A 144,179-nucleotide genomic window follows, 5' to 3' on the forward strand; every position below is an offset into this window, starting at 1 on the left:
ACTGAAGATAGTTTTTCTCAAATACTCTATTGGATCTTTCTCAGTCAAACTCTCATCAAACCCTCACTATCATATCAGTACAGTAGATATACCTGTTTTGTGCAAGCACGTTTTAAGTCGAATGTAGCAAAGGTGGAACTGGTGAGATTTCTGGCGAGAGACACATCCTGCCTGTACCACTTCTTTAAGTGGCCTTGAAAGTGAGGTAGGCATAAAAAGCATCAGGCTCACTTGCAACAGAATTTTACTCCATCAAAAAAGGAGACACAGGAGAACCATAGCCCAACCTAAATTCCAGCCACCCACAAGATATGTGTGTACCTTATACCCTCGCTGGCTCAGAAATGTTGTCATCTAGCCAACAGGACAACACTGGTCCTGACATCAGGTGAGCCTAATTTACATAATAAAATTGGAATTAAAAAGTAGTGAATACAGTATTACTGTAATATGCTATGGTAGTTACACAGCTGGATTTTCTTAAAAAGGATATTGTTTTCATGTGTTTATTTGAACAGGAAGGGTAATCCAGAAAGAACATGATTGTTCAAGATACTTTGCAATTTTCTAGAGAAAAAAAAAAACCCACAAACATTTTGATGAAAGGAAACAGTGCATCTTTTAAGGGAAAAGTAGATAAATATTTGAAGAAAATGATAAGAGTTATGGGAAGAGAGTAGGTCAGTGGGACCAAAGACACAATGGACCAATTAGCTTCTTTCTGTGCTGTAAACTTCTTTTGGAGAACTATTTGACCTAATGACAGGGAATGAGGCTGAACAAGTAGATTAACAAAAACGAGGGGAGTATTTGGGAACCAGTGGCCATATTCTAATGAATCTCAGCCTAAGAAATAGAAAAGAAAAAGAGAATCTGAGAATAATAGTAATTACCTAGAAATAAATACGTTTTAAAAAAGATCTTCCCCTGTTCAAATTAAAACTGTAATTGGAAATATTTAATGGGAAATAGAATGGGTACAAATTTGGTATAATCTAGTGAGGCATTTAATTTCTGGGATACTTTTCTTTCACTCCTGACACTTTCTGCCCAGTAGTTTTTTAAAAAAAAATAATCTTTAAAACAAGAGGAGAAATCTCAAAGTTTTGCTGCCGGTGGTAACTTTTGGAAAGCTCCCCTGTTCTTGTTCACATAGTGTCATAGAATCTTTTACATCCCCTGGAGAGGACCCATTAAGAAATAAGAAGATTAACACAGAGCCAAATTAGAGCCCTTAACACTAATTCTATGGTTTTGTGACAGGAATCCTGTGTGTAGATGTAATAGCAGAGTCCTTGCTGTAGTTTGAAAGCTTGATAAATTATCTGCCAAAGATGAAAAGTGATACAGAATTTCAGGAAACGTATTAATTTAAGGCAATTTTACAAGGATTTGAGGTCTGGGAATTCCATAGCATTAAGTGCTAACATGTATTTCTACCATTAACTTTAGGTGTCCAATGATATTATTCTTGTAGAGACTGATAACTTTTAAAAGAAAGGAATCCCCATGAAGCCAATGGAAAGAAAACCGATGGACAATATTTTAATTTTAAAATGTTTACTGTAGCAAAACAACTAAAATCAACATAACTCAAACATTAATCAATAGGGAAGTATATTTCAAATAAAAAGGTAAATTTCACTTTAATGAGTTGCTAAAACAAAGATACTTCACACATAGTTACAAGCACTCACATTATTTCCCACACAAATGTGGCATCACATGTAATCTCACAGTCTTTCCAAATCAGGCTTCCTTTTGTAGGACCCATCCAATCATTTTGGCCCTGGAGTTGATTCATCAACAACCATATTCCATCATAAATTCTTGTACATGATTACCACTGACAAGGCGTAACTCCACAAACACTTTCTCACTTGGGTCTTGACAGTCTTGATAGCACAGAATTGCCAGAAACTCCCTTCTCCAACCCTTTAAAAGGTCTGGTGGGCTCTGGCACCATTTCAACAGTTTCAATCAGTTTTGTCCAATCCGCAATCCCTCACTATTTGTCTCCAGTGTTCTGTATTTTCCACTGTATAACACACAGAGTAACATAGTCTCTGCTCTATCCTCGAGACCTACTCCAACATCAGGATCTGTTTGAAGACTGCCAAACAGAAAACTGTTACATCTGGAGAGAACCTTGCTTGTTTTTTTCTTTGCATGAATTCTCAGTGTTCTGAACTGCCAAACAGCAAACATTGGCTGACTCAACCCCACTGCAATTAGCTTTCTGTTTATTCTTAGCTTCTTAGCTGTTCATCCCCATTGCAAATCTAGGTCACGTGAGCATTTTTTGGCACTTAATGATGTCATAATCAGGAACCAATTAACACTCTTGTAAAATACTCCCCAGCCCACTTTGTTCTTAAAGGAACATCGCACAAAATAAAATACAGGCTTTTCCCAGCACATGGATCATCACTATCAATATCCTGGGAGTTACCATTGACCAGAAACTGAATTGGACAAGCCATGTAAGTACTGTGGCTACAAGAGCAGGTCAGAGGCTAGAAATCCTATAAGTAACTCCCATTCTGACTCCCCTAAGCCTGTCCACCATCTACAAGGCACAAGTCAGGAGTGTGAGGGAATACTCCCCACTTGCCTAGATGAGTGCAGCTCCCACAACACTCAAGAAGCTTGACACTGTCCAAGATAAAGCAGCCCGCTTGATTGGCACCACATCCACAAACATTCACTCCCTCCACCACCGACGCACAGTAGCAGCAGCGTGTACCATCTACGAGATACACTGCAGGAATTCACCAAGGCTCCTTAGACAGCACCTTCCAAACCCATGACCACTACCAACTAGAAGGACATGGGCAATAGATAGATGGGGACGTCACCACCTGTAAGTTCCCTTCCAAATCACTTACATCCTGACTTGGAAATATATCATCATTCCTTCACTGTCACTGGGTCAAAATCCTGGAACTCCCTTCTTAACCGCACTGTGGATGCACCTACACCACATGGACTGCAGCAGTTCAAAAAGGCAGCTCGTCACCACCTCCTCAAGGGCAAGTAAGGATGGTCAATAAATGCTGGCCCAGCCAGCAAAGCCCATATCATGTGAATGAATAAAAAAAACACCAATTATCAACCAAAGTACAAACATGAAGTGTTAAAAATGCACATACACTTTCCAAGTGTCAAATTACTGTATTTATTTTAGAGTATTTCACCGCAATTCATTGCTTAGTGACAGGATGGGCCTTAAAGAATTTACACCACCAAATATGCACAAGCTTTATCAAGTATCTGTTTCAATGTATGCTATTGCAAAGGGTTTCTGACGTTAGATTTTTAAAGTCATATAACATTTTTTAATCTTAAAAAGGTTTTTTGTTTTTATAAAAATGACAAACATAGAGGAAATAATCTTTTCTTTTCCATTTCAGTCACTCAGTGTCAGGATTGACTTTTGTCAGGCCCCTCAGCTAATATCCCTCTGAACGAGTTCTCATTCATTCATCCAGATTTTGCGGTAGCAATGACGGTGAGACTGTTAGCGCTCACTGTCATTACTCCTCTGAAGTCGACAGCAACTTCTGGAGTCCGCATATGCACAATTAAACATGGAAATCCAGGGGTTGCTATCAGTGATTCTACATATCTCCGTGGGAAACACAGTTGAGGTCCCCCCAGAGTGCTATCAAGTACAAAATATTGAACCAATGAGAAGTTGTCCTTTTACACTATTAATCTCACAGTAAAATCCCTTGAAGAAGTTACACCTTATTGAATGAGGTGTAGCTGGATTTTTAATGGCATACTATATTCATAATTACTGCTGAAAAACGTATCTGGCCCCTGCAAAACTAATTTTATAATTGTAGAATGTCAAATTTCTCCATTATGATAAAAACATTTTACAGTTTTAGTTTTTTTTTAAAGTTTATTTACAGCATTTCAGCTTCTACCTTAATCCCCAACATTTATTTCGCCCTCTGTAAAATTTTAGTTAAAAGTGAAAAATTCTTTACTTCCTATGTGAGATACTTCAATATAATTGACTGCATATCCTGCTTGATGACATTGCCATTCCTGGTTGGAACACAACCTATTTCAGCCATGTAAACCTGGGATGAGAGGTGAACATGGGACTGGTGAGACAAGCAGCAAGCTTGGGCCCGAGCCATTTTAACATACGTGTCTCATGTGAAAATTCCCTGCTGAAAGACTACAAAAAAAGAAGTGTTACCAAGTACCAAGTACAACATTCCTAGACTGGCTACCCCCACCAAACCTGGCAGGAATGATGGGGAGGCTGGTAAGGGGATGCAAGATATTGTATGGTTTCAGGTTGCCATTAGTGACACTTGGGCCTGAATTTTTCCCCCGTTGGTCGTGCATGATCAGTGGGCCCAGGCCCAGGCCCGGGACCGGTCAGGAAATAGGTCCCGACTGCGATCAGCCCACGACCGCGATTTCACGCTGGCTGGCTAATTAAGACCCGCCTAGTGTGAAGTGAGTCTTTCCAATGGTCGGGAAGGGCCAGGCAGGGCCGGGGGCCTGTCGGACATCGAGTCCAATGGCGGCCTGGCAGGCAGTTTAAAATCGGCAGAGGCAGCTCCATGAAGGCTGCCAGGGGAGAATCTTTCTGTGGTCTGGAGACTGGAGCAATGGCCTCACCAGTGACTGGAGGCAACAGGAGGGAGGGCAGGTCGGGTGGGCACTCGGTCCCCCCTTTTCTCAGATCAGTGCCTAGTGGTACTTGTGGTGTAGGTGAATGTCAGGCAGGACACCCTCAGTCCCACGGATGGCAGGAGGAGGCCAACAGATCTGACCAAAAAAGCTTGGGAGGAGATGGCAGCCAAAGTCAGCAGCCATGGCGTCGTGAGGCGTGCATGGGTGCAGTGTCACAAAAGGTTCAACAACCTGCTGCGCTCGGCAAGGGTGAGTATCGTGTTGGCATAGATCAGTGTGGAGAGGTGTTACGGGCTGGCCGTCCCCTCCTGGAGCTCAGGGGTGTTAGAGTCTGGGTGCCAACTGTCAATGACGCCGGAGCTGGCCAAGGGGGTGAGCCCTGGCTGCTTGGACTGAGTGCCTTGCGGCTCAAGGGCCACGACTTGGCTGTGCCCTCCAAGGTGTTCCTCAGGTGGGGTTGGCCAGGCTATAATGGCGCTGCAGGTAGAGAGTGGACTAATCAATACTCCTCTGTCCTTTCAGGAGAAGAGGAGACATAACAACATAGAGAGGTCAAGGTCAGTTGGAGGCCCCCCAAAACTCCTAATCATGATGAGGTTTGAAATTAACGCTTTGGAGCTGAACGGGCGCCACTCACCTCAGTCAGCTGGTCGTGGATAGGCAGAGATCTCTGACGAAGGTCAGAGTGCAGTGCACAGAAGTGAGAGTTTCGAATTGTGCAAGCATTCTTGTGTTGTCCCATCATTAATGGGAGCCTCAAAACTGGAGTCCTCATTGATCATTGAAAGATGATGGCACCGTGATGCAGAGCTCCATTATCTCATCAGGGCACCTGGCATGCACAGTGACAGTGTGATGACTTAAACTAATAACATGTTGTTGTTTCCCTTAGATTCGCCAGCACACACTTGTATGCAGGACCCAGAAGAGCCACGCTTGATGCCAAGGGACTGCCGAGCTTCAGATGCACCTGCATCACACCCACTCTCTGAAGCCACCAGCGCAGATACCAGCACCTTGGTGGGCATTAGATCGTTGGATAGAATGTCGGTGCAGTGAGGGCCCTTCACACTCGCTTGAGGACATGAGCACAAGAGGGACTGTTCACGGATGATCTTCCATTCTGCCATGTTTTGTTTATATGTTTACTGGTGTGGGCATTAACACCAGATATGGTAATGTTCATTTGTTGTAAGTATCAAAATTATATAGATTTTGCTTTTGTCTTAATGGCCTGAGTATGCTTCACCTTTTTTTTTTGGTGCAGGACATCCCAGTATCTAATGCGGGACATGAGTGGCTCTAAACTTTATTGCGCAGGCACAGAGTGGACTTTGGGTTCGAATGAAAGGGTCATTTCAGACATCTGGGATGGATGCAGCAGCCCTGGCATGAAGTGGAAGCACATCTTTGACCGCCTAGATGAAGGAGTGATGGATCAAGACAACCCTGGTGTCCCTCCCTCCCTGAAGGATACAGAGGTCTGCCTCCATGCCTTCAGCATTCTCCTCACCGTGCTCCTCTTCTGTCTCTCTACTGGATTCATCCTCTGTGGCCTGTGGAGCTGCGTCAAGATCCTCTTCCTCCAGTGGGTCCCCCCTTGCCAGTGCCATATTGTGAAGAGCGCAGCATGCAACCACTATCAGTGACACCCGCTCTGGGGGCTATTGTAGTGCACCCCCTGAATGGTCCAGGCTTCAGAAGTGCATCTTCAGAAGACCTATGGTCCTCTCTATCACCTCCCTTGTGGAGGCATGACTCCTATTTTAACACTGCTCTGCCTCTGTTCTTGGGTGGCGGAGAGGCATCATAAGCCACCTTTTCAATGGATAGCCCTTGTAACCCAGCAGCCATCCATTCAGTCGGGCTGGAGCACTGAAGATCCTTGGCACCTGGGAGTGTCTAAGGATATAAGCATCATGGGAGCTGCCAGGGTACCTTGCCTAGACTTGCAGAATCTGCGTCTTTGGTCACACACTATCTGCACGTTCATCGAATGGAATCTCTTCCTGTTGATGGAGGCACCCAGCTGACCTCCTGGCACCTTGATGGCCACGTGTGCAGTCGATTGCACCCTGGATACAGGGGAATTCAGCAATCGCTGAAAACCCTCTGGCTCGCTCAGCCTGGCTGGCCTCGTCCATACCGAAATGAATAAATGTCATTACCTGCCTGAACGGAGCTTTTGTCACCAGCTTGATGCAACTGCGGGCAGCTGATTGGGACACTTTACTAAGATGCCCCACTGACTCCTGGAAAGAGCCAGAGGCATAGAAGTCGAGGGCCACTGTGACCTTCAGAGCCACTGACATGGGCTGTCCACCCACACAGTTGCAGGTGATCTCAGGCCCAATCATCTGACAAATAGAGGTCACGGTCTCCAAGGAGAGGTAGAGCCTCCTTCAGCATTGCACCTTCGACATATTGAGGTAGCTGCATCGCTAGCTGTAAATTCTGGCAGCAGGATTAGGGTCTTCTGTGGCCCCTTACACCTTGGACTACCTGCTGGCCCTGTGCCCCTTGTGCCTGTGCCTCTCCTCTCACAGGTCGCTCCCCTTTAAGCTGCATTGGGACACCTGGCCTCCCCTCCCTTCTACCCCTCTCTTCCCCCTCAGAGGAGGTGCCTCCAGAGGAGACCACGATCCCCATTACCAGGGCTACAGAAGGCTGTCTGATACCTGGAAGGGTCCACACAGTCAAAATTCTTCTGTGGCCTTGGTGACACCAATGAGTCCTGAAATGAAGCCTGGAAATGCTAAGAATGAAGCTCAGAATGGAGATGAAGCTGTCAAGTTCCAATGAGCAACCAGCAGCAAACTATCTCCTAAATTCCTCACTACTCAGACTGGCAATGCCATTGATCCTTTTTATTCCATTCTTGGATGAGGTTTTGCAAAAAGTGGGCTGCCTGCTTGCCTGCCCATGCGACAAGCACAAAATCGCACAGGCAATGTAAAATTGCGAACAATTCTCTTTTTTAATGGTCTTAAATCACCTTTTAATTGATGGCGGGCGTGGCTCCGACAGCCACTCGCGCCTGCTGACTTGAAGATTGCTCACGTGTGGGATGACATTGAGGCGCTTGCCCGGCATCATCTTGTGTAATTTTACGCCCAATTGGGTCAGGCGTGCGCCCGCCCATGAGGTGTAAAATTCTGCTCTTGGATACAGTCTCCAGCATTCAAGTAAATCCATCTGGGGAAGTGGTGTGGGGTCAAACAGAGATTGAGATTAGGAGTAGGGGATGGAAAAAGCCCAGGAAGGGGAAGCCAACGGATAAACTTAATAAATTAAAAATCATATTGGTCCTCTCCTGTGTCTGTTCCATGGTGGTGCCAGATTTTCCTGGTAAAGTTGTACAACTGTCTGCTAAAATCTAGTCCATGTCTGATTGACAAAATTGATACCCTCTTCTGAGGTCTGGAAGCTAAATTTGCAGTTAGCATGAATGCAGTACCAAGCCAGAGGTCAAGGCGCTGCCTCGATTCAAACTTGCGTGTGCCCCATTCTTGACAGTCAAGGACAGAAGGGAGCATTAAAATTGACTAACTTTAGCATGGAAGATACACCACATCAGTTATTGCACAGTTGGGTGGAAAGTAAAGCACATTTTCCTCTGCTCAACAAGGTATCTCAAGCATCACCTTAAGAGACCACCCACTATGGCAACAGAGTGATATACTTCCGTTCTGTACTGAAGCATTCTGTGACATTGCCAGTTAGCGCAAAATTAGCTGTGGCTTTGTGCTGCCAGGAACTCAGTTAAGATTTAACAAATTCCTTATTTTAAGCTAAAACCAGCTTGTTGTAATTTTCTTCCCCTCCTGAATTTTATGCGCTATAGTACATCATTATCATGCTGGAAACAACGAATAATTTTACTGATTTTCACAAGCAGAATTTTGCCACAATTGTGCCAATTACCTGAATGCAGCTTCTATGCAGGGAGGAGAAACCCAGAAGACAACTGAGCTGATGGGAATCAATTCAATTGAAACTATTAATTTTGGCTTCCATGTTTCATGTCACAAATCTGCACACCAACATGATGCAATCTTACCCGTAATTAAAGACACAGTCTGCAAATTTAAATTGGAAATGCTCAGGGTGAATGGTAGACATAGATTAAGGGCAACACCCAGATGTAACAATGCATTCCTGGACTTACCACTGGGTGCAATCAGGTGGAGGAGGGGCATTCTTTTTCCCATCAATGGGTGGAAGAAACTCAAGGCGGCATGGTTAGAGGTGTTTTTTATAATGATATAAAGGTACCAATTGCTCATAAAGGATTGTGTAAACATATTTTGAGTTCATTTATTTAGACTAGGGACATAAAAACAGAATCTGAGAAAAGGTAGAAAGCTTGAAGACATCAGAGCTGTGATATGTTCTGTTCACAGGCCAAAGTGAAACTTGGGCTTGTTATGATGCAGCAGATAATGCGTGCCAGGCGGATCAAACAAGGGGAACTTGATCGCGCTGGTTTTGCAATTTGTATTTATTTCGAGATGCATACACTGAATTCAGAAGTAATAAGTCCACCAAGACTTTGAGATAAAAAAACTAAATTAAAATACTTATTAACGAAAGAAAAGATTTCAAGCGCATACATAAGTCTACAAATTACTACTATAATAACTCCTAAAATTCCTAATTAACCTGACTCCCAGTTACACCCCCTTTAAGGCAACGTTCCAAAAATAGATTTTTAGACTTTAAACAAATCCAGCAAATTAACATTTATATATGTTTCTCTCTTTTTAATATGTAAATTCCATTGTTTCTTAAGTCTTTGAAACTGTATCTTCCTCATAACATAAAAACTTTAATGTTGTTACTATATATATTGTCAGTAACTCTTGGAAAAAATAAATACGTTCCTAAGCTTGCTTGCCTGGCTATTTGTAAACAGACTGAGATCCCTTTGAAATCCAATCTCCCTTCATTTATTTAAAAATGCAAATTCCCTTCACTCCTTACATGCTAAGCCAACATCCATGTTTACTCATCAGCATATCAAAAACCTAGCTTCTTGTGATGAGTCAAAGCATGCAGTCTACTTGACTTCAAATGTAATCAAATCACACACACAGACAGACCTAACTATTTACCCCCATAAACCTACTTTACGATAAACCAGAAAACATTTATGAAAATTATTATATTCTCTTGACAGGCTGGATCACGTGACACACTTCCCTTCTAGTGACAGCATGCTGCTATTCCTTAAAGGCATATTAAAGCAAACCATATCCCCACCCCCTTTTCATTTTTAAAGATACTTCCTCCCACCTTCCAAAGAAGTATAAGCATTTACAATACATGTTCATGTTTAGTTACCATCACTTAACTGTGCAGGACTGGTGAATCTATGAGTCTCTAAAGCATAGAGGTAATATGCTGGTATGCCCAGATCTTGTAATGGTAGCCTTGTCTGGAGGTTTCTTTAATTGCTCACTGTGATCTCTGGGGTTGTCACTCTTGGATGTTTTTCCTGGTTGCATTTGGGATCTTGTCCTCGATGCAATAGGTGTGTATGGTTGTTGAGGAGCTGGAATGGATCTGATTTGTCCTTGGTGACCCTTCACCACTGTGCCTTTGTGTGTAATGATTTCATAGGACCTTGGTTCCAAACAAATCCTTGTCACCTTGGCTGGTTGCCATATACTTTCTGTGGGATCCTGGATGCAAACTTGTGTCCCAACTGTAAACTTGGAAATTCTCTACCTGTATCTTTAACGTGCACATTGGTCATCCCCTCTTGCAGTTTTAAAAGTTGCTCTCTAGTTTCTGAGAGAGTAGAGTAGGTAAGAGTTGATAACTTGGTACGCACTGATCTGCTGAACATGAGCTCTGCCCTTGATGGAGCTGCCCTTGATGGGGTTGCATTTAAAGGAGTTGCTCTCAGATGTAACATTGCAATGTGTAGATCTTGCTTGGTCTGCCTGCATTTGAGGATGAGGAATTTCACCATGCAAATCATTTGTTCAATTGGGCTGTTAGATCTAGTGTAATGAGAAGTAATAGTGTAATCAATATACCACTTCTCACACATATCCTTAAATGTCTTGCCAATAAATTGTAAACCATTATTTGTAATTATCTCTCTAGGCACACCAAATAAACTGAAAATAGCACTTAGAGTTGTGCTTGATATATTGTGCAATTGTCGAATGATGGGGTACTTGGCAAACACAATGAAGTCAGTGCCATGGACATGAAAGAGGTCAGATGCGATTATGGACCAAGGATGGGTAGAAACTTCATATGGAATCACTGGTTCTTTGTGCTGACATGGCATATGCTCTTGATATGCCTCGCACTTCATAACAACATCATCAATGTCATTGTTCATACCTGGCCAACAAACTGTCTCTCTTGCAAGGCTGATCTAAGCCCTTTTGTGAGTGATGAAGTTGTTGAAGAATATCAGGTTGCAAAGATTCCATTATAGTGACCTTCCTGCCTTTAAAATTGACTCCCTGGAGATGCTTAGATTACCCCAGGAAGGCCAAAATGGGCTCCCTTGTTCGTGGACTTGCTGGCTTGAGTCAGTCCATCTTTCAATGATCGTTTTTCACAGTTTCTATAGCATGGAATCATTCACCATTTCTTTTTGTAGCTGCTGGCATTTGTGTTGTGCCAAACGTACCAGATAAATTGGCAGACTTGCATTGTCCTGCAAGCAAGACATTGTAGCTCCCTTGAAATTGCCAATTTTGTCAAAACATTCTGGATATTTCGATGTTAGGTCATCAATTGAGGTAACAGGAGTAGTTTCTGAGGTTCACCTGCCTTGTGAGGTCTGACTAATTCCATTAGTTGATACTAGTGTGAGGTAGACATACGATCACTGGGCCTTTAGTCCCCATGATGCAGAACATCTGTGACACCTAGGGGGATTGATTGTATTTGCACTCCAGGACTATGGAACCTGCACATGGAATTAGTGAACCATTGCACACTGAAAGTTGCACAGTAGTAGGTTTCGCCATGGCCTTCCATGTCTGTGGATAGATGTCTTTTAGAATTCGCAGAGGTAGTACGTTGGCACTTGCCCCATGTCAATCTTGGCCAATAACAAATAGTTGCAAACATTCTTTGGGCAGGTAATCTGAGTCTTGGCATATACTTTGGACAGTGTGACACTGTCTATGTTTTCCATGAGATTGATGGTGTGAAACCAATGTTCACCGCTCTTCATCTCATCGTGCACATTGTCGTCATTTTTCTGGTGTGCCAATCACCTGCTGTATATGCTTCTTACAGGATACCAGTCGGTCATTTTTATTGCTTGAAGGTACTCATTGTATACAGTCTGTTTGAATCAGTGCATGGCTCTTTGTAGCTGCATCTAGCTTTGCACTGGTGCACTGCCCATGGTGATGGCCTTTTCTTCCCTATGCCTTGCAGAATTGCTGGAAAGCTGGGCATTTCTTGGTGCATGCAGAAGGCCACACCATCCACATGTCTTGCAAGGTTTGGGTGTGCTAGTAAGTGTGACAACAATCAGGGTTACTCTTAGGACTTGTAAGTTTTTGTCGACGTGCGAGGATCGCTTCATACTTACGTCCATCCTTGAGTAGCTCTTCAATGCTATACGTTGTGTAGAAGATCTTTCTGGAATGCTTCCATGGGAGTGGGTACGACCACCAATTCAACTGTTAGCTCTGCATCTGAATAGTCACAGTAATTACCCTTTTCTCTGAATGTGCTGACGAAGTGGTCTATGGAATCTGTTGGCTGTTGTTGAAATGATATGAACTCTAGTCGGTGAATATAGAGGCTTAACCTGATACTGAACCGGTCTTGCAATGTAGTCCATATCTTTGGGGATCCTGACATGTTCAACCTTTGTAGTCCTTCATTCCAAATTGTTAGGAAAATTTTGATGGCTTGCTTTTCTGGTTCAGGCACACCTGAATAAAGAAACCACAGCTCTGTACGCTGTTTACACATTTTAAATTGAATGGTAGCTCAGCTGCACCTGAATTCAAACTGGGGAACTTTGTGGATATTTTGACAATATTGTTTTGACCTTCCTTCTCCTACAGTACCTGGGATGAGCATCGCTATAGCTGCTTTTGTGCGCTCTTCCAAAACTCCACCCAACATAATCTCAACCTTCTCTGGCCCTATTGTTATGATTTTGTTTTGTTTTATTGCACACTCCCTCGCTCGCTTTCAATCTGGCTCACACCCTGGCCACTTGCCTGAGCTACCCAGTACTGGTCGTCTCGATGCGCTGTCCCACTCACTGAACTGACAGGTTATGCACTGACATTGCACCACAAGGAATCCGTCTGCTTATCAGCTCTTTATTTGACCAGTATGCTGGCCTGTGTCTTCAACACTTTTCTGTGCAGTCACCACGCTGCGATTTCAACACTTTCTAATGCTGTAAACTCATTGCGGTCTGACCAGAATGTCAAGGGTCATCTCAAGCACGATCTAAGGCTTCATGTCTTACCTATACTTAATACGCTGCCATGACGTTTCACCACTGCTGAACACCATGTTGTATTTTTATAATTATATAAAGGCACCAACTACTCATAAGGGATTGTGTAAGCACATTGTGGGTTCATTTATTTAGATTAGGTACATAAGAATAGATGTACAAAGGTAAAAATCTTGAAGACATCAGAGTTGTATATGTTCAGCTCACAGGCCAAAGTGAAACTGTGGCTGAATCACATGATACACTTCCCTTCTAGTGATAGCATGCTGCTATCCCTTAGAGGCATATTACAACAAGAGGTAGCTGAGGAGGTAAGTGAGCAGCACGAGCACTGAGCCCAGGACAAGGATGTAATGTAGAAAGCAGTTTAATGACCTAAGCAGTTCAGGAAAAGTCTGTGCATTTGCTGATTTAACTACATCCTGTGCTTTGCCAGCCCTCTTTTTGCCCTGTCTTGCTACGTGTTCTCCATCACATCACTCCTCACATCCATTCAAATTTCAGCACCATGCAGCCTTCACTTTGTCACCTCCCCATTTACCCATTTGCTGTTGACAGTCACTGTAATCCTTGAGCAACATGATGGATGTGTTTCTGCATCCACCAGGTGTGTACCCTCCCCACCCAATACTCCAGATTTACCTAATTACAGGATCCATTAGGCCTTCTTCTTGGGACTGGTTGCAGTTCCAGCAGTGTCCACACTGAACTCTTGGCACTGCTGGGACCGCTGGAGCCGTCAGTTCCGAGAGCAGGATTTCCTCCCCAGTGAGGGGCGGAAGTCCCACTGTAAGCCAATTTAGCCTACCCACAAAGTATTAAGGCTGTGGGGCAGGGGTAGGCTTGCATGGGGTGAGTCGACTTCCAGCTGACTTTCCTTCAGGGGGGCAGGGGGGAAGAGGTGCAACCATCATCTCGGCCCTCCCTCCCCCGCCTCATAAAATGCTGCCTGCAGGCATACTCAGGGAATCATACATTTCAGTCAACATCCCAGGCTCCTTCATCATCATCCCTGGGTATGTGCTGTCTCAACGGCAAGAAAGATCCACCAGAGGTAGAGGCACAGTGGGGCACAGATGGAAGGCAGTGGCCCTGAGAGTCCTCAACATTGACTCTAGGCCCATGAAGTTTCAGCGAATAATGGGCAAGGCAACTTCTTGCTGATCATCACCTACTGCCCTCCCTCAGTATTATATTAATCAACACCCCTCATTGTAGAAGCACTGAGGGTAGCAAGGACACAGTTACACTGGATGGGGGGACTTCAATGTTCATCACCAAAAGTGGCTCGGTAGCACCACAACTTGAGACCTGAAGAACATAGCTGCCAGAGTGGACCTCTGACAGCTGGTAACAAAATCAATATGAGGGAAAAACCTATTTGATTTCACCCTTGCCAATACAGCTGTCAAAGATGCAGCTGCCCATAAAAGTATTGGTTGGAGAGACCACTGCACAACCCTTGTGGAGACAAAGTTCCGTTTTCACAGGGAGGACACCCTCCATTATGTTGCGTGGGATGACTATTGTACTAAATGGAATAGATTCGGAACAGAGCAAACAACTCGAAAGTGAGCGTCCAGGAAAAAAGTAAATCTTGCATTTATATAGCATCTTCCCTAACCAATGGACGCCCCAAAGTGCTTTACAACCAATCAAGTATTTTTTAAGATAAGTCACTGTTTTAATGTAGGAACCATTGTGAGCCATCACCAGCAGCAGAACTAAATTTGACCACAATCTGTAACTCACAGCCTGGGATATCCCTCACTCTGCCATAACAATGTCAAGGGTACAACACTGGTTCAATAAGGAGTGTAGAAGAGCTGGTCTGGGGCAGCACCAGACGTACTGAAAAATGAGTTACCAACTTGATGAAGCTATAACACAGGACCACTTGTATCCTAAACAGTGGAAAGAGCATGCTGCAGTCAGAGCTAAGCAACTCTATATTGAAGGGATCAGATCAAAACTCTGCAGTTCTGAAACATCCAGTCATGAATGGCAGTGGACAATTAAACAACTAACAAGAGGAAGAGGCTCCACAAACATCCCCATCCTCAATGATGGGGGGCCCAAGATGTCAGTGCAAAGCACATGATAACTATCTCCAGCTAAAAGTGCCGAATAGATGATCCATCAAGGCCTCTTCTTGAAATCTCCACCATCACAGAGGCCAATCTTCAGCCAATTCAATTCATATGATATCAAGCAAGAGCTGAGCACACTGAATCTAGAAAAGGCAAGGGCCCCAACAACATCCCACGTATGTTCCAAAACTGGTTGTGGCTCTACTCAAGCTATTCCAGTACAGCTACAACACTGGGGATCACCCAACAGAGTGGAAAATTGTCCAGGTATGTCCTGTCCACACAGAGGGACCAACTCTCGTGAAGAAAATTAAGGGGGCACCCTGGAATGGGGGTCCATTAGAGCAGTGGGGGGACGGGGGGAACGGTGGTGGTGGTTGCTGCTCGGGCTGTGAGAGTGTGCCGGCAGGAGGAGAGCGTGTTCTGCGCGGGCACGAGATGTAAAGGTCCTAATTACGGGAAAAACAGCAGCCCAGCAGCATTCATTTCGTGACACCATCAGTGGAATCAGATACAGGAGAATCCCATAAAATAAGGGAGTGTTGGTCATCCGGGGTCCACATAAAGCAGGACAAAATGAATCCAGCCAATTACCACCCTATTATTCAACTCTCAACGTCAGCAAAGTGATGCAAGGCATTGTCGATAGTGCTATCAAGTGGCACCTACTCACCAACAATCTGGTCACCAATGCCAGAGACTCCAGTGCAGTTTTCATTGAGCACCTCACCGATGGTAGTACCGTCTTTTGAATGAGATGTTAAACTGAGGATCAGTCTACTGTCATGGGCGCTTTAAAAGCTGTTCCTCCAAAGTCACCCATGAACAATGCATTTGTATGTGTGTGTGTATTTTCTTACCCATGAAATGAGAAATTCAATTTAAGGCAACAAAGCCTTTTTACTTAAAAAAGAAAAGGTTTGTTTATTTCACTCAATTGATCTGGAAGTTACCTAAGAAAATATTAAGTTACTAACACATACACACCCAAAGATTAGTTGCAAATTAAGGTAAAATGAAGATATAATACTTAAAACTGTAAATCAAGATTAGTTCATATTCGGTGCAGGCCTGATATGTTTTGAATTTGAGATGTTGCATTGTTTGAAGTGAAGGTCATGAAGTTGTAAAGTTGCCTCTGCAACTGTGATGGATTCCACTGTCGAATTGTCAGGGGTTGCTTTCACAGGTAGCTTGGTAAATGGAATCAGGTAGTGGGGAGAGTGGAGTTTCTCTATTTCAAGGAATTGCAGTGTGGCCCTTTTTTGTCCCGGTTGATTACAGCAGTTTGATGGCTGTGCTTGTTGGTCCCTCTCTCCCAGTGTGAAGCTGTTTCAAGATAGAACTCTATTATAGATCTGAATACAGGTTGAATTTTCCTGCTATATGTTTAGTAGAGAGCCAAGATGGTCACTTTATCATGTGATCTGGACAAACTATCAAGTCATCTTCCAAATAAGGTAAGTGGAAATCGTATTTAGCAATCCGAAGTCTCCTTATCACCTACAGTGTTCAAAAGGGGTAAAGGTTTTCACGCCTTCAGGGAAAGCCATTGTCTCAGGGGACTTTGGCCTTTGGCCTCTGGGGTCTCTGGCCATTGGGGACTCATTGAATTTCAAAAGTCTTTTCATATCTGGGATTGTCTGCTTGTAATCCACTTGGAGACTTCTGGAAGCTAGACAACACTGCAGTTGTAAACTCAGGTGGCCTGTGGCAGCCATCTTAAAGATCAACAGTGTCCCTTTAAAAGAGGGCATACAAGCTTTTAAAAATTAATGTTCTCATGTCTGCTCAGCATGGCACTACCCTCTTAGGCGGATGTAAATAATCTATTACACTATTTTGAAGAAGAGCAGATGAGTTATCCCTGTTGTGCTGGCTCATATTTATCCCTCAAGCAAAGTCACAAAAAACAGATTATCTGTTTATTATCATGTTGCTGTTGTGAGAGTTTGCTGTGGGCAAATTGGCTGCAGTGTTTCCCACATTACAAGAGTAACCACATTTCAAAAGTACTTTATTGGCTCTAAAGCACTTTGGAACATCCTGAGGCCATGAATGATGCTAAATAAATGCAAGTCTTTATTTTGTTTTCTTTCTGGTTGGGGTCATTTCGAGCTTTAAAGAAAATGGTTGTGTAATTGAAGCCCCAGGACATTGCTGCAGGAGTTTGTCATTATATAGTCAGAAGTAAGGATGATTGTTGATGATTGTACAGAGTTCCATTCCATTCACCACTCCTCAGATAATGAAGTACTCCATACAAACATGAAGCAAGACATGGACAACATTCAAGCCTGGGCTGATAAGGAATAAGGAAGATTCACACCACAGAAGTGCCAGGAAATAACTATCATCAATATTACAGTCCAGCTACCTTCCCCTGACATACACCTGCATTACCATCGCCAAATCCCCCACCATCAGCATCCTGTGAGTCATCATTGACTAGAAACTTAAATGAACCTATCACATAAATATCCTGGTCACACGCCCTGATCAGAAGCTGGTTATTGTGGTGGGTGACTCAATTCCTGGCTCCACAATGACTTTTCACCATCTACAAGGCACAAGTCGGGGGTGTGATGGAATACTCTCCACTTGCCTTGATGAATGCAATTCCAAAAACAATCATAAAATCATGCAAGGCAAGGCAGTGCACTTTATTTCCACCCCATCTACCAATTTAAACACTCAATAATTCCATCATCCATACATTGATTGAGCTAAAAATGTACCTGGTCACATTTAATTAGGAAATCCCCGACTTCAGTGAGTATGTTTCTCACTGGTACCCAAATGCACTTGCATTAAACTTGGAAATGGATGCATTGGAGCCAGGTGCACTCTGATTCTAAAGACCAATATTTGTTACACTGCACCCACTCCTGACCAGTTTTTGGGGGTTAAAACACCCCTCAGTGGTTTTAAAAGAGCACTCTTGTGCAGGCTCACTAAGTTCTGACCAAAAGATTCCTCACAATTTTCCCATTTGTATTACCATTTAATTGTGAAAACATTATTTGTGTCTTTTTTTGATTTGTCTAAACATTACCAAAGTAACATAATTATATACAGTGAAAAAACAGCAAAATTGCATGTTAAAGTGTTAAAAACATGCACAAATAATTACTGTTCAGGCACATTGATCAAAAACATAAATGTTTAAATTGGAAGTATGTTCACACAGAAAGTATTTTATTTTACTATTTGAAAAGTGCCAGTGTAAAGTGCTGATTTATGTTACTCATAATGCTATGCATGTTAAATTCTAAATCGATGCTATTTCCCTGGTTCCTATTTGTTTTACTTCAATAAACATAAGTAAGTATTCAGTCAAACTGTCCTTATGTCTTTTTGAGGTAATATTGCATTTTTATTGGAATAAATACATATTTCAAAACAGAGTAACTTTGGTACAACAGGTCAACAAATCTTAAGTGTCATCGCATTTGTTTTTTTGACTCTCCTGCAATTCGATAAACATTTGAAGTGGAAACATGGAAGGTAATTTGGAAAGAGGAGGATAATGGGACTAGCTGGATAAATCATTCAAAGTGCCCACAGGTGCACAATAGGCTGAATGACATCATCTGTGCCCTATTATTCTATGATGCTATCATAACTATGTTGACAGGCAGAAATAGGGGGAGGCATAGTGCGATTGTCATCCTGGACTAATAATCCAGAGATCCAGGGTAATGCTCTGGGAACCCAGGTTTGAATCCCACCATGGCAGATGGTGAAATTCAATAAAAATCTGGAATTAAAAGTCAAATCATGACCATGAAACAATTGTCAATTGCCGTAAAAACCCATCTGGTTCACCAATGTCCTTTCAGGCAGGTAGTCTGCCGTCCTTGCCTGGTCTGGCCTACATATAACTCCAGACCCGCGGAAATATTGTTGACTCTTAAATACTCTCTGAAATAGCCTAGCAAGCCATTCATCAAAAATGCTAAAAAGTCCAAAAGGAATGGAATCGACATCGACCTAGGCACCGGGAATGACAATGGCAATTTCAGCCCTGTCGACCCTGCAAAGTCCTCCTTACTAACATCTTGGGTCTAGTACCAAAATAGGGAGAGCTGTCTCACAGACTAGTCAAGCAAAAGCCTGACAAAAGCCTCACGGAATCATGCCTTACAGATAATGTCCCAGATTCCACCATCACCATCCCTGGGTATGTCCTGTCTGACCGGCAGCACAGATCCAGCAGAGGTGGTGACACAGTGGTGTACAGTTGAGACGGAGTTGCCGTGGGAGTCCTCAACATCGAGTCCGAGCCCCATGAACTCTCATGAAATCAGGTCAAACATGGGCAAGGAAACCTCCTGCAGATTACCACGTACCGCCCTCCCCCAACTGATCAATTAGTGCTCCTCCACGTTGAACATCACTTGGAGGAAGCACTGAGGGTGGTAAGGGCACAGAATGAACTCTGGGTGGGGGACTTCTATCACCAAAAGTGGCTTGGTAGCACCACTACAGACCGAGCTGGCCTAGTCCTAACTGACATAGCTGCTAGCTGGGTCTGCGGCAGGTGGTGAGGGAACCAACAAGAGGGAAAAACATACTTGACCTCATCCTCACCAACTTGCCTGCGGCAGATGCATCTGTCTATGACAGTATTGGTAGGAATGACCACAGCACAGTCATTGTGCAGACAAAGTCCCGCCTTAGCATTGAGGACAGCTTCCATCGTGTTGTGTGGTACTACCACTGTGCTAAATGGGATAGGTTTCGAACAGATCTAGCAGCTCAAGAGTGGGCATCTATGAGATGCTGTGGGCCAACAGCAGCCACAGAATTGTATTGAAACACAATCTGTAACCTCATGGCCTGGCATATCTCCCACTCTACCATTACCATCAAGCCAGGGGATCAACCCTGGTTCAATGAAGAGTGCAGGAGGGTATGCTAGAAGCAGCACCAGGCATACCTAAAAATGAGGTGTCAACCTGGTGAACAACAAGACTATTTGCACGCCAAACAGCATAAGCAGCAAGCGATAGACAGAGCTAAGCGATCCCACAACCAATGGATCAGATCTAAGCTCTCCGTTCCTGCCACATCCAGTCGTGAATGGTGGTGGACAATTAAACAACTCACTGAAGGAGGAGGCTCCACAAATATCCCCATCTTTAATGATGGAGGAGCCCAGCACAGCAGCGCAAAAGATAAGGCTGAAGCATTCACAACAATCTTCAGCCAGAAGTGCCGAGTGGATGATCCATCTCGGCCTCCTCCAGAGGTCCCCAGCATCACAGATGCCAGTCTTCAGGCAATTCGCTTCACTCCATGTGATATTAAGAAACAGCTGAAGGCATGGATACTGCAAAGGCTATGACCCCTGACAATATTCCGGCAACAGTACTGAAGACTTGTGCGCCAGAACTTGCCGCGCCCCTAGCCAAGCTGTTCCAGTACTGCTATAATACTGGCATCTACCCAGCTATGTGGAAAATTGCCCAGGTATGCCTTGTACACAAAAAACACAACAAATCCAGCCTGGTCAATTACCATTGGTCTGTTCTTGATCATCAGTAAAGGAATGGAAGGGGTCATTAACAATGGCATTTGCTGAGTAATAGCCTGATCACTTAGGCCCAGTTTGGGTTCCATCAGGGACACTCAGCTCCTGACCTCATTATAGCCTTGGTTCAAACATGGACAAAAGAGTTGAACTCCTGAGGTGAGGTGAGAGTGACTGACCTTGACATCAAGGTTGCATTTAACAGAGTATGACATCAAGGAGCCCTAGAAAAACTGGAGTCAATGGGAATGAGGGGGAAAACTCTCTGCTGGTTGGAGCCATACCTAGCACAAAGGAAGATGGTTGTGGTTGTTGGAGGTCAGTCATCTCAGCTCCAGGACATCACTGCAGGAGTTCCTCAGGGGAGTGTCCTAGGCCTAACCATCTTCAGCTGCTTCATCAATGACGTTCCTTCCATCATAAGGTCAGAATTGGGGATGCTTGCTCATGATTGCACAATGTTCAGCACCATTTGTGACTCCTCAGATACTGAAGCAATCCATGTCAAAATGCAGCAAGACCTGGACAATATCCAGGTTTGGGGGCTGATAAGTGGCAAGTAACATTCGCACCATACAAATGCCAGGCAATGACCATCTCCAACAAGAGAGAATCCAACCATTGCCCCTTGATGTTCAATGGCATTGCCATCACTGAATTCCCCACTATCAACATCCAAGGGGTTACCATTGACCAGAAACAAACTGGACTAGCCATATAAATACTGTGGCTGCAAGAGCAGGTCAGAGGCTCAGAATTGTGCGTCGGGTAACTCACCTCCTGACTCCCCAAAGCCTGTCCACCATCTACAAGGCACAAGTCAGGAGTGTGATGGAACACTCCCCACTTGCCTCAATGAGTGCAGCTCCCACAACACTGAAGAAGCTGGACACCATCCAGGACAAAGCAGCCCACTTGATTGGCTCCACATCCACAAACATTCACTCCCTTCACCACGAACGCACAGTAGCAGCAGTATGTACCATCCTCAAGATGCACCACAGGAATTCACCAAGGCTCCTTAGACAGCACCTCCCAAACCCATGGCCACTACCACCTAGAAGGACAAGGGCAGCAGATAGATGGGAACACCACCTGGAGGTTCCCCTCCAAGAAACTCACCATCCTGACTTGGAAATATATTGCCATTCCTTCACCGTCGCTGGGTCAAAATCCTGGAACACTCTTCCTAACAGCACTGTGTGTGTACCTACACCACATACACTGCAGCGATTCAAGAAAGCAGCTCACCGCTACCTTCTCAAGGGCATCAGGGGATGGGCAATAAATGCTAGCCCAGCCAGCGAAGCCCACATTCTGTAAATGAATAAAAAAAGACTAGTTATCCCTGTGAAATGAAGAGGATCATTATTGGAAGAACTTCATATTGTGCATCCTGGTATTTCAAAAATAAAGTTGCTCACACAAAGTTATATCTGGTGGCCAGCTATAGACAATAATATAGAAAAAATGGTGGAACACTGTCTCCAGTGCCAGCAACAGCAGATGTTGCTCATTTCAGTTCCACTGCATCCATGGGTGTGGCTTCGTCGACCCTGAGTTAGACCACATATAGGCTATTTAAGCCCATTTCTAGATACCATCTAGTGACCATCTAGTTTCTAGTGATCATTAACGCACAAAGTGGATGGATGTGTTTGAAGTGAGATCTCCAGCATAGTCCACAACCATTGAAAAACTGCATCAGAGTTTCAGGGTTCATGGTTTCCCTGAAGTTATTGTGTCAGATAATGGTGCTGCTTCACTAGCATTGAATTCCAAAGGTTCGTGAACCTAAAAGGGATTAACCACATCAGAACAGCATTGCATCATCCGTCGTCCAGTGGGTTAGCAGAAAGAGCAGTACTAACCTTTAAAGCAGGCATGAAGAAACTATCAGAGGGAACATTAGAAATGCGAATTTCAAGATTCCTGTTCAGCTATTGCACAACTCCTCATGCGACCATAGGTTTAACACCTTCAGAATTATTAATGAAGCGTTGACTTCGTACAAGATTGAGTCTAGTATTCCCTAATTTATAGGGGAAGGTGGAGAGAAACCAGAGTAGTCAGAAAGTGAATCATGATGTTCACAGTAAAGGTTAAGAATTTACTGTGGGAGAGACAGTTTTTGTACAAAGTTTTGCAACTGGACCGAGGTAGGTCCCTGGTACAATCGCCCTGAAACAGGACCTTTATCTTATCAAGTCAAAGTGGAAAACAGGATTGTTAGGGAACACGTGGATCATCTCAGAAGCCAAGAAACCCTCCAACAACCATTTAATCCATCTGAAATCAAAGTCGAAACTTTGACCCCTGAGGTGCCAGATCAACAAAGAATTTGTGTCTCTGTTGAAGTAAATAATTCTGAACTGTCATTGTCCAGGGATGTCCCTGAAGTTACAGTTCCTGTTCAAGTTGATCCAATGGAAGAACCCCCAGTTGTAGAGTTGCGTCGCCCTACCTGAATCCGAAAACCTCCTCAAAGACTAAATTTATACAGGCATGAACTGTATATAATTGTACATAATATGGGTTAAGATGTTTCTGTAAATAAGAGGGTAAAACAAAATTAAAGGGGGAGGAACGTAGTAATTGTAAGTTAAACTATTTCTTACTATTATGGGGACTATGTGACTGTAAAGACAAAGCAGTCCTAAGCATGGGGAATCTTGGGGGCGGAGCTTTTTAGCCTTGGTCTTGGAACAAGCAAGTAGCCTCACCAGGAGTCTATAAATAAAGTTTACTGTTCCTTACAAGAAACCAGCCCCGCATTCCAAGATTATTAAAAGGTATAGTGATGGGTTACTTTTGTGAGCAACTTGAAATGACTTGAATTTGAAAAAATAGAATAATTAAGAACTCTAAATTTTGACCTTTTTTTTGCAGGGGCAATCATTTTTGCTATTTAGCAAAATATATTTTAAGTCTATTGGAAGTAGAGCAGCAGGAATTTGGAGTGGCACCAATGCCCACCAAATGTCTGCCCTTCCCGATAGTGATAAGCAATTTGATGGTGGAATTCTTCAACCACAGCTTTCCTACATCATGACAGCATTTTTGAAAGAAACTGCATATATTTTAAACAAGTAAAAATATATTATTAGAAAACACAATGATAGTTGCTTTGCATTTAAAATAATTCCCCCTTGTAATGTAAGCTTTGATAATCTACTCATTCTTGCACTTCCATTGGTGTCATTTAGCGGGATTAATTTTTAGTATGAACTACTGTTCTCCAATGTATCTCAGGCAGTTAGACAAACTTTCAAAATCTATATTAATTTCTTGTGCTTTAAGTGAGGAACATTTTTTCAAAAGGGACAATTATAATTTTGTATGCAAATCTTTGATTTGGTTAATTCAGCCAAATTATTTTTATTCAATTTTTATTTATTTGTTTTCTTATTTATGGCTTCTATTTAGGGTTTCAAAAATTTGGTGTGGCTCCAGTTCACTCACTTTTGTCTCTAATTAGTGCAAGCAAGTAGAATGTGAATACATTCTTTGTTTTCAGTAACTAGCAACTTAGGTGACACTATTTCCCCTGTAGTTGGTTTAAAAAAAACCTAATATTTTCCACAGCAGAAAATGGGTAGGATGACAGGAACAAAGTGCCCAGATTTTCAGACTGGGAATGAGTCTGACTGGATGTAGGATGGTGTGTGCTTCATGTCCACTTAACATGCAAGTTATTGATGTTACTGTAAGTTCTGAGATCAGTCTCACTGTAATATTTTGGGTGATTTCCTGGCATCAGAAAAAACCTTTGACTGGGAACTCACCCTTTTTGGGCGGATAATCACTGCAGAATTTAAAGCCCTCTACTAAGTTAAAGGGCATTCCCAGAAGAAGGTGGGGTTGGTGCTCTATTATGAAATGAGAATTTGTGTCCACTAACACCCTTTATAAAGGAGCAGCACCTATATTTGAAAAAAAAACCCACGTGTTCCACTTTAGAGGTCCAGATCAGGCTTCCAGCCCAGACCTCCATGATGAGGCCGTTTACACTGATTACTAGTTTAGCATGCTTGGTCTGACCAACTGCTGACTTTGCATTTCAAAGCTCCTGTCGCCTCTTATCCTTCTGACCTTGTAAGGAACAGGGATAGATTCATTTCCTTAGATGTCAATTGGGAAATTACCTTACAAGGCCGAGATACAGCACATGTTTGTCAACCTAACTGTGATCACTCTGTTGTAATCTCATCACAGTTATGACAGAAATGCACCAGAGCTCATGGATTTTCAGTACTCATAGTTGGAAGGGATCCTCCTCCCTAATCCCATGTCCCAGAGAGGGATCTCCTAAATGTAATGGAGAATGAAGAAAAATTCTGTAATGAAGACACTGCTGCTTCATTTTCTCTCCCATCTGCCACACTTATTGCTGTTGCTCAGGCTACCATGTGGGAAGTGTCAATACATCTGGCAAGTGATAATAGACGGCCTTGAAGAAATCCCAGAAAAGGGCGTGAATTTTTGCTCCCGTATTGGGAACACAGAATCGGGACATTTCCCAACTTTGCAAGCCCAACCTGGGAAAAAGAAGCCTGGAAGATTGGATTTTCCTTCTGGTGGGCTGGGCTGGATTAGAAATTGGGCCCACTGCCCCTGGAATGAGTAAGGAGGCTGCTGGTTGCAGAGGTGGGCTGGGCGGTAGGCCTGCCCTGGTGCTTTGTTTAAGTTATTAAAAACATGAATTTTAAAAAAGCCTTCCAGTCCTCACCCTCATATCCCCTCACCCCCACATGCTCCCCATGACAACCTATGCCACCTCATGCCCTCTACCCATCCCCCATGGCACCCCATACCCCTATGCTACCCTCTGCCCCTCTACCCACCTCCATAACCCCTTGTACCCCTTAGGCTACCCCATGCCCCTCTACCCACCCCCCATGGTCTCTCATATCCCATGCCAATCCATGTCACCATCCCCATGGCCCTTTATAGCCCTTATGCCAACTTAGTACCAACACATGCACCCCACCCACTACCCTTTGCCCTTAACCCTCCATTCCAATTCAACTAATATCACCATGGGAAAATCTCAGGAGCCATGCTGACATAAAATAAAGTTGTGTGTCTATTAATGAAGTCACTATTTTAAAAAAAAACTGGTTGATAAAAATATTCAATACATTGAAATTCCTTCAACTAATCTCTTATGAAAACAAACATTTCACCTAATCCCTTATGAAAACAAACATTTCTACTCTATAACCTCCTGGAGCTGTCAATCAAACTGATCGCTTAATAGGCACCCCACTGTGATAATGTTAGGTTGTAATATCAGTCATGCACCACAAATCCTATAATGATAACCCAAGCTTTTGTCAACAGAGTGAAATTGCAAGCACTGATTTCTTTTAAACTCCAAATTTTTAAGAAGTTTAAAGCCCAGCATAGTTATACCCCTTGACAGCTTTCACAGTTCCAATGAACTTTGACAGTTATTTGACAGCTTGACAGTTCTCTGTCAGCTTTGACAGTTCCAATGAGTTTATGTACTTCTTATGCACAACCACGTCTAATTTTTACAATTACAAAGGACACCTGATTTCTCCCAAAGGCTACCTTACCTCACTTAAAGGTGTCCCATAACCATATTCAAAGGGGTACCTTTCCTCTCCAAAAGGGTATTCTGGCTATCCAAATGAATCCACATGTATTATGATCCCAGCTGATGTCATTACTGGACAAGCCAAATCCCAGGGTGGAACCCAGCTTGATAAATCCTTACTTTTATTTTTTGTTTATAAATTTTTGTTTAGGAATTGTTTAGTAGACGGTGGCTACTGAATAGTGTCACAGCAGTCAGCTGATGATCTTTTAACAAAATAATAAAACATCTATTAACAAGAAAAGATCAACTATATTACAATACTCCTTTACCCACAACTATACCGCTACAGATATATATAGAATTGTAAGGATAACATGAGTTACAAAAGCTATCTTACACTCTCATATACATAGTAAGTGCACAATCCATGTAAACCAATAGGTAACCTCTGGTTTGACACACTGCTGTCTGAAACCAAATAACAAATGCCACCCTGAGCACATGCTATGGATCCTCATCAACTCCCCCCAGACGCCTGTCACACTGTGAGCCAACCGGTCTCATTGAACTCTATCTTTCACAAGAGGGTTTCCTATCTCCACTCTCAAAGAACCCATTTGGAATCTTCTCCCAAATGACACTTTCTCTCAGACGCCTTCCACAAGGGTCCACCTCCAGGGTTTTGAACTCTCCTTTCAATGTTCCACTCCCCTGGATTTCCACATGCTTTCAAGCTTTGCCTTCCATGCACTCTCTCTCAAATACTCAACTGTGCCAACAGAACACCACTGCTTCACATGCCTATAGTAAGGAGTCACCAATCTTTGGCTGTCTCTTTGGTTCTTCTGGTTTCTCACAAGCCTATCTTGCTTTAAGTCCATATCCTGCAGATTTCTCCCTTTAAACTTAGAGCCTTCCTCTCTGCTCCTCATTCCTAACTTCACTTATCAGGACCTTTTCCAGATTACTGTTCTTCCTTTGACTAGAAGGTGTTCTTGGGACCTTTCTCTTTTTCCTTTAGGACCTATTCCCTGCAATTGTCTCTCCCAGTAGACTGCTGACAACTTGGTATCTCCCTTGAGATCCAGAACTCACTAGGCATTCACAGTTACTTTAACTTTAGAGCAATCCATCTAAGATCCTTAGACTTATTTTCCTCAGCAATCTGCTAGTATGTCTAGCTAGAGATAGACTTAAAATGCTTCCTTGACCTTAGAGCATAATGACCAACTGAACTCAAGCTGCTTTTCTGTTTCTCTCTGTCTCGCTATGTGAAGGTTCAGACCTGCTCCTACCTGGTCTGATTCGCACTCTTTGGATTTCAGACACCTATTTCACCAAAATCACACTTGTGGAGCCATGTGATTTATATGCACAGCTGCTTCGGTGAACCACAAATATGCAATTTAGAACATGCCCCCATCCCCCCAACACAAAAATGGCAGATGCTGGATTTGGGAGAGGGTCTTCCAGATTCGCACTTCTGTCGCCATCTCCGGCTACATGAAAACTCAGGCCAGGATCTTTAGACACGCCCTCAAATCTTTGGGGCACTTTACCTCTTTAAAGTTCCTCATTGCCTCTTCTGGTGGAACAACAATGTTCCTGCTAGGATTTTGCATTCTAGTGCTGATGAATCTGCTATGCATTGTTAATGAATCCTGGCCCCAAGAGCCAAAGACAAATTTCAGAGGGAAAGCAGGAGTTCCCTGAAGAAAATAATCCTTATCATTATCTCAGTGTAAAAGGGTCAAGCTTGGGTGGAAGTAACAATTCAAGGCGTAGAGTCAAGACGGAGGGAAAAATAGTAAAATGAGAAATGAGGGTCAGAGAATGGCAGGAAGGGACAGAGAAAGAAAAAAACCTAAGAATACATCAACCGTCAAGACTAGATGTTACAAAGGTAATAAAAAGACAAAACTGAAGACTCTCTATCTGAATGCACATAGCATTCATAACAAAGGAAATGAATTGATGGCCCATGTCGAAGTAAATAAATATGATCTGATTGCAATTGCGGAGACATGGCTGCAGGTCGACAAAGATTGGGTCCTTAACGTTGAAGGGTACATGACATTCAAGAAGAATAGGAAGCTAGTTAAAGGTGGAGGGGTAAGCACTGTGAATTGGTTGTACATAGAATCGGTTTGGGTGGAGATGAGGAATAGTAGGGGAGAAAAGTCATTAGTGGGAGTGGTCTACAGGTTCCATTACAGTGGCCACAGTGTAGGACAAAGTAGTCAAGAGAAAATATTGTGTGCTTATGATAAAGGGACGGCAATAATCATGGGTGATTTTAATCTACACATAAACTGGAAAAATCAGATTGGCAGTAGCAGCATGGATGAGGAGTTCTTAGAATGCTTTTGAGATAGTTTCTTAGAGCAGCATGTTCTGGAACCAACCAGAGAGCAGGTTATATTTTATGTAACGTGACAGGATTAATTAATTAATCAGAGTAAAGGCACCCCTAGGTAGCAGTGACCACAATACTATTGAATTTTACATCCAGTTTGAAAGGGAGAACAGTGGGTCTAAGAATAGTATCTTAAACTTAAATAAGGGCAACTATGTGGGGACGAAAGCTGAGCTAGCTGAAGTGAACTGGGAAACTAGGCTAGGGAATAGATGAGTGGAGAAGCAGTAGCAGGCATTTAAGGGGATATTTCAGAGTATTCAGAATAAGTACATTCCTACTTTGAAGAAAAATTCTATGGGAAGGACCCACCATCCGTGGTTAACTAGTGATGTTAAGGAAAGCACAAAACTTAAGGAAAAAGCATACAACTTCAGAAAGATGAGTGACAGGACAGATGATTGGACAGAATATGAAGAATGGCAAAGGATGACTAAAAGGTTAATCAGGAGAAAGAAATTAGAGTATGAGAGGAAGCTAGCTAGAAATGTATAAACGGATAGCAAGGGTTTTCTACAGGTACTTAAAAAGGAAAAGTAAGTAAAGTGAGTATTGGTCATCTAGAGAGTGACAGTGGGGAGTTAATAATAGATAACAAAGAAATGGCAGAAGAAATGAACAAATATTTTGCTTCTGTGCTCACTATAGAGGATACAAAAAACATTCCAGTAATAGCTGAAAATCAAGAGGTGAACAGGAGAAAGGAACTTGGTGAAATTGAAATCACTAGGGAAAAGGTGCTGAGCAAATTGATGGAGCTGCAGGCTGGCAAGTCTCTGGGTCCCAATGGACTACATTGAAGGGTCTTAAATGAGGTTGCTAAAGAGGTAGTTGATGCGCTGGTGTTAATTTTCCAAAATGCATTAGATTCTGGAAAGGTTCCATCAGATTGGAAAGGAGCAAATATAACACCTCTATTCAAGAGGCAGAAAACAGGAACTATAGGCCAGTTAGCTTGACGTCTGTTGTGGGGAAGGTATTAGAATTTATCATTAAGGAGGTTATAGCTGGGCGCTTAGAACAGCTCAAGGCAATAAGGAAGAGTCAGCATGATTTTCTGAAAGGAAAATGAAGTTTAACCAATTTATTGGAGTTTTTTGAAGGAGTAACATGCGCAGTGAATAAAGGGGAGCCTGTAGATGTACTGTACTTGGATTTCCAGAAGGCATTTGATAAGGTGCCACATCAAAGATTATTATGGAAAATAAAAGCGCATGATGTAGTGGGTAACATATTATCATGGATAGAAGAGTATGCATAAATGGGCCTGTACTAGGACTTCAACTTTTTATGATTTACATCAGTGACTTAGATGAGGGGAGTGAAGACATGGTAGCTAAATTTGCAGATGACACAAAGATAGGTAGAAAAGTATATTGTGAAGAAGACATGATGAAGTTGCAGATGGATATAGATAGGTTGAGTGAGTGGGCAAAGAATCTGGCAAATGGACTTTAACGTGGGAAAATGTGAAGTTGTTCACTTTGACAGGAAGAATAAAAAAGTAGAGTATTACTTAAATGGAGAATGGCTGCATAACTCTGAAGTGCAGAGGCATCGAGGTGTTCTAGTATATGAGTCACAAAAAGTTAGTTTGCAGGTACAGCAAGTAATTAAGAATGCTAATTGAATGCTATCCTTTATTATGAGAGAGATTGAACATATAAGTAAGGATGGTATGCTTCAGTTATACAGGGCATTGGTAAGACTGCACCTCGAATACTGTGTGCAGTTTTGGTCTCCTTATTTGAGGAAGGATGTAAATGCATTGGAGGCGTTTCAAAGGAGGTTTACTAGATTGGTACCTGAAATGAGTGGGTTGTCTTATGAGGAAAGGTTGGACAGACTGGGCTTGTTTCCACTGGAGTTTAGAAGAGTGAGGGGTGATTTGACTGGAGTATACAAGATCCTGAGCAGCCTTGACAAGGTGGACCTCGAAAGGATGTTTCCTCTTGTGGGTGAGTCCAGAACTAGGGGGCACTGTTTTAAAATTAAGGGTCGCCCTTTTAGGACAGAGATGAGAAAAAAAAATTTCTCTCAGAGGGTTGTGCGACTTTGGAATTCTCTGCCTCAGAAGGTGGTGGAGGCGGTGGTGAATATTTTTAAGGGAGAAGTAAATAGACTCTTGTTAGGCAAGGGAATCAATGGTTATCAGGGTTAGATGGGAATGTGGAAATCGAAACACAAGATTAGCCATGATCTTATTGAATGGTGGAGCAGGCTTGAGGGGCCAGATGGTCTACTCCTGTTCCTATTTCTTATGTTCTTATGTAAGTTGAATAATTTGTCCAGCAGCAAAACAAACAAAAAGAAGACACTGAATTGCTGCAAATAGTATGGTGCACTCCTGCCATCAATTAGGAGTGTGGCAGAAGGGTGTTCAACCTCCGCTGTTAGTTTCCATGTGGTTTTGTTTGGGATAGAAACACTAACCATCTAAACAAAATCACCTATGCCAGATGGGGCATGACCAAGATGAAGGGGACTCTCATGCTTAAAGCTTCTTTACCCCCAGCTTTGGTGGATAGTATGTTGAGTTGGATATTCTGGTCTATCGGATGGCAAGAGTAAGGCCCGTTAAATGAGGTCTTGGACACCTAGGCCGGTATTGCTGAAGATTTTGTTCATTTTTGGTCAATCCGTAAAGGTGGCCACAGGAATACTAGAGCAGCCAGCCTCTGCCCCATTTTGCAATTGTTAGTTTAAGTAAGCTATATTTGTATTTGTGGGTGTTAGGGATGAGTTTTAGCTTTACGTTTAATTTGTATTTCTATATTTGTGTTAAGAAAAGGGGGAACTCGAGTGTTGGTTTTACTTTAAAAGATGCCTGCATTTTAATGAGCTTTTACGACCTTGATGGGAAGGTAAAACAAACTACGAAAAAAATGGTAGAAAATGGTAGAAAAAAATGGTAAAAGCAAAATACTGTGGATGCTGGAAACCTGAAACAAAAACAAAAAATGCTGGAAAAACTCAGCAGGTCTGACGGCATCTGTGGAGAGAAAGACAGAGTTAACGTTTTGAGTCCGTATGACTCTTCTTCAGAGTCATATGGATTTGAAACATTAACTCTGTCTTTTTCTCCACAGATGCTATCAGACCTGCTGAGTTTTTCCAGCATTTTTTGTAGAAACAAATGGTGCTGTTTCCTAGCAACAGGGGGTCCACAAAGAGAGACAGGGAGAAACAGAAAAGCAGTTTGAGCTCAGTTGGTCATTATGCTCTAAGGTGAAGGAAGCAGTTTAAGTCTCTCTAGTTGGACATGCTAGCAGATTGCTGAGGAAAATAAGTCTAAGGATCTTAGATGGGTTGCTCTAAAGTTAAAGTAACAGTGAATGTCGAGTGAGTTCTGGAGCCTAAGGGAGATACCAAGTTGTCAGCAGTCTACTGGGAGAGGTAACTGCAAGGAACAGGCGCTAAAGAAAAAGACCTTCTAGTCAAAGGTAAAGATCAGGAATCTGGAAAAAGTTCAGTGGAAATGAAAGCAAGGAGCAGCGAGGAAGGCTCCAAGCTTAAAGGGAGAAAGCTGCAATACGCAGACTTAAAGCACAATAGACTTGCGAGAAGCCAGGGAATCCAAGGAGACAGCCGAAGGTCTATAACTTCTTACTATGGGCATGGGAAGCAGTGGTGTTCTATTGGCATGGCTAAGTATTTGAGAGAGAGTGCATGGAAGGAAAAGCTTGAATGCACATGGCAATCCAGGAGAGAGGAACAATAGAAGGAGAGTTCAAGACCCTGGAGGTTGACCCTTGTGAAAGCGTTCAAGAGAATGCGTCATTTGGGAGAAGATTCCAAAATGGATTCTTTGAGAGTGTAGATTAGAAACCCTCATGTGAAAGATGGAGTTCAGTGAGGCCAGTTGTGATAAGCGGCTGGTCGGGGGTGGGGGGTGGAGCTGATGAGGGATCCTGACCATAGGTTGCATATTGGTTTACATGGACTGTACTTATGGTGAACATTGGAGTGTAAGATAGCTTATATAACTTGTGTTATCCTTACAAATCCATATATATGTATATATCTATCTGTAAAAATATGGTTGTGGGTGAAGGAGTATTGTAATTTAGTTCATCTTTTAGTGATTAATAAATGTTCTATTCTTTTGTTAAAAGGTCATCAGCTGACTCCTGTGACTCTGTTCAGTAGCTGCCCTTCATGTTTCTAAACAAAAAATGAAAGTTAGGATCTATCAAGCCAGGTTCCACCCTGGGATCTGACTTGTCCAGTAGTAACATCAGCTGGGACCATAACACAATCTCCACACTGACAACATCTGAGATGTGCACACAACGGGATGGATGCCAAATTAGATAATTTATCTTTGATCCAGAATAAATTTGTGGAATTGGAAGAAGAGATTTGGCATTTATGTTGCGAGCGGTTGTGCAAAGTTTCATTCCTCCTTCCTCTATTCAGGGTTGCAATTGAAGGTGTCCATTAGGATAGAAAATCTTTATTGATCTGCACCTACTAAACCTGTTAGCAAACTTAACTACCTTCAACAGGAATGAACAAAGAGTACATAGTCAGGTTACAGGGCTATTTGAATGTCATTTACTAAGATCAAATTGTCTGGATTGCTATCTGTTTAACTCTGCTGCGAGTCTGCCAACAAAAGCTTTGCTGGGCAAACATTTTAAGAGACACAGATCTATCATTCTGCTTCACGGATATCACAAATAATGGATTATTGACTGCATGGCATAGTGTTGAGCAAATCTACACATAATACTGTTACAATTATTGTCACATATTTGACATTTTGAAGCCCCAAATCATAAATGATTGGCATAAAATATTTAAACTATTCATATCTCAATCTGTTCACCACAACAGGTGGAAAAATCACCATAAATGAGTCTGGAAGGATCTTCTACAACATAGCAAAACATCCCCAGACACTTCCAAGGAGCATTTTCAAACAAGATTTGGCTCTGAGCCACATAAGGAGATAATAGCACTGGTGAGCAAAAGCTTAGTCAAGGAGATGGGTTTAAGGAGCATGTTAAAAGAATATGCAGAGATAAAGAGGCAGGGAGATTCAGGGAGGAAATGCCAAAGCTGATACAGCTGAAGATATGGCTGCCCACAGAAAGACAAAGGAAATTAGGGGTGCATAAGCTGCCAGGATTGGAGGAGCACAGAGACTTCAGAAGGTCACAAGGCTGGAGAAAGTTAGAGATAGGGAGGGAAAATGAGAATATTACATTTGAGGTGCTGCTAAACTGGGAATCATTGTCGGCTAGCAAGCATAGCAGGATGATGGGTGAATGGGGTCTGGTAGAAATCAGGGTATAAGCAGACGTTTTGCATGAGCTAATATTTATGGAAGGTGGGACGTTGGAGGTTGGTCAGTAAAGCATTTGAATAGTTTAGTGCAGAAGTGATTAAAATATAGATGAGGGTTTCAGCAGCACATGGGCTGAGGTGGGGCAGAGATGGGAAATATTACCAATGTGGTACCAGTGAGTATATGGGGTCAGATGCTCAGCTCAGGGTCAAATTATACATCCTAGTTGCTAACAGTTTGATTCAGCCTCAGATAGTGGTCAGCAAAAGGGATAGAATTGTTTGCCAGTTTGTGAAAGCGTCAGAAGACAATGGTTTTGGTCTTCCCAATATTTAACTGGAGGAAGTTTATTCTTATCCAAAACTAGATATTGGACAAGCATCGTAACAAATCATTGCACAGTGGAGGATTGAGAGAGTTGGTAATATGTTAGGTGTTGGTGCAGGGTGTTGGACAGCCTTAAATAGGTCTTAACAAAGTCTTTGTAGTCTTAAACAGGTTAACTATACGTGTTTATTAACTTCAAGAAATATGTACATATACACAGTAAAGAGTTAAAGTCTCCATGCTTGCTTTTGCACAGGGCTCTGCCAAACAGTAAACTGACCCCTAGGTGTGGGTCATGTTTTCTCTTACAGCACTATGTGGGCACTACGGTATTCAGTCCCATGTTAACCCCATATGTGCCAGATCCTTATACTACACCCCCCCAAGTCTTTATCAAATGTATTCAAATTATTCTCATTTACCCCTTATATTTACATCATTATTACTACCCCATTTCCCCCTTCAAGTCTCTGAGTTCATAGGTTCAAGTGTTCTGAAGGCCTTATAAACCTTCCATACTCTTGTTCACGCTACTATCAGAGGAGTGGTAGGCTCTGTTGTTGCAGGTAAATGCTATTGATTTGGGGGTTCTTCTGGTATCTGGGTATCTTTCATCCTCTTTTTTCATACTTTGGTATTGAACTGCTCTTTGTTGATTCAGCAGTTATCGTGGCAGGTGGTTGTTGCTCCATCCCATTTCTTGCAGGGTGGATGAACATTGTGCTCATCTCCAGGTCGTTTTCCCCTCTGCTTCATTTGTTGTGTGGGTCATCCCGATGCCGTCTGTGATGGAAGATCGCCATTCCTGTTATGAGGATGTGGTCTTTTAGTAAGCTCACCTTTGCGTTTGGCTGTGCCGTGTGCTGTCAGCAATGGACGGCTGCTACTTGGTTCCAGCATCATCTGTGGCACAGTCCTTCGGACCGGTTGGTGCAGTGTTTACTCTGTGGTCACAGTATTGACCTCATCAACAGTCGTCGGAGCTGGAGATTGAGGCTCTTCTGGTTGTTGGTTGTTCTCTTGTCTATCCTCCACTAGAGGCATCATGGTAACCATCTGACTGGTTGCCTGGTCTGACAAATGAGGGCTTTCTGGCACCTATAATGAAAATGGACAAACCGGCTCTGCAAAGAGAGAAGACAGTTCAGAGCTGAAGTCTCAGTCTTTCTTGTTACTCTTTCTTGTTTGAGCTCTTGGGAACTTGCAGTTCTGTATAATTTATGACAGTGGATATCTTGATATTGTTTGCTGTTTTGAGGAGATTCAGGGCTATACAGGCATCTTCGCTCAAGAGAGAAAGACTGGTTGCGGACGATGTACATCAGCTCGAAGATTTGTTTGCTGCCATACCTTAGTGGTTCTAGAATCATGCCTATGACTGGAAGTTGGATTCTTCCGGGCCTATAGAGTGGTGTGTCTGTTCTTCGAAGCCAGAGGTCTCTCAGCCATGGTTCTTTATCCGTTAGGACTGTAACACTGGTTCCCATGTCCAATTTAAGGTTTGTGAGATGGCCATTAACTAAAATATCCGCATTCCAATATGAAAATCCAGGGTTTTGACCTCATCCAAGAAGCATGGCTGTGTGTCCTCTTGTTGTGCAGTGTCAATCTCATGAATCTTTGGGTCTTCTGTGTGTTTAAATGTTTTGGCCTTGCACAGTTTGCCAAAGTGTCCAACCCTGTAACATTTAAAACATTGGGTTGAAAATGCAGGACATTGATCTTGCCCGTGGGGGCACTTAGCTGCACAGCATTGGCATGGTTGCTCTACTGGTCAGTTAGGGTATTGCTTCCCTTTGCCTGGAGTGTCCCTGGTTCTGTGCTGTTTAATTAACTGGACTGTGGGGTCTCAGTCCACACTGTGGAGTTTCGACTGCCTAACAATCTGGATACGGTTCGATCTTCCTTCGCTTGCAGCATGTCTGAGAGTGCATCATCCGCTACTCCTACTACTATTCTATCTCTGATAAGTTCAGATTTTATGTCTCTGTATTTGCAACCTTCAGTCATCCTGTACAGATCTCTAATGAATGTGTTGACAGGTTCTCCTGGCTGCTGGACATGCTTATTAAATTTATCTATTGAGGGTTTTGTTGCTTCTTAGGTTAAAATAAACATTGAATGATTTTAGTACTTCTTCAAATTTAGTGGATGATATGTTGATTCCTTGTTTAGTAATAACGCTGTCCGCAATCGGGCCTACCGAATAAAGCAGTATGTTCACTTGTTGAGCTTTTGTCTTTTTATCTAGACCTGAAGCAATCATGCGTCTAAGGAATCTTTTTCTCCAAAGTCTCCAATTATGTGATTGATATAGGTCTTGGATAAGTCCAAATTTAATTGGAAGAGTAGATTTCTGATCCATGATTAAAAACATTTAAAGTGTAGGTTTAGCTTTAAGAAGTTGCTGAAATTCAAAATGTCGCCACTATTTGTTTGAAGACAAAAGCTTTAGCCGCGATTGCCAGTTTTTGCGGTCTCCTGCTGCAATGGCTCATGATCAGCCTTGAAAAAATTTTAAACAGTGGCTGCTTGGATCGACTAGCTGCAGAATTATCCATTTCACCTCAATACTTTAGAGTAACAAAAGGATCAAATACTGGCCTTTCCTGGTCTTTAAAGCTGATTCTTTAGTCATGATTCTTCCAAATTAATTAAATTCTTTTTCAAAACAAGCTTGTGTTCAGGTGCCAACTCAGAATCTTTTTTTTCTCTGGCAAAGTTTTTCAACGGCAATTTCTGACCACTGAACTTTATAAAAGTTTCTCAGGACTTGCTGTAATCTGGAATTTAAAGGCTTTAGCTCACCTCTGCTAGGTTTGCTGATGCTGCACTCTGGAAAATGAAGCTGAACTTCCGAGAGATCCTATGGAATCTTCTGCTGCAGTGAGGAATTTTAAATTTCTGCCTTCAGCTTCCAAGCCTTTCTCTGGAATATTTCCCTGGCATTTTTTCTCTGCACAGCTGTTGCTAGAGCTTTTCTTCAAGTCAGAATGCTTCTTCAAATTTTCCTTTAGACTTGCAGGATTTTAATTTTTCTCTGCATTTTTTTGCAAGGTTTTGTGTTTTTCCATTCACCATCATCATGTTGTACTGTGGTGGATACCCTTCAGTAGTCTTAATAAAAACTTTTTAGTCTTAAGTAGGTTAATTGTATGTATTCATTAACTACAAGAACTATGTAATTACACCCAGTAAAGGGTTCAAGCTAGGAATTGTCTCCATGCTTGCTTGTGCACACGGCTCTGTCTAACACTAGACTGACCTCTAAGTGCAGGTCATGTGTTCTATTACATGGCTCCGTGGGCAGTACTCCACTCAGCCTGTGTTAGCCCTATATGTACCAGATCCTTATACTACTGATGTCATCAACATACATGTGGAAACTGTCTTTTTTTTTGGTTAATATCACGGAGATGAAACATGAGGATGAGAAATAGGAGGGAACCAAGGATAGATTCTTGGGGACTGCAGTGGTAACTATTTGAGAATGGGAAGAGAAGCTGAACAACAGAGGAAAGGTGTTGGTGGAGGATGGTGTGGTCAACTACATCAAAGGCTAAGAAGGATGAGGGGGTATTGTTCACCATGTTCATCGTTTTGTCAAATAGAATTTGTGGCTTTGCTAAGGCACATTGCAGTGCTGCAGCATGCATGGGTGAAAACCATATTTGGGGGGTAGGTAGGGAAATTCAATCATGATTTTGTGAGTAAGATGGGCACAAATTTTAAAAGCAACAATATATTCAGCAACAGTCCATTTTCCATGACATGAAAGCTGCCTCAAGCCCAAGAAATTTCTATTGGAATTCAATAGCCAACCACATCTTGGAGTCCAACTCAAGTAACATAGGGGAGCTGCACACAATTAAGCTTAAGAGGTCAAATATCACCTGATATTAGCACAGATGGAAACATTATACGCATATGGTATAGAGTTTGTAATTACGGTTGGAGGCACAAAAAGCTTAGTACAAAGATTTGGAAGTGACTTTGATGAGGTGGTATAAATGAAAGTGAAGTGATTGAGAATTATTTGTGAATGATGCCATGTTTGTGGTGCAAAAGGTGTAGACAGAATTATTCATGAAGTAGCCAGATGTATAAGTTTTCTACAGCTAACAATAAATTGTCCTGGACATCACTTCAGTCCATTTCTCTGGTTTATTCCCTTGTACTCTGGGGGTACATTCCTTCTGTCCTGAACATCATGCAGTGCATGGAAGGCCTCAGATGGAATGCAAGTGTAAATGGCTTCTTTGCCCCTAGTGCAGAGGGTCTACAGTAGATGAAAAATAAAAAAGCTACACATGAACAATTTTCTGAATTGCACTTATAGCGGGAGAGTCACGCTGAACCCTGCTCCTGACTAAGCTGGACGTCGGATCCCGCATTCTGCAGGGCCACCTCCCCGCGACTGCCGAGGAGTTCTGCTGGCTGGGCCTCCACCGGCAGGCAGTGTTGATGGAGACAAACATCCCCTGAGGGCAGAGTCAGAAGCCACGAGTGTGGGCTAAAGTTGGTGACAGACCAGAAGCCACAAGGCATAACAGTGGCGAGAAGAAGGAGCCCCAAGGAGGAGCCTGAGGTCTCGGTTGGGACAGTCTGGACATTTCAGAACCCCCCGAGTCCAAGTAGCTTTGAGGTGCAGGGAGCTATTCTTTGTAGCCCGGATGGCAAAGAAATCGGGGTTACGTGTTTGAAGGCAATTAGCAATAAGTACGCCAAGGGCACCATGGCTTTCAACTTTGTTCCTTTGCTGTGCTTCAAATTCAGTTGTAACCCTAAACTCATGTGGCAAAAGGTGGGAATAGTAGGTAGAAGAGAAATAGGCAGAGACATGAGGGTGAAGGGAACAGGGGAGGGAGGGTTGACATTCAGAGGTATGACTGGGAGTAGGTGAGGGTATTAGGAACAAGGGAGGGGGGATGGCATGCAGAGGGATGACTGGGGGTGGGGGAGCTGGAGCCCAACATGGAGGGGATGCATGCAGCCTTGGGGAGGTTGGGGGGGCTGAGGTTGGATGGGGTTAGTGTGACACGGGAGTGAGGGGATGCATGCAGACTCATGACTGAGGGAAGGGGGTTCGTGTTGCACTAGAGGGAAGGGGTACTCATGACTGGGGGCGGGTGAGTCCTGAAGGAAGTAGGGGGGTGAGTGTCAGACAGTATTAGCCCTGGGACTGAGACAAAATGGTCAGGGTGAGAGGTTAAAGACTGTCCTGTGGACCACATTGGCGGGACAAGAGATTAAAGGCATTCTTGGGGTGTTGCAGGCCATGCTACAGGGCTATGCATGGCACGCACGCTGTGGTCCTGGTCTAGGGTGGGGGAAGGCCTGTCTGCTCAACAGGGGGTGTGCACGCACAGTCAGCGCCACAAATATGGTGGTCCTGGGGGAGTCTGGCTTGGTACTGGACTGCAGATGGAATAGTCATGGTCAGGAGAGGCATCTGAAGGCTGGAACTGGGGAAAACATAATAAATGGAGGGGGGTACTTGAAGCTCCGGTTGGGTGGGGGGTGCTCTATGTGTGACTGTGCACATGGCCTCAAGAAGGGCAGGAGTGAGGTCTACATTGGGTACAGGGGCATCCACAGCGATGGGTTCGGGGGGGGGCGAGAATGTCCACAACAGTCACTGTGGGCTCCAGGGTTACAGGGGGAGGCTGGAAAGTAACCAGAGGGAAATCTACCTGCACATCATGGGGTTCCAGGATGATCAGAAGGACATGAATGGTGACAGGGGGAGGGTTGAAGCTGGTCTGGAAGTAGAAGTGCAGCACCACCACATTGAGACTCTGAATCAATGACGGAATTTAAAAATGAAACTAGAAAAAATCACCAAGGAAGAGATCTGAGGCGTTGTGTGAGAAGTCCATGACTGGACTCCAGGGCCTTTAAGGGGAAATCCCCATACTTATTAAAAGTTCAACATGGAGATGAAGGCTTCTCTGAGAGAACTCCTTAAGACTTAATTGAAAAGTTAGAGTTGGAACCAGCAACTCATGGTGCGTTTTTACGCAAGACTACACTGTATTGAGGTCATATTAGAGGTAGAAAAATAATCCAACAGAGGGCGGTGGTGAGAAGTGACTGAAGCATTCTAGGAGAAGTCACCACAGACACCGCGGCTCAGGAGGGGATCGAGGAGAAGGACCCTTGCACTCAACAGGAGGAAGAGCATCCAACAGAGGGTGGTAGTGAGAAGTGACTGAAGCATTATGCATGAATTTTTCTCCCTCAGTGCCCCTTATATTGTTTGAATCCCAGTTGATATTAGGATAGTTGAAGTCTCCTACTATTATTGCCCTCTTGTTCTTACAAGCAGAAATGTGCCTATATATTTGTTCTTATTCTTTCCCTTTCACTATTTGGGGGTCTGTAATATACTCCCAGTAGTGTGACTGCCCCTTTTTTATTTCTAAACTCAATCCATAAAGCCTCGTTTGTTGATCCATTTAGTATATCATCCCTTCTTACAACTGGAATTGATTCTTTAACCATTAGTGCTACCCCCCTCCTTTTTTATCTCCCACTCTATTGTGTCTGAAGACTCTATAACCAGGGATATTAAGCTGCCAAAACAAAAATAAAAATAAAAATACCTGGAAAAACTCAGCAGGTCTGGCAGCATCTGCAAAGAGGAACACAGTTAACGTTTCGAGTCCGTATGACTCTTCAACAGAACTAATTAAGAATAGAAGAGAGGTGAAATATATGCTGGTTTAAGGTGGGGGGTTGGGGGGGGTGGGAGGGGGGGGGGGACAGGTAGAGCCGGATAGAGGGCCAGTGATAGGTGTAGATACCAAAAGATGTCACAGACAAAAGGTCAAAGAGGTGTTGAAGGTGATGATATTATCTAAGGAATGTGCTAATTAAGGGTAGAAAGCAGGACAAGCAAGGTACAGATAGCCCTAGAGGGGGTGGGGTGGGGTGAGGGAATTGAAATAGGCTAAAAGGCAAAGATAAAACAATGGATGGAAATACATTTAAAAATAATGGAAATAGGTGGGATATTGGAGAAAAAAAAGGGGGGGGATCGGAAAGGGGTGGGGATGGAGGAGAGAGTTCATGATCTAAAATTGTTGCACACAATATTCAGTCCGGAAGGCTGTAAAGTGCCTAGTCGGAAGATGAGGTGCTGTTCCTCCAGTTTGCGTTGAGCTTCACTTGAACAATGCAGCAGGCCAAGGACAGACATGTGGGCATGAGAGCAGAGTGGAGTGTTGAAATGGCAAGCGACAGGGAGGTCTTGGTCATGCTTGCGGACAGGCTGAACGTGTTCTGCAAAGCGGTCACCCAGTCTGCGTTTGGTCTCTCCAATGTAGAGGAAACCGCATTGGGAGCAACGAATGCAGTAGACTAAATTGAGGGAAGTGCAAGTGAAATGCTGCTTCACTTGAAAGGAGTGTTTGGGCCCTTGGACGGTGAGGAGAGGGGAAGTAAAGGGGCAGGTGTTGCACCTTCTGCGGTTGCATGGGAAGGTGCCGTGGGAGGGGGTTGAGGTGTAGGGGGTGATGGAGGAGTGGACTAGGGTATCCCAGAGGGAACGATCCCTGTGGAATGCTGGCGGGCGGGTTGAAGGGAAGATGTGTTTGGTGGTGGCATCATGCTGGAGTTGGCGGAAATTGCGGAGAATGATCCTTTGAATGCGGAGGCTGGTGGGGTGATAAGTGAGGACAAGGGGGACCCTATCATGCTTCTGGGAGGGAGAGGAAGGTGTGAGGGCAGATGCGCGGGAGATGGGCCGGACACAGTTGAGGGCCCTGTCAACCACCGAGGGTGGAAAACCTCAGTTAAGGAAGAAGGAAGACATGTCAAAGGAACTGTTTTTGAAAGTGGCATCATCTGAACAGATGCGATGGAGGCGAAGGAACTGAGAGAATGGGATGGAGTCCTTACAGGAAGCGGGGTGTGAGGAGCTGTAGTCGAGGTAGCTGTGGGAGTCGGTAGGCTTGTAATGGATATTGGTGGACAGTCTATCACCAGAAATTGAGACAGAGAGGTCTAGAAAGGGAAGGGATGTGTCAGAGATGGACCATGTGAAAATGATGGAGGAGTGGAAATTGGAAGCAAAATTAATAAATTTTTCCAGGTCCAGACGAGAGCATGAAGCAGCACCGAAGCAATCATCGATGTACCGGAGAAAGAGTTGTAGGAGGGGGCCGGAGTAAGACTGGAACAAGGAATGTTCCACATACCCCATAAAGAGACGGGCATAACTGGGGCCCATGCGGGTACCCATAGCCACACCAGGTATTTTTATTTATTTTATTACCAGGTATTTTTATTTTTGTTTTGGATTTCCAGCAGCCGCAGTTTTTTGCTTTTATCTTAGTGTTTAATTGACTGCCACTACTCTTCAAGGAATGCCTACCTTGAAGACGTATTGCTCTTCTCTCCGATAGGATTTCCGGATCTCTCTTTTGCCTTGTTCACCTTCATTGCTTTCCATTTATCTCCTGGTGTTTGACAAGGAGTTTACTAAATCCTGCTTTCACAGCTATTTTTCCTTCCTCAGTGACTGTCTCCGTCTCCGACTTACCCCACGTGGACTTCAACTGAAGTTCCATCCCTCATGTTTCGAACCCACCCAGGATTACAGGTATCTCCGGGACATACAACGCTCCTCGGACTGCTGTTCTCGTCACATTCTGAGATCCACACTCGACCTCTCACTCCAGCAGCACCGCCGTACCCTTTTTCTAAGCTGCGCGTGCCCCCAGTTTCATTTTATTCTTCGTCTCATCCGACGCCTCAACAAAAACTTTGTCTCTTTCTTTCAGGTGCAAAGGAACGCAAGCTCCAACAACTCATCGACACCAACACCCATCCAGGACCCTCCACCCTTGCCTGTCCCTCTGTCCCCATCCCGTCTTCCAATCCCAGCCCCGGCCGTGTATTCACCATACCTCCTCTCTCCGATGCTGAATGTTCAGTGCTCAGCAAAGGACTTAGTTTCATACCCTTACGCCCTCATCTCAATGAATTTTGGGCTCGGCACGATGCTGAACTCTTCTTCCGCCGCCTTCGTCTCTGTGCTCACTTCTTGGGCAGGAGTCCTCTCCCCGTTCAACTGATCCTTTTACCCGCCTCCAATATTCTCCCTCCACCTGGACCGCTCCCTCTGGATCCTTACGTTCTCTAGATCTTTTCATTGAGAACTGTTGTTGTCTGGCGCACTGACCTCTACCTCGCAGAGGCTGAGCGTCAACTCGCAGACACTTCCTCCTACCTCCCCCTGGACCATGACCCCACCACTGAACATCAAGCCATTGTTTCTAGGGCTGTTACTGACCTCATCTCCTCTGGAAATCTTCCTTCCACAGCTTCCAACCTTGTAGTCTCCCAACCTTGGACGGCCCGCTTCTACCTCCTACCCAAAATCCACAAACAGGACTGTCCCGGCAGACCGATCGTGTCAGCCTGTTCCTGCCCCACAGAACTCATTTCTTGCTATCTTGACACCATTCACTCTCCCCTTGTCCAGTCCCTTCCCACCTATATCCGTGATTCCTCTGACACCCTACATCATATCAACAATTTCCAGTTTCCTGGCCCCACCAGCCTCCTCTTCACCATGGATGTCCAATCCCTCTACACCTCCATCCCCCATCGGGATGGTCTGATGGCTCTCCGCTTCTTCCTCTAACAGAGGCCCGAACAATCCCCATCCACCACGACTCTCCTCCGTCTGGCTGAACTTGTTCTCTCACTGAACAATTTCTCCTTGAACTCCTCTCACTTCCTCCAAATAAAAGGTGTGGCTATGGGTACCCGCATGGGCCCCAGCTATGCCTGTCTCTTTATGGGATATGTGGAACATTCCTGGTTCCAGTCCTACTCCGGCCTCCTCCCACTCTTCTCTCTTTCTCCGGTACATCGATAATTGCTTCGGTGCTGCTTCATGCTCTCGTCTGGACCTGGAAAAATTTATTAATTTTGCTTCCAATTTCCACCCCTCCATCATTTTCACATGATCCATCTCTGACACTTCCCTTCCTTTCCTTGACCTCTCTGTCTCAATTTCTGGTGATAGACTGTCCACCAATATCCATTACAAGCCTACTGACTCCCACAGCTAACTCGACTACAGCTCCTCACACCCCGCTTCCTGTAAGGACTCTATCCCATTCTCTCAGTTCCTTCGCCTCCGTCGCATCTGTTCAGATGATGCCACTTTCAAAAACAGTTCCTCTGACATGTCTTCCTTCTTACTTAACCGAGGTTTTCCACCCTCGGTGGTTGACAGGGCCCTCAACCGTGTCCGGCCCATCTCCCGCGCATCCGCCCTCACACCTTCCTCTCCCTCCCAGAAACATGATAGGATCTAACTTGTCCTCACTTATCACCCCACCAGCCTCCGCATTCAAAGGATCATCCTCTGCCATTTCCGCCAACTCCAGCATGATGCCACCACCAAACACATCTTCCCTTCACCCCTCCCCCCCGGCAGCATTCCGCAGGGATCGTTCCCTCCGGGACACCCTGGTCCACTCCTCCATCACCCCCTACACCTCAACCCCCTCCCACGGCACCTTCCCATGCAACCGCAGAAGGTGCAACACCTGCTCCTTTACTTCCCGTCTCCTCGCCATCCAAGGGCCCAAACATTCCTTTCAAGTGAAGCAGCATTTCACTTGCACTTCCCTTAATTTAGTCGACCGCATTTGTTGCTCCCAATGCGGTTTCCTCTACATTGGAGAGACCAAACGTAGACTGGGTGACTGCTTTGCAGAACACCTGCGATCTGTCCGCAAGCATGACCCAGACCTCCCTGTTGCTTGCCATTTCAACACTCCACCCTGCTCTCATGCCCACATGTCCGTCCTTGGCCTGCTGCATTGTTCAAGTGAAGCTCAACGCAAACTGGAGGAACAGCACCTCATCTTCCAGCTAGGCACTTTACAGTCTTCTGGACTGAATATTGAGTTCAACAATTTTAGATCATGAACTCTCTCCTCCATCCCCACCCCTTTCCGATCCCCCCCCTTTTTTTCCCCAATATCCCACCTATTTCCATTATTTTTAAATGTATTTCCATCCATTGTTTTATCTGCCTTTTAGCCTATTTCGATTCCTTCACCCCTCCCCACCCCCACTAGGGCTATCTGTACCTTGCTTGTCCTGCTTTCTACCCTTAATTAGCACATTCCTTAGATAAAATCATCACCTTCAACACCCCTTTTTCCTTTTGTCTGTGACATCATTTGGTTATCTCCACCTATCACTGGCCCTCTATCCAGCTCTACCTGTCCCCCCCCACCCCCCCTGCACTCCCCCCCCCACCCCCCCCACCTTAAACCAGCTTATATTTCACCTCTCTTCTATTTTTACTTAGTTCTGTTGAAGAGTCATACGGACTTGAAACGTTAACTGTGTTCCTCTCTGCAGATGTTGCCAGACCTGCTGAGTTTTTCCAGGTATTTTTATTTTTGTTTTGGATTTCCAGCATTCGCAGTCTTTTGCTTTTATATTAAGCTTCCAGTTTTGTCCCTCCTTTAGCCACGTCTCCGTTATGGCAATGACATCATGCTGCCACGTGTCTACCTGTGCCCTTAACTCATTTACCTTGTTTGTAATGCTCCTTGCATTGAAGTATAAACAGTTTAACCCCATCAATTTCCCTTGCTGGACACTTTTTAAACTTTGCTTCCCCTGTAACTCCATGTCTATCACAACGTCCCTAGCTAATGTTCTACCTCCATTTTTCTGATCTGAATCTGACCTATCTGACCCTACTCCTGGGATCCCATCCCCCTGCCACACTAGTTTAAATACTCCCCAACAGAACTAGTAAAAGCCCCCACAAGGACACTGGTCCCAGCTCTACCTGGGTGCAGCCCGTCCGGTTTGCACAGGTCCCACCTTCCCCAGAACTGGTCCCAGTGCCTCAAGAATCTAAATCCCTCCCAGCTACACCATCTCTCCTGCCACGTGTTCATTTGGTCTATCCTCTTATTCCTGCTCTCGCTAACACATGGAACTGGGAGTAACTCTGCGATAACTACATTTGAGGTCCTTCATTTTAATTTATCTCCTAACTCCCTGTACTGAGCTTGCAGGTCCTCATCCCTTAGTTTACCTATATTGTTGGTACCAATGTGTACCACGGCCACTGGCTGTTTACCTTCCCTCCCCAGAATGTCCTGCAGCCGCTCCATGACATCCTGGACCCTGGCACCAAAGAGGCAACATACCATCCTTGATTCACCTTTGCGACCACAGAAGCATCTGTCTGTGCCCCTAACTATTGAATCCCCTATCACTATAGCCCTGCCACTTATTTTCCTCCCGCCCCTCTGAGCAGCAGAGCCACCCACAGTGCCATGAACTTAGCTGTTGCTGCTTTCCCCTGAGAGGCCATCCCCCCAACAGTATCCAAAGCGGTATATCTGTTAGAGAGGGGGATGACCACAGGGGACTCCTGCACTACCTTCCTGAGTCTTTTACTGTTCCTGATGGTCACCCATTCCCTTTCTGCCTGTGCAATCTTCACCTGCAGTATGACCACCTCGCTAAACGTGCTATCCATGACTTGCTCAGCATCGCGGATGCTCCACAATGAGTCCACCCGCAGCTCCAGATCCGAAATCTGGTTAGATAGAAGCTGCATTTGGACACAGCTTCCGCACACATAGTCACCAGGGGCGCTGGAAGTGTCCCTCATTTCTCACATCCTGCAGGAGGAGCATATCATGGGTCTGAGTTCTCCTGCCATGTCGTCCCTCTCAATTAAACTAGTTACTCTCTTAAAAAATACGCTAGCGTGGGGCCTTATTTATGTTAGCTAGGAACCTTGTTTCTTGACTAATTATACTTGTACATTACTACCCTCTACTTTTTTTTTAGCTCCTACCTCGGTATTAAGCAATGAATTACTTTAATAGATTGAAAAAAAAAACACACCAGGATTTTCTCACCAAACAGCTGCTTTTTAAAAAATCCACTTTCAGAAGAGTATCCCTCGCAGGTCTGGTGCACTCCTGAAGGGACTGCCTCTCCATCTCTCTCTCTTTTTTTTGGTTTAAGGAGGGAGGAAGGGATGGAAACACTACAGCAATGTAATGTTTGGGGCTATTCCGTTCTTTGACGTTGGGTCCTCCTCAATCCCCTTCTGAGTTGCGGTGACTGCGCTGACTTCTTCCAGAATGCGACTAGGTGGATTAGAACGACAATCGAAGTAACTACTGAGCTAAAGCTGACGCGCTTCTCAGTCACTTCTCACTACTGCCCTCTGTTGGATGCTCTTCCTCCTGTTGAGGGCAAGGGTCCTTCTCCTCAATCCCCTTCTGAGTTGCGGTGACTGCACTGACTTCTCCCAGAATGCTTCTCAGTCACTTCTCGCTGCCGTCCTGTGTTGGATACTCTTCCTCCTGTTGAGGGCAAGGGTCCTTCTCCTCGATTCCCTTCTGAGTTGCGGTGACTGCACTGACTTCTCCCAGAATGCTTCTCAGTTACTTCTCACTCCCGCCCTCTGTTCCCATTATTGTTGAGTCACCTACTACTATTGCTCTTCCCCTCTTTTTCCTCCCTGCTGTGCAGCTGAGCCACTCACAGTGCCATGGGCGTGGCTGCACTCCCCAGAGGAACTGTCACTCTCACCATTTTCCAACACAAAAAAACGGTTCTCGAGTGAGATGCACCCTGGGGATTTCCTGACTACCTGCCTGAAACCTTTCTTCTCTCTGATGGTCACCCATTCCCTCTCTGTCTGCACTTCTGTAAGCTGTGGGGTGACCACGTCTAAAAACATGCTATCCATGAAACACTCAGCCTCGCAGATGCAACTCAGTGCCTCCAGCTGCCGCTCAACCTCCGAAACTCAGAGCTCAAGTAGCTGCAGCTGGTGGCACTTCCTGCACACGTAGTCAGCCAGGGCGCAAGGAGCATCTAGGACTTCCCACATGTTGCAGGCGGAACATAACACGGGACTGAGCTGCCCTGCCATGCCTCTAGTTGGAAAAAAATCCCTTACTTTAAGTTAAATACAGTAAAAAAAAGTTAAATTATTTATGTACTTTAAATAAAAACTAGAACTCTTACCTTTCCTTAGCTTAATTTATTTTAAACTGAAGAAAAACTGGAGAAAAACACTTACCCACTACTCATCAATCAGCTCTCACCTTTGTGCTGACGTCACTTCTTGAAACTTCCCCACCCTCGCGCTGGTTCTGATCTCTCTGCCGCTCTCTCGCGCTGTCTTGTGATGTCACTCTTGTTAGTTTCAACAAGAACTGACTGCAGGGCACTCTTCCCTGGCTGCTTCACCGCGATGATGGCTACAGGACACTCTTCCCAGCTCCGATGATGCTTTTGCAGCCATTTCCAGAATGCAGTTCTGATGGGACCTGGTTTTCTGTGGTCATGCATCTAATATTTCATATTTGCTAAAACAATACTTTTAAGGGAAACTAAAACCTTCAGCTATTGATAAGACACATTATCTCCATAGGAACATAGGAGTAGGAGTAGGCCATTTGGCCCTTCGAGCCTGCTCCACCATTCAAGAAGATTGTGGCTGATCTGGTTGTGGTCTCAGCTTCACTTTTCTGTATAGCCCCCCCATAACCCTCAACTCCCTTGCCTAACAAAAAGCTGTCTAACTCTGCCTCGAATAAATTCAAAGACCCAGCCTCCACTGCATTGTGGGGAGAGAATTCCATACACCAACGACCCTTTTGGAGAAAAAAGTTTTTCCTCATCTCTGTCTTAAAAGGGAGACCTCTTATTTTTAAACAATGTCCTGTAGTTTTAGTCTCCCCTACAAGAGGGTACATCCTTCAGGTATCCACCCCATCAAGTCCCCTCAGGATCTTATATGTTTCAATAAGATCACCTCTCATTCTTCTCAACTCCAATGAGTATTGGCCTGACCTGTTCAACCTTCTTCATAAGGCAATCCCTTCATCACAGGAATGCATCCAGTGAGCCTTCTCTGAACTGCTTCTAAAGCAATTATATCTTTTTTTTTAAATAAGGAGACCAAAATCACACACAGTACCCCAGATATGTTCTCACCACAGCCCTGGACAGCTGCAGTAAAACTTCCCTACTTTTACATTCCATTCCACTTGCAATATGATGCCAACATTCCATTTGCCTTCCTAATCACTTGCTGTACCTGCATACTAACTTTATGTGATCCATGTAGCAGGACACTTAGATCCCTCTGTACCACCAAGTTCTGCAATCTTTCTCTATTTAAATAGTATACTGCTTTTCTATTCTTCCTGCCAAAGTGAACAAGTTCACATTTACCCACATTATGCTCCATCTGCCAAATTTTTGTCCACTCACTTAACCTGTCTACATCCTTTTGCAGACTCTCTACCTCCTCTTGACAATTTACTTTCCTACCTACCTTGGTGTCATCTGCAAATTTAGATACCATACATTCAGTCCCTTCATCCAAGTCTTTGATAGAGATTGTAAATAATTAAGGACCCAGCACGAGAGTGACACACCACTAGTTATAGCTTGCCAATCTGAAAAAAGACACATTTATCTCTACTTTCTACTTCCTGTTAGCCAACCAAACCCTTACCCATGTTAATATGTTAATCCCTACACCATGTGCACTTATCATCTGCAGTAACGGTACCTTCTCAAATGCATTTTGGAAATCCAAGTCCACATATATCAGTTCCCCTTTATCCACCTTGAATTTTACTTCATCAAAAATCTCTAACAGATTAGTTAAACACGATTTCCCTTTCACAAAGCCATGTTGGCTCTGCTTGCTCAAATCATGATTATCCAAGTATCCTGCTATAATCATCTTAATAATGGATTCTAGCACTTTCCCTATGACAGATGTTAGACTAACTGGCCTAAAAATTCTTGCTTTCTGTCTCCTGTCTTTCTTGAGTAAAGGTGTTATATTAACTATTTTCCAAACCACTGGAACCTTTCCAGAATCTAAGGAATTTTGGAAGATTATAACAATGCATCTGCTATCTGTGCCACCGCTTCTTTTAGGACCCTTGGATGCAGGCCATCTGGTCCTGGGGATTTGTGAGCCTTTAGGTCTAATAGTTTTTCTAATACCCTTTCCTTGGTAATGGTGATTGTATTCAGTTCATCCCTCCCATCACCTCTTGATTTTCAAGAACCTTTGGGAAGTTTTCTGAGTCCTCTCCATGAAGGCAGACACAAAATATGCTGCTGCCATTTCTTGTTTTCCAATATTAATTCTCCAGACTCACTCTCTAGAAGACCAACACAAGTTTCAGTTACTCTTTTCCTATTTAAATACTTGTAAAATCTTCTTTGATCTGTTTTTATATTACTAGCTAGCTTTCTCTCATACTCTGTTTTCTGCCTCTTTATTATCTTTTTAGTCATTCTTTGCTGGTTCTTAAAATCTGTCCAATCCTCTGAACTATAATCTTTGCAGATTTGTACAGTGTTTCTTTCAAATTTATCCTATCCTTAACTTCCTTATTAGACAGGGATGATGCATCGTTCGCAAAGAGCCTTTCTTTCTCTCTGGGATAAATCTTTTCTGAGCATTATCAAATATCTCCTTAAAAGGCTGCCACTGCAACTCTACTGTGCTAGCTTTTGACCTAGCTTCTCAGTTCACCTCAGCTCCCAGCCTTGGTCACCTTTTAACCATGCCTCTGTAATGCCTATCAGGTCATACATATTTATCTGTATCTGTGCCAACAATTCATCCCTTTTGTTACAAATGCTACGGGCATTCAGATGTAGGGCCTTAAACTCTGTCTTGTTTTAACCATTTTTGGCTTCATCTGCCGGTGCACTCTTATGCCTTTATACTCTCATAGTTACTTTATTTAGGTTTAAAACCCTAGTCATGGACCCACACTTCTCAATTTTAAACTGACATGAAATTCTATCATGTTGTCACCGCTGTCACCTAGAGGCTCCTTTACCATGAGGTTATTGATTAAGCCTTGCTGCACATTACCAGGTTTAGGATAGCCTGCACCCTGGGTGGTTCTAGAACATACTGCTCTAAGAAATTGTCCTGAAAACACTCTATGAACTAATTTTCCAGGCCACCTTTGCCAATCTGATTTTCCAAATCTACATGTAAATTAAAGTCACCCATGATTATTGTGCTACCTTTCATACACATTCCATTTATTTCTTCGTGTATGTTCTGGCCTACAGTGTACCTACTGTTAGGGGGCCTATAAACTACTCCCACAAGTGATATCTTACCTTTACTTTTTCTTATCTCTACCCAAATTGATTTTACTTCTTGCTCTTTCAAGCTAAGGTCTTCTTTCAATGCTGAGCTAATGTCACCCTTAATTAACAGTGCTACCCTGCCACTTTTTCCTAGCTTCCTGTCTTTTTGATATGTCAAACACCCTTCAACATTCAGCTCACAGCCTTGGTCACCTTTTAACCGTGTCTCTGTAATGCCATCAGGTCATACATATTTATCTCTATCTGTGCTAACAATTCATCCCTCTTGTTACAAATGCTACATGCATTCAGATATAGGGCCTTAAACTCTGTTTTTTTTAACCATTTTTGGCTTCATCAGCTGGTGCACTCTTACAATTGAATGTTCTGTCCTATCCTGTCACACTGAATTCATTACCCAAAATGCTGCCCTGCTCCATTACTTTGTTCTTTCCCTTTACTTTACTATTATCTCCTCTCACATGATCCCCTCCCCCCAACTATTTAGTTTAAAGCTCTCTCTACCTCCCTAATTATATGATTCACCAGAACACTGGTCCCAGCATGGTTCAGGTGTAGACTGCCCCAACAGTACAGCTGCCCTTTCCCCAGTACTGGTGCCAGTGCTACACGAATCAAAACCCATTTCTCCCACACCAATGTTTGAGTCTCATATTCATCTCTCTAATTTTATTTACCCTATGCCAATTTGCTCATGGCTCAGATAATAACCCAGAGACTATTGCCCTTGAGGTTCTACTTTTAAATTTAGCTCCCAATGCAGAACCTCTTTCCTAGTCCTACCAATGTCATTGGTACCTACATGGACCATGACCACTGGATCCTCCCCTTACCACTGCAAGTTCCTCTCCTGCCTAGAACAGGTGTCCTTAACCTTGGCACTGGACAGGTAATACAGCTGTCTGGGGTAATGCTCTTAACTGCAGAAAACAGTATTTATCCCCAAACTGTGCTGTCTCCTATCATTACCACATTCCTCTTCGCTCCACCCAATGAATGGCATCCTTCACCATGGTGCCATGGTCAGTCCACTCATCCACCTTGCAGTCCTTCTCTTCATCTACACAGGTAGCAAGCACCTTGTACCTGTTGGACAAAGTCAGGGTCTGAGGCTCCTCTATCACTGCACACTGGTCCCCCTTACCTGTCTGACTCACAATGACACCCTCCTGCCTCTGACCAACTTTAAGGTTCTGCCTAACCTACGGGAGGTGACTGCCTTCTGGAACAGAGTGTCCAGGTAACTCTCTCCGTCCTTGATTCCCCCAATGTCTGCAACTCAGCACCTCTGAGCCAAAGTTGCCTAAGCTGAAGATACTTTCTGTAGGTATGGTTTAGCAGGATTGCAGTACATTCCACAGATTCCCACATACTTCAGCCATGGCACACCACCAGCTCTGCCATTTCTGTCCAACCTTACTTATTTATTTCATTGTTTCCACGTATTCAACTTTTGTCACCTTGGTTCAAGAAAACCACATTTTCTCCTCCCACCACTCATCCCCAGCTCTGTCCCCTCTCCCCACCAACACCACCCCTGCCACCCCCCCCACCCCAATACGAGCTGAGAGAAAGTCAGGGAGAGTTCTCAAAACTGTTCCAAACATTCTCGGCACCCATCCATATTTCCCGGTTCAGCTTAATTGACGAGGCATTTTCCTGGGGGAGACTTGGCCCCTGGCAACTGGTTTAGTGCCTGGAAGCAGAGGAACAAAGTCAGCTGTTGCGGCAGCACTTGCAGGCTTGCACCAGTGGTAATGGGTGTGAGCTTCAGGGTTATTTGGATACAGCTCAAAAATGCTTAGAACTTCGGTGCCTACTCAGGTATAATTTTTGGGCCCTCTCTGTCTTTGTTGCCTGCTTCCTTCAGCCTCTCATACTTAGAGTCATAGAGTTACACAGCACAGAAACAGGCCCTTCGGCCCATCATGTTCATGCCAGCCATCAAACACCTATCTATTCTAATCCCATTTTCCAGCACTTGGCCCGTAGCCCTGTATGCTATGGCATTTCAAGTGCTCATCTATATACTTCTTAATTGTTGTGAAGGTTTCTGCCTTTACCACCTTCTCAGGCAGTGTGTTCCAGATTCCAGCCACCTTCTGGGTGAAAATCTTTTTCCTCAAATCCCCTCTAAACCTCCTGCCCCTTACCATAAATCTATGCCCCCTGGTTATTGACACCTCCACTAAGGGGAAAAGTTTCTTCCAAACTACCATGTCTATGCCCCTCATAATTTTGTATACCTCTATCAGGTCCCCCCTCAGCCTTCTCTGTTCTAAGGAAAACAACCCTAGCTTATCCAGTCTCTCTTCATAGCTGAAACGCTCCAGCCCAGGCAACATCCTGGTGAATCTCCTCTGCACCCTCTCCAGTGCAATCACATACTTCCTATAGTGTGACAACCAGAACTGCACACAGTACTCCAGCTGTAGCCCAACCAGCATTTTAAACAGCTCCAACATAACCTCCCTGCTCTTATATTCTATGCCTTGGCTAATAAAGACAAGTATCCCATATGCCTTCTTAACCACCTTATCTACCTGTACTGCTGCCTTCAGGGATCTTTGGCATTTACACCAAGGTCCCTCTGATCCTCTGTACTCCCTAGGGTCCTATCATTCATTGTGTATTCCCTTGCTGGGTTAGTCCTCTCTAAATGCATCACCTCACACTTCTCAGGATCAAATTCCATTTGCCACTGCTCTGCCCATCTTACCAGCCCATCTATATCGTCCTGTAATCTAAGGCTTTCCTCCTCACTATTTATGACACCGACAGTTTTCGTGTCATCTGTGAACTTACTGATCATGCCTCCTACATTCATGTCTAAATCATTAATGTACACTACAAACAGCAAGGGTCCCAGCACTGATCCCTGCGGTACACCAGTCATCACAGGCTTCCAATCATAAAAACAACCATCGACCATCACCCTCTGCCTCCTGCCACTAAACCAATTTTTGATCCAATTTGCCAAATTGCCCTGGATCCCATGGGCTGCATAAGACCATAGGACGCAGGAGCAGAAGTAGGTCAGTCGGGCCGTTGAGTTTGCACCGTCATTTATTGAGATCATGGCTGATCTGAAAACCCTCAACTCCACTTTCCTGCATTTTCCCCATAATCCTTAATTGCCTTAGTGATTGAAAATCTGTCTAACTCAGCCTTGAATATACTTAACGACCCAGCCTCTACAGCCCTCTGCGGTAAAGAACTCCACAGATTCACTACCCTCTGAGAGAAGAAATTCCTCCTCATCTCTGTTTTAAATGGGTGCCCCCTTACTCTGAGATTATGCCCTCTGGTCCTAGACTCTGTCACAAGGGGAAACAACTTCTCAGCATCTACCCTGTCAAGACCCCTAAGAATCTTATATGTTTCAATAAGGTCACCTCTCATTCTTCTAAACTCCAACGAGTAAAAGCCCAAGCTACTTAATCCCTCCTCATAAGAAAATCATAGAAACATAGAAAATAGGAGGAGTAGGCCATTTGGCCCTTCGTGCCTGCTCCGCCATTCATTATGATCATGGCTGATCATCCAACTCAATAGCCTGCTCCCGCTTTCTCCCCATATCCTTTGATCTCTTACACCCCAAGAGCTATATCTAACTCCTTCTTGAAAACATACAATGTTTTGGTCTCAACTACTTTCTGTGGTGGCGAATTCCACAGGCTCACCACTCTCTGGGTGAAGAATGTTTTCCTCATCTCAGTCCCTCCATACCTGGGATCAACCTCGTGAACCTTCTCTGGATTGCCTCCAATGCAAGTTTACCTTTCCTTAGATAAGGAGAGCAAAATTGTTCACAGTATTCAAGATGTGATCTAGCTAGTGCCTTGTATAGTTTTAGCAAGACTTCCCTATTTTTATACTCCATTTCCTTTGAAATAAAAGCCAACATTCCATTTGCCCTCCCTATTACCTGTTGAGCTTCTATGTTAGCTTTTTGGGATTCATGCACAAGGACCCCCAAATCCCTCTGTGCTGCAGTCTTTCTCCATTTAAATAATATTCAGCTCCTCTATTCTACCTGCCAAAGTGCATAACCTCACATTTTCCCACATTATATTCCATCTGCCAAGTTGTTGCCCATTCACTTAACCTGTCTGCATCCCTCCGTCAAATCCTTGTGTCATTCTCACCATTTGCCTTCCCACCTATTTATGTATCATCCTCAAACTTAGTGATAGTACATTCACTTCCCTCATCTAAGTCATTAATATATGTAGTAAATAATTGTGGGCCCAGCACTGATCCCTGTGGCACTCCACTAGTTACAGGTTGCCATCCTGAAAATGCCCCCCCTTATCCCAACTCTCTGTCTTCTATTAGTTAGCTAATCCTCTATCCATGTTAATATAATACCCCCAATAACATGGGCTCTAATCTTATTAAGTAGCCTTATGTGCGGTACCTTATCAAATGCCTTTTGGAAATCCAAATATATTACATCCACTGGTTCCCCTTTAGCTATCCTGCTTGTTACCTCCTCAAAGAATTCTAATAAATTTGTTATGCATGATTTTCCCTTCATGAAGCCATACTGACTCTGCTTGATTAGATTATGTATTTCTAAATGCTCTGCTATTACAGCCTTTATAATAGACCCCAACATTTTACCAATGATATATGTTAAGCTAACTGCCCTATAGTTATCTATAGGACAGCTTTTTGAATGAGGGTGTTACATTGACTGTTCTCCAATCCTCTGGGACTTTTCCAGAATCTATGGATTCTTGGAAGATTACTACCAGTGCATCCCCTATTTCTGTAGCCACTTCCTTTAATATCCTAGGATGCAACCCATCAGGTCCAGGGGATTTATCAGCCTTTAGCCCCATTAGTTTTCCTAGTACTTTTTCTCCAGCGATAGTTATTGTATTTATTTCTTCTCCCTCCCCCCCCCAACTTTTGGCCCTTGATTATTTAGTATTTTTGGAAAGCTATTAGTATCTTCTACCGTGAAGACTGAAGCAAAGTATTTATTCAACTCCTCTGCCATTTCCTGGTTCCCCATTATTATTTCCCCAGCCTCATTCTTTAAGGGGCCTATGTTCACTTGTGCCTCTCTCTTCCTTTTTATATATTTAAAGAATCTCTTCCTGTCTGTTTTTATATTACTTGCTAGTTTACCCTCAACGTTAATTTTCTCCCTCCTTATTATATTTTTGGTCTTCTTTTGTTGCCTTTAAAAAACTTTTCCAATCCTCTGGCTTACCACTAATCTATGCTATATTGTATGTTTTTTCTATCAATTTGATACTGTCCTTAACTTCCTTGGTTAACCCTGGTTGGTTTATCCCCTTCCTTGAATCCTTCTTCCTCACTGGGATATATCTTTGTTGAGAGTCATGAGCTATTTTCTTAAACTCTTGCCTTCTCGACCATTCTCCCATGTGGGCCCTTGTCAAAAGCCTTACTGAAGTTCATGTAGACTACATCAACTGCACTATCCTCATCTACACAATGAGTCACCTCCTCAAAAAATTCAATCAAATTTGTTAGACATGATCTCCCCCTGGCAAAGCCATGCTGACTATCCCTGATTAATCCCTGCCTCTCTAAATGGAGATTAATCCTGTCCCAGATTTCTCAAAGGGTCCAATCTACCATTGAAATAGGAAAATGAGTTGAAAGCTGCCTAATTTATGTAGCTTTCCCATGTTGTAAGTGCAAGCACTTAGGGATTCCCTTCAGGAATCACTAGAAAATCTTCAGTAATGCAAAAACAGTGGTGACTAGGGAATTGATTTTTAACTTGCCCCCCAGGCTTAAGACTGGCATTACGGAGAATATCTTCCTAGCATTATAAAATGGGTTAAGTAAATGGCATAGCCATCCAATTTCAATTCCACTGATGCCAGGTTGACAATTACCAATGGGAATCTTAGTTCCCTGCTCCTTTCGTCTCTGTTTCGTGCCTGGGGAAAAGTAATCCCATGGTGCAAAGCAAAGGGAAATTCACCCTGTGCATTTGATCTGACCACTCCAGTGACAAAACTAGGACAATCTCCACTATTTTGGCTCTTAAATAGTTAAGAAAAGAACCTTTGCATAATATGTTCAGCCACGAGAGCTAGATTTTTGATGATGTGGATCCCTGCTTTATAATGTTAGATACGCACAAGCCGTTAAGTTTACAAATAAAGTAGCCAATGCATAACAGCTAAAAACTGCAAAAATAAATTATTTTTGCAGAGATACACAACTCCCTAGAGAAGCCACTTTTAAAGGTTAAAATGTTCTCAGGGTGATTGCCTATAAATTATCTGAAAATAGCAAGCAAACAGTTTTTCTTTTAACTAAAGTATCCTATTGTTTCAGAAAGTTTCATAAAAATTGTGCAACAAGGCACCATTTTGAAAACAGGATCGCTACTCAATGAAACCATTTTTAAACTATAAATTATTATGCAATCCATAATAGACAAAGTCAAATGCATACTGTATATCTCCCCTGCTACAATAACATTACCAATATAACTACATTGTAGTAAAACGGCCATTGTAGAATAAATATTTTTAACATATTCACTTGATCCTTGATGTAACCTTTGTTTCTATTCTTAGGAGATAAACAGAATGACCCAGAAAAACCCACTTGTATGCTCAACAGTGCTTTCACGGGAATTCAATGGCCCAGATCCTCTGATCAGGATTGGAAACCCTATTTCCGATCCTGATCAGTGAAAAAAATGCACACCTACCTTCCTCCGATTTTTCTGAATGATCTTCCAAAGGAGTATCCTTCACATCCGACTCAATGCAGCAAACCTCATAGGGAGCAGCGCAGAGAATCCATGCAGAAGCCACGCCCCCTTTGTACGGCACTAGTTGCCGTATTCCAATAAGGAAAGAGTTTAAATGTCCCAAAGCTTCTTTGAAAACAGCTACAGAGTTAGTAGATGAGGGGGTAGGCTGGGTGAGGGGATAGGGTGAGTAAGGTAAGTGGGTTAGGGGACAGGGCCAGGTGAAGAGATAGGGTGGGTGAAGGGTTAGGGTGGGTAAGATCAGTGGGTAAAGGGGTAAGGTGGGTAAGATAAGTAGATAAGGGGGTAGGGTTGGCTAAGGTAAGTCGGTAATGAGGTTGGGCGGATAAAGGGGTAGGGCTGATAAGGTAAGGGAGTAGGGTGCCAGGCAGGTGAGGTGCATATTTGGATGAGGGATGAGGTGGGTATGGTGGTAGGTGAGTGAGATAGGGGAGGTGGGTAGGGTAGCAGGAGGATATGTGGGTGAGGTGGGTAGTGTGGCAGGTGGTTGAGTGGGTAGATGCGTTGGGAGGGTGGTTGTGTCGGGAGGGGTTGTCAGGTCAGAGTTAAGTCGGATCAGGGGAAAGTCAGGTCGGGTCAGGGGGGGAGTCAGGGGATTGGGTTGGGGGGAGTCAGGGAGTTAGCGGGGCAGTATGCAGGTCAGGGGAGTAGTCAAAGAGTCACACCATGGTTGGGGTTCATGGGGGTGGTCTAGCAGCTCAGTGCGAATGATTGGTGGTTCAGTTATATAATTGCCTAGGTGTTAGACTAGATTTTTTCTGTCTAACATTTCCTGGGTAACTATCCAGGTAAGTAAGTCAGAATTATCTGAAGTCTCCAACTCTAACTCAGAGTTGGAAGCTTTCTCGGAGGGTTCCGGGGAGCAGGGGAATTATCCATCGGAAGTTCAAACTTACTGGGCAATTCCCACGGAATAATTCATTACTTGCTGATGACCAATACCATCCATTCAAACTATCCTCATCAAATTCCAACCTGAGCTTCTGCAGTTAAATATTCATCACAACTGAAGTGTGTGGCTTTTGGATGTGGTAGAAATCTGTGAACATCACATTCAGATACTTTACAATACTGTAATATATACAAGATCAATTCACAGCATTTTCAAAACGTAAAGAAAAGTGATGAAATTGTATTGGCAGATTTAGATTTGAACAGTTCATAATCTATAAATCTGAAACAGGAAAGACAGTTCTGCCAGGATTTAGTTCTCAAACAATGGATGAAATGTCGGTGTAGTTGGGCATCTAACAGTGTCTGCCATTAGTTAGATTTCATTGCTCTTGTACGTTTAGGTTTTTATTTTTTTTGCATGACAAATTGTTGAAAGTGGTAGCTGATAAGGTGACAGCAAGGTAAACAGGCAACCGGGACCTGAGTGAACAGAAGCAACTGTATAGCTCCTTGAGCAATTAGATTGAAAGATTGAGAATTAACAGCACTAGAACAAAAGTGTAAATTAGAGTGGGTGAATTCCATGTCAAATTAGGTGTGAGAGAGAAATAAAGGATGGAATTTAATGCCCCTGAGTGGAGGGTTTGGAGTCTGGGGCCATTTAATCAGTCGGGAATGTGCTGAGTGGTCCCCATCGCCTTCCTGTCTCTGCCCAATTAAGTCCGGTATGGAAAGGCTCATGGACAGCCTTTCCACCTGAATGCAAATTGAGGTCATTAAATGAGCAATTAATGCTCACTTAAGGGCCTCATTCTGCCACCGGTGGTATTCAAAAGTGGTGGGTGGGTTTGCCAGGTGGGAAGCCCAAAAAGGTGGGCTCCTGGGGGTCTCTCCTTCATAGGCATTCAGTACCTGATCTATGGGCCCAACCTCGGAAAAGAGGGTGGGGGGGACGCTGAAAGCCACCTGCTACCATTGCCTCTGACCTCCTCCCCCCACCCCCCCCATGACTCTCACCCATGACCCCATCCTACCCTCATTCACCTGGGTCGATCATTGATCCTGGGCTTCTCGTGGGTGCATTGCTGGCAGCTGCCACTCCCATTGATGCTGCCTGCAATGGAGAGCTGCCAACCTCTGATTGGCCGGCAGATCTCAGGGGGTGGGATTTCCACTCTCAGGGTCCTAAACCCGATGGTGGCCACTTAATACGGCGGGCATTTTCCAACAGAGGTGATTCAGGGCTCTTGCCTGCTCTCCAGCTGGTAGGTGAGATCCCATTGCCTGAATTAAATTCTTTTCAAAGAGAGGGAAAGAAAGGTTGGATTAAGAGAGAGATAGGGAAAAAGAGACAAAGAAAAAGTTAAAAACAACTTTAAATTTGGCAGTATTAAAGTTTCCAGAAACAATTAAAACTTGAAGGAATAAGATTTGATACGTGTAATAGTTCATTTTCAGTGCCAGTGAGGTTGTTTAGTAATAATTAACACTCCATTGTTAAATGAATACAAAGACTGGATTTAACCTTCTGTGCCAAGTTTAGTTTATATCTACTGAACAAATACAGCAACTTCACATGAAAGGGTGAAATGCTGTTTTTGCAAAGCTACTCGTGCACAATTCAGACAGCAATTTTAGTTATTTGAGTTTAACCATGCATCTGATCCTTGCCTAAAGTTGATATATAATTGTGCATACATATTGAATGCCATTAGCCTGATGGTTATTTTGACAGAAAAAACTGAGCCAATGGGTGGAACTTTCAATGCCCACTGGTGTTGGGCATGCTTGGCGGCGTGAGCGGACAATATGGCGAGAAGGCCAGAAATCAATGTTGTGAAACCAGTTTGCGATCGTCCACTCAGCCTGTCAGTGGCAGGCCATGTTTCCCGACACTGGACGTTGGGAACTTCATTGTAAAACACCTGCATTTTATTATAAGGCTAGCCTACCAGAAACATCCCCCCACACTGGGTCGTTCGCCCACATTAGTGTCAAAACATGCTGGTACAGAACATGTCTTGACAATTGTAATGTGCAGAAGTCAGGACTTAATGCCAGGGCCTTGCTCACATCATGGACATCCGAGGAGCAGAAGATACTGAAGCTCTACAGCAACGGCACACTGGAGGAATGTCCATGGCATGCTGGGTGGATTCTCATGGACATGGCTCTGCTGCGAAGCAGCTCACGCGAGATGGAAAGTCACCGTTGAGGGCTTGCTCACAACGGATGATGGCCAAAAGGGTGGAGAGGAAGGTCCAGCTGTGTTTGGGAGAGGAAGATGTACCGAGGGGTGAGAGAAGAAGTTCTAGGATTGATTGAGAGAGGAACAGGTGTCACGGGTGTGAGGTTGGGAGGGGGTAACGAAGCTGTCGGGGGTTGAGGTTGGGAGGGGGGAGGGAGTACGGGGGGGGGAGGAAGGAGTGAGGGAAGGGAGCCCAGGAAGGAGTGCAGAGAGGGGAAGGAGTAAGGCTGGAGGAAGAAGTAAGGCTGAAGGAAAGAGTCACTGGGGGGAAGGACTAAGGGTGGCGGAGGATGTAACGGTATCTGAAGGAGTCAGGAAGGGGGAAGGACTAGGTAGGGAGGAGTCGGTTTGGTGGGGGGGGGGGTGGAGGACTAAGGGATGGGGAGTCCGGTAGGGGGGGGACCCAAGTGGGGAAAGGGTTTGGAGGTGGTTATGCAGGCGAACGTGCAAGGGAGGGCTCTCATGAGTCCATGACTGCCTCCTGGGGAGTGAAAAGAGTGTAGACGTGGTACGAGGGAATGGTGAGAATGACCGAGGGCAGAGTGGGGCGGTAGGGTGGGATGGTGAGGGTTCGATGGTAGCAGTAGAAGGGAAGGCGAGGGTGGTTAGTGGGAACTCGGAGACAGACGCGGACCCTGGGGGTGGGAAGGGGGAAGTCGGGGAGCGTTATGTGAATGGGAGTGGGATATTTGGGAAGGGAGGGAACGTGTACGTTCACCTGGACATCCCCAAAGGAAAAGGGTTGTGGCTGGTAGGTCACTGAGGGGGGGTAGAAGGTGATGCTGGGGCTGATCAACAATGATGGGGGAAAGGAAATGGACGACTGGGGGAAGGGGAAGGATGGGGGAGTGAATGAAGAACTGAATCACCGCCAAGCTGTCTAAATCGGAAGTGAAATGAGAGTCGTAGTGGGAGAGTTCGGGTGCCCCATGGGGGTGTGATCAGTGGGTAGGCAGAAATGCAGCTCAGCTCAGATGGACAACTGAAAGCGAACCCCAGCAGGCAGCATTGAAAATGCGCAGGACATTGAGGTGGGTGTGATATTGGAAGGATCCGTGTGCATGGGAGGGTGCTTGCACAAGGCTCCTAAAGGCCCTGCCACACACACACTTCTCCCTCCAGAATCACTCGTTGGCCAGCTGCTCCCTCTGAGGTGGATGAGGGGCTCACAGGTAAAGGGGATTCGAAGGGAGCGGAGAGCCTCTAAGATAACTGGTTGGATGGCCCAGGGGTATCCAGCTGCCACTCCTCTGCCTTTCAGGTGCCCAGGGGCCCCAGCCTGACTGCTTCAGGGGAAGAAGCACCTGTGCCCTGTTTCCCTCTCATGTTGTCACTGCAGGAACTCACCCATGACTCCCATGATGGAGTTCAGGTCTATGTACATCTCCGCGTTCTGCTGGACCAGGGTCTCCATGGCATCCGCCATTCTTCCCATGGAGACCTCCATATGGGCACATGTGGGCACTACTTCATCAGCAAGCAGGCGGGCGCACTCCCCCGACTTGCGAGCCACTCTGTGGAGGGCTTCCAACAGCCACATGTGATGTTCCCACACCTTCTGCTGACTCTCCGGAATGAGTTGGAAGGCCAAATCCAGAGGATCGTCATCTGACCTGGAACTCACAGATGCCTCTTCACTGGCAGTTCTCCGAGTACTACAAAGCTCAGCTGAACTTGTCTACTCCTGCTGCGGACACGTGTCCGTACAGTGACCACCAGATTGTGAACCCGAGCCTGCTCTAGATCTAGGTCCCACTGAGGTGTGTCTCTCTATGCTGGTGGAGGGTGTGGGTAAGTACTGTGACGGGTCTTCCAGGCTGCTTATTTCCAGCTATTCAATGGAGGTGGTGTCCTCTTGGCTGGAAATGAGGACATGGGTGGAGTTGAGGGACTGGTGAGCTGAGGGTGTTGATCGCTTGGCAGGGCTCCCTGTGAACCAAAGTAGAGATAATTAGTGCGTGATAGCACAGTCAAAAGCAGGAGAGAGTGCACTCACATTTGCGTTGAGAGAGGGAATGATGTGGCACATGATCCTCACGAGGGTGTTCACCGCCAACCTCACCATCACGGCAGGAATGGTCCATATCCTCACCACTCAAAGTGAGTGAGGAGCCTAATGTGGGCCACTCCATTCCCGGTCTGGGACCTCTTCCTGCTGATATGAGCAGACTTCTCCTGCATGAAAACAGGTGAAGGGAGTGTGAGCAGGACACATGGCACTCCGTGGAATGTTTGTGTGGTGAGCAGAGCCATGGACAGGATGAGGACGAGAGCTCAAGAGGGTATGAGCCTGATGGAGATGTGAGGGTGTGTGTGAGAGTTAGCAGTGTTGTCCCTTGAGGTGTGAGCCCCCTGTGGATCTGCGATAGGTTTGTGAGTGTGTGAGTTGAGAGTGATGAGAAGAGTGACTTACCTTGGCAGAATGGATGAGACCAATCATCCTATTGCAGCACTGGGCGGCTGTCCTCTTTTTTAGGGCATTGCTGCTGACCACCACTGCCACTGCCTCCCATGCTGGATTGGTGATGTCATTGTCCCTCCTGTGGCCAGAGCAGTGGTAGAGAACATCACGGCGGGCCTCCACAACGTCCAAAAGGCTCTTGAGGGATGCGTCACTAAACTGGGTGGGGGGGAGCACAGTCTTTTTACCTTTTGGAGCCGTCCTGTCTTCTGTGCAGCAATCGTAGGCTGGAAGTACTGAGAGGTGTGCACGCAGCTGCACTTTAAATGCTGCGTGATGAAGTGGCAAGGCGATGGTGTGGTGGGTGAATGAGAGCCTGCACACTATGGAAATGGCGTGTTTCCCAGAAATGCATAATTAATGCAGTGAGTTTAGGATGATATGGTGTGAGAAGCCACCATTGTGGCCGGCAGGTAAATTGTCGTTTTACTGAACCGGCCTGCTACCGCACTTACTGCAAATCTGGGACAATTCCGCCCAATGTCTTTCTTTAGTTACAGCTGATTTGGTTGTGAGAGGAAGAATGAATGTTCATCTAGATTCATTAGCAGAAGAACAGCTAATTTCCTCTGGTACTACACTGGTTGATGCAATCATGTAAAATTCTTTTAAGCAAAGCTTTCAAGCAATTATCGTAGTGTACTCATTGGTACAATAGAGATAGAGCTGAGAGCAGAAGTAAGGGATCTGTGTGCTTCTATTACACTCCCATCGAAAATCCAATGGCAGTGAAACAGAAGGGCTGGATGAAAGTTAGATTGTATATGCCAGTCTCAGTTTGCACACAGAATTCCTGCCATAAAAGAGAAAATCCTCCATCCACCCTTACAAGGTCAGCAATCCCTACATTGGCATCTGCCTCTAACGTTGAAACTTTATCACAGCAATAACTACTAGAACCAGAGACAATTGTTTTAGAAGTGTGGATAATTTTATTTGGGTTTTCCCATTGGGAGAGGCATACAAAGAAATTGTCAATGCAGGGATTTAATATTTTGTACACATATCCATTCAGCGGAGTTTTGATGGAGGCCAGTGAGAACACTGGCCTCGCCTCCGTCACAGAAAATGCAAAAAAAAGTAAATGGATTTTTGCCAGTTTTTATATTTCCTGGTTGATTGGTTCTCTTATTTTTATTTTCCATAATTCTTTTGGAAAAGTATTTCCTCTCTTTATTTTTGGAATCAGTGACTCATCTGTTGACTCCAGACACCCCATGGGGACAAACATAACATCTACTCATCCTTGTGTCACAAGATTGAAACTGAGAACACAGTAGAGTTAGGCACTGAACTTGTGCCTCTCCTGTGAAATAGCATATTTTTGCTTCAGTGTTATCAACCAGTCCTGTATCACCGAATCAGATAATTGTATTGCTTTAATTTTTTAAAAATTCATTCATGGAATGCGGGTGTCACTGGCTAGGCCAGCATTTATTGCCCATCCCTAATTGCCCTTGTCCATAGGGCATTTAAGAGTCAACCACATTGCTGTGGGTCTGGAGTCACATTTAGGCCAGGTAAGGATGGCCTAAAAGTGACTTCAGACATTAATGAACCAGATGGGTTTTTACAACAATCGACAATGGGTTCATGGTCATCATTAGACTTTCAATTCCAGATTTTTACTGAATTCAAATTCCACCATCTGCTGTGGTGGGATTCAAACCCGGGTCCCCAAAGCATTACCCTGGATTACTAGTCCAGCAACAACACCACTATATCATCATCGCCATCGCCTCCCCTCTACCAACTGTTTGTTTGTTTGTGTTCACTTTATTTTGTACTTGTGATTACTGAAGTATTGGATATTTTTCCATTTCATTTGTTGAAATTAGTGGCAGGCGTAACATGGGTTAGATAAATTGAACAATATATCTTATCCCCAACCTCAGCACGGAATTCCTATTGTAGAGATCTCCATTCTGAATCACACTTCCACTTAAAGTAAATTAGTGTTGAATTACAGGCAGCTTTGTACTGTGGACTGTGCCTGTTAATAACTGGATTTAGATATCCCAAACTAATTTAACTTACAGCTGTCAGATGCTGTGAGTATACTGCAATTGGCAGGAGAGTAGTAGCTCCATTTGTGCAGCAGTGATAATTGGGGAGGAGACAGTTCTACCGGCTCCACGCAAAATCCACAGAGCAAGGAAAAAGCATTGCACAAACATGCAAAGTATTGTTCAGCGCCCTCTGCCACTGCATTTGTTTGCTGATTGAAAAGAGCTGATGGGATTAATAATGGAGCTAATGAGAAGCAAAATTGCTGCAAGGCGATCTCTCAGAGGAAATGTCACTTACATCGATAGATAGCAAGCTGGGCCAAGTCCTTGCAGCATTTATGGCATTGGCACAATGAAAACGTGAGCAAATGCTGTTGCCAAAAATACAGAAAGGTAATTGCAAGTCCAATCCCTTGGGCATGGATTCCAACTCTGGCCCGGCATGTGAATGAACCCACTGCATCCATCCAGTTCTTAGTTTTAAAAACATCTTTATCTTTATGTAACTAAGTAAGATGGTGCTGACTTCTATAATGTATTCACTATACAAAAAAAATGTAATGTAATGAGCAATTCCAATTGTTCAGAGAATATTTACAAAAATCTTCAAAAGAACCAAAATTCATGAAGGATATTAAGATATTAACAATCCTAATAGATGTAATTAACTTCAATTGAATGTAATATACAAAAATGTAAGCAAATAAAATCCCATGTGTTCTGGAAGAATCATTTTGGCTCATATACATAAACAGCGTATGAAACTGAATTAAATGGGAAGATATAGAGATTAATCTTAAAGTTGACAAGATTGTAATTAAGAACACAATCTGAATAACACTAAGGAGCATACCATGCTAATTCCAACAAAACAATTATTAACTTGAGCCAGTGCAATGTGACCTGAATGAGTGGGGCATATTCTTCAAGGAGTTGGCTAAATTACTTTAGGACTCTTTTCGTATTACTGTATTTGAAGTGTGACTAATTATCCATCTCCCAGCATAAACCAAGGGCCTTTCAATAAGAAGGTTGAACAGCTAAACAGTTTATGATAATAGGGACATTTCTGTTATTTCATACAGTGCTTTAAAATGGCTAAAGTTAAAATAAAACCTGATTATTTTCTCTAGGTTTCAAAATAGAGAACTGGAGACAGGTACCTAGATATTCTACTGTATCTGAAAATAAACATGCAGGGGGCAGCTGGTCACATGATTTCAGGGAACATGGGAAATTCTTGCTAACAAGCAGCTAAAACAGGTAGTCAGCACCACCCACACTACTTCTTAGTCGCATGCCTGTTTTAAACGAGGGGGTGGTGACGGAAGGTGGAGTGTCACTGATGTCCTTTAGAGGCAGCCTCTTTACCTGTACCTCTGAAAAGGAAGCGGCACTGTGGCAGCAGGAAACATGAAAAAAATATGGTAAATATGAATGCAGAAAAGGCATCCAAATTTTCTGCTGGAAGCATAGAGTCATCGAGTTATACAGCACAGAAACAGGTCCTTCGTGTCCATGCCAGCCATCAAGCACCTATCTATTCCAGCACTTGGCCCACAGCTCTGTATGCTATGGCATTTCAAGTGCTCATCTAAATTCTTCTTAAATGTTGTGAGAGTTCCTGCCTCTACCACCCCTCAAGCAGTGTGTTCCATATTCCTCTGGGTGAAAAATATTTTCCTCAAATCCCCTCTAAACCTCCTGCCCCTTACCTTAAATCTATGTCCCGTGGTTATTGACACCTCCGCTCAGGGGAAAAGTTTCTTACCATCTACCCTTTCTATGCCCCTCATAACTTTGTATACCTCTATCAGGAGCCCCCTCAGCCTTCTCTGCTCTAAGGAAGTATATAAAATATGATCTGCATGTAGAATATAGTGTATAGAAGATGATCAGCAGAAATAGAGAGATCCCAGATCCCATTCCCTATGTTGGGGAAGGTGTTGGTGGTGGAGTTATGTTGGTGGGAAGCTAGTCAATCATTTCCAAAAAATTTGCAAAAAAATCACCAAAAACATGAATGCGAGAAACTTTGCTTCCAGGACCTGGTTGTAATGCCAGATGGAGTTTAAAGACCTCACCAGAGTTATCGAGGTAAAAATCCTAGCACTCAAATTGCACCACACATGCATCAATTACTCACAATACTCCCCTCCTCCACTTCCCATCAATCTTTTACAATCACTGCATCATACTTCACTGAACTTCTTTTTCCTCCTACTCACACACAATGCAGTTTTTAAAAATTCTCAGCACAACTGGACCCCTCATATTTTTTGACCCTGACAAGCACATTCTCAAAGCAGTTCATCACTATCAAAATACTCTCCTTTCTTACATGGAAAGTTGCACACAACATTAGAAAGATTCAGGAAGGAGGCTGAACTATCCTATACATCCTCTTACCTATTGGAGCAACAGTCCTTGATTTGATGCGCAGGTGATAGATCATGGCCCTGGAAATGCTTAGGGAGATGCTATGGAGGTTTTCTTAAACCCTAACCTCTGTTTCCTTTCTCACTTCAATCTCATTCCACACACACTGCAGAAAAAAACAAAGCTGTTCTCAGCAACCAGACATGTCTCTGTCAATCCTTAGCCCTTTCTTTAATTTCATAGAATTGGGGAATTGGGGAAAAACAGGGCACTTCTGAAGATGCAGCATCACCCAATCTGACCCTAGTGATCCATTATTCAATACAATCATGGATTATTTTCTGCCTCAACTCCAATTTCCTACCCGCTCAATATCTCTTGATTCCCTGAAAGATCAGGTCATGCTGATTTGTTAGCTTTTAGTCCTTTAAAGTTTCTCTAATTCTTTATCTCTGCTGATATTAATCACCATTTATTCCTCACTGTTATTAGTCCCTTGATTACCCTCTATTTCTAGTAGGTAATATGTGTCTTCTATTGCAAAGACATGTGCAAAACATTTGGTCAATGTCTTTGCTGTTTCCTCACTCTCCATGATATTTCTCTTGCTTCTGTCTCTAAGAGATGAATGTTTACTTTCACTACGCTCTTCCTTTTTATATACTTGTAAAAGCTCTTAGAATTTTTATATGCCTGGCTACTTTACACTCATTCTATTTTTTCTCCCTTTTATTAAATTTTTGGTCATCCTTTTCTGGTTTCTAAAAAATTCCCAATCCTCAGGTTTACTACTATTCTTTGCAACATTATAAACTCATCTTTTAATCTAATACTAATTTTAACCTCCTTAGTAAGCTACCGATCTATCTTTCTCACTTAGTCTTTTTTAACGGCATATATTTTTGTTGAACATTTTGAATCATTTCTGTAAATGATTCTCACTGTTTATTTACTGCCATAACTTATCTTAACCCAACAAGCTTTAGCCATTCCCAAGTAATTGATTTTCTTTAAGTTTAAGATCCTTGATTTAGACTCTAGTATGTCACTCTTAAACTTAATATGGAATTCAATTGTATAATGATCATGTTTTTCCAGAGGATCCTTTACCATGAGATTATTAATGGACCCTGCCTCTTTACACAATACTGGATCAAAAATGGTTTTGTCCCTAACTGGTTCCACAATATATTGTTTTAGAAAACTGTCGTAAAGGCATTCTACAAATTCTTCTTCCAGACCATCTTTGCCAATTTGATTTATTGAGTCTGTATGAAGATTAAATTCTCCTATGAATATTTTATTTCCTTTGTTAAAAGCTCCAATTATTTCTTGCATAATGCTCTGTCCAAGGGTATAACTGCTGTTAGGGGGTCTATGAATTACTTCCTACAGTGTTTACTTCCTACAGAGCCACGAGGACTCAAAATGTCAACTCTTTTCTTCTCTGCCGATGCTGCCAGACCTGCTGAGTTTTTCCAGATAATTCTGTTTTTGTTTTAGTGTTTTTTGATCCTTGTTATTCCTAATTTCCACCCATACTAATTCTACATCCTGATCTTCTGAGCCAAGATATTTTCTCACAACTGTCCTTACATTATCCTTCATTTACATAGTTTCTCCTCCTCCTTTTCCATTTCATCTATCTTTTCAATATGTTGTGTATCCTGGAATACTTATTTTCCAACCTTGGTCACCTTGCAACCATGTCTCTGTAATGGAAATTATATTACATCCTTGTATCGCTATTTGCGCTACTAGATTGTCTATTAAAATATCTGTCCCATCCTGTCACGCTCTGCTTGTTATTACCCAAATTGCTGTACTGCTTTATTGCTTGGCTATTCTCTTTAGAGCTCCAAATCTCCCTTCACCTAGCCCTTCCCATCTTGCTTTTAGTTTAAAGCAGTATCTACAGCCCGAGCTATATGATGCACCACGATGGAGATCACAGTCCAGTTTAAGTGGAACCCATCCCAATGAGCAGCACTCTCGTTCCCTGGTACTTGTGCCAGTGCCCCATGAATAGAAACCCCTGTTTTGTGCACCACTCTTTCAGCCAAGTGCTATTTTATATATGCTTTCCATAGAATGCAGGTGTCACTGGCTAGGCCAGCATTTATTGCTCAACCCTAAATGCCCTCAAGAAGCCAAACATGACCCTCCCTTCTTGAACTGCTGCAGTCCATGTGGTGTAGGTACTGTGCTGTTAGGAAGGGGGTCCAAGATTTTTACCAAGTGAAATTGAAGGAACGGCGATATAGTTCCAAGTCAGGATGGTGTATGGCGTGTACAATTTTGATAATTCTACTAATTTTTAGGGTTTGTTGTTGGTTTGCAATACCTAGATATTTTATTCTTTAACCACATTGTAAATTAAATGGTTCAGTTTGAATATCATTTACTGAGACAATGGCAGTTGGGTTATTTTGTACCTGTTGTTTGTGAGAAACTACGCTTAATTGTTTTACAACTTTAAGTTGCTTGAGAGTCTGGATTCAACAACTCTTATGTTTGAAGGAATGGCTGAAAAGTAGTATGAGTTTTGGATGACTTCATCTTTAAACAAAACCAATGCATTGATTTAATTGATTAACTATATTTGTAGGGCAGAACATCTATATTAGAGGGAGACTTATTTTCTGTTTTGACATTATGATAGGAAGTGTCTTCAACTTTTGTCCTTAATGGTTTTAGTATTTGGAGGAATGGGTTAGAGTATGTTCATGTAAATGTTTACGATAGGTGTATTATTGACAAGAGGATGTAACTTTGTTTCTGATTGTTCTGTATCTAAAGGAAATGTATAATTTGCTCACACTGAAATGGAAACTCTGGAGGCATTTGTCTTTAGACTATATGGCTCCAGTTACAGAGATGGGGTGACATGAGATGACTCATAGCCTAAGCCAATGGAAGAGGTGAATTTGGGACTATTTCCAAATAAGGGATCTTGGAATAATAAGAAATGGGGATGAAAGTTGGAAAATTTGAGTCTTTGTTGGCACAGTCTTACCATGGCTTCTGGGGTATGACTCTTCTGGACACAGTTCAATATCACGTCAAAAACAGAAGAGGAGAAAGGACATCACCTGTGTTGGCAAAGCTCAAGGAATTCTAGGAACTTGAGGATGAGAAGCTGCTGTGTTGTCTTCACTGGTTTTTGCTAATTATATGTAAATCTTGCTTATTTAATACTACTTGATTCATAAATACTAGTTATTCGTACCTTATTAGGTCAAGCATAACTGAGGACCCTAGTATTAGGAATTCGGAACGTAGAAATTTTGATTAGAATGATTTTATACCTTGAAATCTTAACACCTTACAGTCTTGGAGGAGGACTTGCAGGTGGTGGTGTTCCCATGCATTTGCTAACTTATCGTTCTATGTGGTAGAGGTCATGGCTTTGGAAGGTGCAGTCGAAAGAGTCTTGGTGAGTTGCTGTGGTACTTATTTTAGATGGCACTATATGTCAGTGGTGGAGGGAGTGAATGTCAAAGGTGATAGATGGGATGCCAATCAAGTGGGCTGCTTTGTCCTGGATGGTGTCGAGTTACTTGAGTGTTGTTAGAGCTATACTCATCCAGGCAAGCGGAGAGTATTCCATCACACTCCTGACTTGTGCCTTGTAGATGGTGGACAGGCTTTAGGAAGTCAGGAGGTGAGTTACTTGCCACAGAATTCCCAGCCTCTGACCTGCTCATGTAGCCACAATATTTATATGCTTGGTCCAGCTCAGTTTCTGGCAATGGTAACCCTGAGGATGTTGATAGTGGGGGCTGGTTGGATTCTCTCTTGTTGGAGATGGTCATTGCCTGGTACTTTCGTGGCGTGAATATAAGTTGCCACTTATCAGCCCAAGCCTGGATGCTGTACAGGTCTTCCTGAATATTGGTATGGACTGTCAGTATCTGAGGAGTTGCAAATAGTACTAAACATTGTACAAATCATCACCGAACTTCCCCACTTCTGATCTTATGTTGGAGGGAAGGTCATTGATGAAGCAGCTGCAGATGATTGGGCCGAGGACACTACCCTGAGAAACTCCTGCAGTAATGTCGTGGGACTGAGATGATTGATCTCCAACAACCATAACCATCTTCCTCTCTGCTGGTATGATTCCAATGGAGAATTTTCCCCTTATTCCCATTGACTCCAGTTTTGCTAAGGCTCTTTGATGCCACGCTTGGTCAAATGCTGCCTTGATGTCAAGGGCAGTCACTCTCACCTCACCTCTTGAGTTCAGCTCTTTTGTCCATGTTTGGACCAAGGCTGTAATGAGGTCAGGAACTGAATGGCCCTGGCAGGACCCAAACTTAGCACCAGTGAACAGGATATTGCTGATTAAGTGCAGCTTGATAGCACCATCAGCGATACCTTCCATCACTTTGCTGAAGATCAAGATATACTGATGGAGCAGTAATTGGTTGTGTTGGATTTGTTCTGCTTTTTGTGGACAGGACATACCTGGGTAATTTTCCACAAGGCCGGTAGATGCCAGTGGTGTAGCTGTACTGGAACATCTTGGCTAGGGGCGTGGCTAGTTCTGGAGCACAAGTGCTATTGCCAGGATGTTGTCAAGGCCCATAGCCTTTGCAGTTTCAGTGCCTTCAACTGTTTCTTAACGTCATGTGGTATGAATCAAATTGGCTAACGACTGGCATCTGTAATGTTGGGAACCTCAGGAGGAGGCCGGAACACATCATCCACTCGGCACTTCTGTTTGAAGATGTTGCTAATGCTTTAGCCTTGTCTTTTGCATTGATGTGCTGGGCTCACCCATCATTGAGGATGGAGATATTTGTGGAGCCTCCTCCTCCATTTAGTTATTTAATTGTCCACCAGCAATCACAACTGGATGTGACAGGACTCCAGAACTTAGATCTGAACCATTGTTTGTGGGTTCACTTAGCTCTGTCTATCATGTGCAGCTTCAGCTGTTTGGCCTGCAAATAGCATGTGTTGTATCTTCATCAGGCTGACACCTCATTTTTAGATATGCCTGGTGCTGCTCCTGGTATGTCCTCCTGCACTCTTCATTGAACCAGGGTTAATCCCATTGCTTGATAGGAATGTTAGAGTGGGGGATATGCCAGGCCATGAGGTTATGGATTGTGGTTGAGTACAATTCTGCTGCTGCTGCTGGCCCACGGTGCCTTGTGGATGTCCAGTTTTGATTTGCTAGATCTGTGAGAAATCTATCTCATTTAGCACTGTGGTAGTACCACACAACATGACGGAGGTAATCCTCAATATGAAAATGGGTTTTGTCTCCACAGGGACTGTGCCGTGGTCACTCCTATCAGTACTGTCATGGACAGATGCATTTGGGACAGGTAGGTTGGTGAGGATGAGGTTAAGTGGTTTTTCCCTCTTGTTGGTTCCCTTACCACCTGCTGCGGACCCAGGCTAAGAGCTACGTCCTTTAGGACTCAGCCAGATTGTGATGACATTGAAGCACCTGACCCAGAGTATATTCTGTGTCATTTTTACCCTCAGTGCTTCTTCCAAGTAGTGTTCAACATCAGCTGAGTGGTGTGGAGTGGTGGTTGGCGTGGGGGGTTGGCATGGGGGTGGGGGGGAGGGGGAGGTGATAACCAGCAGGAAGTTCCCTTGCCATCTTATGTTTCACCTGATGCATGAGACTTCATGGGGTCTGGAGTTGATGTTGAGAACCCCAAGGGCAACTCTGTCCAACTGTATACCACTGTGCCACCGCCTCTGGTGATGGTGGCATCTGGGAAATTATCTGTAAATGATTGTGTGAGTATAATGATGTCAGGCTGTTGCTTGACTAGTCTATGGGACAGCTCTCCCAATTTTGGTACAAGTTCCCAGATGTTAGTAAGGAGGACTTTACAAGGTCGAGAGGGCTAGGTGTGCCATTGTTCTTTCCAGTGCCTAAGTCGATGCCAAGTACTTTGTTCAATTTCATTCCTATTTTGAGACTGCATAACAGTTTGATACAACTAAGTGGTTTACTTAGCCATTTCGGAGGACAGTTAAGACTCACCCACAATGCTGTGGGTCTGGAGTCACAAGTCGGTCAGACTAGGTAAGAACGGCAGATTTCCTTCCCCCAAGGGCATTAGTGAAATAGATGGGCTTTTACAACAATCAGCAATGGTTTCATGGCCAGAATTGTCAGATTTATTGATGAATTTAAATTCCATCAGCTGCTGTGGTGGGATTTGAACCCATGTTCCCATAACAGTAGTCTGGGCCTCTGGATTGCCGGTCCAGTGGCATTACCACAAAACCACTGGCTCTCTGCTTAATTCTCTTATCTGCCAATTGGCAAGTTGCTCAGGTAACAATCCAGAGACTATTGTCTTTGAGGTTCTGAATTTTAATTTGGACCCCAACTCCCTAAATTCTCTCAGCAGAACATAATTACTAGTTCTACCGTATTGTTGGCTCCTACCTGGAGCATAACAACTGGGTCCTCCCATTCCTACTTTATCTCCATCCACGAGGAGATGTCTTTAACCCTGGCACTGGGCTTGCACGCAACATTCGGAACTCCCAGTTGTGGAAGTAGAGGATCAGTATCTATCATCCAGCTATACCGCCTCATATCACTACCACATTCCTTTACACTCCCCGTACTTGACCAGCCTGCTGCAACATGGTGCCTGTTTTATATGCTTTTTTTTAACCTAACTCACTACTTCTATCTAAGTGGCTATACCTTTTGAAAGGCGGAAGGTTGCTGAACTTCCACTGAGGACTTTTCAGATGAGCATGGTGGATTATCTCAGCAAGCTCTGGGCCCAGATGATCATTCTCCAGGAAATATTAAGTGTACTGACCTGTTAGCGAGCTTGTTCCCAATGGCTGAGAGCATGGAGGAGTCCAGCTCTTAATTTGTGTTGGGGCTTTGATCAGTCCACGGCTGATAGAATGCTCTGTGCAGTCAGCTTCATGAAAACAACACATATCCACTATGATGGAAACTCAGCTGGCTGCTATTTTTATTCTGGGGGCTAGCAATGACAGGGACATCTGGAGTGTTAGGTTACTCCTCCATTTCATTCTCTCACAAAATAGAGCGTTGAAGTGTATTCTTGGCTACCTGGGAGAGGCACTTGGGCCCCATTCTTAGCAATACCTAGGAAACCCCAAGCTGGGACCTAACACAGGTCCCAAGGCTGCACACAGAAGGCGGCACCCCAGGTGGGATTTTACTGGCGGCAGCGAGTTAAGAGGCCGCTGCTGGAACTGCCGCCCAATTGAGGACAGCGGCCTGCCTCTCAGAGCTCCACTCCTTTCAGATGGACAGCAACTTGACAGCCTCAATAATGCCACCGATAGAGGTGGCCTCTAATTGAGGCTGCAGGAAGAGGAAGAGGATGCCTTCACGTTGAGATGCCCTTGAAGACTAGATAACTTTTTTTTTTAATGTGCCAGGGCAGGCTGACAGACTCCAGCCATTGGAGGGTGAATCCACCTTTGGCAGCGCCACAGCTATGGGGGCAATCATTGCATGAGTGGGATCCCCCCCACAGGGGAGGGGGGAATCAGCCAGTAAATAAGGCCTGCTGCGTCTAACCTGATGCGAGACCTCCATCGTTTACCTGGCGATCTCCCCAATTGGCTGCAGGGTGGATGAATGAACTGAACATGGCACTGTGCTGCAGGGAGCCATTCAAGTGGGAAGAGTAAATAGGAGTGCACTTAAAATAGGGGATGGTATAGGCAGGGGCATGGACGCAATTCTTTATAGCTGAGAGCGTGAATCCAGATGGCTGTGTTGCATGTCTGGTGCCAGTGTTCAGGACATCTGCTCAGGGTTGGAGAGGAAATTGCAGTAGGAGGGGGAGGATTCAGTTGTCGTGGTCCATGTGGGTACCAATGACATAGATAGAACTAGGAATGGGGTCTTCTTTAGCAATTATAAGCAGTTAGGGGCTAAATTAAAAAGCAGAACCACAAAGGTAATAATCCCTGAACCATGAGTGTATTGGCGTAGAGTAAAAAAGATTAAAGAGTTGAATGCATGGCTCAAAGATTGGTGTGGGAGAAATGGATTTCTATTCAAGGGGCACTGACACCAATACTGGGGAAAGTGGGAGCTGTAGTGTTGGGATGGTCTTCAATTGAACCATGCTGGGACCAGTGTTCTAGCAAGTTGTATAACTAGGGTGGTAGAGAGTGCTTTAAACTAAATAGTGGGTTGTGGGGGAGGGATCGTGTGAGGGGAGATAAATAAAAGAGAAAGGACGAGGCCATAGAGCAATGTAGCAATAACAAGAGTGTGGCAGGAATTGCCAGAGTGTATAAACCTAAAAATACATCAGCGGATAAGGCCAGAGTTTGCAAGAATGGTAAAAAGACAGAATTAAAGGCCCCATCTGAATGCAAGCAGCATTTGTAACAAAAACGGAAGAATTGATAGCACAAATCAAAATAGGTATGTATAATCTGATAGCCATTTTAGAGATGTGGCAGCAAGGTGACCAGGCTGGGACCCGAATATTCAAAGGTATTTGACATTTTAAAAGAAGCTGGAAAAAGGTGGTGAGTTCCTCTGTTAATTAAGGGCATTTAACATTAGTACAGTGGTTTGAGATGACCTTAGTTCAGAAGATCAAAACGTAGAATCAGTTTGGATAGAATAAGAAATAGCAAAAACAAGAAATCACTTGTTGGTGTAGTTTATAGGCTCCCAAATAGTAGCTATACTGTAGGACAGGGTATAAGGAAGAAAGAAATAATGGGAGCTTCTAAGAGAGGTACTGCATTAATCATGGGTGATTTTAATTGCCATATAGATTGGACAAATCAGATTGGCAAAGGTAGACTGGAAGATGAGTTCATTGAGTGTATTCAGGGCAATCTCTTAGAACATTATGTTCTCGTGCCAACCATGGAGCAGGCTATTTTAGACCTGGTATTGTGCAACAAGACAGGATTAATTAATGATCTCATCGTAAAGGAGCCTCTAGGCAACTGTGATCATAACATGGTAGAATTCCACATTCAGTTTGAGGGTGAGATGTGTGCATCTAAGACTAGAGACTTAAACTTAAATAAAGACAATTACAGGGGTATAAGGGCAGAGTTGGCCAAAGTGAACTGGGAAAATAGGTTAAAAGGTTGGACAGTAGAATACCAGTGGCAGACAGTTAAGGAGATTTCATAACTCTCAGCAATTACATTCCATTGAGAAAGAAAGACTCTATGAGAAGGATGCACCATTTGTGCTGAACTAACAAAGTTAAGGAGAGTATCAAATTGAAAGAAAAAGTGTGCAATACTGTGAAGATTAGTGGTAGGTCTAAAAATTGGACAAATTTTGGAAACCAGCAAAGAATGACAAAAAAATAGAGGGAGAAATTAGAGTTTGAGAGAAAGCTAATCAGAAATATAAAACCAGATAGCAAGAATTTCTACAAGCATTTAACAAGGAAAAGAGTAACAAAAGTGAGTGTTGGTCCCTTGGAGGGCAAGACAGGGGAATTAAAAATGGGAAACAAGGAAATGACAATAGCATTGAAAGGGTATTCTGTGTCCACTTCACTATAGAAGACACAAAAACCATCCCAAGAATATTTGAAAATTAAGAGGTAAAAGAGAGGGAGGAACCCAAAACCATCACAAGTTACTGGGAAAACTATTAGAACTAAAGGCTGAAAAATCCCCTGGACCTGGCGGCTTGCATCCTGAAAAAAATGGCTGCAGAGATAGCAGATGCATCGGTTGTGATCTTCCAAAATTCTCTAGATTCTGGAAAGGTCCCAGCAAATCGGAAGATCGCTAATGTAACACCTTTATTCAAGGAAGGATGGAGACAGAAACCAGGAAATAATAGGCCAGTTAGCCTAACATCTGTCGTATGAAAAACGCTAGAATCTATTATTAAGGGGGTAAGAGCAGGACACTTAGATATCCATAACAAAATCAGGCAGAGTCACATGGTTTTGTGAAAGGGAAATCACATTTGACTAATTTATCAATGTTCTTTGAGGAAGTAATAAGCAAGGTGGATAAAGGGGACCCCATAAATGTGGAGAAGAAATTTCAGGACAGCGAGCAGAGGCGGGGCCCCCTCGTCAACACGTAAAATGACGCGCGGTGACGTCGGGCGTGTGTCCCAACGTCACTGCATGTCATTTAGATTGTCAGTTTGGCAGGCGGGCAGCCGAGTCGGCTGCACGCCTGCTGAACTGTCAAAAGCCTAGTAAGACCATTAAGAAAGCAATTAAAACAGAATTACCTGGAAAAACTCAGCAGGTCTGGCAGCATCAGCGGAGAAGAAAAGAATTGACGTTTAACTTTAACTTTACTCAGTTCTGCTGAAGGGTCATGAGGACTCGAAATGTCAACTCTTTTCTTCTCCGCCGATGCTGCCAGACCTGCTGAGTTTTTCCAGGTAATTCTGTTTTTGTTTTGGATTTCCAGCATCCCCAGTAGTTTTTTGTTTTTAAGAAAGTAATTAAAGTTGTTAAGAATGCTGCCTGCCCAACCTTAAGGTTGGTGGGCAGGCGAAGAGCCCAGGCGGACTTCACATTTTTCATGAAACCTCATCCACGGGCGGGATGAGGTTTCATGAAGGTTTTATTAATTAAATAAAAAATTTTGAAAAAATTAATGGACATGTTCCAGCTCATCTGACAGTTTCACATGAGGGGACATGTCCTTAAATTTTTTTTTACCTTTCTTAATGTTTCATAAGTGAAAGTAATCTCCCTGAGGCACCTCCATGCCTCAGGGAGATTTCTGCGCTCTTTCACGCACATACGCGAAAGAGCGCAGGCCCCAACTCAGGGAATCCCCCCCAACCACACAGGGAGCACACAGCGCTTCTGGGTGTGTGTCACGCTGGACGGGCCTTAATTGGCCCGCCCACGTAAAATGGGCCCGCCCCCGCCCAACCCCGCCGATGGGGGGAAATTTCTGCCCTTGGTGTACTTGGATTTCCAAAAGGCGTTTGATAAGCTTCCACATCAAAGATATTACACAAAATAAGAACTCATGGTGTAGGGGGCAACTTATCAGCATGGATAGAGGATTGATTAGCTAACAGGAAGCAGAGGGTTGGGGTAAATGGATTATTTTCGGGTTGGCCAGCTGTTACTAGTAGAGTGCCACAGGAATCAGTGCTGGAGCCTCAGCTATTTATAATCTACATCATTGACTTGGATGAAGGGGCTGAATGTAAGGTAGCTAAATTTGCAGACACAATGATAGGTATGAAAGTAAGCTGTCAAGAAGACATAAGGTGTTTACAAAAAGATTTAGATAGGCTAAGTGAGTGGGCAAAGATTTGGTAGATGGAGTATAATGTGGGAAAATTTGAGCTTGTCCACTTTGGCAGGAAAAATAGAAAAGCAGCATATTACTTAAAGGGAGAGAAACTGCAGGACTCTATGGTACAGAAGGTTCTGGGTGCCCTGGTACATGAATCACCAAGAAAATAATATGCAGTTTCAGCAACTGATTAGGAAGGCAGATGGAATGTTGGTGTTTATTGCAAGGGAAGGCAAATATAAAATTAGGGAAGCGTTGCTACAGCTGCTCAGGGCCTCAGATCACATATGGTGTACTAAGTACAGTTTTGGTGTCCTTATTTAAGAAAGGATATAATTGTAATCGAAATAGTTCAGAGAAGATTCACTTGACAGATTCCTGGGATGAAGGGGTTATCATGTGAGGGAAGGTAGAGCAGGTTGGGCTTATACCCATTGGAGTTTAGATGAATGAGAGGTAATCTTATTGAAACATATAAGATCCTGAGGGGGCTTGACAGGGCGAATGCTGAGGGGATGATTCCCCTTGTGAGGGAGTCTAGAACCAGGGGACAAAATTTTTTAAATTAGGAGTGCCATTAACTTTTCCATTGTTGAGAATATCTCGTGGTGATGAAATGATGTCAAGCTTACCTCCCAACACCTTCTGCCACCATTTTACAAGTCTTCCCACCTCCCAGCCTGGCTCTGGGGGAGGCTAGTAAAATTCAGAAATTAGGTCATGAGGACTTGAAACGTCAACTTTGCTCTTCCCCGCCGATGCTGCCAGACCTGCTGAGTTTTTCCAGGTAATTCTGTTTTTGTCAAGGACATTTAGGGTTGGGTAATAAATGCTGGAATTGATGGGGACATCCACACCCCATGAACCTCCCCACACCCCATGAACTAATAAAAAAATGACATTTAAACTCATCTCTAAGTTAATTTACCTACAGTGCCTTTCATTCTTATGTGTTTGTTTTGAATTGATAAAAAGGTTATTGATGATTTAACATTACCAACAGAAATAATAATGGCATTAATAATGGGGAGGCGGTGGCATAATGGTATTGTCACTGGACTAGTATTCTAGAGACCCAGGGTATTGCCTGGAGGCCTGTATTTGAATCCCACCCCAGCAGATGGTGAAATTTGAATGCAATAAAAATCTGGAATTAAAAGTCTAATGATGACCATGAAACCATTGTTGATTGTCGTTAAAATACATCTGGTTCACTTGTGTCCTTTAGGGAAAGAAATCTGCTGTCCATACCTGGTCTGGCCTACATGTGACTCCAGACCCACAGCAATGTGGTTGACTCTTAAATGCCTTTTGAACAAATGCAATTAGAGATGGACAATAAATGCTGGCCTAGCCAGCGATGTCTACATCCCATGAACGAATAAAGAAAAAGCTACAAATTTTAATGGACGCTAGTGTTTGCAATGTTGATGTTTACTTCATTTCTCTACTCTGTGCAGCCATTTAAATTCTTCTGATTAATCTGATTGTCACAAATTTCAAACATTAACTTTGTTTCTTTCGCCACTGCCAGAGACTGCCAGACCTGTGGTGTATTTCCAGCACTGTCTGTTTTTATTTTAGTTTAAATTGATATCTGTTGATTAAATCCTTTCAACAGGAGATAATCCTTAGGGAAAATAGAAAACTATGGAATATTTCTATCTGTGCAGCATTATTTAAAATACTTTGTACATTAGATATTGACACACTGGTGTAACACAATGATAAAAATTGTTGCATGTACCTTTGTGATTACAAGTTTATTGCAATCTAACGATCTTTTGTCCATCTGAACATAAATCTAGATTTACTTTTCTTTAACAACAGTCACAACTGCCCAATACTCTGAGCATAAAACTCCATAAAGTGAGTAACAAACTACTCTCAAAAGTCAACATCAGGTTTTTTTGTGCACTGGAATGCATCAGCTATTCTTTTAATACAACATCATTCTCAGAACTAAAGGAAATATTACTATATTGAGGGAGTGTGGTATGGAGAGAAACGTTAAATGTAAAGCCTGTTGAGGAACAGGTATTTTTTGCCAGTGTTACTCCATAATCAGTTGAACTGCTTAGGTACTTCAGAAAATAACAAACTTTAGTGAATACTGCTGAGGCTTTTTGTCATTTGTTGTAGTCACGCCACCGAATAGCAGATTTAACAAGAATCAGAACAATCATTATCAATCGTATTGCCTATTAACTTATTCGAATTGATTTGTTGAAGTTGATCAGTAATGTGCTCTACTGAATAGAAAATTTGATGAGGTATAAAATGTTCTGCCTAATGCCCTTTAGCACTCAGGTGTGAAATAATTTGGCAACCATTTTAAAGTTGAAAATCAATGCAAAACATATAAATTTGGGGACATATAAGAATAGTGTTGCATCCAGCAAACTTCTTTGAACAAACATAGTGTATGAAGAGAGAAATGAATTGGACTCAGTACAGACATTTGATAAATCTTCTATTCTTTTCTAACAAGGAAACCAATTCAGAATATTATCCAGTTAACAATAGAGCATAAATCTATTGATGGCTTCTGGATGAAGGAAAACATATACAAACTTAAGCTTGTCAATCTATTGTGTTTGACCTAAGCTTTAGTGATTTTTGAAATGTTTACATTTTATTTCAGACTGTCACACAGTAATCATTGAATTAAAGTGCAGATACATCATTTTGCCTCAGTTTATTATATTTCCGTCTCAAGCGAACTTACAATCAGTGAGGTTCACATATTAATGCTTAATGAGTATGAACTATATTTAAATGTGTCATATTTTTTCCACAGTCATTAAATCTACCTAACATAAATGGGCTAATATTTGCATAATAATAGCTTCCACCAGGATGCAATCCAAGTTTTTAAGCTTGTGGATGTGAAATTTTCAACCAGATCTTCTACCTTTATCGCGCTACACTTAACAATTAGCCTTACAATTTCACAACTGCAAACCAGTCCATATGTTCAATAAAGAAACCCAAGTGATACCACACTAGAAATTACTATCCATGATGATTGCAGGCAAGTGCTTGACCCATTCATGTAACATTCCTCTGCTAATTTCACAGAAGAATAAACCCATTTATTTTAATTGTGCTAACACCATAATAGCATAACAATATGGATTCATCTATCACTTATCAAAGGATATTTCTGGGCTATAGTTTTTATTAAGCCTCTGGGTAATTTTCTAATTACCTTGGGTGAGAGGACATAGCAGAAATTTTGATGTGCACTGTTGCATGCTTTTCTAGCCAGGCAAGTTAATAGTCAAAAAAATAAAGCACCTAAATTTATTAAAAGAGCTTGTCAACATGTGAGATTTTCTGTCAGAAGCTTAATTTTTTTTATTCTTTCACAGGCTGTGGGCATTGCTGGCTAGGCCAGCATTTGTTGACCATCCCTAATTGCCCTCGAGAAGGTGGTGATAAGTTGTCATCTTGAACCCCTGCAGTCCATGTGGTGTAGGTACACTCTCAGTGCTGTCAGGGAATGAGTTCCAGGATTTTGACCCAGCGGCAGTGAAGGAACAGCAGCATATGCTGGAATTTTCTATCCCCATTGGCATCGGGCATCATGGGAGGCGTGAGCAGACAATTTGGTGAGAAGGCTAAAAACTGGTCTCATGCCTTCCTGAAAACAGTTTGCTATCATCCGCTCCACCCTTCAATGGTGGGCCGCCTTTCCCACTGCCGCATGTCAGGAACGTCATTTTAATACACCTGCATATAATTATAAGTCCTGCTTACCAGAATCATCCCACCATGCTGGATCATCTGGGCTCATCAGCGTGTGTTTCATGACTGTACATAAGCGATGTACACCTGGCAAGCAGCACTTCGCTCAGGACTTCGGGGTTTGTTTGCCTACCTTCCTTCAGGCACCATTCATGATCATTAGCGCCAGGCTTCGCAGGTAGCACCACATCACCTTTAGGGGGTCTCACGGGCAGTTCTCTATCTGCCTGACCAGCCATAAGGTGGGGTGGCTTTTCAATGGCTGCAGGGCTAGGGCTTGCTTGGGGAAGGGGGAGAAGTGGCCTCAGGCAAGGAAAGGGGCTGCAGGGCAAGGGCTGTACTGGGGAAGGAGATATCCCAGGATGTGCATCAAGATGGTGATGGCTGAGGAGGCAGCCTCCACAGGAGATGAAACCAGATGGAGATGTGACAGTGTGTGTGAGAGAGTGAATGGTGATGTCCCTTGAGCTGGCAGTGAATGAGGTGCCAGTGAATGTGTAATGGCCTTATGAGTGTGTGAGTTTAGAGTGATGAGATGGTTGCCTTACCCTGCTGGCATGGATGAGATCATTCATTTGTTTACTGCCCTGGATGGCCGGCCTCTTGTGTGCAGCACTGGTACTGACCACCTCTACCACTGCCTCCCAAGCCAGAGTGGTGAGGCTAATGGGCTTCCTGTGGCTAGAGCGGTGGTAGAGGTCATTGCGGCGGGCCTCCACGGTGCCCAGAAGGCGATCCAGGAATGAGTCATTGAATGCGCTCTTTTTGGCTTTTGGGACTATGTCTTCACCAGCGCCCTTCTGGGCTGCAAGCATTGAGAAGTGTTCGCGCAGTTGCAGTTTAAATATAATGCGCTGCGTGAGGAAGTGACGATGTAACGGCATGTGGGAAAATTGGAGGCCGCCTGCTAGTGAGGTGGCTTGTTTCCTGTGGCTGCATAATTAATGAGGCGGGAATGAGACGATACGCCATTTTGGCCAGGGTGTGGGGGTTTGAGGGCCGGGGGAGCGGGGGGGATGGTGTAGTAAAATGTCCTTTTCCCCGTCTCCGACCGCACAGTGCAAATCTGGGACGATTCCGCCCATTGTTGCAAGTCAGGATGCTGTGTGGCTTGAAGGGAAACTAGCAGGAGATGGTGTTCCCATGCATCTGCTGCCCTTGTCCTTCTAGGTGGTAGAGATTGCAGGTTTGGAAGGTGCTGTCGAAGGAACCTTGGTGAGTTGCTGCAGTGCATCTTGTAGTTGGCACATACTGCTGCCAATGTACATCAGTGGTGGAGGGAGTGGATGTTTAAGGTATTGGATATAGTGCCTACGAAGCAGGCTTCTTTCTCCTCAATGGTATCGAGCTTCTGAGTGTTGTTGGAGCTGCATTCATCTAGGCAAATGGAGAGCTTCCCATCACACTCCTGGCCTGTGCCTTGTAGATGGTTAACAGGTTTCGGGGAGTCAGGAGGTGAGTTACTTGTCGCATGACTCCTAGCCACTGACCTGCTCGCACCACGGTATTGATATGGTTAGTCCAATTCAGTTTCTGGCCAATGGTAACCTCCAGGGTGTTGATAGTGAGAAATTCAGCGACGGTAATGCCATTGAATGTCAAGCCGAGATGGTTGGATTCTCTCTTGTCGGAGATGGTCATTGCCTGGCTCTTGTGTGGCACAAATGTTACTTGCCACTTGTCAGCCCAAGCCTGGATATTGTCCAGGTCTTGCTGCATATTGGCACGGACTGTGTTTCAGTATCTGAAGAGCTGCAAATGGTAATTAATGTGCAATCATCAGCGAATATCCCCACTTTTGACCTTATGATAGAGGTAAGGTCATTGACCAAGTATCTGAAGGTGGTTGGGTCTAGGACATGACCCTGGGGACCTCTTGCAACAATGTCTGGGACTGAGATGATTTACCTTCAATAACAACAACCACCTTCCTTTGTGCTAGATATGATTCCAACCAGCAAAGAGTTTCCCCCCTGATTCTCATTGATTTTAGTTTTGCTAGGGATCCTTGATGCCACACTTGTTCAACTGCTGCCTTGATGTCAAGGGCACTCTCACCTCACCTCTGGAGTTCAGCTATTTTGTCCATGTTTGGACCAAGGCTGTAATGATGTCAGGAGCTGAGTGGCCCTGGCAGAATCTAAACTGACTGTCAGTGAGCAGGTTATTGCTGTGTAAGTGCCGCATGACAACATTGTCGACATCTTCCATCACTTTGCTGATGAAACCTCTTATGTGTCAAAAAAACATTGCACTGGTGTAAAAGGATTTATGGCGACAAGGTCAGGACTTTTTTTTTATCTTTACAATGTGGGGGAGTCTGTCTATCTCTATTCTAGTGATGAAAAGTACAAATCGTAAAGCACTTCATGCATGAAAAATTATAATGTAGGACATCTTTTGCAAGCAATTCGAATAAAGGGAATCATTACATAATGTTAATGTTACTGGAGTAATAATCCAGAGGCACAATCTAATGCCACAACGACATGGGGCTGAATTTTTTTTAATGGGAGACCGAAGTCCTGTGACTAAAATGTGGGAGCCGGCCTCACTTCAGTGGGCGCAGGACCCCGGAGGCAGCAAATGAGCAGGCCTCCGTCGGAGTGGCCATCCAATTGAGGACGGCAGCTCACCATCTAGATCTACCAGTTCCATCAGACAGCTGCCAGCTCAGCAATATTGGCAGAACCACTGCTAGTGGTGGTCACTGCTGAGACTGCAGTTCTAGGATGAGGGAACCTCATTGGCAAGGTGCCCTCAAAGGCCAGGTGATTCTGGTAGGGAAGCCAGGTCAGACAGGTGGGTGGAGGTTCGGGTAAGTCACAGGGCACCCATGGTGCTGTGCCATGGGGGTAGTCATTGCTGCTCTTCTGTGGACCATGGAGTGCAGGTAAAGGAGCACTCCCTCCCCCAGGAACCCACTGGGAGGCTGTCAGGGTTTAGCCAGCAGTCTCCCCATGTAGAATCCGGAAGAGGCCCTTAATTGGGCAATTAAGTGGCTCAACTGGCCACCTGGTGGATAGTTATTCCTTCATCGTCTCTGGGTCAAAATAATGGAATTCCCTTCATAAGAGTATTGTAAGTGTGCCTACAACACAAAACTGCACCACAAGACAGTGACTCATCACTACCTTCGCAAGGGCAGTTAGGGGCTGGCAATAAATGTTGGCCTTACCTGCGAAACCCACGTCCCATGAACAATAGGAAGAACGGAGATGAAATTACAACAGAAAATACACAATGATTCGTTTGAAAAACCAACATTAGGTGCTCTATACTGCCATGGTTTTCAATTGGAATGTGCCTATTATAATGTAGTAAATCCACAATAATCGTACCATGATGTTTTCAGAATTACTGACATCCCCCCTAGCTATGAGATATGTTTGGTTAACTGCTGGTGGTGCTGTAAGCCTTTGGAATTAAATGAGATGTAAACTGCTGAATTGAAGTTAAATGCAAAATTAACCACTTCTAAAATGACATTGTGGAACCAAAGACAGATTTTAAATGTAGCCTATAGTTCTGAGGGTTTTGTGTGGGGGTGGCTTGGGAAACTGGGGAATAGGGGTCATTGGAAGGCAGATTGGGTGGGAAACTGGGAAATGAGGGTTGGGGAAAGAGAGTGAATGGAGATGTCAAGAGGTGGAGGGCTCAAGGTCTGAGAGGGCGATGGAGGAGTTTGTGTGCTGAGAGGATCAGCCAGTAAAAGGGTGAGTGAAACCTGAAGACTTGTTTGTGAGCAAACAATAAGAAGATTGTTTTTACAGGTGTGTAAATGGGGAACAACTGGAAGATGACCAAGGATAGAAGAATCATCAGGGAAAGGATCTGAAAAGTTCTGCAACTGGGATTTATCAGGCCATGGATTGCTTTATCAAAAGTGATTATTAAGATTGAAACGAGGGGGAGAATTTTCTCCCCACTGGGCAGGCTGAGCGGGCAGCAGCCGATCGTCACCTGCAATCGGCTGCACACCGCCATTTTACGTGTCAATTAAGGCCCGCCCAGCGTGACGCACACCCGGAATTGCTTCGCGCTACCTGTGTGGAAGGGTGGAAGAGGGAGAATCGGGGCCTGTGCTCGTGAAAGAGCGCATAAATCTCCCTGAGGCAGCTCCGTGCCTCAGGGAGATTAAGTTCAGCTCAAAACATGTTTAAAGTAAAGAAATAAAATTATGCAGACATGTCCCTTCATGTGACAGTGTCACATGAGCTGGGACATGTTTATGAATTTTAATTAAAAAATTTTATTTAATTTATAAACCCTTCATGAAACCTCATCACGCCTGTGGCGTGATGAGGTTTCATGAGAAATGCGAAGGCCGCCTAGGCTCTTTACCTCCCTGCCAACCTTAAGGTTGGATGGGCAGCCCTGACAATGACTTTATTTAGGTGATTAGTGGCCTTAACAGGCCTTTGACAGTTCAGCGGGCGCGCAGCCGACTCTGGTGCACGCCCGCTGAACTGAAGATCAGAATGATGCGCAGTGACGTCGAGACGCACGCCCTTCATCACTGCGCATCATTTTGCACACCCCCCACACACCGAATGGAAGATTCAGCTCTAGATCATTTAAAAAGCAATGGGATAATATTTGAAAATGAGGAATGTATAAGGATGTGTAGAGAATGGGGCTACAGGAAAGACCACAGGTATGTGGGGCCAAATGACCTCCTCCAGTGCTGTGATGTATTCATTTCCAAAAAATTTTTCTTTTATTGAGTATAAGCCTAGAACTTGGGTTAGAAATGTTGGTGCTGAGCTGCTGCAGCCCATCATTATATAATATCTCGGTTTGTTTCAGGTCAGTCTGTGCTGGCTGGTTTTGATGTGTGAAGTTCAAGAACACATTGGCTGACTGAGCTTCCCAGCACAAAACTGTTTTGTTCACATAGAACCAAGATCATCAGAGTCCAAGCAGATAGGGAAAATGATTGGGACGGTTAAACATGACGCTGACTTTGATAGACTGACCACACCTTGTGGAGTGCAGAGGATTCTGACTAGTTTCAGGGTGAATATCAACATGTTATAGGATTACTACTCAGTAGGATATCGGGATGTTACACCTATTACTGTCAGTTACAAATAGACTATCAGTGAGTTATTGTATTACTATTGGTTATGAGAGAAATTTTAGTTTTACTGATATTGCTAGTAGTTATTAGTACAATTTGAATGAGTTCCTCTTACAGGTGGAAATTACTCCGTCACCTTGGATTTCCCCTCTGCCTTGCCCTCTATTTTCCTTCTTCACCTGCTCACAACAGCTTCATGCGTTTTGGAAAGTTTCTGCACAACAGTTGCTAGCACGAAATCAAGAGCAAAGAAACTCAGTCAAGGGGACCCAACCTTTGCACAGTAAATGTAATAAAATTTGCAGATGTCACATGATCAGATATTATGTTGTCAGAAGATCACATGAACAACCTCCAGGATCACCTTCAACCATATTTACTTAACAGATCAGGGACATCCCTCTGACATCACAAACTTTAGTGGAGTCTGTGCAAAGGTCCAAGGTGGGCAGAACTCAGTTCACAATGATGCGCTCCCCTAGAACATTGACCAATAAAAGGTTGGAAAGCCAAGGCTGCATTACAGAAGAACTCAACACAGCAATCCAATGGAATTATGCTAGGGCTCATCACATTATGTCAAAATGTTAATATTATGCTGCCATATAAATATAAACTAACAACAGTTTAGCTTCAGTCGCAAATATTGGCCTGAATCTTCTCAGATCCAGAGTGGTCTGCAATGCATGTCAAGACCCTGTGGAAGTCCTGGTGCACGCACGTGCGCTGCAATTTTCCAGGAAATTTAAACTTCCAATGGGCTGGTTTGTGCTGCCCTGGACACTAAACAAAGTTCTCTTACACTGATTTCAGTCTCTGAGACTTGGATCAGATATATGGGACTTACCTGAATACTAATCCTGGAAACGTTACACTAGTTAATCTATCGTGTAAATCAGTGATTAGCCAGCATAACTGAACTGAGCACCACGACTAACGCCGCTTCCCCAATCAAACATCCCCCCACCGGCCTGATAAAACTCTCTCTCTCCCACCAACTTCAGTACCTCCCACCAGATCCGACTACCCCTCAACCTGACCCAACTACCCCTTGACCAGATTACCTGTTCCTATCTCACTAACTCATCCCTCCATCCACCCACACACTCACAAACCCTCTCACCAACAAACCAACTTACTTACTCATCCACTCATCCATGGAATTATTTAAGGCCTTTAAAAACATCTGATAATGGCGTAAAAATGAGGCATGTCCTCTCTTTGCCCATGACCTCCAACGCTCACTGATGTTCCCCTTGAAAGTTTCCACTGATCCATCGATGCTGCTGGATCAGAAGTCCCAGCTGAAAAAGTGCAAAAAGGTCAGGGTGCAGAAATCTTTGTGGGCATTGTCAATGCGCCCAGTAACATCTCTGACCAGAAGACCTTGGTCATTAGCCTATCTACCAGCGTGTAAAAGCTAAATGCACTTGTGTGTGTCGTAGTGGTGCCACCTGCTGTCTGCTATTCCTCAAACAGGGCTTTCTTACATAAAAGATTCACATTTTGAAAACGGTATATACATTTTTGAAATTGTTAGATATAACCAAGCAAATTTTGTTTGCAAAGAAAATATTAAGTTAATAATTGTCACCCCCCCACTTTATTGTTAAAAGATTCAACCACTCTGCTGTGTGTTTGCATAACTAGAAAAACATGTCCAAAATACAAATCTGTCATTTAATCCACCATTAGTTTCCTTTAATCAAATAAATAATGTTGCATTTTCCTCAAATTGGCAGACTGATTTATCCTTTCCACTATTAAGTTCTTGGGAAGAAACAGTAAGATTCAGAAAGAAGCATTCAGGATCAGGGTTGCTGCATCTGTCCGTTTTGGAAGATGATGCCCTACAGCCTCTCATCACTTCTGGATTGAATATCCTCTGTTGGTGAATGGCAATCTCTTCCGCAGCTGACACAAATGAATAGTGTTGGTCCAAGGTCAACTTATGTTTTTACTTTCCAGCGGGCTCTCTTTTCCACCATATGGTCATTTCTTTTGTCTTCTCCTTTTCCACACCCTTCCTGACTGCTTGTCTCCAACCACTCCAGTTAACAGCAAGTGCTTCCCATGCATTGACTCCCAGTCAACTTGAGGTCTATTTTTCAGGTGTCCTTGTGTTGCAGACATGGGTGATTGGTTGGTCTGATGCCAATAGCAAGCTCTCCATAGAACACTTCTTTGGGGATGCGGCCGTCATCCATTCGACACATATGACCCAGCTGACAGAGTCGCTGCTGACTCAAGAGGGAAAACATGCTGGAGATTCCTGCATGCTGGTGTATTTCCATATTTGGAACTCTGCCTTGCCTGGAGATGCCCAATATTTGTCTGAGGCAGCAGTGATTGAAGCTGTCTAGCTGCTTTTCTTGGTTTGCATAAGCTGTCCATGCTTTGGTACTGTAAGGAGGGTTTTGAGAACACAAGCCTGGTCCACGCAGATCTTTGTATTTTTGGTTGGCCTGCTGTTGGTCCACACTTGACTTCTCAACTTTGACATGACAACTGCAGTCTCGGCAATCCTGGTGCTGATTTTGGCATCAAGGGCCAGATTGCTGGTAATTGTTGATCCAAGGTATGTAAAGCTGTTGATGATTTCCAGAATGAAGTTGTGAATGTTGATGGAAGATGGAGTTTCTATGTTCTGGCTCATAACTATGGTCTTCCTGACACTGATCATCAGTCCAAACTCCTTGCAGATCTGGGAGAAATGATCTACAAGTTGTTGCAAGTGAACTTCAGTATGGGATGCCAGCACAGCAGCATCAGCAAACAGCAACTCCCAGAATAAGACATGAAGTACTTTGGTCTTGGTGCGCTGTCTTGCCAGCTCTGGTGGACACCTTCATTTGAGTCACAGAAAGTGGATAATAGCAGCATGGTGAAAAGTATGCCAAAGAGAGTTGGCGCAGGACACAGGCCTTGTTTGTCCTGCTGCTGATCTTGAAAACATCTGATGTTGCTCCATTGTACCTGACAAAATTGTGCATCTCGTGGAAAGAAGAAATGACATCCAGGGCAGCCTATTTTCCACAGCAGTTTAGAGAGTCTGTCTCTGCTGACAAGATCAAACGCCTTCACAATGTCAATGTAGAGTGGTCTGCGCTGTTTGCGGCACTTCTCCTGTAACTGCCCATGTGGGAAAATCATATCAACTGTCAATCTGCCAGCTCTGAAGCTACACCGAGACTCAGTGTCTGGGTCTGAAATCTGGTCAAAGCAACTCGTGTAAAGTTCTTCCTCATGTTACTTAACAAGAAAATGCCTTGTTAATATTTGCAGTCACTGCAATCCCCTTTGTTCTTGTGCATTTGCATCATGCATGTCTTGAGGCACAATTCTTTCTTTCCAGCTGCATCACAAAAGTTCATGGAGATGACGCAGCAGTGCTGGCTTTCAACTTTGATGTTTTCAGATGGAATGCCATCTTTTCCTGAGGCTTTACCATTGGCAAGATGGCCAATGGCCTTGTTGAGCTCTATTATGGTAGGCTCGCTATCCAGCTCTTCCATGGTTGGAAAGTCTGGAATGGTGTTGGAAGCGCCTTCAATGACGACATTCTCTGTTGCATTAGAGTTTGGACTAATACTCCACCCAGCTTTCCACCTGTTTGCTAAGTTCATTGACAATCATCCCTGTCTTTATCTTCAAGGGAGCTGTTTTGGACTGCTGGGCCCATTGCTTTCCCAATTCCTCCATTCATCCCTCTAGCATTTTCGCATTCAGCAACAGATTGCTTGCTGTTGCAGAGTTTCAACCAGATTGATTGGCGCAGTGCTGAGCCGTCTGCTGAGACTTGATTCTCGCACTTCTTAGGGCATCTACGTCTATTTGCTGGGGTCTTGCTTGTAGTTCATGTGGGCTTTTCTTGGTTGCAGGAACTGAATCAATTTCAAGCCAATAAACTGGTCTCTGTGTTGTAAATTTTACGTAATACGAAAACTCAATGGACGGAATTTTACAGTAGCAGGATTTTACGTTCCCACCAAAGTCAATGGAGTTTAGAATGGCTCGCCGCATTTTACGGCCCCGCGACGGGGCTGCAAAATTCCAGCCAATGTCTTGATAGTTTGACAAACTAAAGCTCTTTGAATAACAACTGATTTATCCAAAGAAGATGCATCTATACACTAATCAATCAAAAAAGATTCATTTGACCCTCATTCCAGCCTTCATGTCATTTGGAAGCAATGTGAGGCGAATATGTTATGACAGGGATGGTGACAGATTTTACTGTCATGGAGCATTAAAATGCATGCATTTGTTCCAGCTGCTGGATAATCCCTGTAATAACCTAAATGGCATTTTGCCTAACAGATAAAAACATGTTTCATGAAGGCAGACTGTCCTTCCCTACAATCATGTCAAAACCAAAAACATCAAAAGGCAAAGAAATGATAAACAATTAAAAAGTAAATTATAATACACAAGGTATAGCACTGCCTGGTTGGCTGGACATTCAAACGTGCTTCCAAAAGTTGTGAAAATATCAATACTCACTTATATACCATGAGGAAAGATCCTATTTTAAGAACATAATAAATAGGATTTGTTTTGGCCCCTTCAGTCTGCTCTACTATTCAGTAAGATCATGGTTGATCTGAGCATGGCCTTAACTCAATTTCTTGCCTGCCCTCCCCAAACCCCCCACCATCCTTGACCCCCTTGTGGATTAACAATCTGTCTAACTCAATATTGAATATATATTCAATGGTTCAACCATCACCATTCCCTGGGGTAGTGAAGATTAATGGCCCTCTCAGAGAAGAAATTTTGGCAGGACTCCCAGATTCAAGCAAAGGTAATTTACTGTAAATGTTAAAAACATAGGTGCAGTGAGATAATTTAGTTCTCCAATGGCTTTGGGAGCCAATGTTGGGGTGAAAAGTGAGTCCCCAGACCACACTTGCTGGCAGTGAGATTGGTTCAGTGATTTTACCAGTCTCCTAATTGGCTGACAGTGGGCAGGCACCTGATGGACACTTTAACCAATGGTGAGGCTCTAAAATGTATCAACCTTTGATTTTTTTTTAAGTTTCCCTTTAAAAAGATATTTTGTTTACGTGAAGCGTTTTGAAATTTTGAGCAGAATTTTTATCTCGTGTGGTGGGTGTGCACCCGACCCGAACGAGTGTAAAATGATGTGCGATGACAGGGAGGGGAGTGGCTGGAGGTGGTGGGGTCACGGTGTCTATGGTGGTGTTGACTTCTCTTGACTAGAAATTTCTAACAGCAGTTTCGGGATGGTGATCAGTAGTGAGAATCCTGTTGAATTTCCCTCTCCATAGTGCTTAGATGTTGAAACTGATTGCCGTGATCCATCCCACACACACCACCACTACCCTCACTAAGATAAACCAACTTAGCAGAAACTGGGAACGAAGCCCGGAACCATTTTGGTCTGTATGGAATGCTTGAAAATTTAAACCTGTCACTGCAGCCTGGAGTTGATTATTATTCTGGGATAATTGCATGATAGCTCACATTTTGTTTTATCAGTTTTATGTCTGGTTCAATGCCTATGGTGGATAGATAGTGATCAAAGATGCCAGACCCACTGTAAAATTAATGATTATGATGTTTCCATTGAGAATTATTGACAAATAATATGAAACTGAATTTCGCTACTCAATACATCTCTAACTAGAATATAAAAGTCTTAGATATACACTTCCCCTTCAGTTTAATCTTACTTCTTCTATCACTGTCACTCACAGGAATGTTATCAACAATTTCCCCAACATACTTAATTGCCCCAAAGCAAAACAACAACAAATTAGAACTTGAAATAAGGAACTTACAAACGAAAATCAAGGAAAGTGGCTGGAAGATTACTGTAAAAAACTACTTAACAGCAAGCAACCCTGAATAATTAACCAGAAAAACCTAACAAGAGAAGTGTTAGAAATAAATGGCTACCTAATTAAATCACACAAAAGTTTTTTAAAGCATTTTTTGTCTGTCAAAATAGTTTTCAGTTTTTTTTTCTCAACGGTAGCTGAAATTTCAGAGGGGTTAGATTTTACTGGGGGCTTCGGGATGCCAATGTTGGGGGGTGGAATTGCTGGCAGTGAGACTGGTTCAGCAATTTTACCACAGTTTCCTGATTGGCCGACAGTGGGCAGGCACCTGATGCTGCTGGCTGAATTAGAGGGCCGATAGCTCTGAAGCCTCATCAGTGCAACCAGGAGAGGAGACCTCAGAGTGCCTCTAGGTAATTAAATTAAAATTAAGTTCAGGGGGCTGAAGGTTGGAGGGGAAACCTCCCTGGGGAGATTGCTGAGGCCATGGGGATTGCCCTCCCTTCACGTGCCCCTCTCCTTTGGGCAGTGGAGCCACTGGAACCCCGGGCCACTGCAAAAAGGCTGCCTCCATGAAGCTGACAGCGTCCCCTGCAATGGCACCCCCACTCCTGCTGCCCTCCCACACCCCCTCACTTCCCCTCTCCCTACTCCCTGCAGCCCTCCCACCCATCGGCAAAATGCTGCTACTTAGTAGAATGGCGATTAATAGTGCCTTTAAGTATGAAAATTAGCTGCCCACCTCACTGCTGGGAAACTTGCCCACAGCAGGATTGCATTGGGGAACATTCCCACATGGTCCCCCCCAATCTATTTTACCGCCACAACACCACCTTTGTTTCCATACCTGCTGCCAGTAAATTCTGCTCAAGTTTTTGAACAAAATTTTTAAAAAGCAAAATAACTAGATTAAATGCACCCCCTGAATTGCCTGCATGCCTTAAAATTTCTATTTCAAAGACTGCATTTGTTTCAAAAGTCTAGGTTTCACCCAAGGGGACCATAATTTTCTGTAGGAGTAAATAGGCTTGCTCTTGCAAGTTTAATCGTGTTGACATTTTGTGCCACAAGTTGCTGAAACAGTCGCTTGACAGTACAGGACTTGAATAATGCTGAAAAGGGGCATGTTGCTGAAGCTTTTCATCTTGCAATCATCAGAACACACACAAAAAATGCATGAGTTTCAAACAATCACAACTGAAACTAGAAGAAAAGGGTGCTGATTGGTTAACAAGTTGACTCCGATTGGCTGAAGCATTGACATGGAGAAAACAATGAGGAACTATAGGCTCCCCAAGCCCCCTGTTAATTTTAAAAAAGGTGCAAGGCTTGAACATATTCCTTTTGTTGGCAGAGAGTTAGTCTCTCTGTATGAATGTATGTTGGCAGAGAGTTAGTCTCTCTGTATGAATGTATGTTGCATCTAGCAAGTGTAAATGAGCTGCGATATGAGCTCAACAAAAACTCCTGAGTGTATTAAAATTATGGATCAACTACTTAAAGTACCTGACATAACTACAAATAATTATTGAATAAAGACTTTAATTAATTAAATAAATAAAATAAGGCTAGCCTAAGATATGGCAGTGCAGGTTTTGTGTCAGGACTGTGGGAGTTTATGGATGGTGAGACTGTCCTGAGGAAAAACATCTGCAGGAGCTTTCTCCATCTTAGACCTCTCCGGCTCAGAGTAATTGTGCTAGAGTGCGAGTTGGGGAGACTCTGACACATAAGGGATCGGGAACAGTTTCTGGAGTATTATCCAGAATACAGTCACACCCCAAGGAAAAACACAGGTTCAGGAAAAGGAGGGTGTGACTGATAGGGAGCTGGGTAGTGGGGATTTAGAGGTTGAGGAGATCCTACAGACACTGGTCCTGTCCAACAATTTTAATGTACTCACTAACTGTGAGGACAAGGAGAAAGGCTGGAGGGTGGATAACCACAAAACAGACCAAGGCACTGCAGCTCAGCAGGGAGAGCAGAACAGAAATGTGGTAGTAATAGGGGGCTCCAAAATTAGGGGGCTGGACAGCAGTCAAGAATGAGAATCCCAAAGGATGCGTTGCCTACCCAGTGCCAAGGTATGAGATATCCCATGGTGGCTAGACGAGAACTTGGAAAGGGTGGGATAAATTGATGGGATGGGCTCCTCCTGAACCTGGTTGAGATCCATGTCCAAGGAGCAGGGGTAAATAGGGAGGTAACAAAGGCTTTAAATTAGTAAGATGGGACAGGGATCCACAAGAAATGTAAGCAACTTAAATGTAAACAGAACTGGGCAGGAGAATGTAAGAAAGAATAAAGTAAGGGAGAACATTAATAGCAAAGGAATACGTACAGCTATATAACAGGAGTCTGAACAGATGATTAAACATAAAGTATGAGGTGATCCTATTAAAAGTGAGTTAAAATGTCTGTACTGCAATGCACACAGTGCCTGTAATACAACAGGGGAGCAAGAGGCTATCATGGATTAGGAGGAACAAGACATAGTAAGGATTACTGAGACTTGTTTAAAGAAAGATCAGGACTGGGAACTAAACATTGCAGGCTATAACATATTTAGAAATATGTCCCCTACCTGTACTTTTCTTATCTGCTCTGGTTCATATCCCGCTATTAGATCCAACATTGTGAATCTTACCTTGTTGAACTTTTTACATATTTGGTTAGAAAGGAATCCTGTACACATTGTTGGAACTCTATTCCTACAATGTGTACAATACTGTTGAAGACAACTGTATAGATGTATTTAAGGGGAGGCTAGATGTGCATGTAAGGATGAAGGGAATAGAAGGTTAAACTGATCCAGTTATATGAGGAAAGACTGGAGGAGGCTTAAGTAGACCATAAATGTCAGCATGGACTAGTTGGGTCAAGTGGTCAGTTTCTATGTTGTATATCCTAGTAATCCTACGTAAGCTCAGGCACTGACATGAGTTAATTTAATTAATTTTTTTGTGGGATGTGGTGTTGCTGTTAAGGCTTGCATTTGTTGCCCATTCCTAATTGCCCTTGAACTGAGTGACTTGCAAGGCCATTTCAGAGGGCAGTTAAGGGTCAACCACATTGCTTTGGGTCTGGAGTCACATGTAGGCCAGACTGGATAAAGATGGCAGATTTCCTCCCTAAAGGACATCAGTGAACACAATGGGTTTTTATAACAATTGATGACAGTTGTTATGGGCACCATTATTGAGACTAGCTTTCAATTCCAGATTTTGTAATTGAACTTAAATTCCACCAGCTCCCATAGTGGGATCTGAACTCATGCTTCACAAAGGAAATGTTCTTGCATGGCTGACAGTACTGAAAAAGTTTCATCAGCACTGGTGCCTCTTGTTTCCATTTCCACCCTTGACTAGGCTGACCATGTGCAGTAGGCTTCGCACAATTCTTCCCCAGTCAGTGTGAGAAGCATTAGGGCAGTCATTCTGTCTCTTGGCTGAGCTTCATCACAGGAGCATATGTTTTCTAAACTTGCTCGACTCTCTTCCATTTTTCTGTGGCATTCACGTTGTGGATGTCTCGAGCCATAAGTAGTGGTAGAACACACCCTGATGCCATAACACACTTTTGTTGTTGAGTAGCTATTTCTAAGTGGTGCAGCTCTAAACAGATCCACCAAAACTGTTTTAAACAATCACTACCACCACTACGATCATGTATCTATACCTGTTTAGAGACTTGTCAAAGGCATGCATTGCTTGAAGAGTAACAGTGTTATACTAATCAAATAACAAGTTAAACATGCATGAATTGGAGGAGCCAGGCATGAATTCCACAAGTCTAGACATTACAGAGTGCGAGAGTGAGGCACATGACCACAACGCAGATGCCACATACTTAAAAATGGGCATTCCACATCCCAGAAAGGGAAATTTATTTTAAATTTAACAATTTTTAAAATATTCAACAGTTAAAAGCTGAAGGAATGAGACTCCATGTTTGTAATAGTTAACTTCTGGTGCTAGAGTGTTTCATTGGCAGTAATTAGCACTTAGTTAAGAAAATCATGAATAGCTATTCAAGGTGTAATTAAACTTGTGTGAACCTTAAATGATTCCTAAACAGGCTTTTTGCATCACTTCCTGCGAGCTCTAATTTTTTTGTGGTGAGTTTAGTTTGTATGTACAGCTGAAATGTAGCAACTTTACAATGATAAATAGTGAGCCAGCCGATTAATCGCTGTTTTAGGAGCAAATAGCGGAGTGACAAATCTCAGACAACAACTTTTGGATTTCTGTGTTTGATCATGCCTCTGCCTTTGCATAAAAATACTATAGCACCTGTACATAAAAAACTTATTTTGGTAGTGAATTATGGGTTAATATTTTTTCTCCACAATACTTCGAGAGTTTCCATGTCTGTGCCCACTGAGCATGTGCATTTTGCAAATTTTCTCAACATGCATCCGTAGATTTCTGTGAATTGCGAGGATGAGGGGAGACCCTCATCCTTTGTCAGTTCAAGAGTCTTCTTTCTAAAGACTTTAAAACAAACTGGAGATGAATTTGCATAACCTAGTTTTTCAGGTAAGTTTTAAATTATCAACTGCCCTTTTGAATTATGAGCTACTTTTCTTAATCGTTCTTAGGATGTGAGTATTGTTGGCAAGGCCATAATTTATTGCCCCTCTCTAAATGCCCTTTAACAAGTGTTGCTGAGCCACCTACAACTGACTGGCTTACGAGGCCATTTCAGTGGGTATTTAAGAATTAACCACCTGGCTGTAGGTCTGGAGTCACATGTAGGCCAGATCAGGTAAGGATGACAGATTTCCTCCCCTGAAGGACATTAGTGAACCTGATGATTTTTTATGACAATCAGATAGTTCCATATCATTAGTAATGATACTAGCATTTAGCTCAAAATCTACTAATTAACTGAATTTAAATTCTTCCAGCTGTGGGGGCAGGGTGGTAGAGTAGAGGAGATTACCCACATCACTGACTGAAAAGTCCGTCAGGACCACACTGACCATAAGCCCAGCTGCCCTGCAGTGATAATATGCTGGAGGCAGCCTCAATTGGTTTGCAATGGAACTTCTGACCATGTCTGGAAGAAAGTCCTGCCCTAGAAAGCTGTTGGCTAATCAGATTGGTCATCAGCGGTGTAATCCCAGCAGCTCCAGAGGGAATGGTCACTGCTGGGACTATAAACAGTCCATGAAGAAGAAGATTGATCAATTCCCAACTTCAGGTAAGACAGGGATTTTGGTCAGGCCTGCCTGGCAGATCCCGGCAAGGGCAAGGATTCGGGAGGAACGTTTTCGAGGCAAGTGGGGGGTAAAGGGGGAGTATGATCTTGCAGGAGTGCCCCCAATGGGTACAGGGGATCCCCCCAAAGGAGCGGTACCCCTTCCTCCCCTCCAGCAGCCTGCAAAGTGAAAGCTGTTGGGCTGCTCACCTTGCCTCCACCTTCCCAGCCAGACAAAAAATTGCAGTGGAGGCAGAGTGAGGCCCTCAAGGAACCATTAATTGTTCCACTATAATATGGGAGACAGGCCGGGGGTGGGTGCAAAGGCAGTAGGCAAGCCATCCGTTTTATTTTTTGAACCTCCCACCTGCCTACAAATACATTAGTAGAAAGCCGTCAAATTCACCCCTATGTCTCTGGACCAATAGTCCGAACCTCTGGATTACTAGTCCAGTAACATTACCACTTTGCTACCAGCTCCCCAAGTATGGCTGCTTTGTGATTAACAGAACCCTTGGAGAGTTAGACAGCAAAATAAAGATTTGTCATGATCCCCAGCTGAGGTTACCACTGGACAAGCCTGATCCCAGGGTGGAACCCAGCTTGATAGATCCTAACTTTTATTTGTTTGTTTAGATACATGAAGAGGTGCAACTGAACAGAGTCACCGGAGTCAGCTAACAAACTTTAAACAAAAGAATAAAACATTTATTAAACAAGAAAAGATAAACTATGTTACAATACTCCCCTACCCGCAACTATATCTTTACAGATGTATACAGGTTCGTAAGGATAACACAAGTTAGAAAAGCTATCTTATACTTTAATGTTCACAGTAAGTATACAGTCCAGGTAAACCAATTGGTGATCTGTAGTCAGGCACACCACACTCTGAAACCAAGTTACAGATGCCACCCCAACCAGATGCTATGGATCTCTCCTCAACTCCCACCAGATGCTTGTCACACCATGAGCCAATAAATCTCACTGAACTCTGTCTTTCACACGAGGGTTTCCAATCTCCACTCTCGAAGAACACTCTTTGGAATCTTCTCCCAAACTGATGCTTTCTCTCAGATGTCTTCCACAAGGGTTCACCTCCAGGGTTTCGAACTCTCCTTCCGATGTTCCTCTCCCAGGATCACCACATGCATTCAAGATTCTTTCCACAAACTCTCTCTCACCGGCTCAGCTGCCAGCTGTACATCATCACTGCTTCACGTGCCCATAGCAAAGAGTAGCAGTCCTTCAGTTGTCTCTTTTGACCTTCTGGCCTCTTGCAAGCTGTTCTCACTTTAAATCTGATTTCTGCAGCTTTTGTCTCTCTAAATCTGAGGCTTGGAGCCTTTCTCTCTGCCCTTCGCTCTTAACTTCAGTCAACAGGACCTTTTCTAGGTTCCTGTCCTTCCTTTGACTATAAGGTCTGCTTGGGACTTTCTCCTCTTCCACTCCCCTGGATTTTGGGGTATTTTCTTTGGCTTGGGACTGTTCCCTTTGCTCTAGTCTCTCCTGATAGCTACTTTCAAAACCAACTGAACTCAAACAGCTTTCAAATCAAACTGCTGTTTTTAGTTTCTTCTGTGCGTATCTGTGGGAGGGACCTGCCTCTCTGGACCCCTGGTGCTAGGCAAGAGCCCAGTTTCTTTAACCTTGTTTGTTTAACTTAGCTGCAATAGTCGTAAAACTCTCATTAGAAATGCTGGCACCTTTTAAAGTGAAATTAAAACTCAATTTTACTTTTTCTTAACACAGAGATACAGAAATACAAATCCAACTTAAACTTTAAAGCTAAAACTCATTCCTAACGCCTACAAATACAAATATAACTCACTTAAAATATCTCTATTTCCTAACAGATTATTCATTGAGAATGTGTTTCTCAATGGTAAAATTGAAGAGGGTTTCAGTTTGATGTTCCACATGATTTTAAACCGAACTGGAAGATTAGTTTGATTTTTCACTGAATTCCTCCAGATTGATTACTGTCCACACTCATCAAGGTAATCTGCTCCCTCTTCATTTTGGTTGCAAATCCAGCTAAAATATGTGATCCTTTGAATTCTTTTGGGGGAGGGGTGAGCTTAAGTTTTTTTAGAAAAGAGAAATATATTTAAACTGCATAAACTGAGTTTTTGGTTGTTTTGTAGGATAAATGTGCTTGCATGTGAAAACTTATGAACATTTATGTTATTAAAGATTGCACAGCTTTGGAAATTATGGCCTAGAAATCCATTCATAAGCAGGATCAGTGAAATATGCTGAATAGACAAAATCAATATTGGGCCTTAGGTCTCATGAAACTGCGAACACCTGCTAAGCTCATCCTACTAACAAAGGGACTTTGAATTCTGTGCCACTGCATTGTCAGTAATTGCTCTCAAATAGGTCATTAAAGGGAGAGTGGGTATAATTGGCAGTGGGAAGGTGGCAGGGCAAACGAGGGAAGGACCATTGGTTGGTGAGTGAAAGAGGTGGCAAAATGGGAGGGGGGGTCAACTGGGACAGGGCATGGTTCGGAATGTCAAGAAAGGGTACCATTGGGACAAACGGAGAGAAAGGTGGACAGGCGAGTTTCTTGCCTCATTTTAATTTGATTTTTATTTATTGTAGAATTTTGAAAGCAAGCAAAGCCAACTTCACTCTCAGAAACTAGCCAGAATTACCTCGCTGCCATGACTTAAGCATAAGCCCTGTTTACATTTGCAAAGCTATGACAGTGGAGCAGAGGAATTTTCTCGCCCATGTGTCAGTTTAACTTGATGGGTTGATGTAAAGATTATTTAGTTAGTCACTTAAGGTAGGAATCGAGTTCTCAATTCAAATCCAGGGCTGCCATGATGGTCATCAGATACATATCTGACAGTTTGTTGAAATTAAAAGGGACAGTTATATAAATCCATAAAGCCCACTGAACTCTTTTGAGGTAATTATTAGCTGTCTGCTTTCAAATCAGTGAGATTTATGGCGAGCCCTCCAACAGAGGTTGTCTGAAGTAAATAGTAGAGAAAATCTGATAAGCTAACCAATTTCCACAATTGGTCACTGCATATAAAGTATTTACAAATATAATTTTACCACAGAATTCTGAACTAGTTGTTATTTTCTACTATACAAAAAGTAAGTAATATTTAGCCACTCTAAAAATGTCTGTTATCAACTTGTGATTTTCTTTTGACTTTTTTCATACTTTTTAATTAACTTATTTTGCACTGGGAAACTAAATCATGGTCTAGAGTAGTTATTCCCTCATTTCAAAGACAAGGAGGATCCTGTGGGGACACATGGTAGAAGCTGCAGCTGAAATAATCTAAAAAAAAGGTTATCTGTTATGTTGGGTATACCTAGATCTCAGGTAAAACATTGCAGAACACCTGGCATAGCAAACAGAGTTTAAAAGTGGACTGAAAGACAAAAATCATGCTTTCCCTCTTCTATCTTGCCATCTCTCAGTGGTCCCCCACTCCATACTTTGAGGATCGATCACCTCCTCAGTGCCAACCTGACCAATAGAGAATACCTATCACTGCACCTTTTGTCAGTGGTAACCTGCAATAGTGTTGCACTTTCAATCCCTTTTGGCAAATCCCATCACTGTCACCTCAATAATAACATAAGAAACCATTTGGTCCTTGAGCCTGCTCCACCATTCAGCAAGATTATGGCCGATTTTCTACCTCAATTCCACATTCTTGCACTATCCCCATATCCCTAATTCTCTTAGTTCCAAAAAATCTATCAACCTCCATCTTGAATATATACTCAACAACTGATCATTCATAGCTTTCTGGGATAGGGAATTCTAAGATGTCCAACTTTTTTAGCGGAAAGAATTCTCAGCTCAGTCCTAAATGAATGATTCTTTATTCTGAGACCGTGACCCTGTGTTCTAGATTCTCCAGCCAGGGAAAACATTTTCTCAGTATCGACCTTGTCAAGTCCCTTGAGAATTTTGTTTCAATTAGATCACCTCTCATTCTTCTAAACTCCAGGAAATGTTTACTCAATCTCTCCTCATAGGACAATATCTTCATCTCAAGGAGCAGTCTATTGAACCTTCATTACACCTCTACTATGCCAAGTGTATCCTTCCTTAGGTTAGAAGACTAAAACTGCACACAATGCTCCAGTTGTGGCTTCACCAATGCCTTGTAAAATTGTATAAGATTCTTTACTTTTATACTCAATTCCTTTTTAACAAAAGTGAACATACTTGCTTGGTGTAACTGCATGTTAACTTTGTGATTCATGTACAAAGACCCCAAGTCCCTCTGAATGCAAATATTTCCCAGTCTCTCACATTGCAAAAAAAAATCCCTTTTTAAATTTTTCTCACTGAAGTGGATAATTTTACACTTTGTCACAGTATATAACATCTGCCATGTTCTTGTCCACTGACCTCTCTGCCGCCTCTTTGTTTCCTCCTCATGCTTACTTTGCAGCCTAACTTTGTATCATCAGCAAAATTGATACATTGCACTCAGTCCCCTCTTCTAAATCATGGAGCACGGTGCACTATTTTTTTGGTGAAACTTGCAAATGGCACTTCAATTAGCATATAAATTAATTTGCATATCTAAGCAGGACCTTACTTGAGATTGGCAGGTGTGTTGCTCGCCACCTTACAAGCCCACCTGAAAGTTGCATCCGGTTGAACTTGGCATATCAATGGGGTAGCCAAGATGCATCTACCCATGAATTTCAATGGCCAGCCATCCATCTTTAAGGTGAGAAACAGGCAGCCAGGAATTGAAAATTGTCCTTGCAGTTTGCACAAAAGTATGTACATAATCATTACATACAAGCCCAAAAATTATAATATTCAATATTAAAACACAATCTGACTTCTTGAATCATTGTAAATCTGTGGCATTGATGTTATGTTGTACACTATGTAATATCAAAGAACATGAGGGTGAAATTAGTCATGGGCGGTTGTGCAAAATGGGCGATAGCGAATTGACAGCCTGTTGCCTTTTGTGGAAAACAAAACTAGGCAGATCATTGCCCATTCATTATTACCTCATTTTGCATTACTGGCAAGATGAATTTTACCTCCTCATATATAATCTGACTCATTGGCCAGAATCTTCCATTCTGGAGTCTTAAGTTCAGTGGCAGGAGCGGAAATTGGAGTGATTTCCGCTGGGTGGTAGGATGGCTGACCACGTGTGATGTTACGCTGGTCAGTTCATTACCTCCATCCATGCAGAGCATGGCAAATCTAATGGTGGGGAATGGGCACAAAGTCGCCCTCCCTGCCACTACCTCATGAGGCTAAAGGTCTGGCTGCCAAGGGCACCCAGACAGCCGGCAATTTCCCTTTGCCTGGCCACTGCTCCACCCTGCCCCGCTAACCCTTTCTCCCTTCCTTGGTCATCCTTCACGAAACTTGAATTGCCACCACTGAGTCTCAAGAATAGGCTGGCATTTACAGACGCTCTCCAAAGAGGACAATGCAGCAGCAACTCACTGTTAATCATGGAAGAAGTCAACCTCCCCAGGTGCACACCACTTACCTGCAGCCGTAAAAGTAAATGTTCTAATTTCTTGCTGGTGGGGAACTTAACTTGGCAGGGAAACTTAATTCTGACAAGGTGGCCTTTTAATGAGCATGCATGGCTTGCTAATGCATGCAAAAGGGCTTCCCCACATTGTTCATCGGGAAGCTCGACCCACCTTTAAAGTCCCGAGAATGTAATTGCTAAAGTTCATCCCGTCATCGGGAAATTGATGTTTGGCCTCACGCCAAATTAAGCTCCCCCGTCCACCAAGCATCCCGCAGCTGGTGGGACTGGAAGATTCCACCCACTTCGACGAACATGGCAGGTGATCCATTAGGTTTTATAAATTACACCCTCAGAGGAATAATCTACATCGACTCATGAGGATATAACCTAGAATTTTAGTTTTCCTTTATCACACCAACTGCATCTGTTGCTGCAAACCTGCCATGCAAATTTTGTCAGTGATTTCCAGCTCAAAACTATTACTCTCCTACCACGTCATACATTTTTATAAACATGACAAATTCCTTAGCATCTGTTTTGTCTTTTGATAATCTGATTGTGCTGTGTACTTTACCCATAATTCATAAGAAAGCCATCATTAATAACAAACTATCTTTAACCATTCATGGTTATCAACTCTTGTGGATATCTTACAAGGCTTTTTCATCATGTAAAACTTAACTGATCAGTTTAGTGAGAATTCAGGAATAAATTGACCCTGGCAGATGTGAGGAAGGAGTGGGTGAGGTAAAAAGTAGCCCACCGACCTGGTGAGGATAGGCATACAGAGGTCCTTTCAAATTTAGTGACAATATAATTCTTCCTTCCTATTCCTTCCCAGCAGTCAAGCAAGAAAACCAGCTACAGGCAGTGATCCTTGGGGATGGTCCCAAGCAATCAGCAGGTGGAAAGACTGCACATTGCGGTTGGGAGGGATTGGGGTCAGACATTATTTTAAAGTGAAAAGACTGCAGAATGGGGCTTGGGCAGGGAAGGTAGCCAATCATGGCAGTGGCTGCGATCAGCAGAAGACACACAGAAGGCTTCCTTCAGGAGCCAAGAGGAGTACTCCTATTCCTCCTAGCCTACAAAGATTGCTTTTAGAAACATTTACCCTCTACAGCCATTAACTTCTCACTCAATTTTACTGTTGCATTTCCCAAGTCCTTGGAAACCTGTGCTAAAACTTTTCAATTTAAATCAGGCTCCCAATTGCATTATGGAAGCCAGATTGAAATATGTTAAAGAAGTGCTCCACCTTTCCAAGATGGAATACTAACATGCTTCATTACCTGCTGTTTTAAAAATGGCCAAAGGCACCTGGGTCAGGTTGGGTTACATTACGCGTTGAGTGTTTAACACGTCCCCCTCGATCTCCTCCCACCTATCGAGTCCAGTCTGTCTGAATGCCAATGATGATCAGTTTTGTTAGCTTATTGGGACATCTTTATTTCTATATGTATGTATTTTTAAAATTTGCATTTTTCCATTGAAAAGTCCTATGACAACGATGCTTATGAGATTTTCAGTGTTAATTGTGTCCATATCTTGTGACGCATTTGCTGCTATACTTCAATAAGATTTTCAAATTAATTCACCAGTCTGTACTTCCCTGTCTTGCCAATGTGTGGCTCTGCAATCACAGTTTGCTGAGCAATACCTGGGGCAGGATTTTGCCTCTTGGGTCAGGACCCAGATGTCAAGGCCAAATGGGCTGGATATTATGGTTCCTCATTGGTGGATTTGAAGGCAGGAGTGCTCAATAAACCCAGTGAGCTACCCGCTTGCCCCTGCCCCCACTGTAATTATACCAGCAGTGGGGCTGGCATCAGGCAACCCACAGGAGGCAAATTGAGGTCCTTAAGTGGGAAATTAATTCCTACCTAAGGATCTCATCCCACCACCATCAGGATTTAACTGGTGACGAGAGAGACCCATGCCAAGCACCCAGCCAAGTTTTTATGCCCCTCCAGATTGCCCTCTCCCCATGACTTCTCAAACCCAAGCCCCCACACCCCTCGCCAGCAAGCTTGATTCCCAGTGAGACCCCCATATACTTACCCAAATCCTGATCCAAACTCTGTCCCATTAGCTTTCTGAGGTAGGACTTCCTGTCCCTAAACGGCAGAAATCCTGCCTCCAGTCTATTAAACTTGGCCGGTACAGGTTGCAGGGCAGTTGTTGTTCCTCTTGGCGGGCAGGGTCAAAAATTCCTGCCACCGCCCAGCATGCCAGTTTTCTGGCACCATCCCACACCAGGCCATTTTCCATGAGCCCCGATTAAGGAGATAAAAAGGCCAATTCAGGCCTAGTGCCATTACTGGAATTTTCCATTCAGCCTATGCCCCTTTCCCCCTCCACAAAACCCCCCACCGCGCCGAGGTATCAGGGGCTAGTCCAATAGCATGGAGGCAACCTCTCGGGGGAGGAGAGTGCATGGAGTGCACTGCTCCAGGCAGGCTCTGAGGCCCTCCCTGCTTGCCTGGCCTAAATTGCAACCTCAGGCTTTTTAACTGGGGGTGGGGAGGTGACGAGGCAGCAGGGAATCCAATGTCTAGTATAAATCAGCCCACTGTGTGGGAGACATTCACCTGGAAGTGTTTTTCTCATATTAGACAACCAGTGGGTAATTAGTTAAGTTCAGTTAAGTTGAGAACGACAAAGGGAGGGGATTTCAATTTTGAGAAACCCTCTCTGTGCATTTTAAAACTTTCAAATTAAAAATGGATTCAGCAGTTGGGCCACCACTATGGAGGGTAAATCCATCCACAGGGTGGCCTGCAGTCACAGTTGAGGCCAGGCAAGCAGGGAGGATCTGGAAGCCTGCTTGGAGCACTGACCACCACCACCACCCCCATCTCCACCTCCGGTCTGCAGCAGGGACATAATAATGGGAAACAAGAAAATTACACACTTAACAAATATTTTGTATCTGTCTTCACAGTAGAAGATTCAAAAAGCACCCCAATAATAGTAGACAATCAGGAGGCAAAAAGGAGGTAGGAACTTAAGACAATTATGGTGAGAGAAAAAAGTAGTGAGCAAGCTTATGCTACTAAAGGCTGACAAGACCCCTAGACCAGATTAACGAAGGGCTGTCACTGGTTCATTTCTCAGGGAAATGCCTTGACCAATCAGAGTAAAGCTGCATGGTTTAAATTTCAAAATGCTCGGTAGTTAACTGTCAGGCAACATCAACTGGTGCATTCCCCATGGTAACGCTTCTATCAATCAGAGTCCACTTGTCAACCAATCAGCACTCTCCTCCCATGCAGTATAAATTTGTGTTCTCTTACATTGTATTCTTGCGAATTGTCCTGATGAGTGTAAGACGAAAAGCTTCGACAAAATGTCTCTTTTTCAGCAAAAATCTAGTTGTTTGAAGGTACAGAACTTATCTGTCATTAAGGAAGTAATAGCAGGACGTTTAAAAATGCATAACAATCAAGCAGAGTCAACATAGTTTGTTTGAAACATTTATGGAGTTCTTTGAAAATGTAACATGCAGGATAGATAAAGGGGAACCAGTAGATGTAGTGTATTTAGATTTCCAAAAACCATTCTATATGATGTCACATAAAAGGTTACTGCACAAGATAAGTACTCATGGTAATTCAGAAGACAAATGCCATGTTGGCCTTGATTGCAAGGGAGATGGAGTATAGGGAATTAATTCTACAACTGTGCAGGGCATTGGCGAGACCACACCTAGAGGACTGTGTACAGTTTTAGTCTCTTTATTTAAGGAGGAATATAATTGCATTGGAGGCAATTCAGAGGGGGTTCACTCGGGTAATTCTAGGATGAAAGGGTTCTCCTATGAGTAAAGGTTGAGCAGGTTGGGCCTATACCTTCTGGCGTTTTTAAGAATGAGAGGCAATCTTATTGAAACATTTAAGATTCTGAGGGGTTTTGACAGTAGATGCTGAGAGCATGCGCCCCTCATGGGGAATCTAGAACTAGAGAGCACAGTTTCAGAATAAGCGGTCATGTGTTTAAGATTGCGATGAGGAGGAATTTCTTCTGTTGTTTGTGAATTTTTGGAATTTTCTACTTTGGAAAACTATGGGAGCTGACTCATTGAATATATTCAAGGCTGAGAAACCGACTTTTGACAATAGGGGAATCGAGAGTTATGGGGAACAAGCAGGAAAGTGGAATCAAGGCTAAGGTTACATCTGCCATGATCTTATTGAATGACGCAGTCGGCTGAAGAGGCCATATGGCTTACTCCTGCTCCTGTTTCTTGGGAGAGGTAGTGGTATAGTGGTATTGTGAATGGACTATTAACCAGAGACCCAGGGTAATTCTCTGGAGACCAGGGAATGAATTCCACCATGGCAGATGGTGAAATTTGAATTCAATAAAATATCTGGAACTAAAAGCCTAAAGAACCCATCTAGTTCACTAATGTCCTTTACGGAAGGAAATCTGCCATCCTTACCTGTGACTCCAGATCCACAGAAACGTGGTTGACTCTTAACAGCCCTCTGAAATGGCCTAGTAAGCCATTCAGTTGTGTCAAACCACTGCAAAGTCTAAAAAGATTGAAACTGGACAGATCTAGGCACCTTATACTTCAGTATTCCTAACTAACATCTCAGGGGTAATGCCAAAATTGGGAGGACTGTCTCACAGACTAGTCAAGCAACAGCCTGACAGAGTCATCCTCACAGAATCATACCTTACAAATAATGTCCCAGACTCCACCTTCACCATTCCTGGGTATGTCCTGTCCCACCGGCAGTACAGACCCAGCAGAGGTGGTGGCATAGTGGTATACAATCAGGAGGGAGTTGCCCTGGGAGTTCTCAACATCGACTCTGGTCCATATTAAGTCTCATGGCACCAGGCAATGCTCATCTCCAACAAGAGAGAATCTAACCATTTCCCCATGACATTCAATGGCATTACCATTACTGAATCCCCCACTATCAACATCCTAGGGGTTACCATTGACCAGGAACTGAACTGGACTAACCATATAAATACTGTGGATGCAAGAGCAGTTCAGAGGCTAGGAACCCTGGGGTGAGTAACTCACCTCCTGATTCCCCAAAGCCTGTCCACCAACTATGAGGCACGAGTCAGGAATGTAATGGAATACTCTCCACTTGCCTGGATGAGCGCAGCTCCAACAAAGCTCAAGAAGCTTGGCACCGCCCAGGACAAAGTAGCCTGCTTGATTGGCACCCATTCACGAACATTCACTCCCTCCACCATCAACGCACAGTGGCAGCAGTATGTACCATCTACAAGATGCACTGCAGGAATTCACCAAGGCTCCTTAGACAGCACCTTCCAAACCCACAACCACTACCATCGAGAAGGACAAGGGCAGCAGATAGATGGGAATGCCACCACCTGGAAGTTCCCCCCCAAGTCACTCACCATCCTGACTTGGAAATATATCACCGTTCCTTCACTGTCGCTGGGTCAAAATCGTGGATCTCCCTTCCTAACAGCACTGTACCTACGCCACATGGACTGCAGCAGTTCAAGAAGGCAGCTCACCACCACCATCTCAATGTCAACTTGGGATGGGCAATATGCCCTTATCCCATGAATGAATTTTAAAAAGCATGTCTGCTTATGTAATTATTTCTGTAGAGCTACTGATGTGTAGACTAGCCCCAATGGAACACACAATCCCTTTACGCAGCACTGATACGTGTTGGATAATTAATTTCAAAGGATACCTCTGAATAGATTAAAGGCCACTCATTTGGAATTTTTACTGAATAATGGCAGTCAGTCATGAAAGATCCAGTGGAAATTCCAGGATAACATTTACCGGGTAAAAGAAAATAAATTTTGCCTACTAGCAAATTGTGAATCTGCAAACCTAATGTTATTCCTATATGGCTTAAACATCATATTTGTTATAAAACTAACTGATTCTGAGCAGAGCTATCAAAGATCTGCTATTTAGAGTGTGCCTGCGTGTTCGAAACATTACCAGCTTGGCTCAACGTCAGGAAAATAGCTCAACTATTCCACAAGGTGGCACCTTTTAATCATAGATTTGCAATCCTGAGAAAACTTGTGAAGTTCAAGTAGAAAACAAAATAGGCTCTGGAAAATGTTGCTACGCCAAACGATGTATAAAAAAATTATGAAGGCTCTTGTCTTTGATCATTTCAGTCAGTACAGCTCAAAGTATTTAATTTATACTTTGTAAGTTCCCTCCACGTCACTCAACATCCTGACTTGGAAACATATCGCCGTTCCTTCACTGTCACTGGGTCAAAATCCTGGAACTCTCTTCCTAACAGCACTGTGGGTGTACCTACACCATATAGACTGCAACGGTTCAAGACGGCAGCTCACCACCACCTTCTCAAGGGCAACTAGGGATGGGCAATAAATGCTGGCCCAGCCAGTGAACCCCACATCCCATGAATGAATTTTTAAAAAATTCCTAGACCATTTTTAAGTTTTAACCCTCATCTGTTTCAGTTACTGAAATCAGTTTTTATCCACCTCTGAGCAGAGTCCATCTTTCTCCATCTCCTGTCAAAATTGGAATTTATGCCTTCACCACTTTAATGATTAATATTGCGTGTTATTCTTGCCAACATGCTCTCAATTAATTTTGGACTATTCCCAGAGATCAACCTAACTGCACAACCCACACCGATCAAGAGAATTTCATTCCCAGAGACATTTAATAATCATATTTTATTACCATACTTTAATCATGGAAAAAAGGTGAAAAGACAAGTCTGTGCACCTCGTCACCATGTTTTACATTTACAATATGATACAATTTACATTATCAAGCTGTTTTGAACAAAAATAAAGATTCCCCAACAACTTACATTAAAATTCTGTGTTCATGGGATTATGGGTGTAATGAAATCCAACAGTTCAGTTGTTGTTTGTTCAATCGCAAGGAAGCCATTAAAGGGCCGCAAAATTCTGATCGGAGCCACATTACAAGTGTAGCAAACTTTCAGTCAGGGGACAATAAACTTCTGTGTCCTATGCACTGCAAAAAAAAAATTCCTGTGGGGATGGATTGGGGCCTGAGTGAATCTTAGAGAGCTTGGCCCTCTATCCAGCTCTAACCCCCTGCCTTAAACCAGCTTATATTTCACCTCTTTTTTATTTTAACTTAGTTCTGTTGAAGAGTCATACGGACTCAAAACGTTAACTGTGTTCCTCTCCGCAGATGCTGCCAGACCTGCTGAGTTTTTCCAGGTATTTTTATTTTTGTTTTGGATTCCAGCATCTGCAGTTTTTTGCTTTTATCTAGTAGCTCAAAACTGGGCATCCTTGGGGCATTGTCGACCATCATCAGCATTAGAACCACAACCTGCAACCTCGTAGCCTGACATATCTCACAATGTATCATTACCATCAAGCCGGGTTACAAGGTGTTATGATCCCAGCTGATGTTACCCCTGGACAAGCCTGATCCCGGAGTGGAACCCAGCTTGATAGATCCTAACTTTTAATTGTTTGTTTAGATACGTGGAGAGTGACTACTGAACGGAGTTACTGGAGTCAGCTGGTGAGCATTAAAGAAAAGAATAAAAGATGTATTTAACAAGAAAAGATGAACTATGTTACAATACTCCTTCACTGACAACTATATCTTTACAGATATATTCAGATTTGTAAGGATAGCACAAGTTACAAAAACTATTTTATACTCTAATGTTCACAGTAAGTACACAGCTCATGTAAACCAATTGGCAATCTGTGGTCAGGCACACCACACTCTGAAACCAACTGACGGATGCCACCTCAACCACATACCATGGATCTTTCCTCAATTCCTCCCCAGATTTGTTACACTGTGAGCCAACTAGTCTCACTGAACTCCGTCTTTCACACGAGGGTTTCCAATCTCCACTCTCCGAGGACTCGCTTTGGAATCTTCTCCCAAACCGACGCTTTCTCTCAAACGCCTTCCGCAAGGGTTCACCTTCTTCCGATGTTCCCCTCCCCTGGGTCACCACCACTGGGTCACCATATGCTTTCAAACTTCCTCCCCACACTCTCTCCCTCACTAACTCAGCTGTCAACAGTACACCACTGCTTCATATGCCCATAGCAAAGAATTACAGACATTCTGTAATTCTGTTGTCTCTTTAGACATTTTGGCTTCTCACAAGTCTTTATCTCTTTAAGCTTGTAGCCTTTCTCTGCCCCTGGGCTGATATGTGGTTGTGCTATCACTCTTAATTTCATGTAACAGGACCTTTTCCAGGTTCCTGTCCTTCCTTTGACTAGAAGGTCTTCTTGGGACTTTCTCTTGTTCCACTCCCCTGGATTTGGGGACTTTCTTCTTTAGCTTGGGGCTGGCTATCTGTCCCCTTTGCTCCAGTCTCTCCCTGGCAGTTAACTTTCAACCAACTTTAACTTTGGACTTATTATCTACCCCTTCCAGGTTGCTTCTGCTTGGCAGCTGTCTTCAAACACAACTGAACTCAAGCAGCTCCAAATCAAACTCAGTTCTGCCGAAGGGCCATGAAGGCTCGAAACGTTAACTGATTTCTTCTCCGCCGATGCTGCCAGACCTGCTGAGTTTTTCCAGGTAATTCTGTTTTTGTTTTCCAAATCAAACTGCTGTTTCTAGTTCCTTGTGTGTGTATCTGTGGGACGGACCTGCCTCTCTGGACCTGTTGCTAGGCAACAGCTCAGGTTTTTCTACTCTTGTGTTTGCTTAACTTATCTTACAGTCGTAATCTCTCAGTAGAAATGCAGGTCACTTTTAAAGTGAAACTAAAACTCAACTTGACTTTTTCCTTACACCCAGATACAGAAATACAAATCAAACTTAAACATTAAAGCTAAAACTCATTCCTAACATACACAAATACCAATATAACTTACTTAAACCATCCTAACCACGAGTAGTGGGGGAGAGCATGCCAGAAGCAGCACCAGGCCTAACCAAAAATGAGATGCCAACCTGGTAAAGCTACAAAACAGGACCTCACGCATGTTAAACAGCAGAAGCAGCATGCAATAGACAGAGCTCAGTGATTCCACAACCAATGGATGAGATAAAAGTTCTGCAATCCTGACACATCCAGTCATGAATAATAGTGGACAATTAGACAATTAAGTAGAGGAGGCTCCAAAAACAATCCCCATCCTTAATGATGGGAGAGCCCAACACATCAGTGCAAAAGACAAGGCTGAGGCATATGCAACCATCTTCAGCCAGAAGTTCTGATTGGATGAACCAACTCAGCCTCCTCCTGAGATCCCCAGCATCACAGATAACAGTCTTCAGTCAATTCGATTCACTCCATGTGATACCAAAAAACAGTGAAGGCATGTGACACTGCTAAGGCTATGGGTCCTGACAACATCCTGGCTGAAATACTGAAGACATGTGCTTCAAAGCTTGCCATGCTTCTAGCCGAGCTGTTCCAATACAGCTACAATGCAGCCAGCTACTTGACAAAATAGAAAATTGCCCAGACATGTCCTGCCCACAAAAAGCAGGACAAATAAAATCAAGTCAATTACCATCCCATCCGTCTATTGTCAATCATCAGCAAAGTGATGGAAAGGGCCATTGACAAAGCTATCAAGCGGTGCTTACTCAGCAACAATCTGCTCACTGTTGCTAAGTTTGGGTTCTGCCAGGGCCACTCCGCTCCAGATCTCATTGCAGCTTTGGTTCATACATGGACAAAAGAGCTAAAATCTAGAGGTAAAGTGAGAGTGACATCAAGGCAGTATTTAACCAAGTGTGACATCAAGGAGCTCTAGCAAAACCGGAGTCAATGGGAATCAGGGGAAAAACTCACCACTCGTTGGAGTCATACCTAGCACAAAGAATGATTGTTGTGGTTGCTGGAGGCCAATTATCTCAGCTAGGCCAAAGCTGCAGGAGTTCCTCAGGGTAGTGGCCCAGGCCCAAAATCTTGAACTGCTTCATCAATGACTTTGCTTCCAACATAAGGTTTGAAGTGGGGAGTTCACAGATGATTACAATGTTATGTACCATTCACAAATCTTCAGATACTGAGGGAGATGCCATTGAAGCCTGGGCTGATGTGTGGTTGTGAATGTCACTCAAGTGGCAAGCAAAGACGATCTCCAACAAGAAGAATCTAATTACCTCCCCTTTGCGTTCAATGGCATTGTCATTACTGAATTCCCCTATCAATATGCTGTGGGCTACCATTGACCAGACACCTAAATGGGCCAGCCATATAAATATTGGTTATAAGAGCAGGTCAGAGGGTGGGAATTCTGAGGTGAGTAACTCATCTTCTGATTGCCCAATGCCTGTCCACCATCTACAAGCACAAGTCAGGAGTATGATTTTTTTTTTAAATTTCTTTCATGGGATGTAGCATCACTGGTAAGGTCAACATTTGTTTTTTCCTAATTGCTCTTGAACTGAGCATTTTGCTAAATCATTTTAAAGGGCAGTTAAGAGTCAACCACATTGCTGTGGGTCTGAAGTCACATGTAGGCCAAGCAGAGTAAGGATAGCAGATTTCCTTCCCTAAAGGCCATTAGTGAACCAGATGGGTTTTTAGAACAATTAGTGATAGTTGTCATGGTCACCATTACAAAGAGTAGCTTTCAATTCCAGATTTTATTAATTTAATTTATATTCTACCAATTGCTTTGGTGGGAATTGAATCTGTGTCCTCAGAGCATCAGCCTGGGCCTCAGGGTTACTAGTCTAGTGACATTACCACTACGCCAACATCTCCCCTTAAATTATGGAAATCTCCCCACTTTCCTGGATGTGTGCAGCTCAACAATGCTCAAGAAGTTCAACAGCATCCAAGACAAAACAGCCTGATTGATAGGCACCCCATCCACCACCTTAAACATTCACTCCCTTCACACTGGAGCACAGCAGCAAGTTTCTAGATCATTCACCATCCTGACTTGAAACTAAATAGCTGTTCTTTCACTATAACTGAGTCAAAATCCTGGAACTCCTTTCCACACAGCACTGTGGGTATACCACACAGGCTGCAGCAGTTCAAGAAGGTGGCTCGCCACCACTTTTTGAAAGCCAATTAGGAATGAGCAATAAAAGCTGGTCTTTCCAGTGACACTACATCTAAGAGGGAGTTGAAAAAAAAAACAAATGGCTTCTAGAAAAGTAATTGGGCCACTTCAAACAATCTAAAAATTCTCGATGGGCAGCTACTTTTTGACTTTTTCTTAAAGTTTGCAATTCACACCCAAAACATAACTTACTTGACTTTCAGAATTAATTTTATATAAGGGCCAACAGCATCAAGAGAATCACAGAATTGCTACAGCACAGAAGGAGGCTATTCAGCCCATCACCTCTGCACCAGCCCTCCGAATGACCTCATGTCATTTCCCTGCCTTCTCCCCATAACCTAGCACATTCTTCCTTTTCGGATAAGTCTAATTCCTTTTTGAATGCTTTAATTGAACCTGCCTCCGCCACACTCTCAGGCAGTGTATTCCAGACCTTAATGATTTATGTTGCTTTTACTTCCTTTACTGATTACTTTAAATCTGTGTCCTCTTGTTCTCGATCCTTTCACGAGTTGGAACAGTTTCTCCCTATTTACTCTGCTCAGACACCTCATGATTTTGAATACCTCTATTAAATCTCCCCTCTGCCTTCTCACCTCCAAGGAAAACAGTCCCAACGTCTCCAAACCACCTTCATAACTGATGTTTCTCATCCTGGAACGTTTGTCGTGAAACTTTTCTGCACTCTCTCCAATATCCTCACATCTCTTCTAAAGCGCGGCACCCAGAATGGGATGCAACACTGCAGCTGAGGCCGAACCAGTGTATTATTCAAGTTCAACATAACTTCCTTGCTCTTGTACCAATATACCCCTTTTAGTAAAGCTTTATTAACCACTCTCTCAACCTGTCCTGCCACCTTCAATGACTTATGCACATATATACCCAGGTCCCTCTGCAAAGGCTTGTACTCTTTACTTTATACTGTCCCTCCATGTTCTTCTTACCAAAATGAATCACTTCACACTTTTCCACATTTCACATCATCTGTCACTTGTCTGCTATTCCACCAACTTGTCTATGTTCTTTTGAAGTTTTCACTACCCTCCACATAGATCACAATGCTTCCAAGTTTCACATCATCCTTGAATTTTGAAATTGTGTGCTGTACACCAAGGTCTAGGTCATTAATATATATCAGGAAGAGCAGAAATCCCAACACAGACCCCTGGGAACTCCACTATAAACCTTCCTCCAGTTGAAGTACAGGAATATGAATTGCAAACCAGCATGACATTATTCAAATCCCAGTAACAGAAAATTGAAATAGATTCACATGTATTGCACAGTTGCAATAAGGTTCGGGTTTTAAGTTTTGGAACAGAAAAAGGCAAGCAGTAATTTTAGGACACTGAATATGCACACTGGGACAATGCCCAATTTATCTTATATTGCGCCCTAAAAATGGGTGCTAATTGAGCATGATACACAGGGAAATCTTTAAAATGATTCTTCTCTGCTCCAACAATCTTCTTTAGCTCAAACTCAGAGGAGGACCCTATTCCACTTGTGTTGACATTTTCAATTCTTAGCTCAGCTTTGTGGAATAAGGCAGTGGGCTCACAATTAAAACAGATTTGAAACATGGGGCAGGAACTTGGTAGCAAACGCAGCAGCAAATTTGCACACACAAGTTCCACGTACATCAACGTAATAATGACTAGTTAATCTGTTTTTGTTTTATTGATTGAGGGATAAATATTGGCCAGGACACTGGATAACTCCCCTGCCCTTTTTCAAAGTAGTTCCAATGGATCTTTTAAGTACACCTGAGCATATCTGTAATGGTAAGTATCAGGAAAACATCACACCTGACAGAAGGCGCCTCTGAAATGCTGCATTTCCTAAGTACTGCACTGAACTGACAGCCTTCCTTTTTGTGCTCAAGTCTCCTGGAGTGGGATTTGAACCTTCTGTCTCAGAAGGGAGAGTGCTACCAAGTGAGTCACAACTGACACAGTCTTAACACATTTAAAATAGTTGTGGAAATGTATTTAATATTGACTTTTCCAAAGTTATTTAGGAGAATTTTTCCCTCACTTGCTCAAGATGCAGTCTCCCTGACACTGGAAAGATCATATGTAGATTTGGTGACTCCTTTGTTGCTCCCATTTACATGGACCTATATTTTCCTTCTTGTTCTATTATCACCTTCTTTTGCCTTGGGCTATTATCCTTTTTGTCATTTAACCTCCTCTGCCATCCACCCAATCACAGAACATTCCTCTGGTTCTTCCTTGTCTTTATATGGGTGGTAGAAATAGGTTCCAGTTTGTGGGACACTAGAACCAATACAGGGAAAAGTGGAGGCTGTACCATTGGGACGGTCTACACCTTAACCATGCTGGGACCAGTGTTCTAGCGAGCTGCATAACTAGGGAAGCAGAGAGGGTTTTAAACTACATGGTGGGGGCAAGGGATCAAATTTGGGAAGATGTGGTAAATCAAAAAGCAGAGACAAGACAAAAGATTCTAATATAGGAAATGATAAATAGGCCATGAAAGGACAGAATAAATAGTACAAATCTAAGAGTAAATCAGCAGATAAGGCTAGAGGATACAAAAATAATTAAAGGACAAAATTAAAGGCTCTGTATCCGAATGCATGTAGCATTCAAAACCAAACAGATGAACTGATTGTGCTTATTTATTTCTATTTGCACTATCTGATAGCCATTACAGAGACATGGCTGCAGGTTGACATAGGTTGGGACCTGAATATTGAAGGGTATGTGACAGGAAGCTTGGAAAAAAATCGAGGGGTGGATCTGTTAACTAATAATGGTATGAGAATAATAGACAGTTCAGTAAACCAGGATGTAGAAGCAGTTTAGGTAGAGATGAGAAATGTTAAGGGCAAGAAGTCACTTGTGGGAGTAGTGTACAGGGCCCCTAACAGTACCCATATAGTAGGACAGAGAATAAAGGAAGGAATGGGAACTTGTCAGAAAGGTACGGTGATAATCATGGGGGATTTTAATCTACATATAGACTACAAAAATTAGATGGGAAACCATAGCATAGATGAGGAGTTCATAGAATATTTTTAGGGTAGTTTCTTAGAACAATATATTCTGGAGCCAACCAGAGAGCAGGCTATACTAGACCTGCTATTGTGAAACGAGATAGGATTAATTAATGACTTCATAGTGAAGGCGCCCCTGGGTAGCAGCAATCACAATATGATTAAATTTTATATTCAGTTTGAGGGAGAGAAGAGTGGGTCCAAGACTAGTATTTTAAACTTAAATAAGGTCAATTATGAGGGCATGAAAGCAGATCTATCTTAAGCAAACTGACAAATGAGATTAAGGGATAGGCCAATAGAGATACAGTGGCAGACATTTAAAAGGATATTTCATAATACACAGGATAGATACATTCCAACGAGAAAGAAAAATCCCAAGGGGAGGACCCATCATCTGTGGCTAAATAAAAAAGTTAAAAGATAAAGCATATAATTGCGCAAAGATAGATGGCAAGTCAGAAGATTGGACATAATGTAAAAAAACAGCTAAGAATGACTGAAAGATTCATAGGAGGGAAAAATTAGAGTTCAAGAGAAAACTAGCTAGAAATATAAAAACAGACAGTAAAAGTTTCTATAGATATTCAGAAAAGAGTTAAAGTTGAGTGTTGGTCCTATAGAAAGTGAGTTTGGGGAATTAATAATGTAAAATAAGGAGATGGCAGATGAATTAAACATGTATGTTGCAACAGTCTTCACCATAGAGATACAAGTAACATCCCAGAAATAACTGTAAATCAGGAAATAGAAAGGAGGGAGGGAGGAACTCAAGAAAATTACAAATCATCAGAGAAGAGGCACTGAGCAAAGTTTTGCAGCTGTGGGCTTGACAAGTCTCCAGTCCTGATGGACTTCATCCTAGAGTCTTAAAAGAAGAAGTTAGAGAGATAATTGTTGCATTGGTTTCAATTTTCCTAAATTCCCAAGATTTGGGAAAGGTTCCATTATATTGGAAAATAGTGAATGGAACTCCTTCATTCAAAAACGGAAGGAGACAGAAAGCAGGAAACTACAGGCCAGTTAGCTTAACATCTGTCATTGGGAAAATGTTAGAAGCTATTAGTAAAGATGCTGTAGCAGGGCATTTAGAAAAATTCAGGGTAATCAGGCAGAGTCAATTTGAGAGAGGGAAATCATATTTAACCAATTTACTGGAGTTCTTTGAAGAAGTAACATTTGCTGTGGATAAAGGGGAACTGGTGGATGTACTGTAGTTAGATTTTGAGAAGGTGTTTGATAAGGTGCCCCATCAAAGGTTATTGTAAAAAATAAATGCTCATGGGTGTACTAAATTCATATCATATAACATGTTGACATAGATAAAATATTGGCTAGCTAACAGGAAACAGAGAGTAGGAGTAAATGGGTCATTTTCTGGTTGGTAAGGTTTAACGAGTGGTGTGTCACAGGGATCAGTGCTGGGGCCTCAACTTTTTACAATGTATATAAATGACTAGGATGAAGGAAGGTATTGTTACAAAAATAGGTAGGATAGTAAGATGTGAAGAGGACATAAGTAGGCTACAAAGGGATATAGGTGGGTTCAGTGAGTGAGCAAATATCTGGCAAGTGGAATATAATATGGGATAATGTGAAATTATCCATTTTGGTAGGAACAATAAAAAAGTATATTATTTAAATGATGAGAGATTACAGAGCTCTGAAATGCAGAAGGATCTGGGTGTCCTGGTGCATGAATCACAAAATATGCAGGTACAGCAAGTAATTAGGAAAGCTAGTAGAATATTATTGTTTATTGTGAGGGGAATTGAATACAAAAGTAGAGAGATTATGCTTCAGTTATACAGGGCCTTAGTGAGACCACAACTGGAGTACTGTGTACAGTATTGGTCTTATTATTTAAGGAAGGGTGTAAATGCATTGGAAGCAGTTCAAAGAAGGTTTACTAGACTAATGCCTGGAATGGGAGAGTTGTCTTCTGAGGAAAGGTTGGGCAGGCTTGTATCTGCTAGGGTTTAGAGAGTAAGAGGTGACTTGATTGAAACATATAAGATCCTGAGGAGTCTTGACAGGGTGGATGTGGAAAGGATGTTTCCTCTTGTGGGAGGGTCTCGAACTTGGGGTCACTCTTTAAACATAAGGGGTGTAAGACAGAGATAAGGAGAATTTTTTTATCTCAGAGGATAGTTAGTCTTTGGAGCTCTCTTCCTCAAAAGGTGGTGGAAGCAGAGCCGTTGAACATTTTTAAGGCAGAGCTAGACAGATTCTTGATAAGCAAGGTTATCGGGGGCAGGTGGGATTGTGGAGTTGAGGTTACAATCAAATCAGCCATGATCTTATTGAATGATGGAGCAGGCCCAAGGGGCTGAGTGGCCTACTCCTGCTCCTAATTCGTATGTTTACATTTGCTTTAAACCTGTTACATCTCCAACTTTTTCCAGTTCTGATAGAAGGTAATTAACCTGATGCATTAACTTTGTTTCTCTCTTCACAGATGTTAGCTGACCTGCAGGGTATTTCCAAGGTTCTCTGAGTTTTCCTGTGTCCTGACACACTGGAATTCACTAGTAAGGGAATTCACAACTTACATTTCTACATCAATTTAAATGGAGGAAAATCAAGTGGATTTCTTACAAGTGTGCATTCTGTGTAAAACATGTTATGGACAACAGGGACCTGTGCCTTGCCTGTTGGTAACCCAGCACAATTTCATGTTTCTAGTAATTACCAGGATTAAAATGTCAAGCTATTTGTCCCTTGTTGCAATTGCCTCCAGGTGTTTCTGCTGTTTGATGCATTTCAGTGTGCGTTACAAGAACATCTTGCATGACCCTACAACATCTTATTTTTATATAGTACTATTAAGGCAGTAAAATATCTGAAGATGCTTTATTGAAACATTATACACAAAATGTGACACCGAGCCAAATAAGGAAATATTAGGTCAGATGACCAAAAACTTGGTCAAAGAGCTGGGTTTTAAGGAATGTCTTAAGAAGGAAAGTGAGGTACAGAGCCACATAGGTGTAGAAGATTACAGAGGTAGAGGGAGGCAAGGCCTTGAAGGGATTTGAAAACATGGATGAGAATTTTAAAGTCAAGATATTGCTTGACCAGGAGCCAATGTAGGTTAGTGAGGACAGGTATGATAGGTGAATGGGACTTGGTGCGAGTAAGGACATGGCAAGAGATTTTTTGGTTTACCTCAACTTTACAGAGGGTAGAATGTGAAAGACCAGCCAGGAGCATGATGAAATAATCATATCTAGAGGTCAAGGAGGCATGATTGTGGTATCAGCAGCAGATGAGCTGAGACAGGGCTGAAGTTCAGTCATGTTACATAGTTGGAAATAAGCAATCTTGGTGTGAATCTGTGGTCGGAAGCTCATCTTGGGCTCAAGTATGACACCAAGATCCTGAGGTGACTGACTTAATCTCAAACTGTTGCCAAGGAATGAAGTTTGGAGTGAGGGCTGATAACAATAGCTTCAGTCTTCCCAATAATTAACTGGATGCTATTTCTGCTTATTCAGTACTGGATATTGGATAAGCAGTCTGATAGAGTAACAGTGGAAAAGTTCAGAGAGGTAGTCTTTCAGTACAGCTGGGTGTCATCAGCATATAAGTGAAGAGTAATGCTGTGTTGTCAAATGCTGCTGACAAGGGACAGCATGTAGATGAAAATTAGGAGGAGGCCAAGGAGCGATCCTTGTGGACACCAGGGGTAACATTGTAGGAGTAGGAAGCAATTCTCTGTCTACAATTAGATAGATAAGAATGGAACTAAATGAGAATAAATGGATGACATTGGAGAGGCATTGGAGAGGGATAATGTGGTCAGCTGTGTCAAAGACTACGGGCAGATCAAGAAGGACAAGGGGAGAAAAGTTTACTTTTGTCACATTCATATTGAATGTCATCTTTGACTTTGGCAAGAGCTCGCTTGGTAGTGTCAAGAGATGGAACTTGATAATAAATTGACCCAATAATGATTTGAAAGCTACAGCAATTTGTTGCTGCATTTTTCTTTTATTCACAAGCTACTTCAATTAGGACCTAATGCAATACTGCCAAAAATTACCTCCCTGCCATCCATTCCATTAGGCAAAGGCAATGACATTCTAACCTGTTGTGCTGAGATCTTGTCAAATTCAAAACATTCATGGACTCCAGCAGGGGCATGGATATATGAAATCAACACATATCAGTGATGATGTGTTCACGTGCCTTTGTAAGAAACAATTACACTTTTAACATCTTTGACTGTATAACACTAAACCAATAATCAACTGAGTGGAACTGAGGGGGTAATTTTCAACTATACCACCTGGGCACTTATCCAGCAGAACAGATTTTCACCTGATGTTGAAGCCATCAAATTTTGATCCCACAAAGTCATTTGCATGCAGCTGAGACACTGAAGAGAAAATGGGGCAGAGATCCGTTGTATCAGGTTTCTGAAAGAGATGACGAGGGTAATTTTCAATTTCAGTGCAGATGCCAGTTGTACATCAGCCACTGGTTATACACTCCCCACACACCCCCACCCCCAATTTTCCTTTCAAGTGACTGCAACTGCCAGCTTTCCACACAAGCCAAAAGCAAAAATTACCCACATGAAGTGCTAAGTGTCTATACCAGATAGGATTGAAATAAGTTTTTCTTAAATTCACTCACGGGATGTGGGCTTCGCTGGCTAGGCCAGCGTTAATTGCCCATCCCTGTTGCCCTTGAGAATGTTGTGGTGAGCTGCTTTCTTGAACCGCTGCAGTCCATGTGGTGTAGGTGCAACCACAGTGCTGTTAGGAAGGGAGTTCCAGGATTTTGACCCAGCGACAGTGAAGGAATGGCAACATATTTCCAAGTCAGGATGGTGAGTGACTTGGAGGGAACTTCCAGATGGTGGTATTCCCATGTATCTGCTGCCCTTGTACTTCTAAGTGGTAGTGGTCATGGGTTTGGAAGGTGCTGTCTAAGGAGCCTTGGTGAATTCCTGCAGTGCATCTTGTAGATGGTACACACTGCTGCTACTGTGCGTCAATGGTGGAGGGAGTGAATGTTTGTGGATGTGGTGCCAATCAAGCGGACTGCTTTGTCCTGGATGGTGTCCAGCTTCTTCAGTGTTGTAGGACGTGCATTCATCCAGGCAAGTGAGGAGTATTCCATCACACTCCTCACTTGTGCCTTGTAGGTGGTGGACGGGCTTTGGGGAGTCAGGAGGCGAGTTATTTGTCGCACGATTCCTAACCTCTGACCTGCTCTTGTAGCCACAGTATTAATATGACGAGTCCAGTTCAGTTTCTGGTCAATGGTAACCCCCAGGATGTTGATAGTGGGGGATTCAGTGATGGTAATGCCATTGAACATCAAGGAGTGATGGTAGAATTCTCCCTTGTTGGAGATGGTCATTGCCTGGCACTTGTGTGGCGCGAATGTTACTTACCACTTGTCAGCCCAAGCCTGGATATTGTCCAGGTCTTGCTACACTTGGACGCGGACTGCATCAGTATCTGAGGAGCCGCGAATGGTACTGAACATTGTGCAATCATCAGCAAACATCCCCACTTCTGGCCTTATAATGGAAGGAAGGTCATTGATGAAGCAGCTGAAGATGCTTGGGCCTAGGACAATACCCTGAGGAACTCCTGCAGTGATGTCCTGGAGCTGAAACGACTGACCTCCAACAACCACAACCATCTTCCTTTGTGCTAGGTATGACTCCAACCAGCGGAGAGTATTTCCCCTGATTCCCATTGACCCCAGTTTTGCTAGGGCTCCTTGATGCCATACTTGGTCAAATGCTGCCTTGATGTCAAGGGCCGTCACTCTCACCTCACCTCAGGAGTTCAGCTGTTTTGTCCACGTTTGAACCAAGGCTGTAATGAGGTCAGGAGCTAAGTGGCCCTGGTAGAACCCAAACTGGGCATCAGTGAGCAGGCTATTGCTAAGCAAGTGCTGCTTGATAGCACAGTTGATGACCCCTTCCATTACTTTACTGATGATGGAGAGTAGACTGATGAGGAAGTAATTGGCCGGGTTGGATTTGTCCTGCTTTTTTTGTACAGGACATACCTGGACAATTTTCCACATAGCCATCCAGAAGCCAGTGTTGTAGCTGCACTGGAACAGCTTGGCAAGGGGCGCAGCAAGTTCTGGAGCACAAGTCTTCAATACTATTGCCAGAATGTTGTCAGGGCCCATAGCCTTTGCAGTATCGTGTGCCTTCAGTCATTTCTTGACATCACATGGAGTGAATCGAATTGGCTGAAGTTTGGTACCTGTGATGCTGGGGATCTCCGGAGGAGGCAGAGATGGATCACCCAGTCGGCACTTCTGGCTGAAGATTATTGTGAATGCTTCAGCCTTATCTTTTGCATTACTGTGCTGGGCTCCTCCATCATTGAGGATGGGGATATTTGTGGAGCCACCTCCTCCAGTGAGTTATTTAATTGTCCACTACCATTCACGACTGAATGTGGCAGGACTGCAGAGCTTAGATCTGATCCGTTGATTGTGGGATCGCTTAGTTCTGTCTATCACTTGCTGCTTATGCTGTTTGGCATGCAAGTAGACCTGTGCTATAGCTTCATCAGGTTGACCTCTCATTTTGAGTAATGTTTGGTGCTGCTCCTGGCATGTCCTCCTGCACTCTTCATTGAACCAGGGTTGATCCCCTGGCTTGATGGTAATGAGTGGGGGATATGCCAGGCCATGAGGTTACAAATTGTGTACAATTTGCTGCTGCTGATGGCCCACAGAGCCTCATGGATGCCCAGTCTTGAGTTGCTAGATCTGTTGGAAATCTATCCCATCTAGCACAGTGGTAGTGCCACACAACATGATGGAGTGTATCCTCAATGTGAAAGCGGGACCTCGTTTCCACAATGGCTGTGCGGTGGTCACTCCTACTGATACTGTCATGGACAGATGCATCTGTAGCAGGGAGGTTGGTGAGGATGAGGTCAAGTATGTTTTTCCCTCTTGTTGGTTCCCACACCACCTGCCGCAGACCCAGTCTAGCAGCTGTCATTTAGGACTTGGCCAGCTCAGTCAGTAGTAGTGCTGCTGAACCACTCTTGGTGATGGACATTGAAGTCCCCCATCCAGAGAACATTCTGTGCCCTTGCCACCCTCAGTGCTTCCTACAAGTGATGTCCAACATGGAGGAGCACTGATTCATCAGCTGAGGGATGGTGGTACATGGTAATCAGCAGGAGGTTTCCTTGCCCATGTTTGACCTGATGCCATGAGACTTCATGGGGTCCGCAGTCGATGTTGAGAACTCCCAAGGCAACTCCCTTCTGACTGTATACCACTGTGCCACCACCTCTGCTGGGTCTGTCCTGCTGGTGGGACAGGACATACCCAGGGGTGGTTATGGTGGAGTCAGGGACATTATCTGTAAGGTATGATTCCCTAAGGATGACTATGTCAGGCTGCTGCTTGACTAGTCTGTGAGACAGCTCTCCCAATTTTGGCACTAGCCCCCAGATGTAGTAAGGAGGACATTGCAAGGTTGACAGGGCTGCGATTGCTGTTGTTGTTTCCAGTGCCTAGGTTGATGCCAGATGGCCTGTTCGGTTTCATTCCTTTTTTGTGTTTTTGTAGTGATTTGTTACAACTGAGTGCCTTGCTAGGCCATTTCAGAGGGCATTTAAGAGTCAACCACATTGCTGTGGGTCTGGAATCACAACAGCCAGACCAGGTAAGGACGACAGATTTCCTTCCATAAAGGACATTAGTGAACCAGTTAGCAGCTGAACAGCCCTAAGCACATTGCAAAATATCGTGATGCCATCCTTGACTCCATTTAGGAGGTGATGCAAGTAAGTTGAGAGGTCTTCTTCTCAGGGAATGACAGGAGAAGGCTATCCAGCCAAACCAATCTGGCCTTTCTGGAGGTGGCAGAGCATGTGAGCAGCTGCAGTGCTGTGAGGAGGACCTGGGTACAGGGCGTAAGAAGTTTAATGACCTTCTTCATTCTGGTAAGGTGTGCGCAGTGCAACACCCAGATTATAGGTCTGCAGCAACCAGCAGTTACAGCAGCTGAGCAGCTTGGGGGTGGATGGCACTCCTGAACATGGGGAGAAATGTGCACCCAGGGTGCCCAGAAGGTAAAAAACAGTAAAAACTGGGAAATAAGAGAACTGGTCTGAACTGTTTATTCCTTCTGGGCGATCACTGACCTGTGAACAAAGCTCAAAGTCCTAATGCTACTGAGGAGTGGGCAGCACTGATAAATGCAACATCTCATTTAAATGAGCTGCGGAACTGGGGAGAGAGGACAGCATGGCCTTCTCTCTTTCTTTTGCTCTTGCAAGAGAAGAGGATCCACAATAGAAGAAGTTGTTTGGGTGGGGGGGGTGCGGAGAACGGGCCTGCTGGGCATGGTTGGTGCGGGATGTACAGAAGGAGCAGGGCCTCAACTTGCCATCCTGACTACAATGGAGGAAGCAGCGCTGGTCATCTCTTGACTGGTAGAAGTGGGCAAGGGAGAGTTGGGAATACCTGTAGGAGAGAGTGGAAAGTATTGAATTGGTTGATGAAGGGGGTGGAGTGCAATCCTCTCCATGCGGCAACATGCCGAAACTTGAGCTACAGATGCCTCTGCAGATCTGTTTCTCATGTTCTAATCATATCTCCTACAGGGTGAGCTGTGGGGAGGGATCCAATGCCACAGCATCATCACCGAGTCCTCACTACCACACAATTCAAACGCACACACCTCATGCACAGTTAGAAAGAGTGGCACTGTATGAAGAGCATGACACAAACAAGCAAGTGGTGGTGAGGGAGGTAGAGGCAGTTGTGGGCAGTTCCCCTTGGAGGATGGAGGACAGAAAGAGCTATGCTAAGCTGGCACTGATGCACAGCCTCAGGAGTCACAAGCAGTTCTAGTTTGACAAGTATAGTGAGATGTGTGCCCAAATGTCAGGGTTCTGAGAATTATCGGCTGCGAATTGAGGAGTCAATTGAACTCAGGTGTGCCATCATGGCTTAGGGCATTGAGTGCATGAGATCCTTCACTGAGAGAGTGGCCAACCTCATGGACAGCCACACACAGCAACACTCAGAGTGGATGCAGGAACAGTGCACTGACATACAGAATGCATTCAATGCGCTCTAGCATTGACTAGTCAATGGCGCTGGTGGTGTATAGATGCATGCAGTGAGTGCCAGTAGCGCCCCAGCTGCCATTCCCAGACCACCAAAGAGCTGAGACAGTCACCAATGAGCATGAAAGTGCTAACCCTCATGGAGCACTATCATCGGCCTCCTTGGCCCCTCTGACTATGGGACCAACTATGCAGCCTACGAACACACAAAATAGGAGCAGAATCAGGCCATTCGGCCCCTTCAGCCTGCTTCACCATTCAATAAAATCATAGCTGATCTGTTTGTGTTGAGTTCTACATTCCCATCTACCCCGATAACCTTTGATTCCCTTGCCTAACAAGAATCTATCAACCTCTGCCTTAAAAATATTCAGTGACACTGCTTCCACTGCCTTCTGAGGCAGAGAGCTCCAAAGTCCCATCACCCTCTGAGAAAAAAATTCTAGCTCTGTCCTATAAGGGCGACCCCTAATTTTAAAACAGTGCCCCCTAGTTCTGGACTCACCCACAAGAGGCAACATCCTTTCCATGTCCACCTTGTCAATACCTGTGATGAAGGCTGCCCCTGCATTGACACCAGTGCAGCAGCCTCTGGTGGTGCCCCATTGACACCTCCATGATGAGGACAACTTCCATGGGCATCTCTGCTGCAAGCAGACACATGTGAGCTGGCTGCCTCCACCATGTTCAAGGCTGCAAGGGGGCACCATGCAGAAGTGGCTGAGAGCAAAGGCCATCACGTTGTTCATTGCACTGAGTGGTTTGTTTGAGTGACTTTCATTTGTGATTGTAATCAAAATATAACAATTTTCACAATGAAGATGTTGAGCCATTATAAGACCATAAGACATAGGAGCAGAAATTAGGCCATTTGGCCCATCGAGTCTGCTCCGCCATTCAATCATGGCTGATAAGTTTCTCAACCCCATTCTCCCGCCTTCTCCCCGTAACCTTTGATCCCCTTACCAATCAAGAACCTATCTATCTCCGTCTTAAATACACTCAATGACCTGGCCTCCACAGCCTTCTGCGGCAATAAATTCCATAGATTCACCACTCTCTGGCTAAAGAAGTTTCTCCTCATCTCTGTTCTAAAAGGTCCTCCCTTTACTCTGAGGCTGTGCCCTTGGGTCCTAGTCTCTCCTACTAATGGAAACATCTTCCCTACGTCCACTCTATCCAGGCCTTTCAGTATTCTGTAAGTTTCAATCAGATCCCCCCTCATCCTTCTAAACTCCATCGGGTATAGACCCAGAGTCCTCAAACATGATCTCAGACATTTGAGCTTCCAGTTTTTAATGGCAAGCCTGGAAAAGTGAGAAAGTGGATAAGGGAAGCATTGGTCTTTGAATGGGGACACCAAGACCTTTGGAGAGATGTGGATTATGCATTTAATGTATGTGTTCACACAGTCAGAGCAAGGTGAGTCTGCAGTCCTGCTGGATGGCTAGCACTCAGAAGAAGCATGTCTGGATCAGGTATGTCCTGGTGTGCACATCATCCAGATGGATACTTTGACTCCTGAGATTACCCTGGGCACCTTCCTGCATAGCATAGACATCATTCTGCTCTGCATCTTCCTCCTCCGATGAACTGTGTTGTTCTAGCGCTTCACCCTCCTCAAGGTCCACATCTCTCTGGAGGGTCACGTTATTGGGGAGGCAAAGCAAACCACCACAACGTGCAAGATCCTTGCAGCAGTGCACTGCAAGGTGCCACCCAACCAGCCCAGACACCAGAACCAGATCTTCAAATGCTCAATGATGTTCTGTGTGAGCAGATGCCTTTGGTTCTTTGTGCCTTGCTGTTATGACTGATGCAGTTGGTAAAGCGGAGTTATTTAAAAATCCCAGAGGGAAACTTTATCCAACTCTCATAACCCATAATTTTAAGTGTTATGTTTGAGATACGACTCTAAATTCAGAAGTCAGGCCACCAGTTCTCGAGACTTTACATTAAACTAATTAAAACATGTTATTAATTTACACAGGTTAAAATATATACACATGGCTACAAATTACGACTATCATAACACCAATTTTGTTAGTAATATAAACATATTGCTTGGTAGCTGCTAGAAAGGAGTCAGTTTTCACCCCCCTTCTTGAATGCTCTATTCAAAAATTGCAAATACACTCTACCTCTCTGTTTACATCTCAAACTAGTACATATCAAAGCACCCAGGATAGTTGACTTTAATCCAATTAAGACACACCCACAGACTAAACCTCTATTTTAAAAGAAAAACATTTTCCAAAATATTATATACATTAATAGCTCCATGACACTTGCAATCACGTAAACGGACGAGTGACTATCTATTCAAGGAATATATCTTGTCCCCTTGAAGTCACCCATGGAATTTCAGTGGTGACGTGAAGAGCAGTGACACCCTGGACTGCTGCAGGATGAAAGCATCGGAGCAGCTCAGGAAAACGAATACACACTTGCATAAAGCACTTGTTGTGGTAGCATTGCAGATGAACCTTTCAGAAGTGGTAGTCTTTCCTATTGATGAATCTCCCTGGCTGCTCACTAGGCACCTTGATGATCATATAGTGCAATCGGTGATGCCTTGGACCTGTAGGACTCAAATGATGAGGCAAAACACAGTGCCCTTTGAGCCTGTGAGGCTCCATCTGTTCGAAACTGTATGTTCTACCTTACTTTCATAAATAGGGCATCAGTGACCTGTGAGATGCAATGGAGTACTGCTGCTTAAGAGATGCTACCAAGGTCCGCAGCTGATCCTTAGAACAAGCCAGGGGAAAAGTAGTACAAGGTAATTTTGACTTTATGGCGACTGGTAAGACATGTTGAACACAGCTGCAACATCTGTGATATTCCTCAATGAGAGTATAAATCACATACTTTCTGCCTAGATAGGCACAGTCTCTACATTCCCTGACATGTCCAGGTAGCTTCTTCTTTAGCAGTACACTCAATGTTAAGCAATGCTTTCACTGCTTTCCTACCCCCTTGTTCCTGTCCTCTGCCCTTTATACATTCTGAGCTCTGCACCTGCTGCTAAGGACATTGAACCTCATTGTTACTTGTCCCCCATCTCTGTGTACTTAATCCCATACCCAGCTGTTGCCTTGCTTGCGATCAGCTGCACTCTCAATGCTTACTGTACTCTACTCTTATAGCCCCATGATCCCTGGATTCCACTAATTCTGCTCACTCGATAGCAAATTTGTACTAATGGATGAGTGCCCCTCTCAAACATTCATCCTTTTATGATCCCATCTCATTGAAGGCACAGCCAAGACTTATGCCCATGATGCCTTCTCCTACTTGGCTTGTTGCAGATCCATTGTGGATCCTGCGCCTTCCGACAAAAATTGAAGACTAGACTTTAGTGAGCGGACAAGCTCATTAACAGGCTTAATTTGGCATTCCTCAGAAATGGACGGGTTGCTGGTTCCCACCTTCCCTCTACCTCAGCAAAAGCACTGACTGTCGGAACAGCGTCGGGAAACTCACATGATGGCCGATGTCAGGAAATTACCTGCCTGCCTGCCTCAGTTCTCGTCCCAAAAATTCTGCACAATAAGTCTAACTCAGGGTGGGATGAAGTGCTAAATTTGCTCAGGGTTCTCCTGATCTGTTGCTGGAAGGTTGACAGAAAGTCCGGTGAAATGGCGCTCACAATCATTTTTAGCCATTTGTGCCATTTCTCCAGGTATTCCACCATTCACCTGCAGGAGAACCAAAACAGATATTCCAGAAAAAGGCATATATCTCTTGTGCTTTGAGCTACTAAATGAACAATTTTGTGACTTCATGTTCCAGGCAGGCAACTCTTCCTGTGGGCAGGAAAATGCCTTAAAATTACTCTATAACATTCATTTCAGCATGAAATAAGAAATGCGTTTGGGGGGCCTTTGAGCTCATTCCTGCTATTAAGTTATAATGATTTTTCTTTATGGACTGTATAATAATTTTATATGAGATTGACGCATAACAGTATAATCTTCTGTTCAAATTTAAATATCTAATGAAGGAATCAAAAAATAAGAATCAAAACCAAAACCCATGAGCCAAACTGTTCTGGGTAAAAGGCATTTGCATTTTTAATAATTTATAGGTCATTTTCCTATGATCTCACTTAGAGCAATTTCCAAATATTCTTTAAATTTGAGGTCACTAATAGACTAATTTGATCCAACATGAATATGCTAGAATAGGGTTTCTGGATGCTCATGGCTTGCTAAGTTCTTACAATTCCAGTACTCATAGACACTCTAGGATCCATTATGTTAGACAGCTCTGTAATTCTATTTTGACAATTATTACACAATTTAGTGTGATAAAATCAATTTTTCTGTATCCCTGTGTGTTATGTCTGTGGAGATTGCAACATTTAAAGTACAGAATGTTCCAATGCTTGTTACGTTTGTTCCTGCCTAGTAACAAGGGTGGGACCCTCTTGGAGTGTTGTGGTAGGTCACTAGATCAGTTCAAGTATCAATGAACAGTTCTGAGGCAGTCAGTTTGAGTCGGTTAGTCAGTTTTAGTCATAAGTCATGTTGCCCAGGTGGGGACAGGGAGAGGTCCCTAAGGGAAAGGGAACAGGAAGAGGTCCCAAACAGAAGAGTCCCAAGTAGGGACAAAGACAGGTCCCAGTTGAATGAAGGGAAAAAAAGAGAGGAGCAGAAAAATAGGCTCTAAACAGGAAAAGGGCTGCAGGTAGCACACTAAGTGAAGAGGGCTTCAGAAAAGACCTGAACATCCAAGAAGGCAGTAGAAGGTTGGTGACTTCATGCTGTGGGCCATTGGGGCAAATGTACGTTTTTAGAGAAGTTGTGTTCTGCTTGGCACGTCCAAAGGGCTGAAGTTGTGCTTGTGAGTTGGTGCTTGAATGCGTACTTGGAAATCCAATTTTGGTTGAGATTGGTTGACTTACATGTTTACTGACATCTGGTTGGGTTGAGAAATCTGTGGACTCTGTCATGGTCGCATCTGCCATTTATTGTACAGTGTGGTGTGTTCGACCACAGTTTGCCTGTTAATTCACATGCAACTCATATTAACCTTATTTTTATTTGTTCAAAACCTGTGGAATCTTTTGGCTTTATTCACTGAGCAAGTGTTTTGAATCTCAAACTTCGTCTACTTTAAACAAACTGTTACTGATCCCTAACCAAATCTTATCGAAAGCTTGGGGGTCTGTTCAAGGATCATAACATTAGCAATATCAATCTTTCATTAGTGTCTAGGTGGCAAATTAGACACAGCACTAAAGCTTTGTTCTCACCAGAGATTTGTGGCACTTTAGTACAATATCTTTTGACTTGAACCCTGCTGATTTAATAGAACAGCTCAACATTCTATTTTCCTTCATCAATACTGCTTCACAGTGACTCAGCTTGTTAAGTGCCAAGCCTAATAACAACTCTTCCAGTGTGCAGCAACATATACTTACCGTATTGAATTTCATCTGCCATTGTTCCACCCACATACAGATTATATCTAGCACATTTTGTAGATTTTTCATTGCGTCATTAGACTTGACTGTCCCCCTCCCACAGCTTAATATCATCTGCAAATGCTTTTCTCTTTCAATTGCTGACTGACCTGTGGCCATTGCCATAATTTTGTAATTGAACAATTATTTATGAAATTAGAATTATTCATGGAAAATCTTGACTGTTAAAAGAAAAAACCTCAAAGGTTGTTGTAACAAAGTACTAACAAGGTCCATGATGAAGTAATAGGGAAAGGTTAAATATATAAATGTTAATCTGTGAGATATAGACAAAGATTTCTTTATATTAACTATTAAAAGCTCTCGTATTTATATAGCACAAGTACCTTTAAGAATTAATATCAAATAATTAAAGTACATTATAAATGGTTCGGTGAATATAGCTGTATTTACGCTGATTTGTTTGGTGTTTATGCTGACCAAAAAAAAATTAAATTTATAAGGTTAATTACTGAACATATTCATGCACTACGGGTGTACCTATACCACATGGACTGCAGCGGCTCAAGGCAGCTGCTCACCTCCCCTTTCTCAAAGGCAATTAGAGATGGGCTATAAATGCTGGCGTAGCCAGCGACGCCCACATCTCGTGAAAGTGTTTCAAAAAAGTCATAAATTTTAATGCATAACATTTTCTTTTTTCAAACCTTGAAGCACAAATTAAAGATTGGTGTAAATTTTGGCATGACCTGCCAATTGCGCCATTTCAAGAAATTCAAGCCAATATATACATAAATGAACCAAAACAGAATTACCCTTTTTTTTAAAAGAAAAATATTGCAGATGCTGGAATATGAAGTAAAAACAGAGTTCTGATGAAGGGTCATCGACCTAGAAAAATAATTCTGCTTCTATCCACAGATACTGCCTGACCTACTGAGTTTTTTAAATATTCATTCATGGTATGTGAGCATCGCTGGCTGGACCAGCATTTATTGCCCATCCCTAGTTGCTGTTGAGAAGGTGATGGTGAGCTGCCTTCTTGAACCGCTGCGATCCATGTGGTGTAGGTACACCAACAGTGCAGTTAGAGAGAGTGTTCCAGAATTTTGACCCTGCAAAAATAAAGGAACGACAATGGGCCGTAACCTCTAACTAGCATTGGAAAGTGCTGGCCCACAGAAATTAGAAAAAATAAATACCTACTTCCCTGGTCTTGAAAATTGCGTTGCCATTTCCATTCACCAGAGCTGCTTGGGGCCTGCATCAAAATATTCCACGCAGGCCCCAGCTAGGTTTGGATCCAGTGGATTTAAGGAGGGGTTGGGGAAGTGTCGGTGGGGTGGGGGAAGTGGAGGTCAGGAGTGAGGGGTGTGTCCGAGGTCTGTGGGGGGGAGGGCGTGTCGGAGGTCGGGGGTAGGGGTGTCGGAGGTCGGGGGGGGGGGGTGGGAGGTGTTGGAGGTCAGGGAGGGTGTGGTGTGTCAGAGGTTGGGGGGGGGGGGTGTGGAGGGTGTCGGAGGTTGGGGGAGTGGGGAGGTGTTGGAGGTTGGATGGTTGGGAGCGGGAGTCCTGTGTGGGGCTGGTCGGGGGTGTGGAGGAGTCCTGTGGGGGCAGTCTGAGTCTTTACAATAGTTACTCAGAAATTAGAAGAGGTTTTAATTCTTCTAACTTTTCTGAGTAACGATTGGTATAATCCTGGCAGAACCGTCCGAAGTTTGCGATTCAAACTGCACTCTTGGATGGTCCCCAGTGCAGTGCATTTATCCAGAGGGAGTCTGCACTTCTGGGTAATTGCTATGCAAACCCTTACCTGAGAACTTCCTAGAGGGATTCCCCAATGCATCTTTGGGGTACCACCCAAATCCGATGCTGGGGAGCTCGGAAGTTACAGGCCAATATATTTCCAAGTCAGGATGGTGAGTGGCTTGCAGAGGAACTTCCAGGTGGTGGTGTTCCCATCTATCTGCTGACCTTGTTCATCTAGATGGTACTGGTCGTGGGTTGGAAGGTGCTGTCTAAGGAGCCTTGGTGAGTTCCTGCAGTGGATCTTGTACATGGTACACACTGCTGCGACTGAGAGTTGGTGGTGGAAGGAGTGAATGTTTGTGGATGTGGTGCCAATCAAGCGGGCTGCTTTGTCCTGGATGGTGTCAAGCTTCTTGAGTGTTGTTGGAGCTGCATTCATCCAGGCAAGTGGAGAATATTCCATCACACTCCTGACTTGTGACTTGTAGAGGGTGGATAAGTTTTGTGAAGTCAGGAGGTGAGTTACTTGCCAGAGGATTCCTAGCCTCTGACCTGCTCTAATAGCCACAATATTTTTATGGCTAGTCCAGTTTAGTTTCTGGTCAATGGTAACTCCTAGGATGTTGATAGTGGGGGATTCAGCAATGATAATGCCATTGAATGTCAAGGGGCAATGGTTAGATTCTAACTATTTTGTTGAAGATGGTGATTGCCTGGCACTTGTGCGGCATGAATGTTACTTGCCACTTGTTAGCCCAAGCCTGGATATTGTCCAGGTCTTGCTGCATTTGGACAAGGACTGCTTCAGCATCTGAGGACTTGTGAAAGATGCTGAACATTTTACAATCATCAATGAACATCCCCATTTCAGACTTTTATGATGGAAGGAAGGTCATTGATGAAGCAGCTGAAGATGGTTGAGCCGAGGAAACTTCCCTGAGGAACTCCTGCAGTGATGTCCTGGAACCGAGATGATTGACCTCCAACAATCACACCATCTTCCTTTGCGTTAGGCATGACTCCAACCAACGGAGACGTTTCCTCCCCAATTCCCATTGACTCCAGTTTTGCTAGAACGCCTTGATGCCACACTCGGTCAAATGCTGCCTTGATGTCAAATGCAGTCACTCTTGCTTCACCTCTGGATTTCAGCACTTTTTTCCATGTTTGAACTAAGGCTGCGATGAGGTCAGGAGCTGAGTGACCCTGGCAGAATCCAAACTGAGTGCCAGTGAGCAGGTTCTTGCTAAACAAGTGTCGCTTGATAGCACTGTTGATGACACCTTGCATCACTTTACTGATGATTGAGATGAGACTGATGGGCAATAATTGGTCATGTTTGCCTTGTCCTGCTTTTTCTGGACATGACATACCTGGGCAATTTTACATATTGCCAGGTAGATGCTAGTGTTGTAGCTGTACTGGAACAACTTGGCTAGCGGCACAGCAAGTTCAGAAGCACAAGTATTCAGTATGATTGCTGGAATGTTGTCAGGACCCATAGACTTTGCGGTATTCAGTGCCTTCAGCTATTTCTTTATATCACATGGAGTGAATCAAGTTGGCTGAAGACTGGCATCTGTGATGCTGGGGGCCTCCAGAGGAGGTCAAGATGGATCATCCAGTCAGCACTTCTAACTGAAGATTGTTGCGAATGCTTCAGCCTTATCTTTTGCACTGAAGTGCTGGGCTCTCCCATCATTGAGGTTGGGGATTTGTGGAGCCTCCTCCTCCTCCTCCAGTGAGTTGTTTAATTGTCCACTACCATTCATGGCTGGATCTGGCAAGACTGCAGATCTTAGATCTGATCCGTTGATTGTGTAATCATTTAACTGTATCACTTGCTGTTTACGCTGTTAGGCACGCAAGTAGTCCTGCGTTGTAACTTCGCCAGGTTGACACCTCATTTTTAGGTATGCCTGATGCTGCTCCTGGCATGCCCTCCTGCATTCTTCATTGAAGCAGGGTTGGTACCCTGGCTTGGTGGTAATCGTACAGTGGGGCATATGCCAGGCCGTGAGGTCACACGCCGGGCCATGAGGTCACACATTGGGGTTGAGTACAATTCTGCTGCTGCTGATGGCCCACCGCGCCTCATGGTTGCCCAGTATTCCATTGCTAGATCTATTCAAAATCTATCCCATTTAGCACAGTGGTAGTGCCACATAACAGGATGGAGGGTACCTTCAGTGTGAAGATGGGAATTCGTCTCCTAAAGGACTGTGTGGAGGTCACTCCTATCCATACTGTCATGGACAGATGCATCTGTGGCAGCATTTTCTGTTTTATAATATGTTTTTTAATACTTGCTGAATGAAGCTTAGGCATTATGACGGTGTGTTTCCCTGGGGATACTTCTACTCTCAAATGCAACTTCAGTGAAAGAGCCACAGAAACCATGGGAAAAAGAGTCTGCTTTAGCTTTAGGAACAAGTTGCCACAGTTATCAAAATTAATGATAACCAGAGACTGGTTCTGCAGAACAACACATCCAATAGTTAGGTGCCCCAAGCTGCCAAATTTGGCTCTAAGCTTTTTTTCCAGTAGGACCTGTATAAAGCCACTTCAGGTTCTTTTGTTACTAAATGTAAACACTGATACAACACATTTTCACAATTCTTATATGAATTCAAGCAAACAAATATACTTTAGCAGCACCTATTACTTAAAACAGTTGGGATGAACTGCAACAGGAGAATCCCATCAGAAATTCTTCTCCTTGGATGTTTGATGATATTGGCTGAAGGAGGGGTATTGGTCAGGATATTTGGAGAAACCCCGGCTGTCTTTGAGCTTACAGAAGACACCTTGATTTAATGGTCCATCTGAAGGACAGTAGTAAAGTAGCCCAGCCTATTATGTGCTTTTCGGAGTTTGAACCTACATCCTTCTGACACAGAGGCAAGAGTCGTAACAACTCAGCCAAAGTGGCACTTGAAAAACAAGAACATAAGATTGATTTCTGGGATGAGAGGACTGTCCTGTGAGGAGAGATTGAACAGAATGCACCTATATTCTCTGGAGTTTAGAAGATTGACAGATGATCTCATTGACGCACACAAAATTCTTGAAAGCTTAGCAGGGTGGATGCTGGGAGGGTTGCATCCCCTGACTGGAGAATCTAGAGCTAGGAGTCATAGCCTCAGGATGAAAGTTTGGCCATTTAGGACTAAAATAAGGAGAAATTCTTAAAGTCAAAGGGCTATGAACTTTTGCAGATGAAGGAAATCAAGGGAGATAAAGACAGGGCAGGAGAATAGAGTTGATGTAGAACTTCAACCATGATCTTATTAAATGGTGGAACAGGCTCTAGCATTTTGATCTACTGCTGCTCTTATTTCTCATGTACAGAGTGTAGGGAATTGGCAGGAAAACAAGATTAGGTTAAACAGATTGCAATAATTGTGGACGATATTATTATTTGTGGGTGATTTTATTTTTTTATTTTTTAGATATTGTAATAGCTGTTCGGGGTCTTAGCCAATCCTCCTTATGTACAATCGGCTGAGATTCCAGACTTCCATTAAGATACAAGAACACCTGCTCTCAGAGGAAATATTGTTTGATTGACAGCTCAGGCTCTCTGACCTCTGGGTCAATTTCACAATGTTTGTTGACACAAGTTAAGTGGTTTCAAGGGTTTGTGGTTTCTGAAACTTCAAAGGGCCTGGATGATTAACACTTTTATTGGCTTGATTCAGACTTTTTCGAGCATAGCAGAAAGTGATCAATGGAAGACAGTTTTTCAAAATTTTTTTTTTTACACATCCTTGTATATATACACTGAGGTTTCATTGACCCATTGTACACTAGAACCAATGAGCATGAAAGTGCCAGAGCTTGAGTAGCCATAGGGGATGGATGGAAGGCAGAGCTTGGCATAGGGAGCATGAGGGGACATAGAGGGTCTGTGGCAGGGTGGGGGGGGGGGGGTGGAGAGCATGAGGTGGGCAGGACATGGGGAGTATTGGAGAGTGAAGGGGTGTGAGGGGTGAGGGCTGGAGGGCCTGAGTGTTTTTTTTTCTCACTAGGACAAAATCCAATGCCACCGACGCGTGTCATTTACACAGCCTGTCTCTGCACCCGGCAGCACCTATGGCTGCTTCTACACTTCTCCCCACGTCGCCTTGCCCGGCTCCAGCACACACTCAGCCCCCAGTAATGAAGATCCTGCTTTTGCAGTACTTTCTCCTGAGGGTGGGCAGGCCGAGGCACAAATTTGTCCAATTCCCCCAACCCGCTTTGAGTATGAAAATCAGACAACAGGGTCAGGGTAAATGGGTCATCTTCAGGTTGGCAAACTGTAACTAGTGGAGTGCCGCAGGTATCAATGCTGGAGCCTCAACTATTTACAATCAATATTATTGACCTGGAGGAAATGCAGAATCACAGAATCACCAAATTGTTATGGCATAGAAGGAGGCCATTCAGCCCATTGTGTTTGCACCAAGTGTATGGTAGCTAAATTTGCTGATGGCACAGACATAGATAGGATAGCAAGTTGTGAGGAGGACACAAAGAGTCTGCAAAGAGATATAGATAGCTTCAGTGAGTTGACAAAAATGGGTGATGGAGTATAACATGGGAAAATGTGAGCTTGTCCACTTTAGCAGGAAGAATAGAAAACCAGTTTATTTAATGGAGATAGACTGCAGAAATCTTTGGTACAGAGGGATTTGGGTGATCTGGTACATGAATTACAAAAAGCTAGTTAGCAGGTACAGTAAGCAATTAGGAAGGAAAATATAATTTTGCAAGGGGAATGGACTATAAAAGTAGGGAAGTCTTGCTAGAACTGTATAAGACCTTAGTGAAACTATACTTGGAGTAATGTGCACAGTTTTGGTCTCCTTACTTAAGAAGGGATATAATTGCATTAGCAAGTCAGAGAAGATTCACTCAATTGGAGTTCAGAAGAATGAGAGATGATCTTACTGAAACATATAAGATCCTGATGGGACTTGACAGGGTAGATGCTAGGAGAATGTTCCCCCTTGTGGGGAAGTCTAGAACTAGGGAACACTATTTAAAAATAAGGGGTCTCCCATTTAAGATGGAGATTAAGAGGATTTTTTTCTCCCAGAGGGCCATTAAACTTTGGAATTCTCTTTCCCAGCTAGCAGTGGAGGCTGGGCCATTGAATATATTCAAGGCTGAATTAGACAGATTTTTGATTGACAAGGCAGTGAAGGGTTATGGGGGGCAGGCAGGAAAGTGAAGTTGATGCCACAACCAGAGCAGCCATAATCTTATTGAATGGGTGAGCAGGCTCGATGCCCAAATGACCTATTCCTGAGTCTATTTCTTATGATCTTTTGATGAGAATAGCTAGTATGAGCACTGGATGATAAGCTAAATGGCCTCCTACTAGGCTCAAAATGTTATGATTCTGTAACAAGGCTACAGTTGGATAAATTTGGCAATGACTAATAGGCCTGTAAGCTTAAAATTGAAATTGCCACTTACATCTGGTATGAACGTCCCTTAAACATAATTCAACTCAAAGATCGTAATACCTTACACGTACACATTGTTCCAGAGTTTTTATTGTGGGACGGAATCATCCTGTGCAAAAAGACCTGGATAAGCTTAATTATCAATGTCTGGAGGGAATTAAATTCCCGGTGATCTTTTCCACATGTAGGCACCAAATCTCATCCCAACCAAGCAGGAATCACTGCCTCATCAACAGGTAGCAAATTTGTGAGGCAGCAACCTGCTGCCAGGATGACCCCAACAGTCAGATAAATGGTGAGGAGTGCTTAAAATTTTCCAAACATTTATAAGCAGCATTTATTAAAAAAATCACCTTGAATCCCACTAGATGGAGCCAAAGCTATCAGTGCAGGATCTTTGTATTTTTGTTTTTTGGATCTTCACACTCTTGCCTTGTAGAATACTGTGAAATATTGAAACAGTGGAAGGATTCACTGGTTGATAAATAGTCTGACAGGCCAAGACATGAATGCACTTTCATGGTTGTAACCATCGTAATACCAGGTAATAGGATGGTATGGTTAAAGTGCCTATGGGTGGAACTCCTGATAAGTATGCTGTATGACGGATGAGCAATTGTATCAGCATATTGATTAATATAAATGGTCAATCTGCAATTAATTATTTTTAAAAATTCTTTCACTGGATGTGGGCATTGCTAGCTAGGCCAACATTTATTGCTCATCCCTAATTGCCTTTGAGAAGGTGGCCTGAGCTCCCTCCTTGAACTGCTACAGTCCACGTGGAGTAGGTACTGTGCTGTTAGAGAGGAAGTTCCAAGGTTTTGACCCAGCAAAATTGCAGGAACGGCAATATAGGGGACAATTTTCTGGGATGGGAGCGGGTACGGGCATGTAGCCGATCGCCACCTGCGATTGGCTGGGTGCCGCCATTTTACGCGGGTGGGCCAATTAAGGCCCGCCCAACATGATGCACACCCGGAAGCGCTGAGCGCTCCCTGTGTGGATGGGGGGAGGAGAGAGAGTCAGGACCTGCACTAAGCGCAGAAATCTCCCTGAGGCAGCTCCATGCCTCAGCGAGATCAGGTTGATATTTGAAAATTTGATTTAAAAAAAAAATTTTTAGACATGTCCCCTCATGTGACAGTGTCACATGAGCTGGGACATGTCAATTAATTTTATTAAAAATTTGTATTAAACTTTAAAAACCTTCATGAAACCTCATCCGCCCGTGGATGAGGTTTCATGATAAATGCAAAGGCCGCCTGGTTAGACCTTAAGGTTAGATGGGCAGCTCAGTTAATTAGCTTAATTGGTGTTTAAATGGTCTTAATAGGCCTTTGACAACTCAACGGGTGCGCAGCCATTTCCAGCGCGCGCCTGCCAAACTTAAAATCTGAATGACGCGCTGTGACGTCGGGACGCATGCCCGACTTCATCACGCGTCATTTTACGTGTCAGCGAGCAGGCCCCGCACCCACTCGCCGAACCGAAAATTCTGGCCATAGTTCCAAGTCAGGATGGTGTGTGGCTTGGAGGAGAACTTGCTGGTGGTGGTGTTCCATGCATCTGCTGCCCTTATCCTTCTAGGTGATATAGATCGTGGGTTTGGAAGGTGCTGTCAAAGGAGGCTTGGTGAGTTGCTGCAGTGCATATTTTAGATGGCACTGCTGCCACACTGTGCGTCGGTGGTGGAGGAGTGAATGTTGAAGCTGGAAGATGGGGTGCCAATCAAGGAGCTGCTTCACCTTGGATGGTGTCAAGCTTCATGAAAGTCATTGGAGCTTCACTCACCCAGGCAAGTGTAGAGTATTCCATCACACTCCTGACTTGTGCCCTGTAGACGGTGGACAAACTTGGGAAGTCAGGAGGTGAGTTACTCACTGCAGAATTCCCAGTCTCTGATCTGCTCCTATAGCTACAGTACTTATATGGCTTGTCCAGTTCAGTTTCTGCTCAATAACAACCCCAGAATGTTGACAGAGGAACACAAAAGAATATTAGTGTATCAAAGATAGATATTTGACAATTATAACTTCAGATATACAATTGTTAAAGTATTTGTTGATTTGTGAAGGATACAAATTTACTCTGGTGTCTGGTACCAGCTCTATTCATTACTATCCTTTGTTAGAGTAATTGCTCTCAAAGGGAGATAGCAGATTTACCTTAGTCACAATGTCAATGAAATTGGAAGTCATTTGAACAGCTTCATGATGCTGAGTAAATGAGAGGCTTCAATGTCATGATTTACTGCAGGCCAGGGACTCTGAAAACCACAATAAATTACAGGGAAGCCTCATGAAACCCAAGGTCTTCATTCATTTAAAATTCAATTTTAATGATCAGCCACACAATATAATAGTCTTTATTTTTCTTAGTAAAGAAAGATGATTATTTTGCTGAGATACCTCCCACAGAGAAAAAATATGTAGAGTAACACAAATGGATAATAGATGAGATGAGAGAGTTTAAAAAAAAACTCAAGTCTTGACTTTCACTTTTTAGCAATGATTTTGTCCAAGTTGATCAAATTGAGAAATTCATATTTTTCACTGCAGTTACTGATGAAGTCTATAGAGCTCACATAGAATACAGCTGGACTGCCACTCCAATTTTTGGAATTTTTCATCAATTCAAAAACTGGTTGGCTGAGGACATGTGCATGATATTGCCATTAGCAACGATGATGCACATGCAAACCTGTACTATGCTATATATTCCAATAAAAGGAAAGAACAAACTAAACACTAGTGAGACATCACGGATGAATAAAGACATAAGGGAATAACTGAGGAATAGAAAAGTGGTAGACATTAAGTACTCAGATAGCAGAGGAGTGTAGATAAGAGAGAATATGAAGAAATTATGAAAAAAAATAGGAAGCAAAGAGGAACAATGAAATTAAGTAATCAAGGAACAGAAAATAGTAAAATATTTTACAGGCACATCAATAAAAAGAGAAGAAAGACTGCAATGGGAATAGGACCATTAAGGTACAGACAAAATAATACCATAGGTATCGATAGAGTGATAGCAGAAATATTAAATAATTATTTTGCTTTGGTATTTACCAGGGAGATAGAACTGAAAGATATGACATTGAATGATGAGATGAGCAATTAAAATAAATAAAGGGGATGTATTAAATAAACTAAACAATCTCAAAGAGGATAAAACCCTTTGATATACATCAGGATGAAATCCCAAAAAGATGGGATTTCATCCTGATGTATATCAAAGAACAACAAATGAAGTAATAGATGCAATTCTTAATGGGTTAGGTGTTGAAAAAATGGATGCTAATGAAAAGGTGAGGTCCTGTAAGCAGGGACCAGAGAAGTATCCAGGAGCATTTGCCTGACAGTTGTATGGGTTCTATGTATAATCGCAGGGGCAGCCTCCTCCCACGCTGGCAGCAGGGTTTGACCAGGGTCCTTTCAAGAACATTTCTCTTAAGCAGGTCAGGCCGGTTGTACAAAAAGTGCTAGGCTTCACCATTGATAGTACAACTCCATGGGTCAGAATTGA

The sequence above is a fragment of the Cetorhinus maximus genome, chromosome 1 (assembly GCF_964194155.1).
Source record: "Cetorhinus maximus chromosome 1, sCetMax3.hap1.1, whole genome shotgun sequence".
Classification (NCBI taxonomy): domain Eukaryota; kingdom Metazoa; phylum Chordata; class Chondrichthyes; order Lamniformes; family Cetorhinidae; genus Cetorhinus; species Cetorhinus maximus.